The sequence below is a fragment of the Halichoerus grypus genome, chromosome 12, assembly GCF_964656455.1.
Source record: "Halichoerus grypus chromosome 12, mHalGry1.hap1.1, whole genome shotgun sequence".
Lineage (NCBI taxonomy): Eukaryota > Metazoa > Chordata > Mammalia > Carnivora > Phocidae > Halichoerus > Halichoerus grypus.
Genome location: NC_135723.1, coordinates 25,115,659 through 25,259,837, shown reverse-complemented (window position 1 = coordinate 25,259,837; position 144,179 = coordinate 25,115,659). Strand labels below are relative to the sequence as shown.

General features: G+C 38.2%; 1 protein-coding gene across 2 annotated transcripts; it reads right to left on the bottom strand.

Moving 5' to 3' along the window:
- Positions 1 to 25,988: 25,988 nt before the first annotated feature.
- On the bottom strand, positions 25,989 to 119,641 carry GNAI1 (G protein subunit alpha i1). 2 transcript variants are annotated; one of them, XM_036106167.2, is made up of 9 exons: positions 119,514 to 119,641; positions 118,839 to 119,007; positions 55,671 to 55,713; positions 55,426 to 55,567; positions 45,457 to 45,614; positions 41,559 to 41,687; positions 35,244 to 35,373; positions 33,157 to 33,310; positions 25,989 to 28,081 (listed from the first exon to the last, which is right to left on the bottom strand). In XM_036106167.2, exons 2-9 carry the CDS (start codon positions 118,954 to 118,956, stop codon positions 27,891 to 27,893), a joined length of 1,065 nt encoding a protein of 354 aa, XP_035962060.1. In that variant the 5' UTR covers positions 118,957 to 119,007; positions 119,514 to 119,641; the 3' UTR covers positions 25,989 to 27,890. The 2 variants fall into 2 exon arrangements, with proteins under 2 accessions (XP_035962060.1, XP_077916200.1); XM_078060074.1 differs by lacking the exon at positions 119,514 to 119,641 and having other exon boundaries at positions 118,839 to 119,297.
- Positions 119,642 to 144,179: the final 24,538 nt, after the last annotated feature.

Below are 144,179 nucleotides of genomic sequence, written 5' to 3'. Positions count from 1 at the left end.
GTTCTAATTCTGTGAAAAATGCTGTCAGTATTTTGATAGGGATTTCATTAAATATGTAGACTGCTTTGGGTAGTATAGACATTTTAACAATATTTATTCTTCCATTCCATGAGTAGATCATGTCCAAACTCTTAAAAATGGCTTGCTAGGCTGTGTCTAAGTTCTTGCTTCCTCTATCCACTATTCTTCTCCCCAAATTCCTCCTATGCAGCAGCCATACTAAATGTTTAGTCTGTTAGTTTGAACCCAGCATGTTTTCTCTCTCCTCCTATCAGCAGATCACATGCTATTCTCTCTACTTGGAACAATGCTCCCTGACAGGTGGTCACCTCACCATCACCCATTCATCCAAGTCTTTGATATGATGTCTTCCAAGAAAACTTAACTGATCATTGAAGCTTGGGATAACATTCTGAGGTTCCTTAGAATCTGCTTTATGGTACTTTGGTATATAGCTTGCTTACTTACCTCAAATTCCCAGGGGACTGGAAAATTAAAAAAGGTATTCATATATTTATCATTAAATTTTTATTCCTACATCCAACACAGAGCCTACACATAATGTTTTCAAGAAACTTTTATTAAGTAAATGAGAAAATGAATTTAAAACAACCTAAAGACAGGCAGCACAACCAAGTAGCAAATTAAAAATAAACAAGAAATACACCAAAGAAAAAACAAAAAGGTAATATAGAGTCAGAGTGAAAGTTGTGCATTAACTGCGGTGATCGACCTAGGGTCCAGATGGCTGAGCTCCCAGGTAAATGGTCTTGTTCCTATATCAGCCTGACACTTGAACCCTTTTCTCTCCATCTTCCATGAAAATACTGTCTTTTGGCAAAACATTTCAGAGATGCCATTGTCTTTTAAAGGAAGTCCACATCTCTTCATTTGTCAGTATGTCTCATACTTTGTTCCTCAAGCAATAGACTTAAAAGATTTTAACAAATCTATCCTATAAAACTGTTCTCTGGCCAGAAACGTTTGGGAGGTACTAGGTTAAATTAAGCAGTTTTCTTTAGTGCAGGCACATTCAGAATGTTTATTATGCTAACCTACTTTGTAAATCTCAAAAGATTTTTTTTGAGAGATAGCTTGCAGAAATAATTGTCGATAGATTGAAACAATTTGAGAAACATTAGCTTAAAAATATCAGTAAATTTTTCACTACAAGAAATTTGAGAGAAAAAAGAGGGGGTGTTGCAGAGAGATTCCCTCCATCCCTCAGGAAACTAATTGATCAATTATTTTCTGAACTATGTGAGCTCAAAACAAAAATCTATATATAAAAATAGTGACCAATTTATATATTATCAAGGCTACTTAAAAGTATGCATTAAGTGTATACAGCATACAGTATGATAAGTATAAGATCTTGATCTTTCTAGAACTACACACTCTTGTGGAACACACAATTTACTGTGGGGCAAAGATGTTCTGCATTGAGAAGACTATAAATATATAACAGTTCAGAGAAAAAGTATAGCAAAATGTCAGCTAAAATAGATAAGGAAGACATAAAGATTTAGGAGAGTCCTTAATTGGCCCTACGAGAAAATAGTTTGAGACCTTTTTGGAGTCTTGAAACTTGGGGTTCAGTTTACAGCGAACACAGTGGAATGAGGCACCATTCATTTCCAAGGTTAGGCTTTGGGTGTCAGTGGGTACTCTGTGTGCACATTTATACTTAGGAGCCTCTTAGGCGAAACGGTACTGACACTTTGATGACTGTGATTTGAGGGCATGAAACTGTGACTAACTGACCAGAGTGGAGCCAACTGAGTGATTCTTGATTTTCTTGGGCCTGAGTTCCTCAGAAAGAAACTCCTCTCAGGGAGGGAGGCTGGGCCAGGGAGCAACACTTGAGTGTGCCAAGGTCGCAGTTATCAGAAGAAAGTGTCTTTTCAGGCGCACTGTACTCTTTATTCTTTAACTTTTCTAAGCAGCCATTCTGGCACTGAGGGAAAATTTAGAGACAGGCAATTTGACCAGCTCATGTCATAAGAACCACTTCAAGTTTCTGTTATACATGGGGGCATGGGTAAGGATCCCTAACTGGGCTTATTTTAGAGGGGTCTAGTGGAGTGTGTGTGTGTGTGAACACATGCACATATGTTCACACTTCATCACTATTTCTGCCGAGGGAATATTCCTCTTCCTTTCATGGTGATTCTGAGGGGGACTGTCAGTCACACAGTCCCACCTTCTCCTAGCCACAGGGTTTGGCCTAGCTCATCAGGGTAACCTATCTAGTCAATGAGTATGATAGTCTAACGGATAGACATGCACATCTGAGTCCTTCATGAGATGAGCTAGATATCGGGAGAGAGGCTCTCTTTCTTTTAGTTCATAAACTATGGAGATAAGGAGCTGAGGCTGACTGCATTCCTCTTTTCTGTCATGTAGAAAAGCTTCCATAATAATGCAGTTGTCAAAAAAAAAAATAATAATGAAGTTGTCATGTAGAAGGAAGCAGAGCCCAGAAATAGAGAAACTGAGTCAGACAGCTTTGTCCGAGACCCTGGATCCAGATGTTCTCAAAGTCTACCTCATGCTTTCACTTCTCAGGTGCATGAATCAATATTTACTTACTTATTCACTCCCTGAAGCTAGCTTGAGTTTGCTTTTGGTTTCTTTTAGAGAGTGGCTTTTACTAATGGAGAGACCTTTTCACAAGGAGGAGGCAGGAAAGGGATGAGGCCACTGGCAGCAGTTTTCATCAGGATCTTGGGGAGCAAGACACGAGGGATTCAGAAAGAGGTGCCTGATGTTCAGATGAGCCACAGACTTGAAGAATTGCTTGGGCTCCCAGCAAAGTTGGCCATGACAGCTTATGTCCCATTGCACAACTAGGAAGAACTCCCATCTGACCCTGGGCTATGCTCAATTAATGGCAGAAAGGGGTTTGGAAATGGAGTTTGACCTCTAGGAGCTTTACTTGTGGTATTGCTCCCTTGGAGTCTGAAGGGTGAGTCCAATGACAAATATTTCATAATTTACCACAAGTAAATGTTGAAAATTTCTAAAAAAAAAAACAAGTCCTTCCAAATACTGTAATTTCCACAAGCAAGATTGGTGGAAGCTTGTAGCAACTGTGGTTTAAGGTACAGTTTTAAGTATAACCTCAGATGACTTATATAGAGAAAGAACTGAGGAGAGGTCATTCTAAAGAGAAGGAAATACAATGAAATCTTGACATATTCTTACAACTGTGAGAACCTCAGACTGATAAGACAAGGTGACAATTTTGGAGGGGGTTGCAAGAAATAAGCCTGGCTAATTATAAGAAGGATGGTTATGGTGCACCTTGACAGAGAAGTTTAAATCAGACTTAGTATAAAATAGGGGAGAAGAGATTAGCGTTTTGTATCACCAAGTGGTATGAATTTAGCCTCACCTGTTTCACTTGCTTGCAATATAAATACAATCACACTTCTTACTTTCCAGTTAGTTGAGTTTTCAAGTTTCCTTCTATAGCATAAGTTCCTCTCCTTCCCTTTTTGACATGTCCTGCTCCCTACTCCCACCCCAACCCCACACTGAATTGTTGAAGAACCATAGGGCTTACTCCATACAAAGGAAATTAGTTCTGCTTCCATACACCACACAGGGAGAGAGGCCTGTAGGGTCAGACTGGCCCACGGTCACCACTGGTTTGGTCACGGGCATCTCACACTGTGAGATGCTGCTTGCCACCTCCTTCCGAAGTGCCCTTGCAGCTCCAGATTCCTGCCCAGGGTGGAGTGGTGACCAGTTTTCAGCTTCAAGGATATAGATCTGAGGTAAATATTTATTTTCACAGACACTGTTTCCACAACAGGTCACCGTATACCAGAGTGGCTGGGTCTGAACTCACCCCACCTCACAAGGAAGCTGGAGCCACGGGGATGTTCTTTGAGGGTAAACTCAAAATTCCACAAGCTCTGCCTCCCAGCAGCTGATCGTGGAGTACATTTTGCTGCCCTGCTGCAAATTAGCTACAAGTCGAACAATACCAAGTGTTCCTGGGGATGTGAATAAACTGCAAGTTTTATAAAATGCCGGTAGGAGTACAAATTGCTACACCCACCTTGAAAAACAATTTCACATTTAGCAGAGTTCAAGATGTGACTGCTTATTATACTAGATAATTCTGCTTTGAGATGTGACTATGCTTGTACTCTCTACTTCTGCTTCCTAAGTCTCAGCTCAAGATGAGCATGCTCATGGCAGTATTGATGAAAGAAGGGAAAATGATCAAAACGTTTAGCAATGAGGGCCGCCTGGGTGGCTCCGTCGGTTAAGCGTCTGCCTTCGGCTCAGGTCATGATCCCGGGGTCCTGGGATCGAGCCTTGCATCGGGCTCCCTGCTCCGCGGGAGGCCTGCTTCTCCCTCTCCCACTACCCCTGCTCGTGCTCTCTGTCTCTCTCTCTCTCTCTGACAAATAAATAAAATATTTTTTTTAAAAAAGGTTAGCAGTGAAGAATGACTACATAAATTGACATGATCATACAATGGATTAAAATTCAGTGAAAATGAATAAGAGCTACACATGTCAACATGCATAAAGCTCACAAACAAGGTTGAGCACCACCAACAAAGGCAAGTCCTAAAAGAACACATGCAATTTGAGGCCATATATCCTATACCATTTCAAAAATATGAAAAACTGAGCAATATATAAAGACTATGTACATGTGTGCTAAGTTAATAAAGTAACACAAAGATTGCTAAATATCAACTTCAGGATCCTGGTTAGCTCTAGAGATGATGGAGAGAGCTGTGGTCAGGGTTAGACCTATGGGGGCTCCAAAGATACTAACTTTATGTAATACAGACAACACAAGTATCTGTTTTATTCTTCTTTAAACCATACATCTATGCTCTGTTTTGTGCACACCTATCTACATACAAACACAGATAGAATTTCATAATTTAAAAAAAAAAATTCTTGAAGGATCAATTAAGTGGGCTCTGTAGCTCTAGAAGAGCAAGTCCAGTCAGAACATCTTCTCGGCTCCCTCTTGACTCCCTGGCTTGCAAAATTCTACAGAGGTGAAGAATCATTTGCACAAGAACCTCCGGGGCTTTCTGAGCCAGGAAAGCCCAAATACCAACTCCTCCTTAGCTGTGCTCTGCAAACAACCACAGATACTTGTGACCAGATCATGAGACCCTGGAAGAGCCTCCTTACACAAGAGCCTTCCTGTGAACGATGACCACTCACGTCTTCTCCTGGAACTTAACCTCAAGGTCTCTCCCCTCCAGGAGACCATGGCTCAGGCCTGTAGCCTCCCGTGTAGCCATCTGCTCTACGTTTGTTCAACATTTGTTCCTTCCCTGCTTTTCTCCTCTCTTTCTTCACCTCCTTTCCCGTTCCTTTTTTTTTTTTTTTTTTTTTTACCTTCGTTCTCTACTTGCCAGATTCTTAAAGCACATAGCTAATAGAGAAGAAATGGGGTGAGAAAAAGACAAAAAGAAAAAGAAATACTTCCCCAAATACTGTTCTGAATATACTCATTTTGTCCCTGTCGGTGTTTGAGAGGGACAGAGCCGTCCTTACTCGCTAAGTATAACAAACATAAAGAAGTTTTGTTTTGTGTCAGGACTTACCAGTGTCTTTAAAACTCTAAGGGGAGGATCTAGTATGCTATTCATTTCCAAATGTGACCAAAAAAATTCCTTTTTTTCTACCTGTCTTTCTTGAATAATACTATGTTCTGTGGAGAAATTATGGGAAATACCGAGTTTGAATTATGACCAATACTGTTTTCATAGTAAAAGGAAAAGTTAAATATTATACTTTTTCTACATGAAATATTAATAAAATATTTTAATTGAATTCTCCTACTTTCTACAGTGGATTCTTTGTTGACAGGTGGATAGCAAATTCTCTATGGTAAATACTGCAGTTTAGTGAATATTTTCTCAACGTAATCACCTTTAAAACTAACATCATGCTCCCCCCCCCCCAGTACTGACTGAGTGTCTGCTGTATATTAGGTACTGTCTTAGTGCTGGGAACACAATCGTGAAAAATATAGACCTAATTACTGTCCTCATGGAGCTTATATGTTAGAAAAATACATTATTAGAAATCCCTCTCTTCTAAATGCACTTAACAGTAACATAAGGAATACAATTTTAAGGCAAATTTAATGTGATTCTTTTAGCCCCCAGTATATTTTTCAAATTGTTATGGCTCTATTCAGGTAAAGGCCTGGATTAGTTACCTGGGTTTTATTATTTGAAAACTATTAAAAGTAAAAAATATTGTATAGGGAAGAAAAAGCCGTCCTGTCATAAAAAAAATTGACTTAGAACTTTTGATTTAGCTGGTCCCTGCTCAAACATCCCTCTTCTGTTAATAGGAGCACAGTGCATCATAGGACAGCAACACCTTCACCCATCCAGGCTTTTAATTATTGTTTTTGCCTTTCATTACCCGAAGTTCTAGCAAATGTACTCAAATCAACTGTGAAGTCCAATTACCAATGCCATTGAGAATCTGAGAATTAACACAATTGATGAAAATAATGATGGAGGGGCGCCTGGGTGGCTCAGTCGGTTAAGCGACTGCCTTCGGCTCAGGTCATGATCCTGGAGTCCCTGGATCGAGTCCCGCATCGGGCTCCCTGCTCGGCAGAGAGTCTGCTTCTCCCTCCGACCCTCCCCCCTCTCATGTACTCGCTCTCTCTCATTCTCTCTGTCTCAAATAAATAAATAAAATCTTTAAAAAAAAAAAATAATGATGGAAAAATACTATAATCAAATCTGATATAGAAAGGATAGTCTGGCAGAATAAGAAGTGTTAGCAAATAAAGAAAAATAATTATAAGAATGATAACAAAATGAATTATTCAAAGGTGAAGTAAGAGAGATGCTTGAGAAATATGGTAATCCCTCTAATATTCTTCAAAATACCCCTCATTCTGTAAAAGCCAAATATGAAGGTAGTCAGATTCTATCACATTCATTTATTTATTTGGAAAAATACTATATCAGAAGTATATATTGCTTTACTCTTTGTTCAACAAATTAGACCACAATTGAAATGTAATCTAAATTTTGTTAAATATAAGCTATGTATTTTTTTCAGTATCTTACATTTCATCTCTCAGGAACACATCCAGTCAACTTTATCATTATTTATTACTTATTTTTCTTCCTATTTTAAAAGGATTCACGTCAAAAGCATTTTTCATTGTCTATTATTCTCATACGATGAACATTTCCTACCCTGGTATTCTCCTAGTTTAAACATAAATCTAAAACTCACACTGAAGTTTAGAGCCCTATTTTCTCAGTAAATGAGTTCCTAGTTCTACTTTGGGAAATTGTAGTTAGCTGACTTAGCCGTGTGCCTGAGGTTGCTAAAATATTGAACCTTTCATTTTTAATAGGATGGTATTTGGCTCCAAGTACTATGCTCTTGACACCAAAGCAATGAAAACAAGTCCCTGTTGTAGGCAGAATAATGGCTCCCCACAGATGTCTATGATGCAATCCCTGGAATCAGTGGATACATTATACAGTGTAGGGAACTTTGCAGATGTGATTATGTTAAGGATCTTAGCATGGGAGAGAGTAGCCTAGCTTACCCAGGTGGGCCCAATGTAATCACAAGGGTCCTTAGGGAGGCAGGAGGGTCAAAATATTTAGATGGAAGCCAACGTCAGAGAGGAGAGGTTGGGCTGCGGGGAGCAAGGGGCCTGTGAGGCAAGAAACACAGGCAACTTCCAGAAGCTTGAAAGGCAAGCAAATAGATTCTCCCCTAGAGCCTCCAGATGACATGCAGTCCCGTGGACCCATGTTAGACTTCTGACTCCAAAATTGTAGAAGAACAGTTTGTATTGCATAAAGCCACTAATCTGGTGGTAATTTGCTGCAGCAGGAGGAAACCAATACAGTCTTGTTTCGATTTTTTTTTTTTTTTTTCCTGTTTTCTGCTCTGCTGAAAATGCAAGGAAAACTTAGCTTTCCCTTACCTCAGGTCCCTTTTAGGAGAAACCTGGCAAGCAACAGAAAAATGGCTTTCATTTTCTAAGTGTTCTTTATGGATCAGTTCAAATGTCTTTCCTCCACAAGGCCTTAAGTCCATCCCCTGGCCTCTCCTACCAGGATGCTTTTATTTAAAGTGACCATAGGTCAGTTCTGAAGGTGCAATGGGTGAAATTAATAACTATGCTGGGAAAACAGGGATAAACTGGAACTGTCCTGGGACAGGTGGTCACCCTACTTATATTTCCACCACAGTGCTCATCGCAGCTTGCTTTTGAATTACAGTTAAATACTTGTCTGTCCCGCTCCTCCCCGCCACCCCCCCGCCCCATTTCCTTTCTCCTTCTGCCAGAGATAAGGGAGGTTTTCCTCTTTCTCTATTCGGCATGATATATTTGTCATCATCATTACCATTAGCATCCTCATGACCATCGGTATCATGATCATTAGAATAGCTAAAAGTCCCATCGTACTCGCTATGTGTTGGACACATTGTGTGCATCACATGTAGTAACTCAGCCCTTGCAACAACTATGGGGGATGGCACTAATGTTATCCTCAGTTTATAGACCCACTATTGAGGCAGGGAGAGGCTGAGTAATATGCTCAGGGTCATACAGTGGGAGGTGGCAGAACCAGGATGCAGCTTTAGACAAGCCGGCTTCTCTATCACTCTTGCCTCCCCAAGTAGGACTTTTCACCGACACAGTATATGTAGTCATTTGAAAAGTAAAGGACATAGAATTTCGCACAGTTACACCCCTAATTCTAATTGTTAATGGAAAAAAGGTTTAGGAAACAAATAATTGCAATATAATAGTTTGTGTTCTATCTAAACCTCTATGACATGGGGCGCCTGGGTGGCTCAGTTGGTTAAGCGTCTGCCTTCGGCTCAGGTCATGATCCTGGAGTCCCAGGATCAAGCCCCACGTCGGGCTCCCTGCTCAGCGGGGAGTCTGCTTTTCCCTCTGCCCCTCACCTTGCTCATGCTCTCTCTCTCTCTCTCTTACTCACTCTCTCTCTCAAATAAATAAAATCTTAAAAAAATTTTTTTTTTTAAATAAACCTCTATGGCAAATTAAAATAGCTATCCATACAAAATGTTGCCCTTGATATTTTAAGATGTCAACTGAAATTATTAGAATTAACTTGGGGAAATAGAAGTCACTAGAAAGAACATACACATTTTTATTTTATTTTCCAGTTGATTAAGATATAAGTGACATACAGCACTGTAAAAGCATACATCATGATTCAATTTACCTATATTGTGAAATGATTAACACAGTAAGTTAATATCCATCATTTCATATTTTTTTAAATTAAAACTTTTTTTTTCTTTGTGGTGAGAAGTCTTAGGATCTACTCTCTTAACAACTATCAAATATAGCATACAGCAGTGTTGACTATAGTCATTATGTTGCACATTAAATCCCCAGTAATTACTTATCTTATAACTGGAAGTTTCTACCTTTTGACCACCTACATCTAATTCCGCTTTCCTTCCCGCTCATCTCTAGTAACAACGCTGATCTGTTTTTCAAAGAGTTTGGTTGGATGTTTTTCTTTTTTTCTTTTTTAAGATTCTACATCTAAGTGAGATCACATGGTATTTGCCTTTCTCTAACTTTTTTTTCCCTCTGACTTATTTCACTAATCATAACCTCAAGGTTATGTCACAAATGGCAAGACTTCTTTCTTTTTTATGGTTGAATAATACGCCACTGCATTGTGTGTCTGTGTGTGCACGCACGCACGCGAGCTTGCCCACGGTGTTGTCTTTATCCATTCAACCATTGGTGGACGCTCAGGTTGATTCCATGTCTTGGGTATTGTAAATAATACTGCTATGAACATGGGGGTCCAGACATTTCTTTCACATAGTGTTTTCATTTCCTTCAGATATATTTCCAGAAGTAGAATTGCCAGATTATATGGTAGTTCAATATTTAATTGTTGAGAAAACTCTATATTGTTTTTCATAGTGTTTGTAAAAATTTACAGTCCCACCAACAGTGCACAAAGGTTACCTTTTTGCCACATCCTTGCCAGCATTTATGTCTTCTTCTTGAAGATAGCCGTTCCAACTGGTGTAAGATCTCATAGTGGTTTTAATTTGTCTTTCCCTAGTGATTAGTAATGTTGAGCCCCTTTTCATGTACCTGTTGATCATTTATGTATCTTCTTTGAAAAAAAAGTCTATTCAGGTCCTTTGCCCATTAATAGGATTATTTGGGGGGGTTGTTAATGAGTTTTATGAGTTCTTGATATATTTTGGTTATCATCCCTTTATCAGTTTATGGTTTGCAAATATGTTTTCCTATTATGTAGGTTGTATTTTCATTTTGTTGATGGATATTTTTGCTTTGCAGAAACTTTTTAGTTTGTTGTAGTTCCACTTGTTAATTTTTTTTATTTTGTTGCTTGTGCATTAGGTGTCATATTAAAAAAATCATTGCTAACATTGATGTCAAGGAGCTTACTGTCAATGTTTTCTTCTGAAAGTTTTATGGTTTCAGATCTTATATTTAAGTCTTCAATCCATCATGAGTTAATTTTTATGAGTAGTATAGGATAGTCTAGTTTCATTCTTTTACATATGAATAATTTATTGACAAGACTATATTTTTATGGAGTATTCTTGGCTCTCATGTCAGGTATTAGTTGTCTTTATATGCATGTGTTTATTTCTGGGCTCCCTATTCTGTTCCTCAGATCTATGTCTGTTTTTATGCCAGTACATGTCATTTTGATTACTGTAGCTATATAATATAGCTTGAAATCAGGAAGTGTGATGCCTCCTGTTTTGTTCTTTGTCAGGATTGCTTTGGCTCTTTGGGGTCTTTGGGATTCCAGAAAAATTTTGGTTTTTTTTTTTTTCTACTTCTGTAAAAAATACCACTGTAATCTTGAGAGGGATTGCATTAAATCTATAGATGGCTTTGGGCAATATGGTCATTTTAACAGAATTAATACTGTTTGATCTATGAACACAGGATTCCTTTCCATTTATTTGTGTCTTCTTTGATTTCTTTCATCAATGTCTGATAGTTTTCAGTGTAGTGATCTTTTATGTCTGTGGTTAAATTTATTCCTAAGTATTTTATTGCTTCTGATGCTAGTATAAATGGGATTATTTTCTTATTTTTCAAATAATTTGCTAGTATATAAAAATGCTACTACTTTTTGCATGTTAATTTTGTATTCTGCAACTTTATGGAACTTGTCGATTAAATCTAACAGTTTTTTGGTGCAGTCTTTTAGGATTTTCTATATATAAAATCATGTCATCTACAAATAGAGACAGTTTTACTACTTCTTTTCCAATTCTGATGCCTCTTATTTCTTTTTCTTGCCTAGTTGCTCTGGCTAGGATTTCTAGTACTATGTTGGTTGGGAATGGAGAGTGGGTATACTTGTCTTGTTCCTAATCTTAGAGAAAAGCTTTTAGCCTTTCACCATTAAGTATAATGTTAGCTGTGGGCTTGTAACATACAGCTTTTATTATGTTGAGACACATTTATTTTACACCTAATTTGTTAAAAGTTTTTATCATGAATGGATGTTAAATTTTTATCAAATGCCTTTTCTGCATCTGAAATAATCATATGACTCTTTTCTTTTATTCTATTAATGGGATGTATCACATTGATTGATGTGTGTGTGTTGAACAATCCTTGTATCCCAGGGATAAATTCCACTTGATTGTGATGAATAATTCTTTAAATGTGCTACTGAATTAGGTTTGCTAGTATTTTATTGATAATTTTTGCATCTGTATTCATCAGTGATAGTGGACTGTAGTTTGTTTTTTCTTCCTAGTGATGTCATTTTCTGGCTTTAGTATCAGGATCCTTCACTCTAAGTATGTGTGTCTTTCAGGCTAAAGTGCTCTCTTGTAGGCAGCATATAATTGGATCTTGTTTTTTATCCATTCAAACATTCTGTGTCTTTTGATTAGAGAATTTAATCCATTTGTGTTTAAATAGGTTAAGGAATTCCTAGAATTGCCATTTTGTTAATAGTTTTCTGGCTTTTCTGGATCTGTTGTAGATTTGTTGTTTCTTATTTCTTGTCCTGCTGTCTTTTTTTGTGTTTTCAGGTCTCTTGGGTATCAGTATGCTTTAATTACTTTATCAGGTTCTTTTGTGTAATTGCTACAGGTTTTTGCCTGTGGCTATCATGAGGCTTATATAAAATATCTTAAAATTATAACACTCTATTTTAAACTGATAATTTGATTTTGATAGCATTCTTAAACTTTACACTTTTACTTCTCTTCCCCCTTACAATTAAGTTATTATTGACATTACTATATTCATATTTTTATGTTGTGAATCCAGTAACAGGTTATTGTAGCTATGACTATTTTTATCTTTTTCAATTTTTAAACTGGAGTTGTAAGTGAATTATGCACCACCATTACCATAATGCACAATCTAATTATGACTATATACTTATTAATACCAGTGAGTTTATACTGCCTTCTTCTATTTTTATGATGTTAGTCAGTATCCTTTTACTTCTACTCAAAGAACTCCCTTTAGCATTTCTTATAAGGCAGATTTAGTGGTGATGAAATCCCTCAGAGTCTATCTCTTCTTCATTTCTGAAGAACATCTTTACCAGCTATAGAATTCTTGGTTGACAGGTTTTTTTTTTTTTTCCCTTTAAAATTTTAAATATATCATCTCATTCTCTCCTGACCTAACAGTTTCTGTTGAGAAATACATCAATACTCTTATGGGGGTTCCTTTATAGGTAACTTGTCTCTTTCTTGCTGCTTTCAAAATTCTTTCTTTGTCTTTGTCTTTTGACAATTCAGTTATACTGTGTCTTGGTGTAGCCCTATTAAGGTTCAACCTATTGGGGGTCCTTTGGGCCCCATGAATCTGGATGTCCATTTCTCTTCCCAGGTTCAAGTAGGTTTCAGCCATTATTGCTTTAAATATACTTTTTGTCTCTTCCTCATGCTCTTTCCTTCCAGAATTCCCATAATGCAGAGATTGTTTCTTTTGATTGTGTCCTATAAGTCCTGTAGGCTTTCTTTGCTCTGTTTCATTCTGTTTTCTTTTTGACCTTCTAACTGGAAGATTTCAAATGTTCTGTCTTTGAGGTCACCAATTCTTTCTTCCTTCATGATCAAGTCTCCTTTTGATGTTCTCTATTCAGTTCTTCAGTTAAGTCATGGTACTTTTTAGCTCTAGGATTTCTGTTTGGCTTCTTTTCTCTTCTTTGATGGTTTCTATTTTGTTGAATTTCTCCTTTTGTTCATCCATTGTTTTCCTAATTTCATTTAGTTGTCTGTGTGTTCTTATAGTTCACGAAACTTCTTTAAGATTATTTTGAATTCCTTGTCTGATAGTTCACAGATATCTATTTCTTTAGGGTTAGTTATTAAAGCTTTATTAGTTTCTTTGGTATTTTCATGTTTATGTGATTTTTCATGATCCTTGATTCCTTATGTTGGTATCAGTACATTTGAGTAAGCCATCTCTTCGTCCAGACTTTACAGATTCATTATAGCAGAGACAATTCTTCACCAGTTGGCTCAGTTTATCTGGATGTGTCCACTTATAAAATCCTTGGGGAGGTGGAGCTTGCTATCAGTGTCTATTAATAAGTGAGGCCACTGCCCACACTCTGAGGTCAGGGAGGCAGGGCTACTACTGGCTGAGAAGAGTTGAATAAAACCCCTGGCTTTGTTCCCTGCTCAAGCAAGGCTGCAGGACAGTCTCCACAATTTCTTGGGTTCTCCAGTCAGGTTTACTAGATGGTCAGGATTGGGAACTATACTGAATAATAGGTGGGGATACAAATTAGCTTCCCTGCCCTAGTGGGGCAGCAGAACAAGTTCCCGAGGGCCTGCATGGCTCATTGTTTGGGAACCTGAATCAGGCAAGACTATGTACTAAATTCCCTGGTATTATGGCCACTGGTTTTGTTCTGCAGATGGGGGCCCTGGTCTGTGCTTTCTGTTCAAGTACCAGTTAAGCATGGATGTTGGGTGGACTGTGCAGCTTCTGTGTGCAATACTGACATTCAGTGGTTGAGTGGGCTGAAGGCTGTATTGGCTATGAGTGAGGCTACAGATTACTTTTCCTGCCTGGGCAGAGTGGGAAAACTGGTTCCAAGGTCAGAAAGGCTCTTTGTGGTCTACTCAAGTTGACCCATGCCCCAAGTTCTCTGGCTGACCAAGGCCACTGGATTTGCTCTGTGGACAATCAGGTCTACCTGCTGGACTCTGCTCAAGTATTGTTAGGCTATATAACATTCGAGATGTTTTTGGCCAGGCTTTCTGCTAAAACAGTTCCAGGAGCTACACTTAGCTGTGGGCTGGGCTATGACTCAGCTCTAGGGCCAGCAAGGTCTTTATTTGAAGACCAAAATCAGGCAGACCTTTCAGGTTCCCTGGTCAGATTACACCACTGCCTTGGCTCAGCAGATTAGCAAAGCTGCTGGTTGGGACTACAACTCAGGCCCCACATGTATGAACTTAGTCTCTCAAGATCCAAACATTGGTTATTGCAAGTCTCTCCCTCCATTCTCCAGTGGCCAAGCCCCAAAGATTCTGCCACAGTCTCTGTGGGACAGGACTGGAGTGGGAGCTCCCAGGAAGTTACCCCCAAGGTTGGGGGAGCTGGATGTCTACCCTGGACTCTCTTTCCCCACTGGAAGGACCATAGGCACAGGGTAGACCTCTCTGCATGGTTTTTAGCCAGTGTGGGAGAGGGGCAATGTGATCAGTGTGTAGTCATTCCTCTTACCCTTCTATTGTGTTGTCTGTTGGTCTCTGTTATAGAGCAGGGTGCTTCAGTCTCAGCCCTGTGTTCTAGGATTCTCTCAAAGTTGTCTTGTATGTAAATAGATCTTAGGTCTTCTTGTGAGGAGGAACAAGTCAGGAATGACCTATGTCATCATCTTAGTGACATCTCTCCTGAATTTTTAAGTTGCTTAACCATAGTATCTGTGAGTGGAACTGGCAGCTATATTTTCCTTAACAGGTAAATGCTTTCCAATTGCCCTTGACAATAACGAAACAAAAGGCATTTTTTGCCCAAGGTTCAAGAAAAATAACATTTCTTTAGAAAATAAGGAACATTTATATGGCTTATTAGATAAACTCTTTTGTCAAATTTGAGAAAATCATGTTGAGATACAACCCTGGGCTGGGATTGCCAGCCAGATGACTGAAGTCTGCTGCCACTTAGTAAACAGAGTAACTGTGATTTTGATTATCCACACACTTAAGAAAAAAACAAAAACGAACAAACAGTAACAACAACAAAAAATAGGCCTAAAAGATGAAGTCAGACTCTGAGATATTAGGCCTTAGGTTTGATACAGCTGTTTCTCTATGGAAAAGTACTGCTTCCGATCTGAACCATGGTGTATTTAGGTAAAGTAAGTTCACTCTACTGATTCAGTGATATAAAGGATAGAAACACATGGAATTACCAGAATGCAGATAAAACGTGTATTCATGTTTGCATGATGATTTGATTAAAAAAAATTTATTCTTTCAAACATTATATTGTTTGATACAAAAATAGGGATATAAATTTACTTGAATCTTAATGCCTTTATCAGATATATGATTTAATCAAATTACAATTAAGTTGATATAAAAATAGGGTTGTTTTTTTCTCCATAATTGTTAGAGCAACTTAAATAGGCTTTAATCATTTGGGCTCTTCCAAACCGAAAAAAATATACCTAAACATAGTTCTGAAATGCCTAGTGTCTTGATGATTTCAATAATTACAAATGAACTTATTCACCTATTCTGTTATAGCTAACTTTTATTTGGTGCATATTGTGTCACATAGAAAATTGTGATATTTCTCATGGAGTAACTTGTGCATGTATATTCTAAAGAGGAGTATAGCTAAAATATGCACATATGTATAATAACCTTTCTCAGATTGATACTATTGAACTAATGAGCTCAAATCCTGAGGGAAGTTTTGACAAACTAGAAAGCTTCAATTGTATAGATAAACAGATGTGATTTTATTGAAACTTTGAGAACAGATGTGATTTTATTACTGTCTTTTGTCTTTATCAAAAAACAAAATATGCATTGAAGGCATTGGAATATTTGATATGCTATCATGATTTAAGTCCTGCAGAATATGAAATTCCTGTCCTCCTACACAGCTCTAGGGAGCTACTCTTTCCGAAAAAAGTTCAGAAGCTTTTTTAATGCATGACTGTCCTCGGCCCAGTCCTGTGGGAGGTGTGGAGGAAGAAAGGAATTTGGCTAAGGGAATTGAAACATATTAAAAAAACAAAACACAACAACAACATTAAAAAAAAAAACCTAATCTTGTGATTTGGCTAAAGAACACTGAAGAGATGGGTTTGTAAACCAGGGCTTAGTAATTTTCCGGTACCCTGATGGGTCTACTCCTACTCCATGTATTGGAACTAAAAATAACAACACAGCTAATTTAAAAATTCAGTTTTAGAGTATGGATTTTAAAGTGTGTATTGCTCTCTTTTATTACAGCTGACATATTTGAAGTGAGAATGAGCTAGTCCCCCCCTCCGCCCACAGTAAAAGGCCATATTACATCAAACCACAGCATTTCAGAACTGGAATAGTCTTCACATCTAAGCTTTTTATCTATGGTATATGCTCCTCTAAAAACTTGGGAACTTTTCCATGGAATGCAAATCGAGTTGTGGAAGAAAAAAATTGTTTTACTTTTCAAGTAGAAATATAATTCTAGATGCTTGACTATTTTATATATTCCAGTAGCCACATTAACAATGTAAGAAGAGGTCGAATTTTAAAGATACATTTAATTTAACCCATTATATCCAAAATATTAGTTTACCGTGTGCGTTCTTTTTTGTATAAGTCTTTGAACGCCTGTGTGTGTGTTACCCTTGCTGCCCATCTCAATTTGGAACAGCTGCATTTCAAGTGCTCCATAGTCACATATGGGTCATAGCTGCTGGGTTAGCACAGATCCAATGTTTGTAGAACAGCGTGTTAACACACTAGGCTTCTTTCCCGCAGGACTTCTCATAGCCATTGGCATGCTAGAGTGCACCATGCACAGTTATTAACATCTACTTAGGCAACAGCATTTGGGATATGCTGCTCTATACCTTGTGGCAATCAGGAAAAATGTCTTTATGCCCCCGGATTTTGAAAACATGGTAACAAATGACCTGTAGCCCTGAATTTTATCTTGCCTCTGCCACCTTACTAGTAGTCAACATTCTACCAGATACCTAACCTTTCTTAATTTGTCTCCTTATCTGAAAAATGGAACTTTGATCAGTGACTTTACAGGACTATTCTAGGACTAAATGAAAGCATTAGTAACGCACCATAAGTGCCTGGTACTAAGGCGCTGGGTAGATTATCTTATGTCTGCATTTATTTATGATGTTAAAGGAGACAGATTATCTGTAATATATTTAAAACTACAGGTTTATGGTTTTTGTTTGTTTTTAAAGATTTTATTTATTTTGACAGAGAGAGAGAGACAGCGAGAGAGGGAACACAAGCAGGGGGAGTAGGAGAGGGAGAAGCAGGCTTCCCGCGGAGCAGGGAGCCCGATGCGGGGCTCGATCCCAGGGCCCCGGGATCATGACCTGAGCTGAAGGCAGATGCTTAACAACTGAGCCACCCAGGCGCCCCCAGGTTTATGGTCTTGAATGAATCTTATGACACTAGTAAAATTTTTCAAGGGACTCAGTTTGGAACTATGTTTTCTAAATATGCACCTTAGGTGCAGGAGATTAAAGGTGGTGGTCTTAGAAGAAAGGGTACTTTATATTGGTTCCAAGTTTTCCCATCTACCTTTAGTCATTATAAGATTTTAGATGAGCTTCCTTTTGAAGAACAGATCCACAGTTAAACTTAATTGGTACTCTACTATAACAGAGCATTTAAGAGTGGAATAACATGTATGCCCATGCCTGCACAAATATTCTATTCATGAGAGGTTAACTGTCTTGTGAATTAATTGCTTGAGAAATGGTCACTTATATTGACAGGCACTTATCTTTGTTATAAAAAAAAAAAACCACCAAAAACAAACAAACAAAAAACCCTATGTTATTCTCCAGTGGAGTGCTACAAAGTGAGTCCAGCACAAATTAGATGAATGAATTTGCTGCCAGGATGGTTCACATTCCACAGGCTACAGAATACCATTCACATTTTCTTTATCCATTCATCCATGGTGGAAGCTTGGAATGCTTCCATCAACACTTGTTATTTCTTGTCTTTTTGATAATAGCCATTGTGGTTTTGATTTGCATTTCCCTGATGATTAATGATGTTGAGCACCTTTTCACAGACCCATTGCCCATCTGTACGTCATCTTTGGAAAAATGTCTATTCAGATCCTCTGCCCATTGTTGGATTGGATTGTGTGGCATTTTTTGCTATTGAGTTGTAGGAGTTCTTTATATATTTGCAAATATTTTCTTCCATTATATAGATTATCTTTTCATCTCATTGATGGTTTCCTTTGCTGGGCAGAGCTTTTTAGTTTGATGTAGCCCCACCTGTCCACTTCTACTTTTGTTGCCTTTGCTTTTGTTGTCAAATTGAAGAAGTCATTTAAGGCCAAAGTCAAGTTACTTACTGCCTATGTTTTCTTCTAAGAGTTGTATGGTTTCAGTCTTACCTTCAAGTCTTTAATTCATTTTCAGTTACTTTTTGTGTATAGTGTAAGATGGTAGTTCAGTTTTATCCTTTTGTCCAGTTTTCCCAACGTTATCTATTAAAGAGACTGTCTTTTATCCATTGTCTATTCTTGTCTCCTTTATTGTATGTTAATTGACATATTATATGGGTTTATTTCTGGGCTCCCTATTCTGTTCCTCAGATCTATTTGTCTATTTTCGTGTCAATACCACACTGCTTTGATTACTGTAGCTCTGTAATATAGTTGGGAATCAGGGAGCATGATGCCTCCAGCTTTGTTCTTCTTTCTTAAGATTGCTTTGACTATTCGGAGTCTTTTTTGGTTTCATGCAAATTTTAGGATTGTTCTATTTCTGTGAAAAATATTGGTATTTTGATAGGGATTGCATTGAATCTGTACATTACTTTGGATAGTCTTTCTATTTGCTGCTTCTTCAATGTCTCTCATCAGTGTCATGGTGTTCAGTGTGCCTCTTTGGTTAAATTTATTCCTAGGTATTTTATCCTCTTTGATGCAATTTTAAATGAGATTATTTTCTTAGTTTCTTTCTCATAGCTTGTTATTAGTGTATAGAAATGTATAGAAATGCAACAGATTTTTGTGTATTGATTTTGTATCCTGCAACTTTACTAAATTTATTAGTTCGAACAGGCAGCAGCTTTTAAAGTATGAAAATATATACAGTTCTGTGGGGCTTCAAGTCTGAAGTCTCATTGGCCACCACAGCCAGGTGTGCTAGAGGTGTCCTCTGGGTGGCAGTGGCAAAAGTTAGGGTGCCAAATGAGTTGTATAAGCTCCTTTCCAGGAGACACTGATGACCTGGAGTGAGACAGAAGGAGAATGCAAAGATGGTCGGTCCACTGACCTCTCTCCCTAGAGAGCAGTTCAGGAGACACCTAGATGTGTGCCACATTAGGAGCCTGTCTCTTAGGTTGAAGCTCCAGGAAAAGTAAATAGGCCACTTCCAGAAAGACTATGTTTCAGTCTGTTGTTGGTGCTGTGCCCTGAGGGTGGTAACTAGTCAAGAACTGTTTCTCCATGTGTTACAGTCCCATGAAACCCATGAAAGCAAGCTCTGCTGGGCTACCAGAGACAAGTCATCAAGGGGCATCCCCGGGTGACAGTCACAGAAACTAGGACACCAGACACATGTACAGGCTCCCCTCTGGAAGACTCTGTCACTCAGGAGCACAGCAGAGGGAGAGCACAAAGCCCGTGCCAGCCCTCTGAGGTCTCTGGAGAGGATTATAGTCGGCCCTTAGATGTGTGTTCCATTAGCCTCTCAGGCTGCAGGTATGAAGAACCAGTAGGCTTCTTCCACAGAAATCCTGGACGCCTCAGTCTGTGGCCTCATGCTGTGCCCTAGGGGCAGTAGCCAGTTAAGAACTCTGTTCCTGTTTCTCTCATGCGTGAACCATGAGCATAAGTGCCACTGGCCACCAGAGCGAGGTGTTCTGGAGGTGTTCTCTGGGCAGCAGCCGTAGAAGTCAGGGCACCAGAGGAGGGCACAAACTCCTTTGCAGGAGATAACAGCAAGCTGGAGTGAGGCAGAAGGAGAGCGCCAAGATGACACCTGCTGGCCTCCATCTCCAGAGTATTTCAGTAGACCTCTAGATGTGTGTGGAATTAGATGCCTGCCCTTAGGCTGATGCTTTAAGATAAGCCAATAAGCCTCTTTCATAAAAGTCTGGGCACTTTTCAGTCAGCGGCCTCTGCACTGGGCACTGGGGTGGATGAGTCTGTGCACTTGAGCCTTTAAGAAGTATTTTCTCAGTTCACTATAGTCTTGTGGGTTTCATGGATGCAAGCCCCTGTGGCTTTCAGAGCTGGACGTTTTGGGGGTTCATCTCTCAGGTGCAGGTGTTAAAAGTTGTGGTGCTCAATGCCAGGTTCAAACCCTTAGCTGTTCACAAAGAAGCATGGGGTTTTGAGATTTTTCCCAGTAGTGGGTAGCCATGTTAGGAATGGGTTTTACGGTGAGATTGTGACTTCGTCTCTCCTACCCACTTCAGTATGGGGGTTTTTTTCCCCCTCATTCACTCAATGTTTAGGAGTTGCTCAGCTAGTTTTTGGGATTTTAGTTGTTTGTTCTGTTTTTGTGGGTTTTTTTTTTTTTTTTCCAGAGGAAATTGTTCCATATGTAACTATAAATTCAGTGTGTCTGTGAAAGGAGATGAGCTCAAGGTCTTCCTACATCTTGAACCAGAAACCAGTACTATTTAATGTAATAAAAATTAAGGACAGAGTTGTCCGGAAATAGCTTTGACTTCACTCCTTTTTGATTTCAGAAGTAAGGAAAGGATTGAAGCTGTACTGTGAAGTTGCACAGAAAATAATTAAAATTCAAGAGTGCCTAACATAAAATTCTAGGTAATATGTAATCTTCCAAATGGCTTACTTTTAAGACTAGCTTTATACTGAAATTGTACAAGCATCTCTCAATTTAGTAAAAATGAACTCCAAAATTACAGATCTAATTAAAAAAAGAAAATCCTGGTAAGATAGAGAATACATATATAGCATATGCAGGAATAAAATTAATTTTAAGCATCTCCTTCATAGACACTGCAAGTGGAAGAGTAATTTCTTTGGCCTTGAATCTTAGGTTATCAACAGTCCTGTTCTCTATCCTCCTCTGCTTTCTTTTAGATGAGGCACTATGCAATTCAGGAGGAAACAGCACCTTCTCTTATTAAAAGTGGCACTTACCACCTGCTAAAATAGTCGTTCAGTCGGCCTTGATCTTCTATACATGCTTTGCTCAACACTACTGTCTCAATTTTCGTCAGTAAATCAATGCATTCTTAATTCGAACAACTGTCTCTTGGTAATGGCAGTTTGCTGGTACGGAGCTCAGGAAGATAGCCCGTAAGTCAGGGAAGCTGGAAACATCTGTCCTTCTGTACAGTGCTCGAGAAGATTTATCCCATGGCACACGGTCACGGCCTCTTCAGCCCCAGTCTGCATGCTGCCAGCAATTTCCTGCCTGTACTTGACGAAATGTGTTTCACAACTTTTAATGTAACTAAAAAAATCCAAGTAAATAATAGAAATCACAACAGACACCAAAGCAAGTCATATTGATTAAGGGAAAAACGCCTGGGAAACAGGCCAATGGAGTTGTGAAATATAAAACTCGTGATATAGAAGGGCATTTTAACTATTAAGATCGGGTTTTGAAAAGCAGCTAACAAGAAAAAAAACTTGCCAAATCAACTTTAACCTAAATCTCTCACATTTTTGTTTATATGAAAACAAGAGACGAATCCTGAAGTTGAATTAAGTGCATTTTTGGTCCTCCTTCCCTTGTTCCATTCTATCAGTATCAATGTGAGACACTCAGAAGTTTTAACTATAAAGATGAATCCCGGTGGTTATTTTGTTTCTGAGGCGTTTCATCCAAGGCTCATAGCAACAACCACTGGTCAGGCACTGATGATGATTTTAAAGGCACCGTGAAATTAAATAGTCTTTATAATCAAATAACAGGGACATTTATTGTTTGCCAAACGCCAGGCTCACTTCTCAGTGCTTAATAGGCATTATGAACTTACTAAATACTGACAACCATTATGATTAGTGGTCTGATTAGTTAATCCCTATTTTTTTCAGGTGATAAAAAGGAAACAGATAAATAAACAAGTAACAAATAAATAAAAAAATCAATAAACATTAAATAAACAAGGTTACCCCAGTAATAAGAAATAGAGCCAGGATTTGAACCCAGACTGGATGCCAGGGCCTAGGCCCCACCACCACTCTCTACTTGCTCGACAGGACACTGAGCAATGACGATAGTAACATCTGTAACATCGATGATGTTATTAATTAAATTCATTTACACAAGGCACCATGGTTGGTTTGGCAGACAATACATGATGTAAAACATCTAAAACTGTTCATACTCTTAAATAGCTTCAAATCTAATGGATGTTATAAATAGCTTGGGTATAAGACATAATAGGTATCATATTTGTTTTTATTGAGATATATTTGACATATAACATATTAGTTTCAGGTGTACAACATGGTAACTTGATATTTGTATATATTGTGAAATGATCACCAAGTTTAGTTGACATCTGTCACCTCACAGAGTTACAAAATTTTTTCTTGTAAAGATTTACTCTCTCAGACTTTCAAATATGCAATACCGTATTAACTATCATTGTCATGCTGTACATTATATCTCCATGACGTATTTTGTAACTGGAAGTTTGTACCTGTTAACTTCTTTTGCTCATTTTGCCCACCACCCTGTTCTGGCAATCACCAATCTGTTCTCTGTATCAATGAGCTTCTTTCTTTTTTAACTTTTTTTTTTTTAAGATTTATTTATTTGTGAGGCAGAGGGAAAGGGGGAGAGAGCATGAGCAGGGGGGCAGGCATAGGGAGAGAATCTCAAGCAAACTCCCTGCTGAGGGCAGAGCCCGCTTCAGGGCTGGATCCTATGACCCATGAGATTATGACCTGAGCTGAAACCAGGAGGCGGGTGCTTACCGACTGAGCCAGCCAGGGGGCTCCAGCTTCTTTCTTTCCTTTTTTTTTTTTTTTTTAATCCACATATAAGTGAGATCCTATAGTATTCGGTCCTTCACTCTGACTTATTTTGCTTAGCATAGTGCCCTCAAGGTCCATCCATGTTGTTGCAAATGGCAAGATTTCATTCTTTCTATGGCTGAAAAATATTCCATTGTGTGTATGGAATTGATCCATTCATCTGTTGCTAGACACTTAGATTGTTTCCATATCTTGGCTACTGTAAATAATGCTGCAATGAACACACACACACACACACGCACACATATATATATAATCTTTTTAATTACTGTCTTTGTTTTCTTTAGAAGTGAAATTGCTGGATGATACTGTAGCTCTATTTTTTAATTTTTTTGAGGAACTTCCATACTGTTTTCAATAGTGGCTGCATCAATTTACATTCTCACCGCGAATGCACAAGCATTCTCTTTTCTCCACATTCTCACCAACTCTTATTTCTTGTCTTTTTAGTAATGGCCATTCTAACAGGTATGAGGCAATAGCTCATTGTGATTTTATTTGCATTTTTTTCTGATCATTGGTGATGCTGAGCACATTCATGGACTTGTTGGCCGTCTGCACGTCTTCTTTAGGAAAATACCTATTTATATCCTCTGCCCTTCTAAAAATCGGATTGTGTGATTTTCACTATTGAGTTATAGGAGTTCTTTATATCTTTTCAGTATTAACCCCTTATCAGATAGGATTTGTCAATCTATTCTCCCATTCCATAGGTTGCCTTTTCATTTTGTTGATTATCTCCTTTGCGGCGCAGTATCTTTTCAGTTTGCACTCCTACTTGTGTATTTTTGCTTTTGTTGCCTTTAATTTTGGTATCAGATCCAAAAATAGATTGCCGAGACTGATGTTAAGGAGGTAACTATGTTTCTTTAGGAGTTTTAGGGTTTCATGTCTTAGATCCAAGTCTTCAATCCATTCAATTTTTGTGTATGTTTTAAGATAGTGGTCATTTCATTCTTTTGCATATGGCTGTCCAGTTTTCCCAACACCATTTATTGAGGAATGTCCTCTCCTCATTGTATATTATTGGCCCCTTTGTTGTAAACAAATTGACCATAAATGCTTTGGGTTTCTGAGCTCTCTAGTCTGTTCCTCAAATCTGTGTATTTTTATGTCAATACTATACTATTTAGATTACTCTAACTTTGTAATATAGTTTGGGATCAGGCAGCATGATGCCTCCAGGTTTGCTGTATCTTATGTATTTTTAATCTAAAAAAAAGTGTTGTGGCTCAGATAAACTCAGAAGGTTAAGAGTGGGGATAAGCTACTTATACATTTTCTGGAAATTAGGTAGCATTCTTAAGCGTTCTGTAACAGGGGACGCCTGGGTGGCTCAGTTGGTTAAGCATCTGCCTTCAGCTCAGGTCATGATCCTGGGGTCCTGGGATCGAGCTCAGCATCGGGCTCCCTGCTCCACGGGAAGCCTGCTTCTCCCTCTCCCACTCCCTCTGCTTGTGTTCCCTCTTTCGCTGTGTCTCTGTCAAATAAATAAATAAAATCTTAAAAAAAAGAATTCTATAACAGACATGAAGTCAGAAGTCACAGATTGAAAACCTTGTTGATTTCATCTTGCTCAAGTTAATTAACTTCTCTGAGCCTTTTCTGGTCTTACAGTTACTTTGGTATTCAAGTAAGAACATACGCATTTTATTCAGGACTTTTTCAGTAAGTAATTGAATTTGAATGAGTTAGATTAAGCATATAAGGAGCCTTTTAGAAAGGTACTGAAATGAAGGGAATTTTAGAAACCAGAACAGCTTTTAGAAACTTAGGGATGAGAACTGGGACTACAACTGGTTCACTTTGGGTCACATGCCTAGTGACAGGAGACTAGGACTGGTCAGGCTCGAGCCTATGCCAGGGAGGACTAGGACCGGCAGCTCTCCTAGAACCATGGAGTTCTCAAAAGGGCAGACTAAAGAAGATGCCAGTTGAGTCTAAAAAAGATATCACAAACAAAAGTCCTAATAAATAAAAACATTAGCAGATAGGAGTGAACAGTTCCCATGTCCCGGACATCGTTCTAAACATATCTCACACAGTATGTAGAGAGATGCTTGAAGGAAAACCCAGGCTATGCACAAAGTACTATTAAGATGTAGTGTGGGAGAGGAGTGGAAATGAAAGGAACTGGGCTCAGATGATGGAAGAGCCCTGTATAGGAGGCTAAGTTAAATTTAATTTTATTGACAGGTGAGAGCCAATGCAGGTCAATGCACAGATAACACAACCGCAATTCTGTTAGGATCACTGGCCTGGATTAGAGAAGGGAGAAATGGGAGGTGGAGAATTTAATTAATAAACTATTTCCTGTGCAAGTTAAGCAAAAACCTGCTTTCAGTAGGTGGTCATAGGAATGGAAAGAAAAATAAAAAACCAGTGAGGCACTGGAAAAGTAGAATTGTGAGCAAGATGGAGATGAGGGCTAAAAAGAGTTCTAAGTGGCTAAAAAGTTCCCCACTAAAGGGCTGAATCAATGATGGTACTGAGTGGCCACACCAGGAGGTGAGAACTAGTTTAGTGATAGAATGAGGAGGAATACGGCTTGGCGCATGTGGACCCAGAGCCGGCGGCACCTTCTCAGAAGCGGGTTATCAAGCAGGCAGTCCTAAATGTGACACCATAGCTCATGAGCAAAACTTGGGGCCGGAAAATTTACTCAAGCTTCCGCAGTAGAGGAAATTGCAAAAAGATAGCAAAGATACAGGAGAAATGAACATTCTAGACAGATACTTAAATCTTCAGGCAAAACGTGTTTAGTCAACAGGTTTGTAAAATTTTAAAAATTTGAATTTATTAGGATTTATTAGTAACACAATTACACAGAATAAAGTTCAGGAATTCACCAATGATGGTCACCAAGATGTGCTTCTTTGTGGCTTTTTAAACAGTATTTCTCATGATTCAAATTTATTCATAGTATAGGTGAATTTCATACATAGCTTCACAATATGGATGTTACAGGTCTTCCATCGGTAAAATTAATGAAAACATATCTTTCATGAAAGGCACATAAAGAATCTAAACTAACAAATTTAACAAAGTGTGACAATTTTGAATTTACAAAGAAGAAAAACAAATCCCCAAAATAGAACAGGTGAAAATGTAGTCTGTGGTTACCCCCCACACACACACACACATACACATACACTTCAAGAAATACACTTCAACAAAATGACAGCACATAACTCAACTTAGAAACTACTTATCCACGAAGCTTACTGAAGGACTTCTTCAAGATGAGGAAACAAAACTGAAGGAGGGTAGGGAATGCTGTTCATGTTGTTGAAATGAGGTCACAGAGACACGTTGTGAGGAATCAAAAGAAAAGACTATCAAAATTCAATATCGAGCTGACATGTAAGACTTATTTCAGGACACATACAATCACTGACTTTATAAATACTACTACTCATTTTCTAAGTATAATTGCCTGTTTCATTCTCAGAAATAATAGCACAATTTAAAAAGATATTAACTCAAGCAAGTGGAGGAAATTTGAATAGTCTAAGGGAAGAAAGTAATTTTAATATAGTGTGATAATTAAATTTGAAACTAGTTACATATATGAATTTAAAGCTTGCATTATATCAGCAGCAGAAAAATGAAAGGTCTTTCTTGTTATCTTCCAAATAAGGAACTATCATGTATACTAGGTACAAGGGATTTCCCAAAGGAAATACACAAATGAATGTCTCAAAATTCATTATGCAGACATATTTTTTACCCACAAAATGCTCTCGATAATCCACCTAAACTTAGTTATAAATAAAAATGTAGTTATTTAAAATGTATAAAAATTAATCTGGCATCACCTTTAAGGAAATGCATGAATACCATCCAAATATTAAAATTCAAAGTGAAAACAAACCAACTGAATAAAAATTGTTTATAGTAAGTCTAAGAGAGTATATCCTCAGAAATCTGAAATTTTAGTTTTTCAAACCAAATCCAAGGTAGAATCAGATCAGCATGCACTCTTAAAAGAAAAATTAAAATGCATACAATGTTTACATAACTGAACCAAAGGCAGGTATATTCATCCTCTTAACATTTCAATAAAACACACTGAATTTAAAGAACAAACATGTTATTAAAATAGTCTGTGCAATGTTTATACAAATAACTTTTATAGGATTATAAGTATACATATAATCAAGATAAGGACTGCAATGTTTCCTATTTTTAATTACTATACTTAAAAATTTACAGGACATGAACATAAATAAAGCTGTTTAAAACTGGCAAACACAGTAATAGTCTGTCATTCAGTACAAAGTACTTAATATTTCTGAAATGACCAAAGCCATCACGCTAGAATCTTAAGTTGCCACTCTTAAAGCCTAAAAGTAGTGTGGAAAACTAAAGTTATAAATACATGTATACATACATTTGCATATTTACACTTACGCAGAAATCATCAATACACTAGAGCCAAGCGTTAACACTGCCCTTAGTTTCACACTGCAGGACCACCTCTCACATTTAAGAAAGATCCTTCTGTTCCTTTCAGTTAAAAAAAAAAGACACAACAGAACAACTTTGGTCAGGTCCCAGATGCATTGCCGTATACTACATTCTTGTGTTGCTGCAAGACTCTAGTTTAGAGAGATCCACATATAAGCACTCATTTGGTTTGAAAATGCATTTTTTCCCATTAACTGCAAGACTCAGAAGAGACCACAATCTTTTAGATTATTTTTTATGATGACATCTGTTACAGCATCAAAAACAAACTGCACATTCTTAGTATCTGTGGCACATGTGAAGTGGGTGTATATTTCCTTTGTGTCCTTTCTTTTATTGAGGTCTTCAAACTGACACTGAATGTATGCAGCTGCCTCTTCATATGTGTTTGAGCCTGAGATGGGAAAAGGCAAGAAAAACATAAGGCGAAAAGTTAAAATAAGTACATGGCTAAGCAAAATGGACCTGCAAATACTGAAGTCCGTTTCATACATACAAAATATGTGGATTCTGTCACTGTGTTTTTCCTTCTAGGATGAGAGAAATGATTTCTTCTAAATGAAAAGTACCCAATGTTAATTACCTTTTCATGACTGTCAGTCAGCCTTTAAAAAAAAAAAACCCACAATCAAAAGCATGGTATTCCATGCTCCCCAGGGTCTTTGTCCCTGCCAGATTCAAATACCAGATCTCCCTTTTTTCTTCTCCCTTATATGCTCCATCCCAACACCGAGCCAACTCCCTTCCCTGATGGTGGCATGCCATTTCCTTTCTAGTCTAGTGGTTGATCAAGAAATGTTGGCTGAATGCTGATCAGTACTTTTTATTCCCTTTTCTCTATACACATTAATTAGCTTTTCCCATTTTTCTTTATTCAAAAACTGGACATGGGTCTCCAGTGTGGCTTACGGCCATGAGGTTAAAGACTTCTGAGTACAAACACTCCAGAAGTGGTCCGTATCTAAAGACAATCACATGCATATTCTGTGATGCAGCAATATTGTCTCGGTGTGCCCTGGACAGAACCACATACATATGTTCACCAGAAGACCTATAAAGACTAGTCACAGCAGAACCAATTTCTACGTTAGGAAACAACCCCAAAGTTCATTGATTACAGACTGGCAAATCTTGTATATCTGTACAATGAGCTGCCATACAGTAATGAGAAATGAGAATCAAAGTACTATTGCTATACACAACAACATGAATGACTTCCAGAACCATACTGTGGAACAAATGAAGCCAGACACAAAAAGAGTATAAAACTGTACAATTCAACTGATGTTTGTTTGGAAAAAGATGGAAAACAATCAAAATTAATCAATGAAGATGAAAGTCATAATCACTGTGTGTGTGTGGGGAGTTGTGATCACTTAAGACTGAGGGGCATAATGGGGTTTCTGGGAACCTGGTAATATTCAGTTTCTTGATCTGAATGGTGAATAGATCCGTATTTTCACTTTTTAAAATTCAGTGAGCTTCACATTTATGCTAAGTGTGCATGTATGTATCTATTTTATATGTGTACATATAGAATACCTCAAAGATGTTCCATTTGGAAAAAAAAAGGTGAACTCTTTTGCAGTAATTACACAAAATTATTTGCTTGGCTTCCAAGGTCCTCTGTTACCCAGCCTGCTTGGTAAGGCTATTCTGACATCCTCTCCTCCACAGCTGTGGTTCACTCCATGTCAGGCCGGACCCTGTACACAGCTCCCACCTGTGATACTCCAGCATGCTTCCCCTCCACTGGACTTCACCAGTTTCCATATCTTGGCTTTTGTAAATGCTGCTGCAACTGATATGGGGGTGTGCATATCTTTTTAAGTGTTTTCATCCTTTTTGGAAAAATTCCCAGAAGTGGAATTGCTGGATCATATTTCAATTTTTATTTTTTGTGGGACTCTATACCACAGTGGCTGCACCAATTTATATTCTCATCAACAGTGCAAGAGGGTTCCCTTTTCTCTACATCCTCGCCAGCACCTGTTGCCTTTTGATAATACCTATTCTAACAGGTGAGGTGATAACTCACTATGGTTTTGATTTGCATTTCCCTGATGACTAGTGATGGTGAGCACCTCTTCATGGACCTGCTGGCCATCTGTAGGTCTTCTTTGGAAAAATGTCTATTCAGATCCTCTACCCATTTTTTAGTGGATTGTGTTTTTTGCTACTGAGTTAGAGTTCTTTATAGGTTTTCAATATTAATCCCTTATCAGATACATAATTTGCAAATATCTTCTCCCATTTTGTTGATGGTTTCCTTTGCTGTGTAAAAGCTTTACAGTTTGATGTGGTCCTACTTGGGTATTTTTTTGCTTTTGTCGTCTTTAATTTTGATGTCAGATCCAAAAAATCATCACTAAGACCAATGTCAAGGAGCTACTGCTTGTTTTCTTCCAGGAGTTTTATGGTTTGGAGTCTTCATTTTAAGTTTTTGATCCATTTTAAGCTCCTTTTTGTGTATGGTATAATACAGTGTTCCAGTTTTCCCAGCACAATTTATTGAAGAGAATTTTCCTCATTGTATGTTCTTGGCTGTAAATTTTTTGATCATATATGTGTGGGTTTTCTTTTGGGCTCTCTGTTCCTCATATATGTCTATTTTTATGCCAATGCCATACTGTTTTGATTACTATAGCTTTATAATATAGTTGAAAATCAGGGACCATGCAGACTCTAGCTCTGTTCTTTCTTAGGACTGCTTTGGCTATTTGGGTTCTTTTGTGGTTCCACACAAATTTTAGGATTGTTTATACTATTTCTATGGGGAAAAAATGCCATTGGAATTTTGATAGGGATTGCATTGTATCTGCAGATTGCTCTGGGGAGTATGGGCATTTTAACAATATTTTTCCAATCTATGAACATGGAACATCTTTCCATTTATTTAGGTCTTCTTCTTCTTTCACCAAGGTCTTATGGTTTTCAGTGTAGAGATTTTTCTCCCCTCAAATTTATTCTTAGGTATTTTTTTCTTTTTAATGCAATTGTAAATAGTACTGTTTTCTTAATTTCTTTCTGATACTTCATTACTAGTGTAAGGAAATGCAAAATGTTTCTGTGTACATACTGTGTATCCTGCAACTTGACTGAATTCATTGATTAGTTTAATAGTAGTTTGGTAGAGTCTTTAGACTTTAGAGGTTTATTTATATATATATATAAATATCATGTGCACATAGTGACAGTATTCCTTCTTCCTTTCCATTTTGGATGCCTTTTCTTTTATTGTCTAACTGCTCTGGCTAGGACTTCTAATACTATGTTGAATAAAAGTGGCAAGACAGGGATTCCTTGTTTTGTTCCTGATCTTAGTGGAAATGCTTGCAATTCTTCATTGTTAAATTATGATGTTAACTATGGGCTTATAATGTATGGCCTTTATATGCTGAGGTACATATATTCCCTCTGTACCCACTTTGCTGAGTTTTTATCATAAATGAATGCTGAATTTTGTCAAAGGGTTTTTCTGCATTTGAGATAATCAAGGCTTTTATCTTTAATTTTGTTAAGGGGGTATATCATGTTGATCTGAAATGTTAAACTACTCTTGTGTCCCTGGAATAAATCCCACTACATCATGCTGTATGATCCTTTTAATAGACGCTGAATTCTGTTCACTAATATATTGTTGAAGATTTCTGCATTTATAAAGTTCATCAGGGATATTGGCCTAGAAGTTTTTTATGTCATCCTTGTCTGGTTTTGGTATCAGGGTAATGCTGTCCTCATAAAAGGAGTCTGGAAGTATTCCCTCCTCTTCCATTGTTTTTGCAAGAGTTTTAGAAGGACTGGTATTAATTCTTCAGTAAATGTTGGTAGGATTCATCAGTAAAGCCATTTGGTCATGGACTTACTTATGGGAGGTTATGATTAAGAAGTAATTGGTCTGTTCAGATTTTCTATTTCTTCATGACTCAGTCTTGGAAGGTTGTATATTTCTAGGAATTTTTCTACTTTTTCTAGGTTGTCAAAATAAGTTTACGTTTTAATTTAACTCACGTTGCTAGCAGACCACCATATGCTTTACAAATCAAAATTTAGTTTATTAAATCACAATAAGGTTGGTATTCTGAAATCCTAAAGCAATAAACTGTGTCTTAATGAAAGAAGTTAATGCAACCTATCAGTCAATTAAAATGTTTTGGGAAAACAGCTTGCACTGAGTGCATAGCTCAACTTGCTGTATATATTATGGGTAGTTAGTTAGACTGCTAAGTGCCAAGAGCTACAAGATACATGAATAAACTCATGAGCACATTTCTCAATCTGATTTTAATTAAGATTGGCAAGGATGTGGTGGGAGGGTGCTATCTTTTCTTCACGCGCTAGAACCATCATGTATAAAGGCAGGTACAGGTGATATAACCTGGTTTACAAATGGAGACCTGCGAGGGGGGTGGTAATAGAATTGCAAGGGAGATCGAGGAGATTTGAGAAAACAAAACACATGGGTTCAGTTTGAGTTTCAGGTGCTAACACACACATACATGTTCAACAAGGAGCTGGAAACGTAAGCTTGAGGCTCTAGAGAGAAATGAGAATCGACCATGGAATTTAAGTGTTGAGAATAAACAAGACTATGAAAGGAGAGTGCACTGAAAGATCACAGGTTGCAGATGGAATGTGGTGAAATGCCAACACATGGATATTTAAGTAGAAGAGGGGGAATAGTTTCTTATTCAGAAACTCAATATGTAAACCAGATTAAAAACGAAGTCCCTCTGCTTTAATAAGAGAGATGTTGTGTGCATGTCTGGGCGGCAGAGAGAAGCGTCTCCGTTCCTGGCACCCACTTTTCAATAGCAGCCCAGGAGATTACAGGGAACTCAACGAAAACCAAGTTTTAACTCAACTTCTGATTTCACGAATGGGGTACTGAGACCCAGGTAAATTAACGGAAAGGCCACGGCTGCACCTCAGGTTCTCCTTTTCAAAGTGCGAACCATCTCCCTCAGCAGGGAGATTACAGGACCATTAACAGTCTCATTACCAGGGCTGGGATTTCTTGTGAACCTTTGCCTGACTCCCCCAAAAAGTTAACTCACGGATTCCTTCTTCATTTATCCCCTACAATTACCGTTCGTGTTCCTTTGTAGTAACATGTTGCACTGCTTTTTTTATGAGTACATCTGTCTTTGAGGTTGGACTGTGTGCACACACCTATCTCACCATGCGTCACACATACCTGACACGAGATCTGGTCACTGGACGAACCAATCAGTATTTTAAATGAGTCAACATAGAAAATTGTCTAACAGCTTTCCCATATGACTATGCTATTTCAATCATCTTAGCTACGCCTCAAGGAACTACTTGTCCTTGAATGCAGTTTAATAATTTCCCTTGAAGGTAAGAATTATTAAGGCAAAGATTCAAATCTATAATTGAAATTTTGCAGTAGGGTGACTTTCCCTAGAAATACATGACTTGATAAGTTATCCACAGAGAGCAGAATACCTGCATATTCTGGATAGCATATAGTGAGAGGGCTTTTTTTGATTTTTTCTTCGAAGAGATCCTTCTTGTTTAGAAAAAGTATAATAGAGGTATCTGTAAACCATTTGTTGTTACATATGCTGTCGAACAACTTCATGCTTTCATGCATTCGATTCTGTAACAGAAAAGAATACAATCAATTTGTCACAAGGGCAAGGATTTTTTTTTTTTTTTTAAAGATTTTATTTATTTGACAGAGAGAGACACAGCGAGAGAGAGAACACAAGCAGGGGGAGTGAGAGAGGGAGAAGCAGGCTCACCGCGAAGCAGAGAGCCCGATGCGGGGCTCGATCCCAGGACCCTGGGATCATGACCTGAGCCCAAGGCAGACGCTTAATGACTGAGCCACCCAAGCGCCCCAAGGGCAAGGATTTTGAGAAGCATTACTTTTTAAAAAAGCATTATAATAAAATAGAGCTTAGTCAGCTAAAAACCAGCATACCACAAAAACACATTTCTGCCATTCAGGGACAAGTATGCTTGATTACAGGTGAGATGAATGTATACACCACTCATCACTTTTTGCATTCAACCAGTGCTCAGAGTGTCTGCTATGTGTCACTCTGCCCGGGGACATCCTGCTGCAGGACCCTGCAATCTAGAGATGCCAAGTGCAAACATCTGGAGACCTCACCGTTATATAGGGAATCGAAGTTTCCATTAAAAGACAAGGAGGGGTTTTTAAAGATTAATAAATTAAACTGAACAAGCTGAAACACAATTAGCTCAACACTCTAAAGATAATGGTGAATTAGGGAAGGAAACCTCCAATCCTGCCCTTCTAGTGTCTGTGGTTTCTAAGAGGACATGGATACATTTTATAGTGCCAAAATGACAAAAATGGATGTGTGATGGTATAGTATACCTACTGCACTGTAATTGTATGTGCCTGATTTTAAAAATACAGAAGTGCCGGGCGCCTGGGTGGCTCAGATGGTTAAGCGTCTGCCTTCGGCTCGGGTCATGATCCCGGGATCCTGGGATCGAGTCCCGCATCGGGCTCCCTGCTAGGCGGGGAGCCTGCTTCTTCCTCTGCCTCTCTCTCTCTCTGACTCTCATGAATAAATAAATAAAACATTTAAAAAAAAAAAAAAAAATACAGAAGTGCCATTTTGGGGCGCCGGGGTGGTTCAGTCGGTTGGGTGTCTGTCTGCCTTCAGTTCGGGTCATGGTCCTCGAGTCCTGGGATTGAGCCCCGCATTGGACATCTCGCTCAGAAGGGAGCCTGCTTCTCTCTCTGCCCTTCACCCCGCTCTCATGCTCTCTCTCTCTCAAATAAATCTTTGAAATGTCACTTCTGTATTTTTTTAAACTTTTTTTTTCCCTAACCTGTACTAATGTTAATTTAAAATGACAGAATTTTTTGGGGCACCTGGGTGGCTCAGATGGTTAAGCGTCTGCCTTCGGCTCAGGTCATGATCCCAGGGTCCTGGGATCGAGCCCCACGTCGGGCTCCTGGCTCAGCAGGGAGCCTGCTTCTCCCTCTCCCTCTGTCTCCCCCCTTGCTCATGCTCTCTCTCTCTGTATCTCTGTGTCTCAAATGAATAAATAAAAAAAAAAAATCTTTAAAAAAAAAAAAAATAAAATGACAGAATTTTAGATTTCTATTTAAAAATATTTCCTCTAGATTAATGGTACATTGGAACACATCTGAAAATTACATGTCAATAGCAAAATATAACCTGGATCAAAGATTACAGAGCTGAGAGAAGTAACATTTAAGAAAAATAAGCATTAGACTATTATGGGAACTAACTTTACTTTCAGTCACTATGTAGATAACCAGATACCGGAAATGCATAGTTAAGCATATAGGGTTGAAGTGAGATTAACTCTTAGTCTTTTCTTATTTTGGGGGTCCGTCCCTGCTTCTTGAGTGAGTGTAACTTCCCTTTTATTATATAAACAGAAGAGCTAGAGAAAAAGAAAGAGCCTGAACTTTCAAATAATTCACGCATTAGCAAGAATTACTCAAGAATTAAAAATTCTTGGCAACATCTCCAGCCCTTCATATTTCACGCATAATTTTCAACAGTGGTTCTACTTGCCATCTCTTCATCTTCAGCTAGAACCAGGTCATAGTCACTCAGCGCCACACAGAAGATGATGGCGGTCACTCCTTCGAAGCAATGAATCCATTTCTTCCGCTCAGATCTCTGTCCTCCCACATCAAACATTCTGTAAGAGAAATAATGTGTTTGACATCACATTAAATGTTCAAAAGCTCTGAGGGGTTCTATACTATCATCAAAAAAGCTCCAAATTGCAGGGGGATGTGGGATGGGAAGAAAGGAGAACATTATAGGAGGAAAATGATGTCACAAATTGGTTTTTGCAAAGGGTAAATAAGTTTGGTTTTTAAAAATTTTTGATTGAAAACAAAGCCCAAAATACCCTCAAAAAAACAACATTCATTAACATATGAGAACAGTTAGATCAGAACATTAAAGCAGATACAAATGAGTGGACTGCACTCTGAGTAAACACTGAGAAGTCACAGGAAGCAGCCAGGCAATGCGGAGATAATAGAGTATATTCAATTTGCCAAAGTCACAGAACATTAGAGCCAGAGGACATGGTCCCCTCTTCCCACTACAAAATGTTTCCTGTCCCTCAGAGGCAACAAGTAGGACTCTGACATAGAGAAGAAACCTTATTCCAGGTAAGAAAAAACTGAGCAAGAAGTGGTATTTACATGGGGAAAATAGGTTGTGTAAATTAAAAAGTAAAACCATGGTATAGAAACAAAAGAACGAGATGAAATAGGAGATCAAAGGGTTAAGACCACTGAATAGTCTTAAAAGAGTGAAAAAAAACTGTTCTACAATATACCATAGTAGACCATTGTAGCTTAGTGCAGGGTAGTAACAAACAGTATAAAGACAATGACCTTTTCATCTTTTCCTTATAAGAGTTAAGTTAAGCAAAAGTTGAAATGCACATAGATTGTTATGCAACCTAGAAATAACCACTTATATAATGGAAACACGATGCAAACTGGTACAATCTAAAAGGCTCCATTTATCTCGATGGCGCACTAATTAAAATAGTCCCTATTTAATTCTCAGGCAAAAAGAATTTCCCTGCAGAGTAGTACTGGCCTATAAACCAAATCTGAGTTCATCAACTAATATTGTTACTTTTATCATCATTTAAGTGCCCTTCATTCCATTGGGTTAGTTAATGAATTGTTAAGTATACTATATCACAAAAGGATTCTACCACACAATAAATTAAAATGGGTAGGACACAAAAAAGGGAGCTGGTGATAAAGATCAAATAAGAACAAAATAAAAACTTAAAATGATTACCGATCTGTTAAACTGCCAAGAAACACAATTGGAAAATAAGCTTACCAAAAAGACTTTCCTTTAGATAACTTCTCTGATCAAATGGCACATATATCCCAACCACTCAATATAAAGTAACAACCAAACCCATTCCAACCCACAATTTCCTTCTGTGATGGTGAGTTTTTTTTTTTTTTTTTTTTTTATTTATTTATTTGACAGAGAGAGACACAGCGAGAGAGGGAACACAAGCAGGGGGAGTGGGAGAGGGAGAAGCAGGCTTCCCGTCGAGCAGGGAGCCCGATGTGGGGCTCGATCCCAGGACCCTGGGATCATGACCTGAGCTGAAGGCAGACGCTTAACGACTGAGCCACCCAGGCGCCCCTGTGATGGTGAGTTTTATGTGCCAATTTGGCTAAGCAGTTATTTAGTCAAACACTAACGCAGGTGCTGCTGTGAAGGTATTTTACTGCTGTAGTTAGCAGCTCTCATCAGTCGTCTTTCAGTGAAGAAGCTTATCCCTGATGTGGGCAGACTTCACCCATCCAATCAGTTGGAAGGCCTTAAGAACAAAAACAGGTCTCCCAGAGGGAAAAGAAATTCTACCTCAAGAATGCAGCATCGGTTCCTGTCCAAGCCTGCTGTCCTGCCCTACAAGCCTGCACTCACCAGCCCCCATGGTCATAGAAGTCAAGTCCTTGGAACGGATAAGCCTGATAGAAATTTTAGCACCCCCAGTGGGGTGCTACTGTCACAAATACCTAAAAAGGTGAAGCAGCTGTAGAATTGGGTAAGAGGTGGAGGCTGGAAGAATCTTGAGTTACTCAACAGAAATAGCCCAGATTGCTTTGAAAAGATGGTTGATTAGAAATACAGACATAGGGGCGCCTGGGTGGCTCAGGTGTTGAGCGTCTGCCTTTGGCTCGGGTCATAATCTCGGGGTCCTGGGATCGAGCCCCGTGTCAGGCTCCCTGCTCAGCAGGAAGCCTCCTTCTCCCTCTCCCACTCCCCCTGCTTGTGTTCCATCTGTCAAATAAATAAAATCTTAAAAAAAAAATTTTTTTTAAAGAAATACAGATATAAAAGGTAATAATTTTGGAGATACTTAGGAGTGAAAAGGATGGTGGGATCCTCTCCTATCTTAGAGGATATATGTATCATCATGAACACGATGTTGGGAGATACATGAATGTTAAAGATGTTTTTGATGAGTTCTCAGAAGGAATTGAGAAAACATGTTCCTGGACACTGGAGAAAAGGCAATTCCTGTTGTAAAGTCACAAAATCTTTGCTAGACTATGCTCTAAGACTGGGTGTTAAGAGATGAACTTGAATATTAGTTGAGGAAATTTCCAAGCAAAGTGTGCAGGGTATGGTTTTGTTTCTCCTTGTTGCTATAGTAAAATAGAAGAGGAAGGAAGGAGAAACTGAGGAAGGAGCCATTAAGCCAAGAGGAACCAGGGAAGAAGGCCAAGTGACAAAGGCCAAGGAACACCGAGGATTTCCAACCACTACCAGAAGCAGAAAGAAGCAAGAGAGGATTCTTCCCTAAAGCCTTCAGAAGGAGCACAGTCCTGTTGACATGTTGATTTCAAATTTCTAGTCTCCAAATTTCTGTTGTTTTATGCCACCTAGCTTGTGGAAATTTGTTATAGCAGACCTAGGAAATGAATATATCCCCCCTACCTTGCTTTATTTTTCACTGTAGTGATTATTACCTCCTCATAATTATAGTTATTTCATCACTCCTCCCTCTTTCCCAACAATGTAGAGACAAAGACTTTGTACTTCATAAATATTCGTTGAATGAACGAACTACGTCTACAGAGTATTTTAAAACACCTTCAAGGAATAATAGACGAGCTTTCCTAAGTTCAAGATCTAGGTCTTCTAGTTATGCTGTGGGAATGTTGCATATAAGAGAGCTTTAACTTGATAAGTAATTTACAGAAGAAATCTCTAATTTAGAAATGAATGAAGGTCATTCATATGTTTGTCATAAGCAAAGAACCTTTCATCTAAACCAGTACTTCTCAAATGTTAGTATAAATCAGAATCACCAGGTAGATGATAAAGGTGATGCTGCTGATCTGGGGACCATACTTTAGCATCACTGGTCTAATTCATTAGCCAAGGAGAAAAAATGACTAAAATCTGATGTTACAAATGACTGTGAATAAGGCATTATTCCTTTTTCACACATACATTAGAATTATCTTCAAATCCTGAACTATTTTTTTTAAATTAACCAAAAATAGAACAAAATTATAATACGTTCTCTTTCATATGAACAGATGAGACTTTTTTCTAGCATCAAATAGGGGAATGAATTTGAGTTTTCTTAGATTTCTTTTTTTAGGGGGAGAGGGGAAAGTACTGAAGATTCTGAGATGTTCTGACATTCTCAGGCTGTCATCTAACACTTCCGGGACCAAGACTGGTACAAAGCTAGCTGACCATATAGGCCTATCAACCTTATAAATATACTCCAAAACCCATTTCATATTTATAGTACTATAGAAGACACATTTGTCTTATAATTTATAATAGAAGGGATGCTTTAATTCTGTATTTGGCAAAAATATTAGAGTAAAATTGTTGATTCCTTAAAGCAAAATAATCCATGTAGACACTTTCCACAAATGCCTAGTCACAGAAGTGATAATATACATTCTTAAATTATAATGCTTTATTGCCTCATTTTGAATTTAATTCCAATCATACCAAAACTAAGCGAAACTGAAATTTTACATCAGCTGTTAAAATGAAACAATGAATTACAATACAAAACACGCAAAATGATAAACACACTCGAGAGTTCCCAGTAGAATTATTCTAAGTATATTTCTGCCCTCATTCTTCTGAGGCTCATTTAACATATAAAAAGCAAAGTCAGAACCATATGCTAGCAATGATAGTAATTTAACAGAACTCAAATCCAAAATAAGATAAAGTTTATCTCAAGTTCCTGACAAACCTATGTTTAAGGCAGCAAGTGAAAACAGTAACTAAACACATCCTGTGAAATTCTACCTCACCCAAGGAGACTAAAGATAAATGGACTTCCTGGGAACATCATGCTGAGAGCCAGCTTTACTGAATCCCAGCACTTGTGTGATGATGAAATGACCATTCTGAGAAACCGAGGCTAGAAGTGAAGAGTATGCTCTGGAAAGTGAATGTTTAAGGTGAATCTAACCAAGACTGAAAGTGAATTTTGTACAGATTGCTTAAAGTGCCGAATGACTGAATGCACCCCCCGCCCCGGCTGACAGAGCTCTGCCCTCTTCATTTCCCTTAGAGGCAATAACCTCATTTATGTTTACACTTCTGACAATGGGCAAGATTGTAATGCTCTCTGCTAAGAACTTTAACCAAATGGCCCCTTTACCTACTAGGGTAACCTAACTCAAGAATTTGCACTTGTTAACCCTCAACTCCATGCACTTTCTCCTCAGACTACATTTGTTAGAACAAAGCCATTATTTGAACAATTTAAGTTTGCTTTTTAAAAATAAGGCATTTAAAACCGTAAAAAAGCAAAACAAAACAAATCAGAATCTAAGTTAAAAAAAAAAAAACTTGGAACCCTCATTTTGACAGTGAGTTTCCTTAGATAAATAGGACAATAGTTCCCAGATCAGACATACCAGACTATTTAAATATTAATGTTTTACTATTCCCGACTTTGGTCATTTAATACCCTAGAAATACTAAACAGATTAAAAGAAAGTAAATGATTTTGGTTAAGAGCTATTGCCAGAAGCCAAAAAACGTCCACTGACAGATTAAAAACTGGTGAAAACAAAAGAATTAAAAGCAGATGAAAAACACAACCATGTATTAAAGTACAAAGTTACATGGTCAGATAAAGTAATTATGATCTATAATTCTGTTTTAAAAAAGCAGGGCCATGTTTGGGGGCGTTTTTGGAGGGAAGCTGCCATGGAAAATTAAAATTCAATTGCAGTTTTCTGGAAAATTCAATTACATGAACCACTGAATGTGGGACAAAATGATAGTAACAAATGTATTTAAAATACTTATGGAAGGGGGGCGCCTGGGTAGCTCAGTCGGTTAAGCTTCCGACTCTTGATTTCAGCTCAGGTTATGATTTCAGGGTCGTGAGATCAAGCCCTATAATGATTTTCTCTCTCCCTCTCCCACCCCGTCACATGCACCCATGCTCACTTGCGCGTGCTTTCTCTAAAAAAATAAAATACTTATGGAAGGAATCATAAGTACAGTTGCATGTATGTAACTGTACTTCCCACAACTTATAACAGTTAGCTTCTTTATGAATATTTTTAATCTTTGACTAGGAATCTTTGGATGCTTTCAGAAATTCTGCTTTATTATTACTGTTTCAGAGCATTAAACTGAAGCAAAGTCCAACAGTTTTTCTCATACTTTAAGAAAAAAAAAGAGGAACATAGGTCTGTAAATTAATGTTTCACTGAACTTCCCTGAGTCTAGTGCATTACGAAATGAGTGTATTGGACAAAACGAGCTCCAAGATCCCTTGCATTTCTAAAGCCTATATACAATTCAGTGCTTCTCTGCTCAAACCTCAGTAATTTAATATTTAGTACACACTCTAAATTAAATGACATTTTTCATCATGAAAAAGTGCAAACATGTTTGCATGAATAAAAATTTTCAGGAAAATTTTTAAAAAGGTACCCTTCATTTTTAATATTTCCATAAAATAAGCATATAACCAGTAAAATTCTTTTTTTTTACCTAAAAATACATAGCAACACTTTCTCCAAATATACAATATCAGAGCAATATTTTCCATTTAGAAATAAAAGCCAAAAACTATTTTTATTTAAATCACTTTAAAAAATATAGACAAGAGATTTGCATGGCCATTTTTTCTTAATAAATATATAAATATTCCTAAGAATGTTTCTTGTCCTCTTTCAAAATATTCTTTGTCCAATCACCTAAGAAAAGTGTTTTGTGATTTCTAGCTCAGTTTTTAAAAACTTTTATTAATTCTACCTTTCTTTACTAAACAAGGTGTTTTATACCTAAATTTGTTAAGTGATATGCTTTGAAGCTACTCACTTAAAATGAAGATCTTTGAAAGTAAAATGGGTTTCAACAATTCCTGTCGTTTTCACTCTGGTTCTGAGAACATCCTGTTGAGTTGGGATATAATTTGGTTGTGCTATTCTGTCCAAGTCATTCAAATAGCTGAGGAAATAAACAAAACAATATGCTAATAGTTAACATAGCCATTAACGATCATCTACATCAAGGATTAAAACATTCTGATGCATGCAATATTCCAAATTATTGGAAATTTTTACATTTCTCTGTAATGATGTAATACTACAACCAATTTAAGTTTGTATGTTACACAATTTCCACTGAAATGAAAATGTTTATACTTCTCCAGCCACAAAGCTCTTCTAACATTTTCTAGGTATAGTGTACTTTGCTTCCTCAGGACACAAATTAGTAATTCCCCTTGTTGGAAACAGAATAACTTCTTAAAAACCACACACAACCAACTGTACACTAGGAGTTTGTTTCTTGAAATTCTTTATCATACTTTTTTAAGGTAGCACTGTGTTTATTTTCCAGACATTACTCTTGCTGAGGATTTAGAAAGTCTTAAGTTTTTGAGAAAGCAATGAGTAAACCTCTAGCCAAAGGCTGAATTCAATGCTGTTCCTTTTTAATCAGATTTAAGTCACACGTAGGGAAATACTACACATGCTCTTTTACGGCCTCTTCCTAGCTCCCTAAATCAATATTCACGTTTTACTTCTCACTGATTTTAGTTACCCACCCATTCAATACTCCCTGCCAATGATGCCAAATACGTTGTGCTATTAAAATGTAGTGGTGTCATTTTATATAGTAAATGATGTTACAGAAAGTCCAGGTATGAAGAGATGAATGTGAACTTGAGTGGTTAAAGAAGCATTCATGGATGGTGAGGAGTATAAATAGAAACCTGAACGATGGGACAGAAAAAACAGTGCCCTCCACATCAGGGGAAGCAGTCAAATAGTATGGAGGCAGGAAGAGTCACACCTTGTTTCTCAGAAAGCAAGGGCCCCAGGAGTTGGTGCATACATTCAAGTGAGCAGTCTGGAATTGATCCTAAGGTCAGCTGAGCGTGGGGAGCATCCCTACGTAGGGTGTTTTCTGATACTAGAGGGGAGTAGTCAAAGATAATTTAGAAGATATACATCTATGTTTATTACAGAGAGGCACCAACTACTACAACTTTGGTATTATCCTCTGAAACTCTTCCTTAGCCGTTTAGAACAGGTCTTGCAAACAAAAGAAGCTCAATAAATATTTGATTTGTGGAGATGGAGCTGAAAAGCTATCCAAACACTGAATTAGGAATCAAAAGTGTTTTTAGATAGTTAAGTATATGTATGTGATACTGATACTAGAATACTTAAGAGGATAGCTTGAGTTATCCGTATTGTATTTATTGAACTTAAAAATATTATCTTATTATTGCACTGGTGATAATCCCCCAGTACTTTAATCAGTGTTTTAATTCCACATATATAATGTTATACATTATTGTAAGAAAATCTGATTTAATAAATAAACAGGTCATGGCAAGATTTTACTAACTGTTCCTCTGAAGTAGTGTGTTACTCTTATTTAAAATGTGCTTTGAGGGCGCCTGGGTGGCTCAGTCGTTAAGCGTCTGCCTCCGGCTCAGGTCATGATCCCAGAGTCCTGGGATCGAGCCCCGCATCAGGCTCCCTGTTCTGCTGGAAGCCTGCTTCTCCCTCTCCCGCTCCCCCTGCTTGTGTTCCCTCTCTCGCGCTCTGTCAAATAAATAAAATCTTCAAAAAAAAAAATTTAAAATGTGCTTCGATTACTCAGATGCATTTCTTTGCTTAAAACTGCTACAGTTCTGGTAGTCTCTAAAATTAATGCACATTTATATTTCAACAAGACAAATAAGAAAAACAGGCATTGTGAAAAACTCCAATTGTTTTAAATGATCACAAATTTAAAGTAAATAGGTGGTTAGATAGTCCTAATGGGCAACTTGGCAGCATCCCCCCATCTCCAGTCAAAAAACTCAGAAATCAAGATGCACTGTGACGTGACCACTATGGAGAAACAGATTTCTAGGACTTCCTTCATTCTTGAAAAATGGCTCCACTATTGCCATCTTAAGGTCAGAGCTACTAGTAATGAAATATTGGGGAGCCCAAATGACTTACTTTTCTCAGTGCATACCCAAACACGTGAGCACAGGAAACAAGCCTTGGTCATTAGACTGCAGTGGTCCAGGAGGTCCCACCATATGGGAAAACTGACTTCAATCGATTATTCCTGAGCAGCACCCCTTATTTACGGAAAAAGCTCCCCTCGCTGGGCTCAGCTCAGAGCGATCTTCTCAACCTAACAGTGATTCCCATTTAGATCTTCCTGCAGGGGCTGGTGGTGCCAAAGCACATAATACGGTCTAAGAGTTGTGTTCTCGCTGTAAACAATTTTCTTCTAATTTCTCTCCTAGCCTCTGTAAAGTATGGTTTATTCATTCATTCCTTATTAGGTGAGGGCACAGCGAGTGACAACCGTGTGTCAGGCAATGGAGAAAGAACACAGGGTGAAAGCAGACCTGACTGAATTTACAGCGTAGTGTCACAGATAGAAAACAATCATTTCAACGTAAATATAAACCAAATTACCTCAAGATGTACATCTGTGAGCGCTCTGAAATATTTTGTGTTATAAGTATATAAAACAGGGAGGGTAAAGACATAATCTGTGAGTCAAGAAGAAATATCCTAAGAAAGGATGATACCAGTTGGAGAGGGGAGCTATAAACTCAGTAACACGTTACGTACACATATATAAAATACAAACGAAATAATATATATGGTTTATATAGTTGTAAAGCATTAAAAATACAGATTAGGAAATAAACAGAGCAAAATAAAAATTGGTATGGGTTACACAGTAAGGTGTATTACTTCCTCCCGCACATGAAATCACTCACATGACACGTACTGGGTACTCTGCTGTGTAATCCATGACATGCTGCATGATAATCAGGAGAGCCATCCCCCATCTGTCTATTGTTCACTGTGGTGAAGTATGTGTATTTACCTAGATCTTATTAATAATTCTATCTTACCCTCACTTGTGTCCCTGAACGCCAATAGCTCAGTCAAGAAAATGAAAAACGTGGAAAGTAAAATGCATGCAGAGCACATATTTTAAGACCAATTAATGCCACTTCTATCTGACATTTTTGAGTATGTGTGCCAAATTATGGAAACAAATACTTGATTTTTTTTAACTGTAGCTAGATCACTAAGCAGAAAGCTCCCTGACCAGGTTTTATCACAACTTGATTTATGAGCTTTCTGTGGCCACCACCTAGAAAATCAGGGCAGATTTTTCTTACAAAATACTGTACTTAGCTATCTGTAAACAAGGTTTGATGCAACAGGGCACATAAAATTGACAATTTTCAAGCTTAGAGCTATTTTACTCAGTGAGAAAACATCTTGGGATCACCACACACCCCTTCAAAAGGGGTACATCTCATGTAAGGCGCCTGTCACTGGACAAGTAATTCTTCTCAGGCCCTTAATTAGCATAATGAAAAGAATCACATCAGTTACCCTCCCCTTGGGCTAGTCCCAGGCAAACTAGAGATACACCCAAATTCAGAGTGAACTTTGCAAAGTTCCAATTTCTTGGAAATAGCTGCAAACAGTCCATTCTGCATGTTTCAGTTACATAAGCATGAGTCTCTTGAGACACTTCTGGACACAAAGGAAATAGCAGTAATGTTATCTACAAATTCACAAGAAACAGAAAAGTTTTCAAATACTGTCATCCTGAATATCCTGAGTTTTACAAGAATGTGTCAGCCAATTCTGCAATAACACTGCCTTGGAGGTCTATTTGACTTGCATGTAATTATTCATGATGGTTTAGTTCTGAAGTTATGATTACTTACTATGCGGCAGAATCATTAAGCTGGTACTCTCGGGATCTGTTGAAACAGGCTTGTACACCACTATCTTTCCACAATCTCTTTATAACTCCAGCAAGTTCCGCAGTCATAAAACCTTCTTCAGCAGCTCCAGCAAGCACAAACAGTTGGCGGGCATCATCCTGAACATTCAAAGACCGTTTTTTTGTTGTTGTTGTTTTGTTGTAAGTAAAAAGGGAGACATTACAGATGAAAAGTACAAAGGGAGGCATTATAGATTACAAAAAGTGCAGTGGTGAATTTCCTTTGTTTTTCATTGGGGTCATGACTTTTATTTCTCTAAAGCACCACTTAAAAAAAACTGGCTTAATCCAAAGAGCATAATCTTACATCATGAGTCTATGTTCTGTAATATTAGTAATAGCTGTCAAGGCACTAGGAAGCTGGAAGAATGACTTACACCTACAGTTCATGAGGGGACACATTAACCAACTATTCACTATTACTGACAGTTTGTTGTGCACTGAGAATGATCAGTTTTGGGAACAGAAAAATAGTGTGTGCCTTACCCCTCCTACCCAAAATGTTTCTGAGAGGCACACTAACACCATTAGAGATTATTTTAAGATAGAATCTCATTAAATGTTGGCTTTCTGATATTCTCTACAGAAAAAAAGAAATTCAGAAAAGGGAGAAATCAACGTGGAAATAAGAAAAAACAGTTTCACAGAATGATCTGAAATTTTCAGGAGACCTTGAAGTGTGTATACATTAAAATCAACGGGCCAGGAGGTGGGGGCAGGTGTTTGTTAATGCAGGCATAGGAAACAAAACACAGCTGTGAAGGAGAAATACTCACGATGCATATTGAAGACAGCATGAAAAATATTTTAAATGAAGGAATGCTTCATATACAGTTAATTAAATTATCCTTAAGTTTTGAGACTACAAATAGTCATTCTGATCCAGAGGTAATCAACCACATTAGGTTAGGGCTGTCCAAAGGAAATATAACATGAGACACTGATACAATTCTAAATTTTCTAATAACCGTATTTTTTTAAAAAAGGTAAAATTAATATAACAAGATATTTTAACCTATACATAAAATATTTCAACATGTAACCAAGATAAAATTATTGAGATAGTTATTTTTATTCATATTTAGTCTTCAAAATCTGGCGTTTATTTTATACAGATAGCACATCTCAACTCAGGTTAGACACATTTTCAGGACTCAGTAACTGTGTGTGGGGAGCAGCTACAGTGCTGGATCACGCAACTAAATTTTCAGGTAAAAACACAGTTAATCCAAAAATAGGGGAGATGTGAAGTTGCTAACTTCACAGAGATCTTCTGTACCCTGAGACGTGTAGCTTTATGTTAACTGGGTGGACAATCCCTAATTTTTCTCCAGGGGCATTTTCCTGAAGTATTGTAGTAAATGTTCATAAAGTGATGGCACATATAATGATAAGGTACACAGCAGAGAAGCATGTGGTGACAGAGGAGAGCAGAGAGTACTAGCTGACAGTGTAAATTCATTCTGCTGCCAATTTGTGAAACTTTTTTTTTTTTTCCCAGATAGAACCCATACTGAAAAATAATTAAGTAACTCAGCATGGGAACATATTATTCAAGCATATGTTTCCCTTTTTAGTAAATCACAAGATAAATACATGCAAGCAAGTAACACATGTACAACAGCCTCAATAAAAAAAACCAACATAACATAGTTTCAAGTCATTCTTAGCACCACTTACCTAATTACAGTAAAAATTTGCTTTTTCAAATAATTACCTTATATGAGAAATTTCTAAATTTGGTCATTTTTATTAATTAAACATCAAACATAATTTTCTCTGTCCAATTCAGAAAAGTACTTTTCACTTAGTTTTCATGAGCCTTCCTTATGATATATTTATTAAATTTCAATACAATTTCTTGATAGAGAACACTAATGCCCTTTAGTATGGGTCATAAGAGCACACTCTCTTCAATCTTTCTAGGAAGCAGCCTGAAGAAAAGACATGAGAAACTTTGGAAGTATATTTATAAACTATACTCTCTCTGTCGCATTCAAAAATTTATCTTCTAGGGGGTATAGCTCAGTGGTAGAACATTTCGCTGCAAAAATTTTTCTTCTTCACAAAATGTAAAATAGTCTCTTTTCCCTGAAAAGCTAATTAGAATATTCACTTCCATGTCATTAGGAGGACATTCAGATGTCTGCAGATGAGCTTTAAGGTAATAAATTTAAGCAGCAAGGTACCTTAGAAATTATTCTACCTAAATTTGTGTTTTGTATAAAAAGACCCTGGGGCACAGAAAAGTTAGGCAACTCATTTAAAATTTCACAGCAAACTGGTCACCCAATCACACATACCAGCAAGCAATTAGTAAACAGCCATTGCCCAAGACAAATGTTAAAATTGCAGAATGATAGCAATGATCCCACCGAGCCATGGAATGAGGTCTTTTCAAAATATATGTAAAATAATGTTATTTAAGAACATTTAGGGGCACCTGGGTGGCTCAGTTGGTTAAGCGACTGCCTTCGGCTCAGGTCATGATCCCAGGGTCCTGGGATCAAGCCCCACATCGGGTTCCCTGCTCCATGGGAGGCCTGCTTCTCCCCCTCCCGCTCCCCCTGCTGTGTTCCCTCTCTCACTGTCTTTCTCTCTCTGTTCCATTAAATAACTAAAATCTTAAAAAAAAAAAAAAAAAAAAAAAGAACATTTAGAAAGCTGAACATGAGTGTACCAAAACAGCGTGACATAGGGTAGGAAAAAAAAAAAATTGGGATTACTAGAGAAAAGACTGAAGTTTAATCAGAAGGGACACAGGTTAGTAAAGCGGCATGGGTAGATAGGCAGTCTTTTGTGTTGTTGAGAGAAATGTTGTTTGCCAGGCAATTTCTGAGTAGCAAGGAAAAATCCCTGGATGTAGCCACGTTAGTATGTTTACAAGCTACTAAGAATGAAAAGAAAATCAGATGGTGGAGAGAATGTAAGCTCCAGGTCACATAACTGTGTGCTCTGGGAACTCAGAAAGGAGTTATGAAATGCTTGTGTGTCAAGACACACGTCACAGGGCCTCTTTTCCCACTGATGGTCAGGGACCACTTGGCACGCTGTATGTAGCGACAGCACATCTTACTCGAAGCCACTTCATGAGAATTAGGAAGAGTCCTCCTGGGCTGGGGAAGGGAAGATGGAGGGACCCTGACAGCTGTCTTCTGACATATTAAGTAAGGACCATTAAAGGAAAGAGTAGGCTTCATTATTAGGCATAAAGCCTTTATGAATTCTTAAGGCAAAAGACAGCAGATTTCAATTCTGTAAGAACACTTAACAATCAAAGCCATCCAAAGAAAATGGGGGAGGGGGTGAGGGGGAGTGAGAGACTGAAATTTTTAAGCAAAGATTAGATGATTATTTATGGTAATACAGCAGATAGAATTCATGAATGAGATTAGGGGCTTAAACAGAAAACATCAGAAAGTGCTCTGTAACAGAGACTAAATAATATGATACAGGAGTCTTAAAAATAGTGCAACTCTAAATTTTTGGCCACAAGGATGATATACTGAGGTCATGACTGATACATATATAGGAATCTTTTGTTCCAGTGACTTAGCGGAATTTTTTCATTAATAACATTAGTCAACAATAGTGAATACCGCATATGAGAACCACTCATATATTTAATCTACCACATTTCTATAGGATATAATCACCCCCAAAATTTAAGACAACTATACCACTTTTATCAAAGTTAGTATATCTTTAAGGAAATCCTGAGAATAATGGAGTCACCACACCACTCCATGGCTCATGGTGCCAATCCCAGACATTTCAAGAACTGCTTTGGGGGCACCTGGGTGGCTCAATCGGTTAAGGGCCCGACTCTTGGTTTCAGCTCAGGTCATGATCTCAGGGTGGTGAGATCAAGCCCTGCATGGGTCTCCACGCTCAGTGGGGAGTCTACCTGAGAGCTCCCTCTCCCCTTGCCCCTCCCCCTACTCTCACTCATGCTCTCAAAAAATAAAGATCTTAAAAAAAAAAAAAAAAACTGCTTTAAGAAATACACAAATGTAAAACATTTTTCCCTCTCGAAACACAAATGTAATAAACTTAAAATGACTGAGGCAAAGAAACAGGAAGTCATTTTTTTCCCCATACCACTGCTTAACAGGGTGGGGGGGAGCCTAAAAATAAAATAATCTAAGTTAATTTTAACTAAATTGCAGAGAGCAAAATTTCACTAAATTGCAGTGAGCATGAGCTTCTCTATATCAAGAAAGGAGATTACAATAAATGTTGGACAAATATAACTTTTATACATATATTTATGAATCTTATGTCTATTTTTTATTTATAAAATAAAAAATGTTTTAGTGTTTTTTGGATGGACAATACAACTTTGTTGTCAAAAGAGATATAAAAATATGTGCTACCTAATATATGAATTGAGGGAAATAGAAAAATACTGTGGAGAGGCACATATTACATTGCAAATGAAGGTCAATTCCACTTTGCCACATACATAAATCAATATTCCTTAGAATCAAAAATAATATAATCTTGTAACAACCTCTTAGTTCTCAAACATAAGCCAGAATACAAAACCAATTAAAAAATTCATCTGAAAAAATAACAGGTAGAAATAAACCAGGAACATTTTGACAAGGATACTGGGGAAGGAGAGCTAAAATTCTCAGATATTCAAAGCCTAAGTATGTAGGACATTCTGGTATTAAAGCAGATCAACAGGGGAAAAAACCCAAATCTGAAATTATATGATAAAGGTGGCAAGGTAAATTAGTAGGAAAGGATATGATTACTTAAAAAAAAAACTCTAATAGATAATTAGATAGCCATCTGAAGACAAAAAAAGAAATAATGTAGGTCTCAACTCCATGCATAAAACAAAGTTTTGGAGTGATTAAAGAATAATGTTAAAATTCACTCTCCTAAAAAACATTTAAAATGAATATTTAGTAAATCTTTGATTTTCTAAATTTAAACATAATGTAAGAAATAACAGAACAAGATTTAAAAAACCAAAACCGTAAGATTAAAGGCAATAAGCAAAATGTGAGAGAACATTTCTATTGGACATTATGTACAAACAAGCAAATAGATCATCAAAACACTAAGACTCCGAGAGGTAAATGAATAAGGCAGAAAATAGGCCACTGACACCGAGAAAGAAAAGTATAGTTAATAGAGACAGAAAACTGTGCAATTTACTAAAAATTGAAAATGCAAATTAAATTGAGATAAGATTTACTAATAAATTAGGCAATATTTTTTAACGCAAAGACTTCTAAATTTTGGTTACTCAGAGTGCTAAGAAAAGGCGCTCTAACTATGGACTCTGAGGAACAAACTGAGGGTTCTAGAGGGGAGGGGGGTGGGGGGATGGGTTAGCCCAGTGATGGGTATTAAAGAGGGCATGTACTGAATGGAACACTGGGTGTTATACGCAAACAATGAATCATGGAACACTACATCAAAAACTAATGATGTAATGTATGGTGATTAACGTAACAAAATAAAATTTAAAAAAAAGGCACTCTAGTAAACGGGACAGGAAGGTAAACTGATACAACTTTTCTCAAAGGCAATCTGGCAATGCAGGCACAGAGAGACAGAACTAACTAATGAAATAAACTACAAAATTAGAGAAACAGAAAAGCAGCCATTATGTAGGAGCATGGTGAGGCTTGGGGGAGAAAGGGTGCTCATTCCAGTCAATTCAAGGCAAGGTTTTCTGCTCCTTATATCTTAAATCATTCCAAGTAAGTGCTTCTTAAATTATATGTGACAAAGGACTGGTCCTGTGTTTTATTTTATTTCCAAACTATTTCAGAACTATTACTATTAGAAAAATAAAATTTATGCCACATAAAATATAAACCCATTTTCTTAAACTATCAAAGTTAACATATAAATGACTCTGCCAACTGCTACAAATCTAAGTGCTTACCCGTAATTGCAAAATTCATCTTGTGCGCATGCTTGTGGACACAGATCCATGAAGCACACTTTGAGCAGTGCTGTTTTAAATGATGCAGTGACCAAGAAATGCTAACAGGCCCCTCCATAATGCTTCCCTAACTTCACATTATTAGAAACAATAATTTATCATCCACAGACTGAGTACACTCATTCTGAGAGTTGGAAAGGATATTCAGCATGAAATTTGATTGCTCTATGCCATCCTTGAAAACAACTTTGTTTCCTCTGATTTTAAATAATTAACATATAATCTGCTTTGCAAATCTGGAAACTGCCAAATATGAAGTACTCCACAGCAAATTAGTTACCATCTCTAAAAATTTTACATCTTTTTAGTCAATTCTCATCAAATTAACCTACATACTAAGGTGTAATTCCAATCAAGATATCAACAGATTTTTTTTTGTTTGTTTTGTTTCATCAGGGATGTGGGGCATTAAGTTGATTCTCAAGTTCACCTGGAAGAGAAATGCATAATCGCCTTCACACTTTGGTAAAAGAACAAGGGGATAAGTGCTCTTACCCTACCAAATACCAATTAACCCTATGAGGCAATAGGAACTAAAATAAATTGATTCTGACAAGAGTAACAGTAGTATAATAATTATAAATGGCAACAATAGTAGCAACAAACATTTACTGAGCATCTATTATGACCAAGGCATGTGGTAAATGCTTGATGTTTATTATGTCCTTATTCCTCACAACCCTGCCAGGTAAATGTTATTATTTCCATATTATTATTTTTTAAAAGATTTTTTATTTATTTATTAGAGAGGGAGAGAGATCACGAGCAGGGGGGAGGGGTAGAGGGAGAAGCAGACTCCCTGCTAAGCAGGGAGTCCGATGCAGGACTCGATCCCAGGACCCCCGGGATCATGACCTGAGCCGAAGACAGATGCTTAACCAACTGAGCCACCCAGGTGTCCATTTCCATATTATTATAATGAAAGAAACTTATAAAGGTTAAGTTATTAATAAGTGACTGACCTGGAAAAAAAATACATCAATGGGGGAAAAAATGGGAGTTCAGAAACACATCCAATTTGATGCTAAAGGCAGCATTTTCAAGTCACTGAGGAATGGAATATTTAATAAATGGCTGTAAGGCAAGGGATGATCAGATAATATACTTAGGTCCCACCTACCAAGAGACACAAATAACATTTCCAGGTGGGTGAAGTGATAAATCTAAAGAATAAAACTATAAACATTCTAGAAAAGAGTAGTTTTAAAAATAATTGTAAGTCAAAGAAAATCTAAGATACACAGAAGTCAGAATTGACTGCAAAAAAAAATTAAGAGTTCTAAAACAACATAACTATTTCAAAAAAGTAAAAGAAATATATTGAGCAAAAATATTTGCAAAATTTAAAGAAGGGTTAATATGCTTTATATTTGAAGAGCATCAATGTGAAAAGAACAAGTAATTTAACAGAATTGAGTGAAAAACACTAAGAGGAATTCACAGAAGAAATACAGAAAGACAAAGATTTCCCATCTCACTAATAATCAGGAAAATAAAAAACGAAAAAAAGGAAGACAATATTTTTCAGGCATGAGATATTAAAAATTAAAGTGCTGATAATATCTAAGTTGGCGAGACTCTGGTAAACACTGATGCACGGTTGTTAGAAAAGATTATTCATGTCGCTTTCTTTCTGAAAGCACATCTGCGGTTCCTATCAAAATTAAATATCTGGTTATCCTCCGATTCAGGGATAATATTTCCAAGAATTGGTACTTTAGAAACAGAAATATATTCACTGCCTTTGAATATACTGTTTCTTATTTATGGAATGCTTTTTCCTTGTTTTTGTCTAGAAAACTCTTACACATGTTTCAATATCCAGCTCCCATTTCCCTTCCTCATGTCCAGGTCATGTGTAGTTCACCTTTGTTATTTCTTAGCACAATTCCAAAAGCCCTCAAGTATTTTAAGGCTTCAGCAGAGGCAAGGCAACACAAGAAGACATGGGGCAGACCAACTGAAAGCAATGTGAGAGCACGGAGACATCTGTGAGAAGGAGTTAGTAACAATGGCTAAAGCAAACAGAAGGAAGAGTCTGAAGGTAGGAGGCAAACAGTTACTAGGCTACAGCTAGACAGTCTAAGAAGAGTGACTCAAACTAGCACTAAGTGAAACAAGGAGGAGAAAAGAAGTCCCACATGTAGATTTCAAAGCATCAGAAAACCAGTAAAAATAAGTAAAAATTTTTAAGAAGTCTATGGCGACAGAGCAATTATTCCCCGTCAATTCTGTCATTTGGTCCTTGAGAGAAAAACAGGAAATAAAAAGACTCCACAAAATACTGCTTGCACTGACCCTTCAATTGCCTCAGAAAATGGGAGGCTACAAAACCAATCTAATAATCACATATAACATCTAAATGCAGAATGCCATATATGTGATGGGATGAACGATTTAAATCACCGTAACTGGAACCGGCATAAAGTACAATCTTAAGGGTGGTAGTCCACTGTAAGATTAAAAGCTCAAAAAGCATTTGTTCAATGGATCAATGATAAATGGATCAATTAAAGATAAAAAAATTACACGAACAGTAGGTAAGGCAAAAATGTCTGAATATGTTCAAATCTTATTCCAGAGAAGATGATTCAGAAGAATGTAATGAATCATTATGAAAAATAATCTTGAAATCTGCTTGAACATTTCAATTCATTATACTAAGTTTTATTTTTTGTTTAAAAGAAAAAGCTTAGTGAATTAATATGGACCAATAACTGATAAAGAAATGTTAAGAGTAACTTATTAAAAAAAAAGGTTTATTTTAAATTTCCCCAAAATATCTTTTCTCATAATGCTTTCATTCATTTTTTTCCTCTTAAGCACAAATTGAGCCTCAAAGTTAAAAAAAAAAAAAAAAAGAAATTCTATCAGACACTATGAAGACAAAAAGGAAAAGTTACAGTCTCAATACAAAAATCCTCGCAGTATTAGCAGGGAGATAGCGAGTGTGTGCGCACACATGCACACACACATATATATATACCGAATGCATAAAATCCAAGGGACTATAAAAAGCAGTGGTAGTAATAGTAATAACACACCTACTCTGTACAAAAAAATCAAGATTTAAGCTAGAGTTTCAGTTAAAGGTTTGTGGAAGGGTTAAGAAGTTTTATATCAGTTATTAAAAATAAATCACTGAAGAAAAAAATACACACAAATAATAAAACTTAAACAGATTAAGCAAGCAAAACAGGGGTGGGGTGAAAGGAAGGAAAAAAGTGTCCTATGGACTAGACCAAGGAAGCTGTGATCAAATCCAAAATGAGTTATTGGGCCAAATAAGGAAGTGCCAGCCTGGCGCTCCGTTCCCACTAACCATACGGCAATCCTTCTGGCATGTCCTGGGTTCCAGTTTTTTTACTGATCAAATAAAGGGGGGTCGAACTAGCTTTTCTCCTAAGGTCGCCATCCCTTTAGCTCCAAAATCCTGATACAGGTTTTCTAACAGCCAGTATTTTCCTATTCGAAAGACAGGCAAGATTTTATACTGTTTTCATTATATGAGATTAGATTGCTTTTTAGGCTGGGCATAAATACAAATAATTAGATCATTTCAGCATTCCAAATTATGAAAACAAATACTGAAGAGTCAGCATGAAACTCAGGAGTAACTACAAGAAATCGTCATGGAGATACAGGAGTACCCAGTATTACCTGTTACACAGAAAATACTGCAATGGTTACGGAGTTGTCCAAATTATCTGATGGATGAGGAAACAATTCTAGGTATAAAGAGAAGATGACACAATCCTGTGCATTCTTAGGTCATCACTTCTAAAGCTTCTGACTCACTTCACTCACTACCATCCTTTTGACTTCTTTTATAAAATGCTCTTGAGACAGCGGATAAATCTTAGGTTACATAGTATGGTATTATCATGTAAGTCATTCTTGCTACTCATCAGGCCCGTTCTAATGAATTTAAGAACTCACCGCCCGAGCTGAGTCACCGAAGTCGATCTTCAACCTCCCCATGGCCCTGATGATAGCAATGATTGACTGGATGGTGTTACTGTAGACCACTGCTTTGTACTGCTTACATTCTTCCTCTGAATAACCAGCTTCGTGTATAATTCTAATGAGACAAAAGGGAAAAAAAAGCAAAAAACACTTACTTCCTTTGATGGAAGGATACAGTTAAATATAAGAAACAAATTTAATGTTTTCAATCTACTTACTTCATTTGCTTCACAATTGTACTTTTCCCAGATTCACCAGCACCTAAAACAAAAAAAAAAGTAAGATAAAGGATTTCTAACTTCATCACTTATGCATATCCAACCCCCAACACAGGCACACTCATGAGTGCATGCACACACATGCACACACACACACATTTTGTCTTACAGCTAAATTTTGTTTTATATCAAAACAATCTTTTTTTAAAGGATTTTTTTTAAAGATTTTATTTATTTATTTGAGAGAGAGTGAGTGAGAAAGAGAGTGCACACAAGCAGGAGCAGAGGGAGAGGGAGAAGCAGACTCCCCACTGAGCAGGGAGCCCGATGTGGGGCTCGATCCCAGGGCCCTGGGATTACGACCTGAGCCCAAGGCAGATGCTTAACCGACTGAGCCACCCAGGCACCCCCTTTTTTAAAGGATTTATTGAGAGAGAGAGAAAGATAGAGTGTGGGGGGGGGCACAAGGACAGAATCCTCAAGCAGAATCCTCACTGAGTGCAGAGCCTGACAGGGGGCTAGATCCCACAACCCATGAGATCATGACCTGAGCCAAAACCAAGAGCCAGACACCCAACCGACTAAGCCACCCAGGTGGCCCTATATCAAAACAATCTTTAATGGTTTCCAAACATATAGAAAAATTGTCAAAAATAAGTCCCATCTGTTTATTACTTCATGATACTTAAATTCAATAAACTTAACTGAAAAAAATGCTTTTAATTATTGTATTCTCTAAACCGTTAAAAAATTCGATCTTCTGTAACTTAAAGCACTACAAATTAGTTTTATTCAAAATTTTGCTCCATCTTGGGGAAGATGTTCTGTTTGGTCAGTCATCCTAATTTTAACCTTTGCTGCTTCTTAAGAATGAAGTAGAGGGCAGTGGTACCAAGAAGCCATATAACAAATAACTGAATATATGTTACAACAGCTGAGACTCATGCAGTGTATGTTCAACCACCATCATTTCACCTCTGACACACAGCCAACATAATCTGCTAGCACTGGGGATGCAGTGGTAGGCAGGACAGAAGTGTCTCCCCCATGTTCTTCTAGTCTCCCTGTCACCCAAGTCATAAACCCATTTTCAGAACACTCCTTCACTTTCTACATATGCAAGTATGTAGGACCTTCACAAGATCCCTAGCATTATGCCATCATAACATAAAAATATTACTAATCAAATGGCCCTTTATAAAGGTAGAGCCCTCCCATCCTTCACATTTAACAGTAGCTGATATCTTCATATCACATTATATCAATTACTTGTCAGGCTCCTTCCAATTGCTAGACATAGAGAATATCTGAACATAGGACACAAAACAAAGAAAGTATGACAAGTCTATCATTTGCCTTCATGTTGTCTTTGGCCAGGGCTACATATCATAGAGGTATTTATCACGGTTTCAGAGATACAACTAGGATTTTTGTTATCTGGGTCCCATATTCCCATTTTCCCAGGGCCCTTCCTACAGCGCTGTGTGATCCAGCATTACTGAATAACTTACAGTTCCAAGAACACCTACTGTGATCACACTACAAATCTTCAAACATACTGTTTCCCCTGCCAAAATTTAATTTACTCTGCTCCTTCTTGCCACCCTGGTTATCCTCCATCAACCATAAACTTACCCTCTTCATCAACTACCTTTTCCTGATCCACTTCCCCAGGGATCCCTGCCACGCCTCACTTTGCACATGTTTCTATGAATATTTCTTGAATTCTCAGCAGCTAACTTGTGCTAGACACACAGTCAACCAGAAATGTACTTGAATTTATTTAAACTACTTGTGCCTGTTACAATTAAATAGCAAACTCTGGGCTTTGTTCCCTTCACCCCTATTCCCTCTAGCTACACACACACACACACACACACACACACACACACACGCACGCACACACGCACACAAACACTCCAAAATCACAGAGGCATCTGAGAACAGACCATAGTTAAATGGCCTATTTGAAAATCCTGGGGTGGGGGGCGGGGGGGAGCTGCTTAAATTTTACTTGTGATTTGATATTCAAGAAATTTTCCCAAGATACCAGCACATTAAGTAGAAAAGCAGGAGCTGAATAAACAATGAGGGCATTCTTCATTTACAGACAGCCTTTGAATGTTTCAGGGCATCTGCCAATAAAAACAATTCCAAGATAAACAACCCATTATTTATTAATCAACAACAGTGTACTTGGCTCTGTGAAAAGCACCATTGTAGCCATTATGGCCTCACACATTTATTTCTCTCACTGAAGAGAGATCCACCCAACTAACATACCCTAGGTAGTTCCCAGTGGGGCTATCTTTAAGAAGGCCCTCTGGGTTTCTACAGCACTGCAAACTGAGTCAGCGGCAGCCATGCTGTGATGACAAGACCTTCTAGATCCCTGTAACCACACACAGAAGTGGTGATTCCATTGGCATAGTGACCTCTGATGAACAGCCACCCAAGGATCGTTCGTTTAGTGAAAGAACTCAACAACTGGAAGGCCCAGAAAAGCTCACATGATACAAGTCAGTCAGGTCTGAGAGCCAAGTGGCATAAAAATCAGGAATAGTAAAAATAAAATAAAAGAAATAAGATTATCAGTTGAACTATGTATATAACAGATGAGAATTTTATAATCTTAAGAAAAAAACAAATCTTCCTAACATTAAGTTCTAATTCATTTCACATCTCTTAAAATAATCGATAGCATGGGACACTTAGCTTACTTTGCAATGAGCACCTTAAGTCAATGGCTTGTGGTTCAAAATATCCTGAAATCTGTTTAACATTAAAGATTGAGGATGGGAGTATTATTAATTGGATTTTTACCTAATTTGCTAGTCACAAGGTGCTCTTTGAGGCATAGATATCCCAGAGGCAGAAATGCTGAAAAAAGAGTCTTTCAAAGCTTAGGAATTTTATGTAATTAGTTTTCAATGCTCACTTCCATGCAGATGGACTCCTAAGAGGAAAATCAGAAATGCTACATGGTCAGGGTTCCAACATAATACATACTGGTATTCTTTCCACACAGTATACAGAAAACAGTTAAAGGCTGTTCTCTACAAATCTAAGCACAATCATGTTTGAGACGCTGACAAGAAGAAATACTGCAAAAAAAAAAAAAAAAATCTCAGAGCTAGTGGAGAAGCACGGGAAAGAAGAAAAGTAAATTTTACTAGCAGTACTCAACTAGACAGCTATTGTTTTTCCCTTAATCCAGAAGCGGCATTAAAAAGGGTTGGAAGCACCCTTCTTTCATGGAGAAACAAGGAATATGGAACATGTATGAAAAGATCAAAGTGTGTGACCACTCTGGTCACAACACCAGGCTGGTCAAGGTGACTAAGTCATCTACAAAGTAACTGTCAACAAGCTGGTCACTGTCAAATGAGAGAGTACTAGGAAGGGAGATTTTAACTTCCGAAGGGCCAAGAATGTGTGCAATATAGTCATGGTAGACTAGTAAGCCAATGGGCTATAAAGTCAAAGGTGGGATCACCAAAGGGGTCCCTTGGCCTCTTTTTTTTTTTTTTTTAAGATTTATTTATTTCAGAGAAAGAGAGGGAGAGCGAGCGAGCATAAGTAGGAGGGAGAGAGGGACAGAGAATTTCAAGCAGACTCTGTACTGAGCGTGGAGCCCAACACAGGGCTCCATCTCACGACCATGAGATCATGACCTCAGCCAAAACCAAGAGTGGGATGCCCAATTGACTGTACCATCCAGGCACCCCCCCTCAGATCTCTAAGGAGGAAGTGGCTAATAGAAAACTGCACCTCTGAGAGCAAAGAGTAAGCTCAGCAGGAGTATGAAGCGGAGCTCAGCATCTGATGGTAACGCACCACACAGATGGTGGAAGGTCAAAGAGCATCGCCACAGTAACACTGAGAGGAAACTCCTCACAGTCTGGGGTCACATGTGCACAGCCACCTACTAACAAGGGGATTTGGGAAAGGGAAACACATCAAGTAAGGACAAGCAGGGAGAAGGAACCAAAACACAAACAAGATCTAAGTAAAGTAACCCTTGGCTAGATAGATTCTAATTCTTTGACTAGACTTATATAATTCACCATTTAAAAATAATAATCAAAGAGTGTCTGCCCCTGATTTTGTTGAGGAGCAGTATAGGAAATCTATAAGTTTTAACTGCAAGTGGTTTAAAAACAAAGAACCTCTGACCTCAGAAAACAAATACTTTTATCACCCCCAAGAAGATCCTTTGTCCAATTCTCTGCTTAGGGTCACATTTAGAACATTTATTTCCTGGCTTCAGGATTTAAGCTGCTCATGATATCACAGGCCATTCAGCTATTAAGATGGTAATTTTGCTATCTTATTCTGAATTCCTGACACCACCAACTCTACTTTTAAGGAATCCTAATTTTTATGTAGAATTTCAACAATTTCAAATTTTTACAGTGAATAAAGCTACAGAATAATTTAGTACAAATTGGAATAAAACCAAATTACAAGTGCATATAAAGTCACTTTTGTTTATCATAGTGCTGCCATACAATCAACAAGATTAAGGTCCTTACATTTAAGACAGAAGCAATAAAGAAGGTGTAAGGGCAAATATAAATTTAAAATAGGAGGCTTAATTAAACCTAAGGGGAGAGATAACCCTACCCTCTTATCCTTAGAACATTTACTTTAGAAAAATTATAGTTATAAATACTTTTTCTCTCTTTCAAATGTGTGTGTGACTTATTTTAGGAAAACAATTAGGTTGGGTGGTGGTGGTGGTTGTTTTTTTGTCAGCTTTATAACCCAGAACATCTTTCTCAAGAGAATGGGAGCCATTTCTTTGAAATGTGAACAAAGAAAACAGCATCCCTATCTCCCAGTTTCTGTGGAAGGGTAGGGGTCTAACTTGGGTGGGTGCCTTGCTCCAAGACACAAAATTACCTCCTGTCATAAAGATATGAGATATGTTTCTCCTCTGGATAAGGCCAATTAGCTAACATGAATGGTCTACACAATGAACTATGTGCATGAAGTGTCAAGCCTCTTAAGGACTAGTCAGGTCTACTGTGAAAATATTTATGTAGTAAGTTGCATCTGTTTGGCTATATAAGGGGATGAGATTTCTTTCTGTCTTTGCAATCTTTTAGTGGACTGCCTCTAATATCACACTATGGTTCAATGCTTATTTAAAAATAAGTGTTTTTTCCTCTGCTACATTTGTAAGGAGGATTTCTAAGTCGGGAGAAGATTTTGTTTCTAATTTCATTCCTTGACAGGGGTCATAACCTAAAAATCTTTTTTATTTAGCTATAAAAAGCTCTGAACTTATTTAAGCTCTGGTATTTAAGTAAATACATACATATTAATGGGCTATATCTGACATTCTAGGATATAACAATAATTTGATAATGACTGTAAGCACCAAAACCTAGATCCCCCAAATGACCAACTTTCTCTTTGTTAACTCTCCATAAAACTAATCCCTAAGGCATTCGTGCCTGAAATAGGTCCCATACTATGACACTGAGCAAGAATGACTGTACAAGCAACACTGCTCTAAAAAGGTGGGACAAAAGAAGAGAACCGTGGGCAGCACAGGAACCTTGCTCCTGGCAGCCCAGTCCAAGAGACCACATAAGTTCATGTTTCCTCTACCATAACATAACCCAATACTTGTGCAGTCATCAGCTGGTCTCTTCATGTTGCCCTTAAGGAACTGGGGCTTGGTAAATGGCCATAATATTGATTCTCTGGCAACTACAATTGCTGTAATAAAGTCCTTTTTTGTCTCTGAACCAGGAATCTCCTGTCTTCTAGAGACAGAAGTTAGCATAAAACTGCAGTAAGCTGACTTCTTAGCTTGTAAGTAGGGTAAAGCCTCAAATACTGAATAGTTCTTGACAAGCTATTCTGTTTAATTTTCAGTTAACTCCCAAATTCTGGCAACTAAGGGCAGTTCCAGCCATTATTTCTACATCTGTACTACTTACTTTGAAAAATTCTAATCCTTTTTTTTCTTCACACAAATGGCAGCTCAAACAGGTTTGTCCAATAAATCCAACAGAACAGAACAGCGGTTCTCAAACTAAGATCTCAGGACCAAAAGCACTAGCAACACTTATAGTATCAGTAACACTTAAAAATGCACATTCCCTGGGCGCCTGGGTGGCTCAGTCGTTAAGCGTCTGCCTTCAGCTCAGGTCATGATCCCAGGGTCCTGGGATCGAGCCCCGCATCGGGCTCCCTGCTCCGCGGGAAGCCTGCTTCTCCCCCTCACACTCCCCTTGCTTGTGTTCCCTCTCTCACTGCCTCTCTCTCTGTCAAATAAATAAATAAAACCTTTAAAAAAAAAAAAAAATGCACATTCCCAGGCCCCAATCAAAACTTACTGAATCAGAAACTCTGGGAGTAGGCCCAGCAATCTGTGTTTTAACAAACCCTCCAAGGGATTCTGCTGGAAGCTAAAGACTATGAACCAATGAGGTAGAAGAAAGGTCACCTTTTTTTCTTGATTACTGATCAGAATAATTGTAGTCATTTAATTGCTGACTACCTATAAAAATTACATGAACTAATTCTATTTTCCTCCTCCCCTCAAAAGTGAGATAAGTAATACTGTCTTACATTTCTGCAAATAGCTTATTAAAAGGCATCAGGCTTCTCGATTTTCATATCTACTTCTGCATTTAATATGGTGCAATTACTTGTTACTTAGGTTGAAGTATATAAAGAAAATCTGGGGGGGGGCGGAGCAAGATGGCGGAGGAGTAGGAGACCTGGATTTCGTCTGGTCCCAGGAATTCAGCTGGATAGGGATCAAACCATTCTGAACACCTACAAACTCAACAGGAGATTGAAGAAAAGAATAGCAACAACTCTCTGAACAGAAAGGCGACCACTTTCTGGAGGTAGGACGTGCGAAGTGAATCCGAGGCATTATTAGGGAGGATAGACGGCAGGGGAGGGGGCCTCCATCGGCTGCTTTTGGCAAGTAATAGAGCAGCAGAGCACAAAATCGGAACTTTTAGAAGTCGGCTCCGCTGAGGGACGTCACTCCAGTGGCTAAGCAGGGGGTGGAACCCTCGTGGGACAGTGTGGTCTCAGGACCCTCGGGGTCACAGAAAGACCGGGGGTGCCTGAGTGTGGCAGAGCTCCCAGGTATCAGAGCAGGGAAGCCGGCTGCAGAGACGGAGCCGAGGCGCAGGCTCTCAGCTCGGGGTTGCCATAAACCGTGATCTGTGGCACAGTCGGGCCACTGCTCCTCCAGCAAGGACCCAACAAGCGGCAGATCCGGGGAGACTCCCTTTCCTCCCCCGGAATAGTGGCACGGCAGCGCACTGCAGGGATCTGCTGAGTTTGGAGACTCCACACCGGGTCGTGTGGAAGAGATAGAAACGCTTGGTCACAGGCCGGGTGAGCAAGGAGGGTGGCCGGAGACCAGGGAGACGGGAGTGATTGACTGCTTTTCTCTGGGGGCACACTGAGGAGCGGGGCCCCGAGTTCCCAACTCCTCCGGGCGGAGATTGGGAGGCCCCCATTTTCACTCTCGTCCTCCAAAGCTGGATGGAAAGCTTGCAGGGAACAAAAGCTCCCAAGAGCAAACCCGAGCACATTACTCACCCAGACCGGCAAGGGTGGGGCAATTCCGCCTCCAGCAAAGACATTTAGGAACCACAGCAGCAGGCCCCTCCCGCAGAAGATCAGCAAGACCCGCCAGCCAAGACCAAGTTTACCGATCAATGAGAACAGCAGAACTCCAGCGCTAAGGGAATACTGCACATAGAATCCATGGCTTTTTTACCATGATTCTGTAGTCTTTCAAAGTTAATTGTTTTTTAACTGTCTTTTCTCTGTTTTTTTTTTTGAATTTTTCTTTTTCCCTTTTTCAACCAACATCAATCCCTTTTGTAAAAAATATTTTTTATTTTTCATTCTTAGAGTCATATTTTATCCCTTCATAGTAGTTACCCTTATTTTTGGTATATGTATATAAGTTGTTCTCTCTCTAAAATTTTGAGATACAGTTTCTTCTAACAGATCAAAATATACCCTAAATCTCTAGTGTATGGCTTTGTTCTAGTCTCCTGCCTGATCACATTCTCTCCCTTTTTTTTTTTTAATCCTCTTCTTTTTTTCAACCAACTTCTTATCAATTCCTTTTATAAAATCTTTTTTTTTTTTTTTTTAAAGATTTTTTATTTATTTGAGAGAGAGAGAATGAGAGAGAGCAAGCACATGAGAGGGGGGCGGGTCAGAGGGAGAAGCAGACTCCCTGCCGAGCAGGGAGCCCGATGCGGGACTCGATCCAGGGACTCCAGGATCATGACCTGAGCCGAAGGCAGTCGCTTAACCAACTGAGCCACCCAGGCGCCCTTTTTTATAAAATCTTTTATAATTTTCATCTTTATAGTCATATTCCATCCCTTCATCGTATTAACCCTTATTTTTGTACATATATATGTTTTTCTTTCTTTAAAATTTTGGGAGGTACTTTCTTCTAAGAGACCAAAATATGCCCAAAATCTAGTGTACGGCACTGATCTATGCACCAGCCTGATCATATTTGATCATATTCTGTTTTTTTTCTGTTTTGCTTTTGTTTGTTTTTATCTTTTTCTTTTTCTTTTTTCTTTCTTTCCCTTTCTTTTCCCCCGGCTTCAGGTCTTTTTTGATTTGTTTAGTGTATATTTTCTGGGGACGTTGTTACCCTGTTAGCATTTTGTTCTCTCACTCATCTATTCTCCTCCAGACAAAATGAGAAGATGGAAAAAATCACCTCAACAAAAAGAACAAGAGGCAGTACCGACTGCCAGGGACCTAATCAATACGGGTATTAGTACGATGTCGGAACTAGCGTTCAGAATGATGATTTTAAAGATACTAGCTGGGCTTGAAAAAAGCATGGAAGTTATTAGAGAAACTCTTTCTGGAGAAATAAAAGAACTAAAATCTAACCAAGTTGAAATCAAAAAGGCTATTCATGAGGTGCAATCAAAACTGGAGGCTCTAACTGCTAGGATAAATGAGGCAGAAGAGAGAAACAGTGAGATAGAAGACAAAATGATGGAAAATAAAGAAGCTGAGAAAGAGATAAACAACTACTGGATCACGAGGAGAGAATTCGAGAGATAAGCGATACCATAAGACGAAACAACATTAGAATAATTGGGATCCCAGAAGAAGAAGAAAGAGAGAGAGGGGCCGAAGGTATATTGGAGCAAATTATAGCAGAGAACTTCCCTAATTTGGGGAAGGAAACAGGCATCAAAATCCAGGAGGCACAGAGAACCCCTCTCAATATCAATAAAAATAGGTCAACACCCCGACATCTAATAGTAAAACTTATGAGTCTCAGAGACAAAGAGAAAATCCTGAAAGCAGCTCGGGAGAAGAGATATGTAACCGACAATGGCAGAAACAGTAGATTGGCAACAGACCTATCCACAGAGACCTGGAAGGCCAGAAAGGACTAGCATGATATCTTCAGAGCACTAAATGAGAAAATATGTAGCCAAGAATACGATATCCAGCTAGGCTGTCATTGAAAATAGAAGGAGAGATAAAAAGCTTCCAGGACAAACAAAAACTAAAGGAATTTACAAACACGAAACCAGCCCTACAAGAAATCTTGAAAGGGGTCCTCTAAGCAAAGAGAGAGCCTAAAAGCAACAGAGACCAGAAAGGAACACAGACAATATACAGTAACAGTCACCTTACAGGCAACACAATGGCACTAAATTCATATCTTTCAATAGTTACCCTGAATGTAAATGGGCTAAATGCCCCAATCAAAAGACGCAGGCTATCAGACTGGATAAAAAAACAAGACCCATCGATATGCTGTCTGCAAGAGACTCATTTTAGACCCAAAGACACTCCCAGATTGAAGTGAAGGGGTGGAAAACCATTTACCATGCTAATGGACACCAAAAGAAAGCTGGGGTGTCTATCCTTATATCAGACGAATTAGTTTTTAAACCAAAGACTGTAATAAAGAGATGAGGAAGGACACTATATCATACTTAAAGGGTCTATCCAACAAGAAGATCTAACAATTAAGCAAAGAAACACATCGACAACAATACAATAATAGTGGGGGACTTTAACACCTCCTCACTGAAATGGACAGATCATCTAAGCAAAAGATCAACAAGGAAATAAAGACTTTAAATGACACACTGGACCAAATGGACTTCACAGATATATTCAGAACATTCCATCCCAAAGCAACAGAATGCACATTCTTCTCTAGTGCCCATGGAATATTCTCCAGAATAGATCACAACCTAGGTCACAAATCAGGTCTCAACCGGTACCAAAAGATTGGGATCCTTCCCTGCCTATTTTCAGACCACAATGCTTTGAAACTAGAACTCAGTCACAAGAGGAAAGTCGGAAAGAACTCAAATACATGGAGGCTAAAGAGCATCCTACTGAAGAATGAATGGGTCAACAAGGAAATTAAAGAATTTAAAGAATTCATGGAAACAAATGAAAATGAAAACACAACTGTTCAAAATCTTTGGGATGCAGCAAAGGCAGTCCTAAGAGGAAAGTATATAGCAATACAAGCCTTTCTCAAGAAACAAGAAAGTTCTCAAATACACAACCTAACCCTACACCTAAAGGAGCTGGAGGAAGAACAGCAAAGAAAGCCTAAACCCAGCAGGAGAAGAGAAATAATAAAGATCAGAGCAGAAATCAATGAAATAGAAACCAAAAGAACAGTAGATCAATGAAACTAGGAGCTGGTTCTTTGAAAGAATTAACAAGATTGGTAAACCCCTGGCCAGACTTAACAAAAAGAAAAGAGAAATGACCCCAATCAACAAAATCATGAATGAAAGAGGAGAGATCACAACCAACACCAAAGAAATACAAACAATTATAAGAACATATTATAAGCAACTATAGGCCAGCAAATTAGATAATGTGGAAGAAATGGATGCATTCCTAGAGATGTATCAACTACCAAAACTGAACCAGGAAGAAATAGAAAACCTGAACAGACCTAATACCACTAAGGAAATTGAAGGAGTCGTCAAAAATCTCCCAACAAGCAAAAGCCCAGGGCCAGATGGCTTCCCAGGGGATTTCTACCAAACATTTAAAGAATTAATACCTATCCTTCTGAAACTTTTCCAAAAAACTGTAATGGAAGGAAAACTTCCAAACTCATTTTATGAGGCCACCATTACCTTGATCCCAAAACCAGACAAAGACCCCATCAAAAAGGAGAATTACAGACCAACATCCTTGATGAACATGGATGCAAAAATTCTCACCAAAATACTAGCCAATAGGATCCAACAGTACATTAAACGGATTATTCACCATGACCAAGTGGGATTTATCCCTGGGCTGCAAGGTTGGTTCAACATCCGCAAATCAATCAATGTGATACAATACATTAATAAAAGAAAGAACAAGAATCATATGATCCTCTCAATAGATGCAGAAAAAGCATTTGACAAAGTACAGCATCCTTTCTTGATCAAAACGCTTCAGAGTATAGGCATAGAGGGTACATACCTCAATATCATAAAAGCCATCTATGAAAAAGCACAGCGAATATCATTCTCAACGGGGAAAAACTGAGAGCTTTCTCCCTAAGGTCAGGAACGTGGCAGGGATGTCCACTATCACCACTGCTATTCAACATAGTATTAGAAGTCCTAGCCACAGCAATCAGACAACAAAAAGAAATAAAAGGCATCCAAATCGGCAAAGAAGAAGTCAAACTCACTGTTTGTAGATGATATGATAGTTTATGTGGAAAACCCAAAAGACTCCACCCCAAAACTGCTAGAACTCGTAAGGAATTCAGTAAAGTGGCAGGATATAAAATCAATGCACAGAAATCAGTGGCATTCCTATACACCAACAACAAGACAGAAGAAAGAGAAATTAAGGAGTCGATCCCATTTACAATTGCACCCAAAACCATAAGATACCTAGGAATAAATCCAACCAAAGAGGCAAAGAATCTGTACTCTGAAAACTATAAAATACTCATGAAAGAAATTGAGGAAGACACAAAGAAATGGAAAAACGGTCCATGCTCATGGATTGGAAGAACAAATACTGTGAAGATATCAATGCTACTTAGAGCAATCTACACATTCAATGCAATCCCCATCAAAATACCATGCACTTTTTTCAAAGAAATGGAACAAATAATCCTAAAATTTGTATGGAACCAGAAAAGACCCCGCATAGCCAGAGGAATGTTGAAAAAGAAAAGCAAAGCTGGCGGCATCACAATTCCGGACTTCCAGCTCTATTACAAAGCTGTCATCATCAAGACAGTATGGTACTGGCACAAAAATAGACACATAGATCAATGAAACAGAATAGAGAGCCCAGAAATGGACCCTCAACTCTATGGTCAACTAATCTTCAACAAAGCAGGAAAGAATGTCCAATGGAAAAAGACAGTCTCTTCAACAAATGGGTGTTGGGAAAATTGGACAGCCACGTGGAGAAGAATGAAACTGGACCATTTCCTTACACCCCACACAAAAATAGACTCCAAATGGTTGAAAGACCTCAATGTGAGACAGGAGTCCATCAAAATCCTAAAGGAGAACACAGGCAGCAACCTCTTCGACCTCAGCCGCACCAACTTCTTCCTAGAAACATCGCCAAAGGCAAGGGAAGCAAGGGCAAAAATGAACTATTGGGACCTCATCAGGATAAAAAGCTTTTGCACAGCGAAAGAAACAGTCAACAAAACCAAAAGACAACCTACAGAATGGGAGAAGATATTTGCAAATGACATATCAGATAAAGGGCTAGTATCCAAAATTTATAAAGAACTTCTTAAACTCAACACCCAAAGAACAAATGATCCCAAGAAATGGGCAGAAGACATGAACAGACATTTTTCCAAGAAGACATACAAATGGCCAACAGACACATGAAAAAGTGCTCAACATCGCTTGGCATCAGGAAAATACAAATCAAAACCTCAATGAGATATCACCTCACACCAGTGAGAATGGCTAAAATTAACAAGTCAGGAAACGACAGATGTTGGCGGGGATGCGGAGAAAGGGGAACCCAGCTGTTGGTGGGAATGCAAGCTGGTGCAGCCACTCTGGAAAACAGTATGGAGGTTCCTCAAAAAGTTAAAAATAGAGCTACCATACGATCCAGCAATTGCACTACTGGGTATTTACCCCAAAGATACAAATGTAGGGATCCGAACGGGTACGTGCGCCCTGATGTTTATAGCAGCAATGTCCACAATAGCCAAACTGTGGAAAGAGCCAAGATGTTCATCGACAGATGAATGAATAAAGAAGTGGTATATATATACAATGGAATGTTATGCAGCCATCAAAAGGAATGAAATCTTGCCATTTGCAACAACGTGGATAGAATTCGAGAGTGGTATGCTGAGCGAAGTAAGTCGATCAGAGAAAGACATGTATCATATGACCTCACTGATATGAGGAATTCTTAATCTCAGGAAACAAACTGAGGGTTGCTGAAGTGGTGGGAGGTGGGAGCGATGAGGTGGCTGGGTAATAGACATTGGAGAGGGTATGTGCTAAGGTGAGCGCTGTGAATTGTGCAAGACTGTTGAATCACAGATCTGTACCTCTGAAACAAATAATACATTATATGGTTAAAAAAAAAGAAGAAGAAGAAGATAGCAGGAGGGGAAGAATGAAGGGGGGGGAATCGGAGGGGGGAGATGAACCATGAGAGACGATGGACTCTGAGAAACAAACTGAAGGTTCTAGAGGGGCGGGGGGTGGGAGGAATGGTTAGCCTGGGTATTAAAGAGGGCACGTTCTGCATGGAGCGCTGGGTGTTATACGCACATAATGAATTATGGAACACTACATCAAAAACTAATGATGTAATGTATGGTGATTAACATAACATAATAAAAAAAAAAGTCTCATGAAAAAAATATAAAGAAAATCTATTTTCACATAATTATGTAGTTAGAAAAGGGAAGAGCAATTTAATAGCATTTACAGATAACTGTGGATAGTCTTCTTTGATTCTATATCAAAATTTGAAAAGCGTAGCTTAAAGATTGGTTATAATGCATTTCTATGAACTTTTCATACTTTGATACTTTAAAGTTAATTGGTCTATCTTATACTTGGATGGGTATTTTACCCATGTCTGATTTGGAAATTAGTTCACTAAGCTGTGCAGAACTCAATATTGATGTATTTTTAATACAAAATGATACTAACATAATAAGAAGAATATACATTATTCTTATATGTATTTGTATATGTATTTATTTAATCACCTTTTTAATATTACCTATAATTTCATCAGAAAAGACTTTAGGTCTTGGGAAGATATCAGACTCTCAGTGCTAGGGATACATTTTTTTAATTTCAAAAAATTTTTTTTGCTTAAAATCTCTAATTTTATTATTGGCAACTAACACTGTTAGCTGTTTTCTTTGAAGTGACTAACTCTGCCAAATCCCAATGTAGGACTAACCATAATTTCCTTCAAGTATAAGTGGTATTCCAAGAAAAGAGCAACTAGTTCAATTCACAACTCAAACAATCACACAACTGTTTTTCCTCAAGATAACCAACAAGCTTTGGAACATGGCAGAGTCCTTTGGGTATACTTCATATTTGGTTACACAGTATATTAAAGAAGTATGTACCTAACAGTCAGGATTTAATAAAAATAATGATTTTTTACAACTTCAGCATTTTTTATCACAAGTGCATAGTAGTGAAGATTACAATGACTACTGGTACAATTTAGTGCCATTGACCTGACTCAGTAGTTTGAAGAGATTTGTATTTTGGTACTAGTATTTGGTACTCTTAGTACTTGGTACTATCATAACAAACGACAACACAATAACAAAGGCAAACAACATCTTAGTATTATTATGAAAATGGTCTCCTCTGAGAGAGGAGGGTCCATGGTTCACTCCTAGAAATGCTGATTTAAGGTCTTTCACAGGCACTGGACTATAAGCTATGAAGGAAGAGAGCTTTGTTTTGTTTGTTTTTAAGATTTTATTTATTTGAGAGAGCGAGCATGAAAAGCAGACTCTGCACTGAGCAGGGAGCCCCTCCCAACACAGGCTCAATCCCAGGACCCTGAGATCATGACCTGAGCCAAAGTCAGATGCTTAACCAACTGAGCCACCCAGGAGCCCCCAGAGCCTTGGTTTTTTTCACCATGATATCCCCCAAAGCTTTCTCCTATACTGAGCACAGGGCAGGAATGCAATAAACACATTTGCTGGCAGGCAGACAGGAAGGAAATACACCATGAAGAAAGTATGAGAAAATGTAGCAATATTTTCATGAACTGTGGAAAGGGAGAATTCTCTTAGAAGACTGGAAAAAATAAAAGTGTGGTGGGAACTTGTGATTGCCCATTAAAACAGGTTCTCTTCTATTGTAATAGGAGTACTGGCTGGGAACTTGGCAGCTAAAGACTATATTTTCCATCCTCACTGCTACAGTGCTAGGTATAACATCACCACATTTCCCATCAAAGCATATGATGTGTGCAAAAGGAAAATGCAGCCTTGGATTCTCTCTCCTGGTCCTTCGTATGAGCCAGAAGTTAGACGTGTCTGTGGTCTTGTTCTAAGTATGTGGATTAAAACAATGCCCACGGGCATTAAGACAATGCTGGGGCAACAAGAAGGCAGAAACTTGGGTCGTTGAATGCCACGTGAGCAGAGCACCTCAACACTACTTAACTTTAGATTTGTTACATGGAAGAAATAAGCATCCATCTTCATTAGGCCATGGTCAAATTAGGTTTTTTTGGTACAGAGCTTGGACTTCAGGCTGACAAATTTTTTTAAAGTTGTCTAGGTTTAAATATATAAGCAAATATATAAACATAGAGATATATAAACCAAAGAAACTAAAAATCCCCAAACCTACAAACCACCATAAATGAAGCAGAAAGGCAAAGTACAGAATAGGGGAAAATATCAGTAATTAATGAGTATCAAAACATAGATTTAATGCATAATGAATTAACATTAATTGACCAAAAAAAAAGAGAAAAATTTATAGAGGAAAAACAAACCTATATTTTTAACCTATATATAAATATATATTCATGAAAAAAATACATTAAAAGATGTATATCATTAAATGTTTATATCTTAGGCAATTTTATTCCTCAAATATTTCTGTAATTGCCAAATTTTTATGTTGTACATAACGCTGACTCAAAATTATGCAATTTATTTAGAAAAACTTGGTCATATCTCTCTTGTGATCAAATTTGAATAAAATTATCTTTTTAAATTTCATTTGCTTCAGACCCACATTCCCATATCATCACTCACTCATGCATATAAATCTCACATTCTAATCACAGCAAATTACTTTTACTACCAAACTTTCATAATCATCCCTACCTTCCCTTATTTTATTCTAAGTGGAGCCCCTTATCAAAATGGACACTAAAAATGACCACACCATGTTTAGGCAGGGCAGTATCTGGGGCTGAGCCTTCCCAACCAAGGTACTTCCAATTTTCAGGTAGTGTGGAAACTAAGATGACAGACACTGGGTCTACCACATGGCCCAATATGGCAGACGGGATGACCACAGCCCTACAGAGACTTGGGTGACAGATTATGAGGCTGTACTTCAAGGCAGCTCAAGCAGGCAGGCTCTCTGCAAGCCATGATTTATAGCACGAGACACTTCAACTGTGATGCCAGGACCACCTATGTAAGAGCCATCATGTTCAAGACCAGAAGAGGCAGAGCATAGCACATCTAAGACTCTGGCCCTGCTACAATGAGCTGCATAAGTCACTCTGCCCTTTCTTCCCACTCACACACTGACCCCCATGCCAATTAGCCATAACAGCCAGGAGTGGAGGATGGCAAATGATAAAACATTTTCATCTGAAAACTACATAAATGGACGGTTTACTCAGCCATAAAAAAGAATGAAATTTTGCCATTTGCAACATGGATGGACCTAGAGGGTATTATGCTAAGTGAAATAAGTCAGACAGAGAAAGGCTAATACCATTTGATTTCACTGATATGTGAAATCTAAAAAAAACAAAAACAAAAACTGAAGAAACAAAAAAAAACACAAACAGATTCATGAATACAGAGAACAAACTGGTGGTTGCCAGAGGAGAAGTCGGGGGGCAGGCATGGATGAAATACGTGAAGGGGATTCAGAGGTACAAACTTCGAATTATAAAATGAATAAGTCATGGAAATGAAAAGTACAGCATAAGGAATATAGGTAATAACACTGTATGGTGACCACTCTTATTGTGGTGAGGATTCAGTAATGTGCAGAATTGCCAATTCAATGTTGTACATCTGAAACTAATATAATACTGTATGTTAATAATAATTCAATTAAAAAATAAATGGGCTGTTTAAATAATCAGATTGGACTAAGGCTTAAGCAACATTGAACATTTTGTAATTTTCCCTACTAAGCAGCAGGTAGGGGTTCAGCAGGAGGTAGGTTGATTTTAGGCTAAGTTAAAACAAAAATGGTGTGGGCACCTGGGTGGCTCAGATGGTTAAGTGTCTGCCTTTAGCTCAGGTCATGATCCCAGAGTCCTGGGATCAAGGCCCACATCGGGCTCCTGGCTCGGCGGGGAGCCGGCTCCTCCCTCTCCCTCTGCCTCTCCCTCTGCCCATGCTCTCTTTCTCTCACTGTATCTGTGTGTCTCAAATGAATGAATAAAAAAATAAAATCTTTAAAAAAAAATGGTGTGCATTAACTGCTGTAATCCTCACTATTAATATATAATGGTTTCTAAGCATATTTAGAAGGAGATATGGATATTATACTTTTTCCTGTCAAACACAAATTTTACCTACTATCACAGCCTGCTATGATGAATTATCAAAAGGGATTTGGATGACCATGTGTTACACACCTGATGTGAACTAAGGTCATTCTCTTACCACTTTAAACATTTCCCTCAAGTAATCTATGCATATACTACCATTCTATTTTTCTATTTTCACCAACTCAGATTAAATCATTTCTATGTGACACCATGCTTTTGGTGGAATGGGACAGAACAGAAAAACCCAGAAATAAACCCACAATTATATGGTCAATTAACCTCTAACAAAGGACAAATGACTGTACAATGGGAAAAAGACAGTCCCTTCAACAAATGGTGTTGGGAAAACTGGACCGCTACATGCAAAAGAATGAAACTAGACCACTTTCTTTAACCATACACAAAAATAAACTCAAGTGGGCTGAAGACCTAAGTGTGAGATGTGAAAACATAAAAATCCTTGAAGAGAGCACAGGCAGTATTCTCTGACCACAGAATGTAGCAACATTTTTCTAGATAGGTCTCTTAAGGCAAGGGAAATAAAAGCAAAAATAAACTATTGGGACTGCATCAAAATAAAAAGTTTCTGCACAGTGAAGAAAACCATCAACAAAACTAAAAGGCAACCTACTGAATGGGAGAAGATATTTGCAAATGACATATCCGATAAAGGGTTAGTATCCAAAATATACAAAGAACTGATACAAGTCAATATCCAAAAAACGAATAATCCAATTAAAAAAGGGCAGAAGACATGGACAGACATTTCTCCAAAGAAGACATCCAGATGGCCAACAGACACGTAAGAAGATGCTCAACATCGTTCATCGTCAGAGAAATGCAAATCAACGCTACAATGAGATATCTCACACCTGTCAGAATGGCTAAAATCAAAAACACAAGAAACAACAAGTGTTGGTGAGGATGTGGAGAACAAGGAAGCTTCATGCACTGTTGGTGGGAATGCAAATTGGTGCAGCCACTGTGGAAAAGAGTGTGGAGGTCCCCCCCCCCAAATTTTTAAAAATAAGACTACGCTGTGATCCATGGATCACAGTACTAAGTATTCGCCCCCCCCAAAAAACCCTAATTCAAAGGGATACATACATCCTTATGTTTACTGCAGTATTATTTACAATAACCAAACTATGGACACAGCCCAAGTGTCCATTAATAGATGAATGGATAAGAGGTGGTATTTTGGAATGGAATGCAATACTAGTCAATGGAATATTATTCAGCCACAGAAAAGAATAAAATTTTGCTATTTGCAACATCATGGATAGGCCTAGAGAGTATAATGCTAAGCAAAATAAGTCAGTCAGAGAAAGACAAATACCATATGACTTCACTCATATGTGGAATTTAAGAAATGAAAGACACACACAGGGCGCCTGGGTGGCTCAGTCGTTAAGCGTCTGCCTTCCGCTCAGGTCATGGTCCCAGGGTCCTGGGATCGAGCCCCGCATCGGGCTCCCTGCTCCGCGGGAAGCCTGCCTCTCCCTCTCCCACTCCCCCTGCTTGTGTTCCTGCTCGTGCTGTCTCTGTCTCTGTCAAACAAATAAATAAAATCTTTAAAAAAAAGAAAGAAAGAAAGACATACACACACACACATACACGAAGAAATAAACTTTTAACCACAGAGAACAAACTGATGGTTACCACAGGGAGGTGGGTGGGGAGTTGGGGGATATAGGAGATGTGAATTAAAGCATGCATTTATCATGATGAAAAAATAAACAAAAAAATCATTTCTATGTGACACCATGCTTTTGGCATGTAAACGTGGAGCTTAAAGTTTTCCATAAAATTTTTGTTCAGGCAAAGGAAGTGATCTAAACAAGAGAAAGAATGCCACCTCTCTTTCACACAGCGGTCCAAGCGTAAGTAGTTCAGAACTCACGGTCAGCGTGATAAAGTAGGGATCCAAGTGCCTTTTTACCTTATTGCTCTGCCATCTTCACAACATGGCTTCTGGCTCAGTGTAGCTGTCTGTCTGTGATCCCACCTGCACAAGAACCTCGCAGGCAGTGGGAGGGAGACAGCAAGGGAAGTGGAGGAAATGCTCTTTCCTTATGAGTGTGTAACCCAAAAAGTGTAACCATCATTTCCACTCAAATCCCCATGAGCAGAACCTAGCCTCCCAGCCTCACTTGGCTCCTCGCTGTGTGGCTGTGTCTAGAAAATAAATACTGAGGGACAGTGGATATTGGGGGATAATCAGAAGTCTCTGCTATACTCCTTAAGTCTCTTTTCTTCCCTTTGTGATCTGTTTATCTTTTAAGAAACTTTTTAAAATTAAATATTATGTCAATCAACATATACAAAATAAAACAGTTGGGTTTTTGTTGTTGTTGTTGTTTTGGTTTTCCTTCTAAAAACTAAATGAGATGCCTTGGAAAAATCCTATAAAGCAAGCTCATCAAGGCTACTGAATCAAGTAAGTATGAGATACTGTTAAATAGAGAGGAAAACATTTTTTAAATCTAGTAGGATTTTTCATTCAGATTCCTTTGCAGGTATCTTTAAATTCTCACTTGAAAGAAATAGGAACTGGAAATAAGAGGTCTATTTGGATATGCAAAAAAGACAACTGTAATGAGTGAAGCATACTCAAAAAAGGCCATAATCCTTCAGTTTTTCACTACTAAGTATGATGTTATCTGGGTTTTTCATACAATTCTACATCAAAAGATTGCTAAATAAAAGTATACTTACATATTTTTAAAAGAAAACATTCAAGGTATGTTTGCATTTTTTTAGGATTTCCCCTTAAGACGGGTAGTTTTTAGTTTTTTTTTTTTTTTTTTAAGATTTTACTTATTTATTTGAGAGAAAGTGCATGAGAGAGAGAGCGCGCAGGGGTGGGGTAGAGGGAGAGGGAGAAGCAGACTCCCCGCTAAGCAGGGAGCCCAAGGAGGGGGAGGGACTGGATCCCAGGGTCATGACCTGAGCCAAAGGCAAACGCTTAACTGAATGAACCACCCAGGCGCCCCAAGACGGGCAGTTTTTGACAAATTCAAATCCCATCAGTACAGAGGAAACTTCCCCCCGCATATCAACATATTCAAAACTAAATTACCTCAATCTCCCAGTTTTTATACTCCTTCCAAAACTGCTTTTCTCAAATTTTTACATTTGTATCAACTCTTCAGTGCAAATTTCTTGGCACAGCATTCCAAGGATCTTAGGATTTGAACCCAAATGCCTTTTAGTCTCACCTCTTTCACATGCCTGCAACCACTTTCCAGCCATGTAAATGTTCAAAACAATCTCTCTAATCCACACAACCAGAGTTCTAGCATCTTGGTGTCAACAACTATGTTAGGCAATCAAGTCAAAGTGAAGTACGACAAAGGCATTGATTCTAGGAAGGTGTAACCAGAATGCAAGTAGACAGTTAAGGAAATGAACAATCACAATGTTTTTTCTTTTTCTTTTTAATTTTATTTTATTATGTTATGTCACCATACATCATTAGCTTTTGATGTAGTGATCCATGATTCATTGTTTTCATATAACACCCAGTGCTCCATGCAGTACGTGCCCTCTTTAATACCCATCACCGGGCTAACCCATCCCCCTCCCCCCTCCCCTCTAAAACCCTCAGTTTGTTTCTCGGAGTCCATAGTCTCTCATTGTTCATCTCTCCCTCCAATTCCCCCCTTCATTTTTCCCTTCCTTCTCCTAATGTCCTCCATGCTATTCCTTATGTTCCACAAATAAGTGAAACCATATGATAATTGACTTTCTCTGCTTGACTTATTTCACTTAGCATAATCTCTTCCAGTCCCATCCATGTTGATGTACAAGTTGGGTATTCATCCTTTCTCATGGCTGAGTAATATTCCATTGTATCTATGGACCACAGTGTTTCTTCTTTCCTATATGAAGTACCCCCTATATTTGGCAGGCTCAATGCTAGACACTGAGGATAGAGTGAGTGGAAATAAGAGTTGTGGTCCCTGGTCTCATGAGGGGGGAGAAATAGGTGGCAGGTAACACTACAGATTGTGTGGTAAGGGAAGGCTACTCAGAGGAAGTGATTAATACATGCAGACAGTTGACTTAAAAAATATCAACACCTGCTACAAATGTAGCTTAACAAATTAACGTATCTAGTAATTCACTGGAAGAACTAAATTAATAAAAAGAAAATGACAGTAAAAAGTTACAGAAAAGTTAATACAAAATATGCACAAGTACATATAATTCCAAATATAAGAACTATACCCTATTAGACTTTTCCATTGCTCCGCTAACATCTGAAATACTTTTAACCACTCTTCTAGAAAGGACATTGATAAGTGGGATTATGTCCAGAGAGGTGGCATACAGGTCTATGAACTGCTTCATTCAAAGGCTAAAGAAGTTAACAGAAGAAAAACATCAGGGAAAACAGGCTGTTTGATTAATAGCTGAAGAGCCCTCATGTAGAAAGAGAAGTTACACTGTGTGACACTCAAGAAGGCTGAATTAAGATCAATAACAGAAATTACACAGAAGCAAATTTGGCTCAGTAAAATAATAATCTATTAATAATCTGATGCCAGATCTATTAAACAACATCATCTGTCAATGGGATTGTTTATATATATATATATATAATATATATATATATATTATATATATATATAGTTTTGCTAGAGGTCACTTTACATCAGATATAAATTAAAAAGAAATGGGGCAACTCCACATTTCCCATAGTTAACAACACTGTACTGTCCACTTAGTATTTTGTTAAGAGGATCGATCTCATGTTAGGTATTCCTATCACAATAAAAAGACAGTGGGGGAGGGAGGGAGGAAATGGGGCACAAAAGAACTCTGGATTACACTGCTGAAAAACATTAAAATTATTTGTACCATCCTGACTCATGCAGTTGTGTTAACATGTAGATTTCATATCAACAACAACAATAAAAGACTCAGTTGAGTTCACACTTTCTGGCCATACCCAGTTTCTGTACAGGGTCAAAGTTCCACATAGATCAATAAAAGACAAGGCTTCGCTGCTTTTTCTCATCAGCTGTCTCCACCAAATGAGAGTGAATCTAACAATGAATAATGATGGGGCAGCCTTAACCAAATCCCTGTACTCCTTCATGCACATGGACACACAGAGATCTCAAGTTTATAAAAAAGAAAATAGGCAAAAGTCCTTGAATAAATATCCAAAAAAATTAATGTTTTACAAGGAAATAGGGAATTATTTTTTATTCAAAAATGAGAATAATGCACCAAATCACTGCTAGGACATGATAAAATAAGTTCACAAGCACTGGCACACTAATCAGAAGGTTTATAAAAGCAGAAAGTCTTCACATGATGAGTTATTTAGAAATTTAATCCAATGAAGTATAAGAGAAGGAATATTTGAACCTAACTTGAGAATACTTTAAGTTCTAGTTGAACCAGTTGCTCTAGGACTACAGAACCATAATCAGTGAACTTCTTAAATGTCAAGATTTTCTTTTTTCAAGCTATTTTTACTAAAGCCATATTACACTTGGCGTATGAGGCACTCCTATCAGTGACACATATGATAAAGGGCTAGTATATGATAAAGGGCAAAATCTATAAAGAACTTATCAAACTCAACACCCAAAAAATAAATAATCCATTTAAGAAATGGGCAGAAGACATGAACAGACATTTTCCAAAGAAAACATACAGATGGCCAACAGACACATGAAAAGTTGCTCTACATCACTCGGCATCGGGGAAATCCAAATCAAAACCACAATGAGATACCACCTCACACCTGTCAGAATGGCTAAAATTAACTCAGGAAACAACAGATGTTGGCGAGGATGTGGACAAAGGGGAACCCTCTTACACTGTTGGTGGGAATGCAAGCTGGTGCAGCCACTCTGGAAAACAGTATGGAGGTTCCTCAACCAGTTAAAAATAGAGCCATCCTATGACCCAGCAATTGCACTACTAGGTATTTATCCAAAGGATACAGGGGCACATGCAGCCCAATGTTCATAGCAGCATTATCAACAACAGCCGAAGTATGGAAAGAGCCCAAATGTCCATCGGCTGATGAATAGATAAAGAAGATGTGGTATGTATGTGTACACACACACACACACACACACACACGTACAATGGATTATTTACTCAGACATCAAAAAGAATGAAATCATGCCATTTGCAATAATGTAGATGGAACTAGGGTATATTATGCTAAACAAGTCAGTCAAAGAAAGACAAATACCGTATGATTTCACTCCTATGTGGAATTTAAGAAACAAAACAGATGAACACAGGACAAGAGAAGGAAAAATAAAATAAGATAAACACAGAGAGGGAGACAAACCATAAGAGACTCTTGACTATAGACAACAAACTGAGGGTTGCCAGAGGGGAGATGGGCAGGGGGGTGGGTTAAATACGTGACGGGGATTTAGGAAGGCACTTGTGATGAGCACTGGGTGTCATATGTAAGTGATGACTCACTAAATTCTAATCCTGAAGCTAATACTACACTATATGTTAACTAACTTGAATTTAAATAAAATCTTGGAAGAAAAAAAGATGCACTGATAACAGTGACGTTAAAAGTGAAACTGTGTATCTCTGAATTAATGAGATATGAGGTGTCCCCTTGTTTCATCCTCACTGATGGATCTAAATACCAGGTTTGGGCTTCTACTAGGGATTTATTATACTTAAAGTTTGAAGAGTTAATAAACATGAAAAAATACTCAGCATCAATAGTCATCTGGGAAATGCAAATCAAAACCACAATAAGATGCCACTTCTCACCCACTAGAATGGCTAGAATCAAAGAGTGAGATAGTAACAAGTATTGGGGAGGATGTGGAGAAATTGGCACCCTCATACACTAGTGGTGAGAATGTACAGTGGGGCAGCCACTTTGGAAAATACTCTGACAGTTCTTCAAAATGTTAAACAAAGAATTACCATTTGATCCAACATTTCTACTCCTAAATACATACCCAAGAGAAATGAAACATAAGCTCAGGTAAAAATCTGTACTTGAATGTTCATAGCAGCATTATTCTTAACTGCCTAAAGACAGAAACAACCTAAATATCCATTAACTGACGAACATGTAAACAGAATGTGGCATATCCATATACGCAAATAGATATTACTCCGCCATAAAAAGAAATGAAGTACTGATAGATGCTAAAACATGGATGAACTTTATAAACAGTATTCTGAGTGAGAGGGGTCAAACACAGAGACCACATATTATATGATTCCATTTATATGAAATGTTTGGAAATGTCAAATCTGGAGACAAAAGTAGATTAGTGGTTGCTCAGAGTTGGGGTGGGGTTTAAAGGGGAAATGGAAGGTTACTGATACAGGATATGGGGTTTCTTTTGGGTAACAGAAATGTTCTAAAATTGGCAATGGTAATGGCTATACTACATTGTGAATATACTAAAAATCATTGACTCACACAACACTTTAAATGGGCAAACTGTGGTTGATATCTCAATGAAGATGTTTTTAAAAGTTAAAGAAGTTTGGTGAAAATAATAATAGATAATTTAAGAATATTTTAAAAACCTGATTACAGGTATTCCATTTACTTCTTTCCCATGAAATCATCCTAAAACTTTCAATAACACTTTGCTCCGTGCTCAGTAAGACCAAACCTTTTCTAAATGGAACATTCTTTTGTTTTTTTTTTTCATTCCACCCCCCCAACCTTCCATTGTGCAGCATTTCTGACAGCACAGTTTGCTGAAAGACTCGTGATTTTATCTAAAGCAGAAGTCCAAAGATTTTATACCTAAGCATATAGATGGTGTCTGATATGAGAAAATGATATATTTCTACTTTAGTATGATTCTAGTACTAGTAAAATAGTCCCTCAGGAAGAAATTTTAGTCTGTAGGTCTGTAGACTTGCAAAAGTCAAAAGCTTTTAAGACAGTCATTTCAAACTCAGTCATTGTAAAGCTTTATTAAAGAGAGCCAGGAGGGTTCCTACAGAAGCAAGTGGCTGGGAAAAGTCACCCCAAGTGTGCCAAATGTATGACATAGAATCTTCCTAAAATCGTCATCCCTCAATTCACAATTCTTGCTCCCTATTTTCTTCTTGCTATTTTAAATTCGAGAAAAAAAATAATATGCTTTTTAAAATTCTGACAAATAATGAAAATAAAAATAATCAGGGTGGGGCCCCTGGGTGGCTCAGTTGTTAAGCGTCTGCCTTCGGCTCAGGTCATGATCCCAGGGTCCTGGGATCGAGCCCCACATTGGGCTCCCTGCTCAGCGGGAAGCCTGCTTCTCCCTCTCCTACTCCCTCTGCTTGTGTTCCCTCTCTCGCTGTATCTCTCTCTGCCAAATAAAAAAAAAAAAAAAAAATCTTTAAAAATAAAAAATAAAAAATAAAAAATAATAATCAGGGACAGCAGCACAGAAAGAGGGTAATGAAAAAATTGTTATTTAAAATAGATGAGATGAAACCAATAAACACAGAATAAGGAGAGAACAAGTATCAATAAAAAAATAAAAAACAAAGCACATGCACGGACAAGAGGAAATCACAAGCTCTGTAAACATAAAAAAAAAAAAAAAAAAGAGCCGGGCGCCTGGGTGGCTCAGTTGGTTAAGCGACTGCTTTCAGCTCAGGTCATGATCCTGGAGTCCCGGGATCGAGTCCCGCATCGGGCTCCCTGCTTGGCAGGGAGTCTGCTTCTCCCTCTGATCCTCCCCCCTCTCATGCTCTCTGTCTCTCATTCTCTCTCTCTCTCAAATAAATAAATAAAATCTTTAAAAAAAAAAAAAAAAAAAGAGACTATCTCAATGATCAACCAAAGAAAGGGACAAAATATTTTCAGCCAAACCAGGTGGTGTGGGAGTTTGAGTATGCTCACATACTATTACTGAGAATAGAAGTGTTACAACCTTTCAGAAGGCAATAGACAATATATTTTTTAAAACCTTTAAAAATAACCTAAATCCAAATGCTATGATCTTTTCTAGATATTTGTCCTTAAGACATTTATGCATTTTAATAATACAAGAAGAATGTAGTTAACTTAAATGTCCAGGAAGAAGGAGTTTATTAAAGTTATGACAGAACTATATGAATATTTTTATATAAGCATTAAAAATGTGATGATTCTACATGAATCAACGTAGAAAAATGTATAGGATACATCATGTGAAAAAAAAAGCAGGCTACAGGGGCGCCTGGGTGGCTCAGTTGTTAAGCGACTGCCTTCGGCTTGGGCTCAGTCATTAAGCGTCTGCCTTCGGCTCGAGTCATGATCCCAGAGTCCTGGGATCAAGCCCCACATCGGGCTCCCTGCTTGGCAGGAAACCTGCTTCTCCCTCTCCCACTCCCCCTGCTTGCGTTCCTGCTCTTGCTATCTCTCTCTCTCTGTCAAATAAATAAATAAAATCTTTAAAAAAAAAAAAAAAAGGCTACAAAAGTGCGTGAATAGATCATATATATGAATATGTACATATATAATCAATCAGTATCTGAAAGGATATACACTAAATTGTTATCTTTTGAAGCTAAGATTATAAGAGTTTTTCATTTTCTGATTTGCATATCTTTTTGTAAATTATTTTATAATATTCACATATCTTGTAATAAAAATAATGATCTTACAATGGAAAAGAAAACATTATTGAAACAAAGTCTGAGTATCTGGTGGGCAATAACGAAAGGTAAGAGATAAGAAATATAATGGTTAAGGAGAAAGCTGAAAAAGAGACACAGCTAAAATAATTTCTTAAACACACAAAAATGTGCACATCTTTAAGAAAATGACCTCATAACAAATCAGAAAAATAAGAATATTTTTAAAATTAAGTAGAGAAAAGTAACATGTGATAAGGAGATTAACACATTAAAATGGTAACATCACTAAGACTATAACAACAATTCTGAAATTTAAAAGTTAAAAACCTAGTAAGTTAGATATCCACATGCAAAAACATAAAGTTGGACCATTACCTTATACCATATACTAAGATCACCTTAAAATGGATCAAAGGCCTAAATGCAAGGGATAAAACTATACAATTCTTAGAAGAAAACACGGGAAAGCCTTCATGACTTTGTATTTGGCAATGATTTCTTTGATATGACATCAAAATGACAACAAAGGAAAAAAACAGCTAAATAGGATTTCATAAAAATTAAAAACTTGTGCATCAAAAATACTAAAAGGAAAATGAAAAGACAGCCCACAAAATGGAGAAAATGTTTTCAATATACCTAACAAGGGATTAATATGCAGAATACCTATGCGTGTGTGTGTGTGTGTCTGTGTGTGTCTGTTTGTGTGTGTGTGTGTGTGTATCCTACAACTCAAAACAAAAAGACAAATAACCCAACTAAAAAAATGGATAAAGAACCTGATTGGACATTTCTCCAAAGAAGATATACTAATGGCCAATAAGCACATGAAAAGATGCTCAGCATCCTAATTATTAGGAAAGGCAAAACAAAGCCACACTCGGATATACCTCACACCCATAAGGATGGTTACTATCATAAAAATGAAAAATAACAAATGTTGACAAGGATGTGGAGAAAGCAGAACCCTTGTACTCCGTTGGTGGGAATGTGAAATAGTACAGCCACTATGGAAAACAATCCGGCGGTTTAAAATAAGAAAACCAGAGTTTTTTATTTTAAAAAATAAAAATAAAAAAATTACTATGTGATCTAGCAATTCCACTTCTGGGTACATACCCACAAGAACTGAAAACAGTCTTAAAAAGATACCTGTATCTGTACCACCACATTCATAGCAGCATTAATCGCCACAGCCGAAAGGTGGAAAGAATTAAAATGTCTATCAATGGACTAATGGATAAACAAAATATGGTAAATATGCACAACGGAATATTAGTCTTAAAAAGGAAGGAAATTCTGACACATGCAACATGGATGAACTCTGAAGACATTACGCTAAGTGAAATAAGCCAGACACAAAAGGACAATTACTGTATGATTCCACTTACATGAGGGATACAGAACAGTCAAATTCATACAGACAGAAGGTAGAATGAATGGTAGTTGCCAACGGCTGGGAGGAGGAGGAAATGGGGGGAGTTATTGTTTAATAGGTACACAGACTTTCAGTTTGGGATGATGTAAAAGTTCCGAAGATGGACAGTGATGGTGCTTGAACAACAGTCTAACTATTCTTTTTCTCTTTAAGAGAGGGAGAGAGGGGAGGGGAAGGGCAGAGGAAAAGAGAGAATCTTAAGCAGGCTCCACGCCCAGCAACGGAGCCTGACACAGGGCTGTATGGATCTCACAACCCTGAGGATCATGACCTGAGCAGAAATCAAAGTCAGGATGCTTAAGCAACTGAGCCACCCAGGCACCCCAACAGTGTGACTATTCTTAATGCCACTGAACTGTATACTTAAAAATGGTTAGAATGGTGAATTTTATGTTATGTACATTTTTATCATAATAGAAAAAATTTGTCAAGTGTGTCTAGGGCTCAAGGTGTGGCCTTTGGGGGCTTGTTTCTAATAATTTCACAGTAATCTTAAAATCTAGTAAATTAGTGAAAAGGGGCTAAATAGGTAACTAGAGATTTCTAGAGCACCTTTCATATGCATAGATTTATGTTAAGTTTTTGACGTAAGGTAGCTCCTAGGGCTTTAAGTTGCTACATGATGTCCTACTGGAGTCAGCACAGGGCAGTGATTCTGAAACAGGACAGTACTGACCCATGGGCAGTGTAATGGAAATTTATGAGAGCATGTTTGGTTTTAAGAGTGGCTGTGTGCAATACACAGAACAATCCTATCAATGAAACATTGCCCTCTGTGCTGCACAATTTTCAAACGACCCTCTGGACACCCATGTCGGTTAAAAAAGAAAAAAAAAAACAGAACAGGGTCATAATCTGAGTCTAGAACCCCACTATGCATATAAACACAAGGACTTTTTTGCATGCCTTAAATATATACCAAATTTTTCCAGGAATGCAACTACTTCACAAATGGAGAGAAGACTTTATCACAACAGTTGAGCACCATTTCTGACAATGACATTCTCAGAGGCACACCTACTGAGGTTTGCATGCATAGCAAACTACACATGATTCTACATATGGAAAAAGTATGAGTTTTATAATGACTCGTAGTTGCAGCTGAGCATCCACATACTGAAAAACATAAATTCCTTTCTTTTGTTTCTCTAATACATTAGTTACATGTTATACTGTTTTTAGTAAGTATATATAGATTGGTTATAATTACCTATACATCTTATCTCAGGATATTACAGGTGACATTAAATCTATTTGCTACAAAATGGATGTATATTGCAGATATTCCACAGAATGTGAAGCAATGAAAGGAAGAACTTTTTTGTCTTCCATCTATCCAGATGCAGCAGTGCTCTGAATCAGGATGAGATGCAGAATGACAGAGGTCATTCTTACATTCACTATAAGGATGGACAAAGATCAACTCCAAGTTTTGCTCCAACTCTATGTAACTATGAATGGTTCTCAGGTGATTTGGAGTTACACAACACTACCAGAAAACAACAATCCATTAATCCACTCCCACTGGTTATCATTTATAATGATTCCACCCACCTCATCAGTTCTCACACCCAACATGATGCCCCAGGTGATATACACCAATGGTGACAAATAAACTTATCATAAAACCTCTATAGAGCACATCAACTTCTAAACCTGAAGACTAAAAAGAGCATCTGAAGCCTGCTTGGGGAACTGTAGCAAATCACTTAAGAATCACAGGTATACATTTTTATAGAGCATTATGTGTAAAAGAAGATCCATATCATCACCAACCAATGACATCAGGAATAATGGGAGGAATGAAACAATATAAATATGTATTATTTTTATGAATATGTATTATTATCAGAACTCCCATAGTTTGAAAGCACTAAAATTAAATTATAATATGTAGAGCTAAAGACTATTAGAATGAAAACTCAATGAGTAATCATAAAGTCAATCTAGAATACTAAATTAAATCAATATGCAGATATTTACAATAGTATTATCTGTGAGATTCTCCACTTCCAATAGTGCTCTACACAGTCATTTATAGTCAAGCAAATGCAAAATGCATTTCTACTGCTAATCCTATGATTATTAATGTTTACAAGAACAATTTATCAATCTACTCTGCACAAAGAAAAACAATCTAACAGCATCTTTTTTTTTTTTTTAAACAATTTGGAATTTCTGTTGTTCCCAATGAACAGGTTAAGTTGGATATTATCCAACTTCACTTTCTGAAAGACTGCATTTCTGTGATCACTCTTGTTATCACAATTACTAGTTTCTACCTATGTTTCCCATGTAAGTATGAGAGCTCCCCCAGAGGAAGGACTAACTTTCTCATTCTTAAGTGCTTAGTGCCTAGTATAATGTCTACTAAATGGTGGTAAGCAAACCGTATCTGTTTTTGTTAATGCATAACAAAGGAAAAAAACAGCTAAATAGGATTTAGCTGCTACCTTTATAGTTCTGTGTGACAAGCACTAATGCTAAGCATTTTGCTTTCATTTTTATCATCAATCTTAATAAGCACTATGTTCTATCATAAATGGTAAAACTGAGGCTTAATAAAAATTAAATTGCCCAAGATTACCCCACTTGTAAAAAGAGATCAGGAGCCAAAGATTTCATATTAATTTACCTTCTCTGACTTTAATTCTCAAAGAAGTAAAATGTAATGAAGGTCAAATGAGGTGACACTGTCCTAATGGTACAGTAACTGTTATGAGAATATTTTGCATATTTACTTTAATATTTTGATTATATCTATGCCTTATTTCATTCCTAAATCAAAAAAAAAAAAAAAATTTAAGGATGATATTCCCAAATAGCATCTGTTCTTTTGGGATAGATAATATGACAGGGCTGAAAAGTAATGTAGTTTTCAGAAAGTACTATAGGAAGAAATACCTCCAGTTATAGAATAATTTAGCTAAAAGAACAAACTAGTAATAACATATATGAAGGAGAAAATAAAAATAAATGAATGGCATATTCAATTTCACAACAGACACACAAAAAAAATACTCTTGTCAAATCTCTGAAGATAAACTGAAAAAATAAAGTTTGTCACTAAAAACGAGTACCCTGTGCCATTTAAATTAGTGAAATATTACATGAGGTCTTTCTACTTTATATAAACATAGTTTTATTTTTATACTGAGAAAAGCACATTAAACTGCACAGTCACTTTTCCATTAGCAGATACATGATGGAATGTTAACAGCACTTTAAATGACAGAAAGAAAGAATAAAACTGACTCTAATGCAAAAGATCTCTAGATGTGAAGAGAGATTGTGAAAAGACAAAATCACTGAGCCAGAAAGGACTTGTAAAGGTCATCTAGCATCTCTGTTAGTCTCTGGGAGCACAATAAGACTACACCATTCCTTAGAAATGAAAAATCTCTCATTTCTGGAGAATAGGGAGAAAAAAATCCACTTCCTCTAAAAAGTCACTCCAGAGATCAACAATATTTAGAATCATAAAATTCCTAATAACACTCAATATAAATCCCTGAACAGTCCAGCTTCAATCCCTTTCCTTTTGTTTGGTCTTTGTGGAATGTGCAAAATAGCTGACCGTTAACAATACAGCCTCACTGATAAACGTCTTCAGCTTTCTCTTTGGGGGACAGTTATGTCAGCCTTAGCTTTTTCTCATAGGCTTTATTTTTTAACCTCTCATAAATCCTTTTCTCTGATGTCCCTCCATTACTTTTAAAAGGCCGAATGAAGAAGCAGGTGGTACTCTAATGCTCTGAAACGTCAATCTGCTATTATTAAACCATCATTCTTGCTCGTCCAATTGCTGGTACCTTTGTAAAGTCATCAAATGAAAGCTAAGAAATCATGGAGAATGTCAGAGGAGAGATGAGCAAGAAGGGGTGGGAAAACGAGATGAGTCTGGAATCAATTTCTGACAATTGTAAAAACAACTCATTAAAAGGAAATTGTGAGCACTCAGAGAAGTCACTGGCATGAGGAAGTGCCCTAGGTTAACTAAAAAAGCCAGCCCTGTTTTGATAAGATTATTGGACAGAGAAAAGGGCATGAGTATACCTAAGACTGAGAGTAACTTAATTTCAGCAAAGCTTTAACAATATGTCCCATAATATATGTGTGTTCAATACAAGAATACAGGGCTGGACTTCAGTTCATTTAGGCGGGTTTGTATCTAGCATCTATTTAAAGAATATTGATTATATATTAATATCAGTGTGTTAATCATGTGCTACAAAATCCATACCTTAATCATGAGGTGGACAAGGAAAACCTCTATCTGTAAATATCTTAAAATTCAGAAATAAAATTTTCACATATGTTAAAACGGATGTAAGACACAGAAGTTAAATGGCAAATGTCTCATTTCTCAAAATGTGTTACTGGTTTGAGCTAAGTAGTTCTATCATGAATTTCAGAAGAACAGAATTAACCTGCCAATGTGAAGAGTTTACTAAGCACAGCAGAATGATGAAGAATCTACCCTAAACAAACCATACTGTGAAGACATCTGGAGATCACACAAGGTCTAAATACCTGCTCTTTTTCAAATATACCTTGTTTTACAAACAGGATAGGCCCACGCACAGAAGGGCTACTAGGATGCTAAGGTATCTGGAGGGAGGGGTTATGTGATAAAGATAATTACAAAGCTAAAATTACTTACCTTAAATAAAAAATTGAGGGGTTCTAGGGTAGGGACCATTTTGTACTTCAAACATCTAAAAACCCATTCAGATGCTCTATAAAAGAGAACGGACACAACCACCAGAGGGAAATGAATACAAGGACTCCAGAGACAAGTGCACCTAGATGTGTCAGTCTCAAGTCAGCTCAGAGTCTCCCTCGAAGCTGTAGTCAGTACTTGGCCACATTCCCTAAAATAAGTCCAGCTTCACAAATTATTTTTTAAAGTTTAACAAAGATTTTGTGGGGAGAGAAGGAATGTGCATCCCAGAAACCTAACAGTGTTACCCCCCACACATCCATTTTTCCTTCCCCTGCTTCTCTTCACTGAAATTCACCCCAACCTCTTTCCATTCTCTTCTCACCTGCTGTCTCAACAAGCATCCACCATGCCCAGTCACACCAAATCCTAGTATGTGGCTGGCTGAATAATGACCACTTATTATTTCTCTCCATCAACCTTAAAGAGCTATTCAAAGTATTCATTCACCCAAGAAGAGTTTCTTTCTAGGTGGACAGATTTCCCTGAACTACTGAAATGACAGTTCCAAGAGCAAAACCTCTTTGAAAACATGAAACTGAAGAGAATTCTAATGATTTTGCTTGTGCATCAACAAAGCCAACTCTGGAAGACGTAGCATAGTTCTCTTCCTGCGGTTTATATTAACCTTGGCATGCAGGTGTGTACGCTCCATCTGAGAATATCTGTCTCCTGATCTATCTAAGCAGGAGAAAACTGTTCCCTGATCTATAAAATGAGGATACTCATACACACTTCCTCAGCAAGTTGCTGTAGGATTTAATAAAATACCTTAAAGATGCAGGCAAACTACCTGGCACATTAGCAGACACTCAATGACTATTAATGAGATACACTGATATTTTTACAGATTCCTTAGGAGGCTGCCTGGCAAATAGTAAGCACTGTACAAGTACCTGTTTATAAAACAATTGAGCACCTTTCCAGTGACTTCCAATCATACTATACAATTCCATGGTCTACTAGAAATGTTGCAGGAATAACTCAGCTTTCTGGAAAAGAGGATAGACGAAGTGAGGGACAACAAAATCTCTCTGGACTAAACTTCCTATTGTTCTACGATTCAGTGTACTTTGTGTTTTGTTTTTTTAAGATTTTATTTACTTATTTGACAGAGACAGACACAGCGAGAAAGGGAACACAAGCAGGGGGAGTGGGAGAGGGAGAAGCAGGCTTCCCGTGGAGCAGGGAGCCTGATGCAGGGCTCGATCCCAGGACCCCGGGATCATGACCTGAGCTGAAGGCAGACACTTAACGACTGAGCCACCCAGGCGCCCCGTTTCAGTGTACTTTGGATTGTGCAACTCACACTTTATAAACAAACACAGCCCACCTTAATAAGCAGTAACATTACAGATTAACTTATATTTTTAAATTAAATTTATTAAGACTCCAGAGAAGTTATATTGCAGAGCCATATATTTCTAAAAATATTTCTAAAACATATTTCTAAAAACATATGACACTTAAAGAAATTCTTTCTTGTTGACACAAACATAACTAAGGAGTGGGAAATTTCACTAGCACGCCAGTGATAAACAGCTGACATTCTTAAACTCTCATTCTCTAAATCAGTGTCTTCCAATAGATTTCTCTTTAATCACCAAAGCCATACTCAATTAACTTCTCAAATGCTTCTCAAAACAACATGCTGCTGCTGATTTAAGAGCTAATTTCCTTCTCAGCATAAAATAATCTCCAACTATACTGATGCACGCCTTCATAATGTAGCCAGCCAGTTTCTCCAATGCTCCTATACCTGCAAAACAATACCTAACAGGGTTGAGAGAATCAAATGAGGTAATAATGTAACAGTACTTTATAAAGTACAAAGTACTATATATGAATGAGCTTCTCACAAACTGTAACCTTGGAATACTAATAGTATGAAGAATGCCAAGAAGTGTTCTGTGAATACCAGTCTACATAGTATAGTGTGTACTTTCTTTTTGAGAATTCACAATACACATTAGCATATTAAAGATTCATAAGTGTCCTACAGTAAAAAGTCTGTGAACTTTAACTCCATACTTCTTAGATGTGGGAAGCCAATTTACCTGATTTATGGAAATTCCGTGTTTTGGAGAAAAGTGTTTGGAAGATATTATGCCATACGACATCCACTATTATGTTAGCTATCAAAGCATTTTTTTGAAAAATAATATTACTAAATGGAAAGACTATTAAAAATGTACTTCTGGGGGCACCTGGGTGGCTCAGTCATTAAGCGTCTGCCTTCGGCTCAGGTCATGATCCCAGGGTCCTGGGATCGAGCCCCGCATCGGGCTCCCTGCTCCGCGGGAAGCCTGCTTCTCCCTCTCCCACTCCCCCTGCTTGTGTTCCCTCTCTCGCCGTGTCTCTCTCTGTCAAATAAATAAATAAAATATTAAAAAAAAAAAAAAAAAAAGTACTTCTGCCTTTCTTAGGAAATACTCCAAGTATTTTACCAAAATATCCTCTTTAATAGATTTTCACATTGCTCTCAAGAATATAATGTACCATAACAATTCAAGGTAATACTCTTCTTCTTAAAATTATTAACTGGTAAAATCACTCCAGATAACACACTGGCAAATAACTTGAAATGAAGCCTTTGATCTTCAAATGAATGTCACAGCATTCATTTTAAAATAAAAATCTCTGAAGGCCTCAACCAAAAGGGGCTGCAAACTGATCAATTTCCAAACTCTGACTTCTACTGAGTTTCTCCTAGACACTTAATTACTCCATGATGGGAATACCAGAATATATCCTTCTTACATGAGAACCACCTTCCTAGAATATAAAGTTGAGCATAGATCTTATAGAATAACAGGTTTTTTAAAACAAATTAAAGTTCTTAAAAGATCACCTGGTTCATTCCTGCCATTTTTCTTAATAACTAAATTGAGGTTCAGAGAACTACAGAGAAACTGGGCTCCATGAGCTCCTGTGTTTTAATATACACTCTGCTGACTGTCATATGCTCAAATCACGTGCAAACAGTTCTAATGTTATCCCACACATTTTCAAGGAAAACTGTCTGCAGTCAGCTAACCTAAAAGAGAGGCTACCTATACTATGTAAAAGTCACTTGCGGAGTAATGGTGGAATCATTTAAAAGAGAGACTGTCCCCGTTCCCTAGAGGCTTGCCGGGAACCAATATGCAACAGAGCTGTCTCCAAGCAGAGATCTATGAGACAAAGTAAGGGGCGGGGGATTTGTTTACTGATGGTTAATGAGTGATCCAACCAACTCAGGGAGGTCAACATTAACTAGCAGGTAATGACCATCTAGCGTGTGCCCAGCACTTGACACATGTCTAATCCTCATTACAATCCCTACGAGACAGATGTTTTCTGCCAATTTCACAGATGAGGAGATGGAGTTCCCCAGAAATTTAGAAATGTGCCATGGTCACCCCACCAGTTAAAGTGCTGAAGTGGAGATTCAAACTGAATTCCGCCTATTTGAGGACTGGGATATTTTAGTATAGAAAACTGAAATGGAGAGAATCTACCTGGATATAACCACAAATAAAGATTCTTGGCCATCCAAACAGGAAACAAAGATATTTTAAAATACCAACAGTTCGCTGAAAACGAAAACAATAAATAGAAATGTCTCAAGTGTCTGTGATGAACCACCCACTGAGCATTTTACTTGAACTTGAGCTGTGGTCATCTAGGATCTAGGCTTTTCTAGACACTACAAGACACTATTTCAAAAGAAATAGAGGAGAGAGGAGGAATCAAGTCTCACAGTCTGCCTCAAAAACAAAGGAGACCAGACCCGGAGCTATGGTTCTTAGCACAGGGTCACTCGGCCAAGCCTATCTGGATTTGCGCCAGAACAGGGCACATGGGCACTGAAATAAACAAGTAAAACCTAAAAAGAACTGTTTCATAAATGAGTCTGTGGGACTGTGAGAGCACAAGGCACCAGCAGCGGTGGCCCAGGACGGTACTCTCAACTTGACCCACCAAGAGACTTGGTGAGGCCCCAAGACAGACACAGCACACTCAAGCCTGGGCACCAAGAGTCCCAGCACGTGTGGGGTGGGTAGCGAGCAGTGGCAGGAGCTCGGCCACCTCCGACCTCAACAGCTTGAGAAGACCTCCCCACCGTGAGTCATGCCAAGAGCGGAAGAAAAGGACAGAGTCCATGTGGAAGCCAAGAGCAAAGGCGCGGCTCAAAGAGTCTCCCTGACAAACCCCAGGATGGACTGGGAAGAATGTGAAAGGGATGGATTTCTGAGGCTTGGCAAGATTAGCTTGGTGCCTGTTGAGAAAACAGACTTCACCACTGGCAATGCGGCTTTATTTAAAGGTCACTCTTTGAAAAAGAAAAATTTAGTATCTAGAAACACTGTTAAATATTTGACTGATTAACCATACAAACCCCTCATTAAGAGTTTTAGAATTAGAAAGAAATGATTTCAAAAGTTCTCCTTTAGGATAAGTGTTCTTTGTTTTTGTTTTTTTGGTGATTTCAGTAGGTGCATAAAATTTACTCAAAAAGTTTCACTATCGAGGTTCACCCTGCATCTTGGAGAGTTTCTCTTCAGGGGATTCTCTGTTTTCAACTTTCAACTGAAATAAACAGCTTTCAGTTTTGAGTAAGGGGAAAGGGCCACAGCGTGTGGTTATTCAAATGTTTGATACCTCAAAAGAAATTTCAATTTGATTAATTCTCAAGAAGTTTACTTGCTTTGCCATTCACTTACTAACCCTTATAATCCATGATAATTTCATTTAAGAATTTGAGATGGACACACATGGCTGTGGAAATATGAAAACAATGTATATTTGATTTTCTAAAACGGCCATGGATTTAATAGACTTCTACAAAGCCAAATTAGATACTATGCACAGGTTATCCATTCAATTTCCCCCTAAAATAAGATAGTTGAGTTTTCACAAAAGTATTAAGAAGCAATTCTTGGATAAACATATAATCCCTGAGGAGTGATATTAATTAGCAAAAAAGGGGGGGCAGATAATAGCACTGAATGAAGGCTCACTGATCATGTATTATAAGAAGGAACCTTAGAATTTTAATGCTTTTCAGAGCCTCAAAGGTAATTTAGATAAAGAGTTTTCAATCTTTATTTAAATATAAACCTTTTTCTTCTAATGTGGACTTCCACTGAAGTCCAATTTCCTTTTCACCTCCGGTTGGATCCATTCAAACCACAATTTATAATAAAGTGCTCCTCACTATTCCTAAATATACCTGGAATATTTCCACAGTAGGGCCTTTGCACTCGCTGTTTCTAATCCTTGGAAGTTTTATCCCAGTTATTAGTGTAATTTACTCCATCATCTCTTTTAAGGTATTTGCTCAAATGGTTACCTTCTCACTGAAGGATTCCATGAACAACTATTTAAAATTTCAACTCCCAGCCCCAATACTTAATCTGCAATTCCTGCCTCATTTTTCTCCAGAGAATCTAACACCATATAACATAATATATATTTAACTTATATATCTTGTTTATTGTCAGTCTTTTTTTTTACCCTTTCTCAGCTTATTTTTTTTACCCATTCTTTTTTTTTTTTAAATTCAGTTTAAACTTAATTAAAAAAAAAAGTTCACCCATTTCTCTTCCCTCCCCACGCCAACCACCACCAATCTGTTGTCTGTATTTATGAGCTTGGTGGGTTGGTTGGTTGGTTGGTTGATTTTTAGATTCTACATGTAAGAGAACACATGGTATTTGTCTTTTTCTGACTTATCTCACTTAAGCATAATGCCCTCGAAGTCCACCCATGTTGTCCAAATGGCAAGATTTCAATTTTTTTACGGATTAACAATATTCTAGTGTGTCTTTATATCATAGTACTCTTTATCCATTCATCCACTGATGGACATAAGTTGTTTCCATATCTTGGCTACTGTAAATAATGCTGCAATTAACACTGGGGTGTGCATATATGTTTCAGAGTCAATGTTTTCATTTTATTTGGATAAATACCCAAAAGTGGAATCGCTGGATCATCTAGTAGTTCTATTTTTAATTTTTTGAGGAACCTCCATACTATTTTCTTTAGTGGCTGCACCAATTTACATCCCTACCAACAATGCACAAGGGTTCCCTTTTCTCCACACCCTTGCCAACAGCTGTTAATTCTACTCTTTTTTTTACTAGCCATTCTAACTAGTATAAGGTGATATCTTGTGGTTGTGATTTGTATTTTCCTAATGATTAGTAAGCACAGTGTCTTTTCAAGCATGTGTTGACCATCTGTATGTCTTCTTTGGGAAAATGTCTATTCAGATCCTTTGACCATTTTTTAATCAGATTGTTTTCTGTTATTGAATTGTAGGAGTTCCTTACCTATTTTGGATACCAGCACTTTATTAGATATTTGGTTTGCATATATTTTCTCCCATTTGGTAAGCTGCCTTTTCATTCTTTTCAGTGTTTTCCTTTGCTGTCAGAAGCTTTTTAGTTTGATGTAGTCTCATTTGTTTATTTTTGCTTTTGGTGTCAGAGTCAAACAATTATAACCTAAGTTTTCTTTGAGGAGTTTTATGGTTTCCAGTCTAATGTTCAAGTCTTTAATCCTTTTTTTTCCCCCCAGAGAGTGCACATGTGCTCGTGTGCAAGTGGGATGGGGGTACAGAGGGAGAGAGAGAATCTTAAGCATGCGGCCCAACATGGGGCTCAATCTCACGACCCTAAGATCATGATCTGAGCCAAAGCCAAGAGCCAGACACTGAATGGACTAAGCTACCCAGGCACCCCATTTTGAAATAATTTTTATGTATAGTTTAAGACAGTGGTCCAGGTTCATTCTTTTGCATGTAGCTGTCCAATATTCCCAATACGATTTACTGAAGAGATGGCCTTTTTCCACTGTATATTTTCAGCTCTTTTATCATAAATTAATCAATCATGTATGTGTGGGTTTATTTCTGAGTGCTCTATTCTGTTCCATTGATTTATGTGTCTGTTTTTATACCAATACTACACTGTTTTGATATCTACTGTTTTGTAACATAGTTGGAAATCAGAGAGCCTGATATCCCTAGCTTTGTTTTTCTTTTTCAACACTGCTGTGGCTATTTGGTGTCTTCTGTGCTTCCATATATATTTTAGGATTATTTTTTCTAGTTTTGTGAAAAATGCCATTGGAGTTTTGATAGGGATGGCACTGAATCTGTAGATTGCTTTGGGTAGTATGGACATTTTAACAATCTTAATTCTGACAATCCATGAAGAAAGAATATTTCTCTGTGTCTTCTTCAATTTGTTTCATTAATGTCTGCTAGTTTTCAATATACAAGTCTTTCACTTCCTTGGTTAAGGTTATTCCTAGCTATTTTATTCTTTTTGATGCAATTGTAAATGGGACTGTTTTATTAATCTACCTTTCTGATAGTTCATTATTAGTGTATACAAAAGCAACAGATTTTGTAAGTTGATTTTCTGTCCTGTAACTTTACTGAATTTGCTTATTAGTTATAACAGTTACATACTGGAGTCTCTAGAATTTTCTATATATAATAATCATGTCACCTGTAAATAGTGAGTTTTACTTCTTCCTTTCCAATTTGATGCCTTTTATTTCTTTTTCTTGCCTAATTGCTCTGGCTACGACCTCCAAGACTATGTTGAATAAAAGTGGGAAGGGTGGGCATCTTTGTCTTATTTCTGAATTTAGAAAAAAGCTTTTGGCTTTTCACCATAGTGTATGATGTTAGTTCCATATATGGCCTTTATTATGTTGAGGTGGTATAAGTGTACTTACAATGTATACTTGGGGATTTATTTCAGCTTACAAATGATACCTTAAATCCCTCACTCACCACTAGACCCAAGGTACAAGAAACCTTCTCTTTTCTTGTTTTCTTTCACTTCTTACAACAGGATACATGGTACACAATATGTGCTTACAGACTACAACATATGTTTTTAAGACGGGAAAAGTGTTTGGGAGAATTATGCAAATGAACATGGCATTCTCAACAACTAAGTCCTGCTCCAACAGTTCTTTGTTAAAAGATGACTAAGGATAAGCTTCAACAGACTTGCCTGCTCATACATACATTAGCTTTCTAATAGTCTACTCAGTGACAGTGAATTTTTTTTTCTTAAACATCTAACTACATAACTCTGTTGTCATTCTTTCTGGAATGCCATTGCTACTTAAAATTTCAAAACCTCAATTATAATCACTGATCTTTAATAATAAAGACACCAGCCTACTCACTGACTTTGACACCTTAATGCTTCTAAGAGTGCAAAGTCTTAAAAACTAGACTACATAAATTATATTTGAAGAAGGTAAGTACATAGCAGTTTTTGTTTAACCTTGATGAAATCATGTGATTTCAAAATAAAAACAAATACTCCTGACAACCAAATTCTGAAATCACTAAAACCTTTATTGTAGACTTGGCACGTACACACGCCAAAAGTTCATTTTTACACTTTATACAAGTCTGATAGAAATAGAGAATTGGGGGTGCCTGGGTGGCTCAGTCGTTAAGCATCTGCCTTCGGCTCAGGTCATGATCCCAGGGTCCTGGGATCCAGCCCCGCATCAGGCTCCCTGCTCCGCGGGAAGCCTGCTTCTCCCTCTCCCACTCCCCCTGCTTGTGTTCCCTCTCTTGCTGTGTCTCTGTCAAATAAATAAAATCTTTAAAAAAAAGAAAAAGAAATACAGAATTGGAAATTATTTAAATTGGCAATACTATCTAAGAAAATTTTTTTTTCCTTTTCTATGTAAGAAAAAAACAATTCAGTAATGATGAAAATATCCAAAAAGCAAAATAATTTATGTGTTTGATTAACAGCAGCTCTGAATGGTTTGTTCTTATTCATGGAAGGAGACTCAAAGCATTAAATTTTCTTTTTACCAAGGAAAGCTCAATAATTCAAAAGTTTCATAAGCCTACTTATTGAGTCAATAATTTTGAAAAATCTCTGTACTTTGGTTAGAAATACAACATTTATCCATATAAAAATGAATTCTCAAAAGCAGACTAAAAGGGAATAAAAAATAACTGACCTATTTATTTTTTATAATATGTAATAGGTATTTTTGCTGTAGTAATATTTCTCACTAAAGATGAACCTATATCTTATAAAAATAACCTACTTTAAAAAATATTGTATTTGTAGCTTAATAAACTGTAAATCCAAGTCTTTCACAATTAGACCCCACAAATAATTCTGGAACACAGCCCAGAAAGCTATTCTGAGGTCAAAGCTCTAGTTACAATAATTGAAATCTTTCTAAGTTCTTGCAACTGAGAGAAAATACCAATTTCAAAAGATATTTTTATAGTTTTCTCTCAAATGTAAAATATACCCATCATTTGCTTTAGTATAAAGAAAACCACCCTAAACAATTATGTAACAATTGAACTTTGTTACTTGTCAACCATAAACCTAAATAAAGTTACTCTAGTAAATAATATAAATTATGGTAGAAATTTATCTAAAAAGTACCCAAATAAAAAATGAAAGCCCCAGATAATTTCAGTATAGAAGTTAACATACACACTAGAGTTCACAGAATCAGGTTCTATCACCCCATCCCTGCCACTCTTTCCAGGGCAAATGCCCAAGACTTTGGAAAAGATTAAAGCTTTATTTCTAAAAGTCCATGTGCAGTGAGTTCAATCCTACCTTACCATAACTGTACTAAACACAAAATTTGCCATATTTCCACAGGGGCTTAAAAAGACACACTTAACAAAACATTTACAATCTAGAACTCAAACATAAGACATTATAATCATAAAAATAGCAAAATAAAGGTGTGCCTCTCTATTGCTCTTTAAAAAAATCAGTTTAGTGAGTATATAAACCTGATTTCCATAAAGCTTATGTAAGTTGGCTGCATGAAATATTTCTAGGAATTGCAGTATAGGAAACAGAGTAGATGTCACAAAATATTAAGAAAACTAGGACAATTTTCCAAATGCAAGGAAAAAAAAAGTATTATTTTCAGTTCACAATTTTTTTTTCCTCTCCTTCTTGCTCAAGGCACAAGAGACAGATCTGTTTTTTGTATTTTCTGAAGCACCCAGGGCCCTGTTTAAGGATGGTAAGGCCATTAACTAATACGACTCCTCAAAATAAGCTGAGCAGAAGCACTCCTTTGTATATTTATAATATTTTAGTATTTTAGATGGAACAAGCTGTCTATCCCAAGCACCTCTAAGTTGTTTATTAATCATCTCTTTTTCTTCAATTGTATCAGAGCAAAAATACCTCCAACATATCCCTGGTTAACCTGTAGGAAGGGAAATGGTCTTAACTTCAATTTGATAATCAGACTATCAGTGTTCAAATATACTTCCAAATCTATTAGAAAGATACTGTACAAGCATTAACTACAGCTTCCCATTTTTTAAGATACACATATTATAATCAAAACCTTAAACCAGGGATGTAAAACTGTGTATTATGCCTTTATCAAAGAAAAAAAAAAGGATGCCAAATTAAAATGAATACTTGGATTCTTTTTGAAGAGTACATCAGACATGACAAGCTTAATTTAATCGGCCCTCTTAGAGTCTCTGTTATCATCATGCTGTGGCCAGCTTGTGAATGACAGGGATATTTTTACATTGTGGCATAGTCTGAAAAAAATTAACATTTTAGCTACTTTGGTTAATGGGGAAGTCATTGACATAGAAGAAAGTATTTCTGGGCACCTGGGTGGCTCAGTTGGTTAAGCGACTGCCTTCGGCTCAGGTCATGATCCTGGAGTCCCAGGATCGAGTCCCGCATCGGGCTCCCTGCTCAGCGGGGAGTCTGCTTCTCCCTCTGACCCTCCTCCCTCTCATGCTCTCTGTCTCTCATTGTCTCTCTCGCAAATAAATAAAATCTTAAAAAAAAAAAAAAGAGAAGAAGAAAGTATTTCTAAAATATAATAATCCACATTCATTCTTTGCTAAATATAGTTTTTAAGTATAATTAACTCTTTCTTCAAAGATGCAGGATATTTAATTGTACCTGTATTTCTAAAATATATACATATATTTCATTTTTCATTTGAAATATTTCAGCCCTAGATGAAAAGATATGAGATGAGACTGAATCTGTACTAATCTCAGACTATACCCTAAACTTGGTTTCTCACATTTTTAAAAAACAAAACACTGACACTATTTTAATGTACAGGTAGGAGTTATTCTCCCCTTTAAAAAATCCAGTTAAAACACCTGATTAAGTATATCAGTTAATACTGATGTTTTAAGTTATAGTTATTAATTCTTTCAACATAAGATATAACTGTAATTTACTCAACCAACATTTACTGAATGTCCACTCTTTATCAGGCTCTATCCCCCTAATGGAGGGAAAATACCGTTTAATTTCTCAAATGCAAAAGTTCACTTAATGTAAGACGAGCATAGAAGTTTACTTTAGATCTAAGAAAGTACTTGACAAGCAATATACCAAGAGGGTTAAGAACCTGAAATTTGATAAGGAGACAGACAAGACCTAGCCTGGCCACTTACTAGTTGTATAACCTTGGGCAAATTACTATCTATCTAAGCCTCAATTTCGATTTCCTACTTTGCGACATGAGATTAATATTACCTACCCCAGTTCTAAAAAATTGAAGAAACAGGGTCCATGAAAAAGAAATGAGAGGCAAAGAAAGGAGAATGAAGAACATAAATATAAAAGTAGAGAAATCAACTCAATATAGACATATCAACCTAATATTCTTGTTTGTGCACTTTAATAGCTGAAGGGCTGAAGAGTAAACAACTCTGAACTTAAAATTCAAGTGCCTCTCCTTGTAAGTTCAAAGCCCACCCCCAGCATTTATTCCTCCCATAACTAAGGTTTCCTTTTGCTTTATTTTGCCACTAAACTCCTTGAGGGCAGGACCCATGTTTGATGCATGTTTGGATCCACACACTTGACGGAGTCCACATCTGACAGGAGCTAATTAAAGATTTATTGAATGATATCTGCATTAAGGTCCTCATTATCCTCATGTATAAAATCAGGCTACATGGTAGGAACACCACTGAGCCTTATGATTCATGATACTCAAAGATGATTCCTCAATGAGGCATTTATTCCAATGAAGGTGGGAGCATCACAGGAATGAGGGTTTTACAATAGCTCAATTATAGAAAGTGGAGGAGAGAACTGAGACATCTTGTGGCATTTGGTAGTACAGGCATGCCAAATGCAAAAAGCAGTCTCTACTGGATTCATATCACAATCAGCACAGAACAAGTAATGTTCATAAGAAGCTTAATTTGTAAACTTGTAATTTTTTTGGCTTTATGACTGCTTAGAAGTTAGAAACATATGATTTTTACACCTAGTTATATGTTGCATAATTGTATAAAGTGATGTCACAATGTACGTAAACCAATATTAGGAACCTGTAAGAATTGTTTCCTCCTTATTAAAGACATAGATATTATTCAATTTTGACAAACATTGTCCCAAACTCAGCTCATAAACACACACGGGCAGGACTGGAAACTGGTAAGGATGGAAAGGTATTCCTAGAAAGAAGAACAGCATGAGCAAGGGTATCAAAGATAAGAAAGCACGGGAGGTCCTCAGAGATTGCCAAGGGATAGTCATGGGAAATATGGAAAGGCAGGGTGGAAGCCAAACCACAGAAGCTCTTGAATACCATACTAATAAACAGGGTGATATTCTGTAAATAACCGGAGCTATTAAAGACTTCTGAGAAATTACTGATAAGATCAAAGCTGTCATTTATGAGGATTAATTTAGAATGGAGGGCGGAAAGTGTGTAGGTAGGAAGACCAGGTAGGAGGGTATTACAGCAGATTAATTCATGTGAAAATGGAAGGAGGAGGAGGATGGACAAGGCAATGGAAATGAGAGCAAACAAGGCTCGGAAAATAACCAGATGTGGGAGCACAGAAAACAAAGATGCCAAAATTGCTATGAATTAGCCTATAATAACAAAACTTCTGTTTACTTATGAAATATTTCAGTCATACAAAAGTATCCAGAAAATAAGAGAACAAACATCTGGGCACTCAGAAGATGAAAACATTACAGTACCCTGGACACCTCTCCCTCATCTACTTCCCTTTCTCCCTTCCTTAAAATAACCAGCACTCTGATTTTGATGGTTAGCCTCACCAGGCACTTTCTTATACTTCCTTATATAGTCTATCTATAAACATATGATACAGTTTTTAAGATTTTTTAACTTTATGAATGTGTCATAGAGCCTATCATTTTGCAAACTGCATATTTAACATTGCCACTGAGATTTATCACACTGTTTCATTTCTCTGTACAGTATTTCATTTGCATAATTGTATAGACTATTTCATTTTTAAGATATACTCTATTCATTCTTTCGCATTTATTCACACCTGATGATGAATAATTTAGGTATTTCAAATTTTGCTATTACTAGCAATATTGCAGGGAACATTTTTCTCACTACAGCTACTATACTTTCTCTGGAGTCTGTACCTGGGAGTGGGATTACTACCTCCAAGGGATGTGTATCTTTACCCAACATGCTTCTAGCAACTGATGTTCCCACCCAAAAGGATATTAAAGTTGTCCAGCTCAGCATTTGGTGTTGTCTGATTCTGAGAGGCATGAAATGGTATCTCATTTTAATTTGCATTTCCATCATAATAGGTGGTACACAGTATGCTTTTTGCCCCACTTTGTTCATGGTGCACATGTCATCAATGTTAACATGAATGAATTAATCCATTTCGTCTACTACAATTTGCACTTGTTCCTTGTTGTTTAAGAAAGTCTTCTCTACTGCTGATGAGAAAGTTCTCGGGCTGTATATTCTGAAGGCATATATAATTAAATTAATACCAAAAAACCATTTGTCAAAAATCACTCAAGGCACAGTTATTGACCCAACACCTTAAGCAACTCTAAACCTTCTTACTGAACTTGAGGTAAAACAAGCAATGTACGTCCAAAAGCAACAAAATCAAGAAGCACACAACAGGGGAAACCATTTGCAACAAGTATGCAAAGTATTAAAGGGCAGGTTCTGATGAATCTCAAAATGGACGAGACTCACTTCTTTAGAACAGACTGTCCTTCCACCACCCCTTTGCAAATTAAAGTAGGCTGCAGATTAAAGTAACAATGTGAAGCTGTTTTTACTCATCAGTTTAGTACAGATAATTACAAGAACCCTCAATGCTAATGAAGGTGAGGTGAAACAGCAGTCTCACATGCCACCTGCAGGGGTGGGAACCAGAATATGCGGGGAAAGCAATCTAGTTGTACACATCATCAGTCTTAAAACAGTTCAAACCTTGTAACCCAATAATTTAAGGAAATAATCAGGAATACAGGCAATGATAGACGCATAAAATGCAGTCCTCATGGCAGAATATCTGATTATAAAACTGAAAGACCTCAATTTTCAACATTAGTGTGATTCAATAAATTATGTAGATCTAGAAGATGGATTACTATGTAGGCACTAAACTTGAGATATATTTAAAATATTTAATGGTAGGTAGATACATAAACCACAAAAGTACATCGTTATATACATATACAGTATCATGTAAACTACTCAAAATGCAAAGAGGAAAGAAACTTACTCAAAGGCTTATTTTCCCAAACATTCAAAGAACACATGCAATACTCAATAATTAGGCAATCAGCCTTTGAAAATAATTAGATACTAGAACAAAAGAAAGCAATGCCTGTATTTTCTTCCTGTAACACAATAATGCTGTACATAACTAAGGATATTCAAGTTACATTGAGATATTAGTAACATCTCATGTAAAGCTCAAGACTAAACGACACAAAGCATGTAAGACAATGAACATATATGCCGTCGCTGATGGAACAGTCTGATTAAAAAAAAAAAAAGGCCACTTCTTTGTTAAGAGGTAATAAGTAAACTATTTTTTGATACTAGATGCACAAAGGTTTTGGAAGCAGCACCAAACTTTTTTGTTTAACAGAGTCTAACAGCCCCTTCCTTCCTTGGCCGAGGAGCGGGCGCCATGCCATGCCCTGTACCGCTCTCCCACCACAGCTGCCTGGACCTAAGAGGATCGAGTATTTGACCAAAAGGTAGCCCAATCTCCACCTGCCAAAGGCTGAAGACTCCACAGCTGAGGACAAAAGGTGAGACGGGCATATCAGAGTTGTCTGATTTTGGAAAACTAATTAAGAGTTTGAAGCAGTGAGTAGTATAAACTGAGCATAAAACTTATGGAGGAATCAGAAGGCTGGAAGGAAACCACCATGGCAAGGCCACCAGCTCCAAAGCCAAAGGCACAGTCTTGTTCCCCACCCACCAGCTTTGAAGTTTTCAGTGTTGGGTTTCCTCTGAGACGTCTGCCTCATAACACACTCTGCGCCGGAGCTAGCTTGAAAAGTATCTCCTCCTAACACAGAAAAAGCCTTACCTATAAACGGGGGTACTCTTCACACACCATGCCAAATGTTTACCGTGTCTATCAGCACAGATGCCATTTTTATAAGAGAATAATACATAAATATTAAAGATAAAATTAGAAAAACAGATGATAGTTAGAAAAACTTTGTGAATATTTTATGCCCAAGAAAGTTGCAGACTCTATCTTTTATGAAGTCTTTAAACTGAAATTATCACACCACTGTTGCATTAAAGTATGAAACTATCTTGGATCTACACCATACAATCCATTATTAGAAGAAACGTACTCAAATAACAGAATCACTATATCATAACAGAAATGCTCCAGCTGAATGCTTCAATTTAAGGCACACACATATCCAGTTTTAGAATCTTAATAACAGTAAACTAAACCTCGAAAATGCTGCAAAGGTAAATGATAGATACGTTATTAAAAACCTTTCTTAAATCACAGACTACATACATGGGAAATAAATGACAAGTAAGTGACGTCTCCATATTCTTACTCAAAATGTCCTATTAAATGCACTGAATATCTTGGTTGCAAACTTATCCATATAATATTTAATGACTAAAACTATCATAAATCTAAATAACTAATCTTAACTTTCAGAAATCCAGAGAAACCATTATGCCAAGTGATTTCTAGAATACCACACAATTCTGAAACTATTAAAGTTGAGTTCTCAACTTAGTCCCCCATGTACATGGGTTCATTCTACAAGAACTTTACAGCATTTTCTACTTCTATTCAGAAAAAAAAATAAAAATGAGCTGTTTATCTGAAAGACTCGTTCTGATGCTTGAATCTTCTAACATTTTTTGTTCTGTTTTTTTTTAAATAACATTTGCTCACTGATGAACAAAAACACACACATACCCAAATATAATTCAAAATCTACACAAGTCTATGAATTATAAAGTTCTGCTGACTGGCTCTCCAAATATAGCCACTACTAAGAGTCTGTTAAGAGTTTTCTATTCTTCAGAGAACTACTCTTTTTATACTGGTTACATTTTATATCGGAGTTTAAGTCATCTCAAAAGTGACTGCTAAAACTCCCACGGGCTACGCCGTTGGTTGATAACTTTTCAAGAAATTAGTGCTAAAATTCTAAGCATCGCCATGTGCACAGTATAAATTATTCTGGAGTTCCTTACTAACTCCTTGATCTGAAAGCTTTTGAATAGCTTTTGGCAAAAAGCAATAAAATTCAACCTGATGTATAAAATGCAATCATCCAAAACAAAGTTAAAATGATCTACTACATAGGCATAGTAAGACAAAAGAGAGAAGAAACCCAAAACCCGTTTTCTTTATCCTTAAACTTATTAGTAAACAAGCCAAAATAACCATATTGCTTTTATCCTATGCTAAAACACTTAAAGAATATTTTCTGTATTTTAATTAGTATCAGCTTCCCAAAGATTGTTCCATTTCCAGATACCTAGATAATGCAGGCTATAGAGTTGGCATCTATAAATATTTATTGAATGAATTTACACATTTCATAAGAACCAGGTGTCATAACTAACTTAAAGCTAAGTCTAACCAGCAAATGAAAGCAGAAGTGATAGATCATTTATGCTATATTTAATCACAAAATGTTTCATATTTTGTAGTACTTGTCAGTAAATATTAATGTAAAGGATAGTTTTCTAAGATCAGAATTGCCTTTTAAAGGCAATGGAAATTATGTTGTATGTGAGGCCAGAATAGGAGAGATGAGGTTACATAAAAATAGTACAATCAATTATTTCAAGACCCATGACTATAAACTTTCTCATAGTTTGCAACCATCCTTTATTTACTTCTGAGAAAGGAATGTCATCATGAACATTACCAGAGGAAAATGTTCATAAAAACATATTTATAAGGTCACATTCTACCTGACCTGAATAATCATATCATCAAAAGATGAAATCCACTTTAAAAATTCTTGCTAAATACACAGAAGATTCATTATGACTAATTATAGTTTTTGATCACTCTCCAGGAAGTGCATGTTTCCATGCAAGATAGTATCAAATAGTTTTTCTCAAAATGCGCTACTAAAAAACCATTTCAGGTTAACATTAAGAGCTTAACTATATAAGCGTGGCAGGCTTTACATATGCACATGTACATATGTGTATGTATAAATTACAGTGAGCTCTTCCTTTGTGCAAAGCACTGTTTCAAATACCTTATAGATGAGGTTATGGGAGATTTCACAAATGTGGCAAAGATGGGATAAGTCTTGAAAAATGCTTATCCAATGGATAAATGGAAAAGATTCAGGAGGATCACCTACTCTAGGATTCTGCTTCCCAAAGTATGGACTGGCCTGGGGATCAGCGGCAAAGGCAGCTCCTGAGAGCCCATGAGAAATGCAGAATCTCAGGCTCCATCCCAGACTTAGAATGAAAATCTACATTTTAAAAGATGACAACTTATTTCTATGCATATTAAAGTTTAAATTTAAGAAGAGCTGCTTTAGGAAAATAAGGTGAGCAGACCTGGACCAGCAAAAGCATACAAAAAGGACAAGTATGAAAAGACCTAACTTCAGAGCAGGAATATAAAGAACAAAAGCGGATGTAATGCTGGAAATATTTTGAAAATTACTGATGCGTTTTTTTTTTTTCTCCTTCGCATTTACATGCATAATGGGAGAAGAGGCAGATGGGGTGCCTTAGTGCCATCAGATGAAAATGGATGAGCACAAGTGGTTTACTTTCCAGGCATCGCATGGCAGAGACCGTCAGCCTGGCAGCCATAGGGTCATCAGTGGCCTAGTAGCAAAGGCAGAAGGGAGCTAGGGATGAGAGAGGCCGGGAGTCACCTCTATCTTGATATGCCTCTCTGAGCCACGGTTTCAGAGGTGAACAGTATTTCAGAGAAGATGAAGACATTGCTCAAGGCAGAGGGTCTATGTGAGATCCTGGGAGAAGAAAGTCACCGAGGCAGCAACACATCCACACAGCCTGGTGGAGAAGTGTGGCTGTGCAGAAGGAACATCTGAGGTCATCTCGCCATGGCATATCAGCACCACTGCGAAATGCATAGGACAGATAATCTTCCACATGCTTGATGTGACCAGAGAAGAGAGAGCACTCACGGCAGCCAAGAAAGAGCCTGGCCACCAGCACTGGCTCTGCAGCAAAAGGCTGCCCGGGAAAAACAGATCAGGAGGTCCACAGCATCCATGAGATACAAAGGAGGGGCAAGACCGTAAGAGAAACCATCCTGGCTGTGAACAAAATGAGCCACAACAGACCAATAAGCAGTGGATGCTGGCAGGCAAGGAAAAAAAACTGGCTGCCAGGTACAGGGGCACCATGGAAATTAATGAGGAAGTCCAGAACAGTACTGGGAGAGCCAACCCACCACACACGCTCACGCACATACATGCGCATGCGCACACACGTGCGCACGCACACACGCGCACGCGCATACGCACATACCCCTCATCCTAAGCAGAGACCACATGAGCAAAGGGTGGCGAGAGGCAAAAAAAAAAAAAAAAAAAAAAAAAAGAAGGGAAACCGGAAGTTCAGCATTGCTGGATGATAAAACGCGAGAAAGGAAAATAAGCAAAAACTTTAGAAAACAAAGTCGATGGAACTTTTGACTGAGTGTGAAAGCAAATAAGAAATCAAGGATCGGTGGTGCCACCAACCAAAACAGAGGCAACGGGGAGAAGGAGGCAGTGGCTGGGTAAGTGGATGAGAGATGGCGCCTTCCGTTTGGAATATTGTGTTAATAAGGTAAGTAAAGTAAACCTGCCCTCTACCCTCACCCCACGAGACTAAGAGGAAAGCTACAGCCAACCTGGGGTGCACAGGATTCACAAAGACAATGTGCTGGTTAATATGTGCTCAAAATAGGGGTGCCTGGGTGGCTCAGTCGTTGGGCATCTGCCTTCAGCTCAGGTCATGATCCCCGGGTCCTGGGACCGAGCCCCGCCCGCATCTGGCTCGCTGCTCCGCGGGAACCCTGCTTCTCCCTCTCCTCCTCCCCCTGCTTGTGTTCCCTCTCTCATTGTCTCTCTGTCAAATAAATAAAATAAAAAATCTTAAAAAAAAAAAAATGTGCTCACAATAGAAAATTACTAGAGGACACGATCTACCTACAGTGAAATACAGTCAAGACCCTACAAATATGTGAACCCTAAGAATTTTATATAATAAATTTTTCACAAAGAGACTATGAATTAAGTATGGTATGATGAAAGTGACTTTTTTAAAAAGCTAGAAAATACAAGAATAGAATAAACTATTTACAAAAGGTTAGAGTTTCTAGAAATACAAATACTACTAAAAATTAAAAACTCAGTATGTTAAAAGGCAGATTAGTTTATTGCTAAATAGATAAAGTGAACTAAAAAATATATAAGTAACATAAAAAGATAAGGATATTAAAAAAAAAAACCTGGAGAAAAGTTAAGAGACAGGAAGTTAGAATGAGAAGCCTGACCTAATTATAAAGAAAATCCAGAAGACAGACACTAACCGTAAGATAATCTCTCTCTAAAAAAATATATTCGTATGGATTACATGAGTGCCTGTTGTATTTCTCAATATTCCTATGTAATTGAAAAATAACTTTTTAAATAAAAAGCAATTTAAAGAGCGAATGGAAAGTGAAAATGTAAAAATGGGAATGCAGCCTCATATTTTGAAAAGGTTAGATGGAAAATGAAAGATTTAAAATGATTTAAGGAGAGCATGGACAGTTTTGCTTGGATTTTATTATTTTTAATGCTGGGCATGACTTGAGAATGTTTATGGACCAGGACGCAGGAGTCTTTAGAGAAGTGTGAAGATGGCAGAGAGAACCAGGGTGGACAGAAGGTTCTGGGAGGCAAGAGAGGATGAGTAGGTGGGAGTGCACAGCACTGGCCTTGATGAGCACCAGCTCATCAGTTCCAGCAACTTAACTTCTCAGACTGATGACTGGTTACAGTCAGAGCACATCCCTTGCCTATAATTCTTGATCTTGTTGCCAATTACACTGACTGCTCAGTTTGTGAAAACTCAGATCAATTTTAAATTGCACTGAAATAAATTTAACTCTTGAAGTTAGATTAACTTCAGAACTACCAATAAGAAGGCAGTTTTCTTCTAATTCCTATTATATTATATTGATCTTAGGGGCCATTTACTTACAGTTCCCATGCTTCTTAAATATCATGAAAGGCTGTCAAATAAAAGACATGTGCCCAAACAAACAATAAATATTACAATATAGATAAGTAAATTACTAGAAAAAAATTTAGACTGTGCCTTAGAAAGGCAAAGTAAACAGAAGAAATTCCAGGTAATTCAAGGCTAAATCTTTAAGAGACTCTTCTGAAATATTATTAAAAGAGACAAATACTATCACAGATTCAATGTTTCATTGTTTCTACATCAAGGTTACTACCACTTCTCAAGAGATGCTACTTCTCTCTTAAAAGTAAATTCATGGTCATTTTGGAGTTTTATTAGGAATCTGAGTCATCAGTACAGAAAGTTTCATAAAAGGTTTTTAAAATTTGTGGGAAGTAATCATAAATTCCCCAGAGAAATGGCACATTCATCTGAGTCAACTCAAATAATGTTTCATAACTTACACTAACAGCCTTGTTTTATTTTCAAGAAAGATAAAAGGAAAGTTTGCAGGAAATTATTACATTTATTCTAAAAATGGGTCATAAAAGGGAGAGAAAATTACATTTAAATCATTTGTAAAGTTTTCCAATTACTTAAAATCTACTCTCTCTAGAATTCCTAACAGCACAGATATTTACCTGGTCTTTTTCCAATGGGGATACTGTTAACAGAATGCCAAGTCCCACAAGGAAGCCATGGTTGGATCAGAAATTAGTAATTAAGACTGATTTTATACTTCTTGATATCTTTGCTATGTACATACCCTTTGCTAACAAGAGCCAATAAAAGGATTTAATATCTATGACCATAAATGGATCAAACTGGAAAGAGACAGAGAGGGAGGGCTGACTCCAAAGAGTCTCTGAAGTATTTATCATAACAGCTTATATTTATTAAGAACTTCTGTGCCATGTATTATTCTAAGTACTCTGGATGTATTAGCTTACTTTGTCCCCCAGCCCTATGAGGTAGGTATATTTAATATCCAGAATTTATGGAAAAGAAAATTAAAGCTTAAAGAATTAGGATAACTTGTCCAAGATCTCAAGGAAAACATTTTACTGCCAGAGTTGTAGGTCAATCGCCTTTCCCTGTGTAAAGAGTCTCTGGATAAAGCTAAATAAACCTTGGAGGGCTAAAATTCCTTCTATGTGGAGACTGTAAGAAAACAAAGTTATAGATAGCAAAGTCTCTTCTAGATTGCAGGTTTCTATATAATACAGAGCTTACAGCCAGGCAGGATCAAAAAATAAGCTCAGAAATGCATGGAAATGGACAGATTTATAACCACAGTAATTTCTGAGAGGTACATGACCTCCACCCTCAACTGTGATCAATAATGAAGACCCCCAATGTTAAAGCTCACCTCCCCTAGTATCAATTATTATACCATTTCTTCCCTATTTGCTGTTACGAGGAATTACTTTTATGTATATATTTTATTTCCCTAAGTAAATCATAAATTCTCGTAAGGATTTGGTAAACCTAAGGCATAACTCAAAACCAAAAATATACAACGCACTTTGCAAATGCCACCAATGATAATTCTTGCCACATAAGGACAGGCAAGACATAAAGAACAGACTTTGGTCAGTTTCTGAGCACCCTACTGGCTCCAGAAAGCCAAAGTTACAATCTCATTGTCCTGCTGTGAAAGATATAATTGTGAGAATACATTTGATGCCACGTCGTATGACTGCATGCATTTTAAGAAAGCACTCAAATAACATGTGAAATACCAATGCAACAATCCTGTTGAAAAAGTGTCCACAAAAAAAAAGAAAACAAACTGTCCAGAATATGCAAATATAAAAACCACATTTCACTCTACACCTAATTTCCCAAAAGTCATAATATCTTTCTGATCATGCAACAAGAATTAGGTATCCTAAATTAACTCCAGTTTTTAGAAGAGTGAATAATAATGTAGTAGGTTTTAGTTACGTTAACCAGCAAGATATAAAAGAAATAAATGAGAATACACTGGGCCAAAACTCATTAAAATTATCCAAGGAACAAGAAAAATGTATCAACTTTTTCACTTTAAAAGATTATTAGTCAAAATTAATGTTCAATTATTTAACTAGTCAATCATTTAATCAACATTTATGGAAGGACTACTCTGTGCCATTAGATGATAAACAAGTCGGACTGGATTTATGCTCTGAGGAAACCAACCCCAACAAGAGGTACAACAGACAATAAAAAAGTAAATGCACAAGATGATTTCAAAATGGTATAATTAGGAAGAGAGAGGAAGGAAGACAAATTTAGATGGTCAGGAAGACCTTCACTGAAGCAGAGGCAAACAAAAATAAAAGTCTTACTCTTTAACACTATGTCTGGAGTGAAATATCATGGGTTCAATATGAAGCACTAGAAACTGGTGATTTTGCTGTTACCATGATAGTCACATAAATTGCCAAGGACTGAAGAAAATGAAGTTAAAATCATTCTGCATGCTCTAAAGTTATACATGAGATATCAATGATGTTGCCACAAAAAAAAACACTAAAAATGTGGAAATGGGTTTGGAATTAGGCAATGGGCAGAGGCTGAAATTTTGAGGAACAAGGTAGAAAAAGCCTGGATTGCTCCCAACGCGCTATCAGAAATACAGATTTTAACACCTATATGAACATATATTAGAGAAAACATATGAGATATCAGAAAATATTTTCATTGCCATGAACATGCTGCTGACAGACATACAGATTTTAACTGTGCTGCTGGCGAGGACTTGGATGTAAAGGGGGAACATGTTATTATAAACTGGCAGAAAGGGGATCCTTGATACCTACTGGCAGAAAGCTTAAGTGAATTATGTCCTACAGTTATGTGAAAACAGAACGTAGAAGCTATATACTTGGGTATTTAGATGAGAAGATCTCCAAGCAAACTGCTGGAAGGTACACGCTGTTTTCTTGCTTGCTGGTTATAGTAAAACAGGAAAGGAAAAAAGATAAATTAAGAGAGTCCAAAATGAAAGAATGCTGTCAAGTCACCAGAATTCTACAGGCAAGAAACCGGGTGATAAAATTACTCAGCGGCAAACATGTGCTACCTTTCATTAAAAAGGAAGGGCAGAGTCTAGCACCTGGAAGGTGGAGCAGGATCAGAGGATTATTCCCAGGTCTTGAAACGTCATGTAGCTTGGACAGTGCAGGGGACTGGATGACTCCTTTTTTTTGTTCCACTTTCTTTCTGAACAGGAAGACCTATAACTGGATACTCTGTGCTTGTCCCACCATTATATTATACGAGCAGATGACATGTTCTCAAGTTTCACAGGTTCACAGGTAGAGAGGAACTTTGTCACAGGATGGATTATATCCAGAATCTCACCCAAAGTGAGTTAGATCATGAGATCTGGATGAGATTTTGGACACTGTGCTGATGCTTTCATGGGCTGAGACTCTGGGAGATGCTGGAATTTGGTAAATGCATTTTACATAAATCTTTAGCAGCCAGAGGGCAGACTGTGGGAGGCAGAGTAATAGCTCCCAAAGATGCCCATGTCCCAATCCCTGGAACCTGAGAACATGTCACCCTACATGACAAAAGAACTGTGTAGATGTGATTAAGACAAGTCTCCTGAGGTGAGGTAGTTATCCTGCATCATCCAGGTCCAATGTAATCACAGGGTCCTTGTAAGTGAAAGGACCAGCACAAGAGCAATGCTACAAGAGAAAGACTCTACCAGCCACTGCTGGTTCTGAAGATGGAGAAAGATCCCACGCGCCAATGAAAGCAGGTAGCCTCTAGATAGAAGCTGGAAAAGGCAAAGAAATAAGATTCTCCTCTGGGACCTTTAGAAGAAAATTAGCCCTGCTGACATCCTGATTCTAGCCTTGTGAACCCCATTTTGGACTTCCGACCTCCAGGAACGTAAAGTTAATTATATTTTACATTGTTTAAAAGCCACTACGTTTATGGAATGAACATCCACCTTAAAATGATGTTTGCCTTATTTCTGCTAAGATTTTTAATTAGTATGTAACAAGTTATGACAGAAGGCTAAGCAGAACTAAGGTGCTGCTGACCTTAGTTCATACAGCTCAAATGCCATCTGGGATCTGAGCTTCCCCAATGTCACACTGTGGGAAGTCACACATTGGGTAGCCGCAGGCCAGAACAGGTGACCAGGAAATACGTGACCCAGAAGTGCAACAAATACATTCAGGTCCTCCCATGGGAATCTATGGTAGCTTGAACTTTCCGAGGCTGAGGCACACGTAAGAAAAACAGTAAGATTGTGGCTGGATGCTCACTTTTTGTTTAAAAAATCATAGTAATCATTCTCAGGTTTAAATAACATCTCCCACTAAATCCTAGAAGACAAGCATTATATTTCCAAACATCTACTAAATCCTATAACACAGGCATTAGATTTCCTATCACTGATAAATTTAACAGGACTCATGCTCTTTATTTATGGTTAAAAGAGGCCAAAAATAAAGATTACAAAATGAGATGTACAAAAGAAAAAAAATGTAAGGAATGACATAACAACTGCAACATAGCAGACTTTCCTCCAATGAATATCCACTGTCATTTTTCTCTAATTTCTCTAATTTCTCAAATAATATAAGGACTGTGAAAGGTTCTCATAAAAATCAAAAAGAATTCTTAAACCAATTTGCTTTTAGATACCATGTGCTTATTTTGGTCATCACATGCTGTTAATATTCCTTTCTGGTTTACTTTGTTTGGCTGGATAATTATTCCCATCAATACTGAAAATGGCAAAGTATATGGTTTATATTCTAGGTTAAGTCCTAATTCTACACTAGATATTAACATAATTAGGAACTACTTAAGCACATGACAAAGTAAATGGTTGTTAGGGATGAATACAAGTACAACTTAAAATGATTCTGCCCCTAAAGTGTCCACACTAGTCAGAGAAACAGGCAGGGCCCACAGCTAAACAACACTAGAAACAAGAGTGCAATATGCTTCGCCATATGCCAACTGTTCCTATCTGGAGGAGGAGGGTGACCTGAGGAGAAGAGTATAAGGATGGAGGAAGGGAGGTCTAGAAGAAAGTTTTTATTGTGCAGGCAATGGAGAAGTCAACAAAGGTTTCTGAGCAAGGAATTAGCATGATAGGAAGAGTAGGCTAGAGGCAAAAGACCAGAAGCTGGAAAGCCTTCTGGAATTAGGCCGCCAGAGGCATGGGAGAACTTGAAACTACAAATTTTAAGAATGAGAAACAGAAGATACAGAAAAATGAGCCCTTTCAAAACACACTTTAATACCACCTGTAGTGTCTATCAAAGTAATTGTTAACCTCAGGTAAGTGAGTGACGGAGAAGCACAGAACCCATGTTGAAATACCAGGTCCATTTATTCAAGGAAATGGGGCTCCTGACATCTAAGATCCTGAGCCAATGCTAAGGAAATAGCTAAAGCCAGGCAAAATCCAAAGTCCTGCAATGCCAGAATTGCCCAACAAAGGAAGTCACAGGACAAGTTTAAAGGGAACAAAAAGATTGACGATGTAGCTTCTCAAAGAGATGGTTGCTGGTCGCAATGGAAAAATGTTCACCAAGCAGAAGAGAGCTTATCCCTCACCTCATTTTCACTCCACCTATAATATTTAAAACAAACTACAGAAAGAGAAAGGGTGTGGATTTTTGTTTGTCTGTGAGGATGAGTGGAGAGGATAATGAGGTGGAGTAAAGGAGATTCAAAACTCAGCTTCAGAGTGAGATGAATAATGAAGAATGGATGAAAGTTTTACTTTTGTATAATTAACCCTTTACATCTTTGAAAATTATAACAATATTTAAGAAGCGCCCATATGCATAATATAGTCTCACTGAAAAAACAGCCAAAACCTAATGATACAGCCCTTAAAAAATGATAAACCATAATATCCTCAAAGGTATGACAATAAAAAATGTTTTCTCCTCAGGCAATTAGCCATCTATAATGGAAAGGAAACTTTCGTTATAAAAATAAGTTTTTCTATTTAGGATTTTATTCTCATACAAATGCCTGGAAACTAAACCTAAAGACTTGAACCACTCTAACCCTGACCTAATTTCCCTTAGGTCAATGATTAGACTAGGTCCTCTCTTTTTTAAGGCCTAACTCACTGTTCCTAATATGGATAGTCAAATATCTCTGATTTTTAAAAAAATTTAAATTATAATAGACACCCAGTACCAAATTTTTTTCTAATAATGTACATCTCATACCTGAATCTCTCAACCCAGATGTCTAAAAGACAATACATACACGCCTCAAGAAAAAAATGCAATACAATGAACTATTTAATATATTATCTTAACTATACTTTGGATGTTTTCCTTAAATGGAAAAAATTCATTTGATGAAAAAAAATAATTGAAGAGGAAGACGACCTGATATAAATGGAAGTGACAGTGGTTATAGATTACCTAGAAAACCATTTTGTATTTCCAGTTGATTCAGTTGTTTTTTTTTAAGATTTTATTTATTTATTTGACAGTGAGAGAGAGAGAGACAGCGTGCCAGAGAGACAAGTGGGGGAAACAGCAGAGGGAGAGGGAGAAGCAGACTCCCCACTGAGCAAGGAGCCTGATGCGGGGCTGGATCCCAGGACCCTGAGATCATGACCTGAGCCGAAGGCAGATGGCTTAACCGACGGAGCCACCCAGGCGCCCCTCAGTTGTGTTTTATATGGAATGATTTCATTGAGCTAGTTACACATACGACTTTAAACATCCAAAAAAGAACCAAAGGTCAAAACTTCACTGCTAAAGACAAATTAGGAAAAAAAAAATGTTTTGAAACATTCCAAGAATAACATTTATGAAATAAGCCAGCATTTTGTTTATAGGAACTAGAGTGCTGGGACCCTGGGCGAAAGGGTAGCGTAGGAGTAAGATCAGGAGGAAGAGGAGGAAGAGCTGGGCCAACAAGACAGGGCTACAAAGGGACTTCTACAGAGAGAGGAGATGCGGGGAAAAGCAAAACACCAAAGCTAGAAAGGACAACTGAAGCAGTTACCTAAAAAATTTTAAAAAATCATTCTGAAATCTTTCTATCATTAGTGGTATAGAAAAACAAAATCTCAAAATTTCTTCTGAAAATCATGACTCTGCTACACCTTCCTCATAACTCTCACTATAGCTGGTTGTAGACGTGCAACTTTTACTTTTCTACATTATACATTCAACTATACTTACTTGTTAATCTAGGCTCTCACCAGAGATTAATTTTTACCCCCAGGGGATTTTGGGGACTATCTGGAGACATTTTCAAGGATCAAAGGTTAAGGGGGCTGCTCTTGGCATCTAATGGGTAGAGGCCAAAGAACATCCTACAATGCTAAACATCCCACAACGTACAAGACAGCCTGCACAACAAAGAATTACCCTGCCTAAAATGCCAACAGCGCTAAGGTTGAGAAACACTGATTTCTTCTGAATATAAGCAAAAACGAACTCCTCTGACCTTCATCCTAGTCCATCTCTCTCCAACAGACATCTAATTAAAGCATTTTTCAATTGCTTTAAACATGGTGGATGGCTGGCTCAAACTAGAGTCACACTAAAATTCACTGAAAGAATACATCAGAGCAGGAGTGCAGAAACTGCAAGAAAAGAACTTTGTAAGCTTCCTTTTGTTTCATTTTTGTCTCAAGCACATCCACATCAGAAGAGAAACATTTACATGTTTCCATATCAAGGTGTGTCTCTTCTATGCTCAATACACTAAAAATACACTGACCCAGGCAAAATATGTTCTTATTAACATAAAAACTTAGGTAAACAGTATTCCTGAGAAAGATTTATGTTGGGGGCAAGGGTGAAGAAAGCCACCTGGGTCTTTAAAATGCAAAGTTATTTCACAGTTTGCTAGCAAAATGACTCAGATCATTATTACTTTTAGTCATGCCAAGTTTGCTGCTTCTAAGCCTACTAGTAATGGAGAAAAAAACCCCACCATTTTTCCTGCAGTCATTAAACCAATGAAACAGAAGCTTACTGAAAACAGGTTTGTGCAAGATCTTTTATTATAACTGTTCTAAAACAAAAGCAATCGCTGGAAGTGCAACTGAAGATTCTAAGAAATCTTTCACCTACCTAAATAGCTACGGAGTGTGTATGTTGGGGGTGGGGGGCAAACAAAAGAAAACCCTAACTCACAGATCTACAAATCTTATGCTGTAAATATTTTCCTAATGGATCCTTCAGTCAGAATCCTGGCTTACTCTTTTTTTTTTTTTTTTTTGGTCTCTCCTTTCAAAAAGCTGGAAAAGACCTCCACATAGCGTTCCACCAAGAGAACAATACTAAGAACAAATAAAAGCCTGGCGTGTACCTGGCCAATCTCATTCATCAGAAACCGTGGCAGCTGGGAGAGAATTCTGTTTTCCGCGTGACCCTTTCGCACCTTTCACATAGGTTTCTCCCCTCGAGTATCTGCCTTACCTACTACTGGAGCAAACGTTACCCAACTTTGATGGTTTCCACGTCTCCACAGTAATAAAAATCAAGCATCCAGCAGAGCCTACTTCCTTGGGCAAGGTAAATATAATCAGTGCTCCTTTTACACTTACTAAGTCGCCACAGGAAGTTAACAGGAAGGACACATTTCGATCCCACGGAACCTCACAAAAGGTGCACTAATTTCACAAAACGAGGCACTCTTGACGGGGGAAAACCACCACCGCGACACGACACCGCGTACGAAGGGTTTTCAAGGGGGGAGGGGTGGTGTGGTTTTGTTTTTTTGTTTTCCTTGCCGCGAATGCCCCCTTCATCTTTAGAAGGCTGAGCTAACTTCAGAGAAACCGGGCTTACTCGCGACCCGCTCCTCGGCTCCTCGCGGGGTCCACACCAACGCCCGTGAGTGAAGTGAAGCTCCCGCGCCCCCCTCCCCCCCCACCGCGGGCGAGTTCTCACCGGCCAGGGAGGAGGGAGGCAGGGGACCAGGGAGAGGAGCACCCGCCCCGGCTCTGCACCGCACCGGCCCCGCTCTCGCCCGGAAACCATCCCCCGGCGCTACAAGCCGCGCTCGGCGGCTCTGACACGTCCGCTCTGGGTTTCCAAACGCGAGGGGCCCGTCGCGGCCACCGCGGGGCGCCGCGCCCAGCAAGCCGCTGCCCGACCCCAGGGCCCCCCCTCTTCGGGACGCGCCTGGCCGCCCTTACCGAGCAGCAGCAGCTTGACCTCGCGCGCCGCCTTCTCGCCATCCTCACGGAGGTTCCGGTCGATCATCTTACTCCGTTCCACCGCCGCCTTATCCTCGGCGCTCAGCGTACAGCCCATTGTGCCAGGAGCGAGAGCTCGCCGCCGCTCCCTCCACGTCCGACGCGCTGCCTTCAAACACAGGTGAATTCTTTCTTTCCGGGCGCGGGCGTTCGAACACCTCCCGACGCTGGCCACGAAACACCCCCACCCACTTCCTAAACGGAGCGAGGAAAGCGCTGTCTGCAAAGGAGCGAGCTGCACCGCGCCGCTCTTCCCCGCGGCCGGGTTCCGCTCCTGCGTCCCTCAGCGCCCCCGAAGTCCCAGGTTTTCACGCTCTGGATACGCTGGCTGCCGCCCTCCCGCTGGTGGCCGCGCCGCAGCCTCAAGAAGCCCGGTGGAGCTCGGCGTCCGCGCGCCGCCGCGGCCCCGCCCCTGCCCGCCCCGCCCGCCACTCCACGACCCCTCCCCGGGCGCGCTCCCGCGCACGTGCCCTCGGACAGCGCCGCCTCGGCCGGGCGCGCGCGCCCGCGCTGCCACCGACCCCGGCGCCGCGCAGCCCCCGAGGGCCCGGCACCACCGCGCGCGCCCCTTGGAAGCGCCCCCGGAACGCCTAACTGCCCGGCTCGCTCCCCTACCTCGTTTCCTCGGTGGGAGTGGGTTAATTTCTTCCCGCTTACTCACACCGCGGGATCTGTGCGGACTTGCCCCTTCGGGGTGCAGGTGGGAGAGCTGCCAAAGTTGGAAGCTGAAAAAAGCCAGTGCTGGGCGTTTGAGCATGCCCAGCTCCGGCAGCCACGCAAGGGTTTTCGAAATGTAAACCCCTGTCGGCTGGCCTTCAGGGTTGTGGGAAATAGAGGGAGCTGGGAAGGGAATGGAGCCATGGCGAAAGCAGAGATGGGGACAGTGGGGAACAGAAAAGTCTGGGAGGGGGCTAGGAGGTTAACTTCCTTCAGGTTTTTTTTTCTGTCCTTCTTTTCCCTCCTATCCATTCTTTTCACAAGCAGAGAACATTTTGATAGATTTTCTCTTAACTTGAGAAAATGTGAGACAAATATTCACAGTATATTTTATAATGACAAGAGCAATAAAACACACCTACACAGATAAATCTGCTCCGCACCCAAACCTACCTCCTCTGGAGCAGCATGTAAGCTTCTACGCCAAATTTTGGAACCCTATTTATGACCACGGTAGTAAATCATAAGCCACTAGGCATGACATTCCCTTTTACAGGCCTTAGTTAGCCTCCTTGCCCATAAAATGAGTTGGAGTTTATTCATATTATGGTTCCATCCTTCTAGTGCCAACTGGTCTCGGGGAGATAAGCTCGTAGGGCCCTGGGAGGCATTTCACCCAGAATGGAATGAATGAGTGCAGGTTTAAGGTCTGGTCTCTTCTGTCAGTTACACTACACTTTTCCCTTACTGACATTGCAGGATGTTGATTGATTAGAAGACAGGCTGGTAGCAAAGAGAAAAACATCCTCTTTAATGTATTAAAAATTAGGAAATTGCTCTTTGGTTTCCACCTGGAAGTCTTACTTTCTAAAAAGTATTTAAAAAAAAAAAAAAAAAAAACTTGGCTTGAGTTTTCCATGAAGGTAGGGCTGAGCTGATGCTATAGGCAGAAGTGGGTCACTGAAGCCAGGCCTGTGGGCTAGCAGAGATTGCAGTTTCCTTCTTATTGGACATGCCCTTTCGTGTCCTCCTACAATAGTCAAACCTGCTGGGTTTAAGAGATGCAATTTCAAGAACTGCCTCAACTTTTCCTATGACCTTTTGTAACATAACAACAAAAAGGAGCAAGCTTTAAACTATACGTAATCACCTTCTACCCAGTTTGTATTTCTTGGTGCTTTAAATGTTGATGCTCATCAGAAACTCTGGAGTTAAACTTGACAGAGTGAACTTTCAACATAGTGTTTGTGTATTAGCCATTTTGGATTATTGACTATGAGGCCTTTCTCAATATCCATATTGAGTGTAGGGCCAACAACCACAGGAAAAGAGGAAGCAACCATGACTTAATACTGGATCAAGTGACCATAAAATTCATATTTTGGAGAAAAGAAGATACAACAAAACTATCCACATTACCTCCCTCATTTGACAAACTTGTCAAGTAGGTGAGGAGTTAAAATATAGTACATAGGTGAATAAGAACTGAAAATTAGCTTTATATGAAGCTAACCTTCTTAGAGGATACAGAGTAATGGAGTAATCAGTAATGGGGGGGGGGGGAGTCCAAGAGAAGAAAGTTACAAAAAAAAAAAAAAACCCAACTTTGGAAGGAAGCCATAACCAGGATTAGTGAAGGATTTCAAGGGGCATATATTGGTCAGCTGGGGCTGCCATAACAAACTAGGACAGATGGGTGACTTAAACCACGGGAATTTATTTCTCACAGTTGTGGAGGCTGGGAAGTCCAGGAACAAAGCACCAGCAATTCAGGTCTCCCATGAGGAGTCTCTTCCTGACTTATAGGTGGTCTCCTCCTTGCTGTGCCCTGGCATGTAGAGCTCTTGTCTCTTTCTCTTCTTATAAGGACTAATTTCTCATCATAGAGTCCCAGACTTAATAACCTCATCTAAACCTAATTACCTCCCAAAGACCCACCTCCAAATGCCATCATATTGGAGTTAGGGCTTCAACATACGAATTTGGGGGTGAGGGGGAAAGACAGACAGTCTGTAACACAGTATATTTTGTTTGAGAGGAACAACCAGCTAAAGGGGTTAATACGTAAAATACGTGTTGGGGAAAGCAATTGTTTTATAATTGTAATGTAGTTTGGCTGTGAAGAATGATAGGAAGTGTGGGACAAAGTTGGAGAAAGCTTTAAATATTAAGGTGAAGTGTAAGACTTTATGCAATGGGTGCTAAGTGTTCCTTACATTCTCCTGAGTTGGGTAATAAGTGTTTTAAAGAAATAGTCTCTTACCCCACGAAACAAATGAGTTACCAGTAAATGGATTGTGTTAGTAATCCACATATGAGGCAGTGAGAGTCACTCAAACTAATAACTTACATAATTATGATGTTGCAAAGTGTGATTCAACAACCTTGTCAAGGAGGTAGAGCAGATATTATTAACTCATCTATTTTATAGAGTGAAACTGAAATACAGAGGTTAAGGCAATCTACTTCAGAGTATTGTTTTCCCTTCTGGACATCATATTTTTTGAACAACTATATTGAGATATAATTCACACACCATATAATTTATCCATTGAAAGTGCACAATTCAATGGCTTTTAGCATATTCACAGAGTTGTACAAACATTATGGCAATCAATTATAGATTATTTTCACCACCCCAAAAAGAAACCCCATCACCCATAGCCATTATCCCCAATTTTTCAATCCCTGACCCCAAGTCCTAAGCAACCACTAATGTATTTTCTGTCTCTGTAGATTGGCCCATTCTGGACATTTTATATAAAAGAAACCATATAGCATGTGGTCTCTTGGGACTGGCTTCTTTTCACTTCACATATGGTTTTCAAGGTTCATCCATGTTGTAGCATGGATCCGGACTTCATTTCTTTTTACTGCTGAGTACTAATAAGCATCATATGTTGAGAGAGTTAATTGTACACCCAAAACTAATATAACACTGTATGTTAACTATACTAGAATTAAGTTCTAAAAAAAGTTAGAGACATGTTAAGACCAATTGCGACACATTCAGCTGAGGGCAACTAGGTCTTAAAGTATCTCAAAACTGTGTCATAACTCAAAACTGTCGGACTTTAAGGTGATACATTTAGAAGTATTGGAAGAAAGGTACACCAAACAAATTTTACTTTGATGTGAAGAAAAATGGTGTACAATTCCCCCAAAGGGAATAGGCAGCCTTAGAAGCTTGCTCATTCTTGACTAAGATATAAACATCTAGACTGGATGATTGCATTTTGGGAAAGATCTAGAAATAGATAAACCTTAAAGATCCCTTCCACCCTTGAGATTCTATATCATTCAGAAGTCAGATGGGATCAGTATCAGAACTGAGATTAAAATTCAGAAACTCCTTCTGGCTTCCAACCTTGTCCCTACTTATCTTGCCATATGACAAACAAGTAAAAGTGGGAAAAGGGAGTGTATCCAAGATGTGTTGGCTTGGTGTGTTGATGGATTAGTGTAGGGATAAGGAGGAACCAGAGAAGACAGAGTCAATACACACACACAAAGGGAGGGAGAAAGAAATCAGAAGGGCAGGGCGTATCATTGGCTCACACAGGTGAGAACAGACGTGGCATGTGGACACTTTTCCATCGCCTACATTGAGGTTTTTGCTTTCTAAGTGAGAAGGAAAGAGTTTGGTTTGGGGAGAGACTAAAAAAAAACTAGAAAAATAGAAGGGCTAGCATGGCATCTATACCTCTCTTTAGCTAGAGCTAGAAAAGCCCAAATCAAAACCATTTCTATTAGAGAAGTGGGATTCTAGGCAAAGGTTGAAAAAGAAAAGCCTGTTGAATTATTACTGAGAGACTTTATAGGACAAGTCGCACTCTTTGGGTGTGCAAGTTACATTGTGGGGCAGAGATAATGTAGAAGCTATCATCTCTGAATGGAACATACCACCCCTCAGGCACCTGCGCACTCATGGACTAAAATTTCTAGACGCGGGGCTTTGGGTATGGACATTCACCTTCTCCTGATGGGCATTGCACCAGTGGCAATCCTCCGTTTCCCTCCAGAAGCTTCACAGACAGTGGCCATGACAAAAGGAACTAGAAAAGAAGAGAAAAAACATGCAGAATATTTAAAAAAATGACTTCAACCAACAAACTTGTCTGGGAGCACATGAGAAGATGAGGTCCCCTTGGTGGACTCTCAGAATTATTTGGGGAATGCTTTCAGGAGGCTACAGTTCCTGCTAACACAGGTTAAGTCTTGAAGTCACTGTTGATGAGGCCAGGGGAAACTGAAGAATACAATAGGACATAGTGAAGGAGGGAGAGGTTTAGGGAAAAAGGGTAACATATGATTTCCAATACATCAAAAAATATCCCCAGGGACAAGTATAAAGAAAAATAATTGACAGTAGTATATGGTAGAAGAAGCTCTAGGCAGGTAATCAGATAAACTTAGAGCAGTTCAAAGCTCTGCTTTCAACTGTGTTGTCTTTGAAAGTCCCTTCACCTCTGTAAACTACAGTATCCCAATCTGTCAAAGTGATTTTATTGAATTAGATCACCTGCCAGGTCCCAATAATTCTGAGTTCCTACGAATCTATCATTTCAACAAGAAGTGGTTGGCAAAGATACAAAAGTACTTTGATGTACTGTTGCGAATGGAATCCATACTATGTAAAATTCCAGGTTAAGTAAGTGCTCTGAATGCAAAGCTTAATGAGGAAACGTTTAAGAATTTTAATCACAAAGAGTGGTAGACACATGGGATGGTAGATGGAGAAGTAGATTTGAGATTTATTGTTTCATTTTAGCCATGAGTCTTCTCAAGTGTTATGCAGGGGTAGGAAAGGAAGTGCTTATGGTACAAAGGAAAGAACACAGCTGCCCCACTTTTGGACCTCAGCCTCTAATTTTTCCACCTCACTCCTGGTGATACCTTCTAGCCACCAATTCTTCAATGCCATCGAGTCCTTCCTGAGCACAGTCCTTTCCCCTGTCCCTCATGACCTGTCATGTGCTAATTTCTCTCATTATGCAACTTATGTCCCATCTTCCACAAGGATAATCATACTTTTGCCACATACCTTCAAAACACTGCCATCATTGTATTCAACAGGGAAAACCTCCAACTTGGTTAAAGTTTTTGCCTGTACGTGTCTGCACCTGCACAGCTGAGCTCGACTGGAGGAAACGCAGTAGTCAGCAACTCTACCCTTCCATTTGTTCTGGCCAAAAATCGGAAGTCAACATTGATTCCTCCCGCCACCCCCCCCAACCCCTATATATCCAGTCTGTCAGGAAATCCTGCTAACTCTGCCTTCAAATAAATCCAGAACGTGGCCTGATATCAACGCCCACTGATACACCCTGGTTCAAACTGTCTATGAAATGTTGCAATAGCCTGCTCCTATTCGCTCTGCTTTTACCACTGTCTCCTACTATTGTCTAGCTAGCAACTGGAACCATCCTTTAAAAATGTCAGTCAGATATCTTCACTCCTCTACTCAGAACCATCCATTCATTTTCCATCTTACTTAGAGAAAAATCCCATCTAAAGTTCTTATGATGACATACAAGGACTCACCTGACTTATCAAGTTTACCTCTTTCACCCCTAATATTATTTCCTGCCACGTTCCTTCTTGCTCTCTGTGGTTCAGCCTCACTACCTCCAGGATATTCCTTGAACTTGCCAAACACACTCCATCATTGCACCTTTGTGCTTCTGTTCTCCCTGACTGAAACACTCTCCTGCCAGATATCTGCTTGGCTCACTCCCTTATTTCATTCAAATCTGTTCAAATGTCACCTTATCAGGGAAATATACTCCCTAAACTATCCACCTGTCACTCTTCATTCCCTTACTATGCACTTCCACTTCTTTGTAACTCTTAGCACATAACCCACATATTTTTGTGATTGTTTATTGCCTGTCTTCCCTCACTTGAATATGAATTCAGAAAAGCAGAGACTTTGTTTCTTTTGTTTACTGTTTTATCTCCAACAGCTAGAACAGTAAATACCCCCTGGAAATGGATAAACGGAAGAAGCTGGATTTAGAGCATAAATCTAGTCTTCGAAACCATTCATTAATTCATTCAACAAAATTAATTGAAGGCCCGTCATGAGCCAGGCAATGTTCTTAGCACTGGGAATAAACGAGTAAGATGTATTACCTCAGGGTGTGAATGGGGGCAGTGGTTGGAGAGAGATGTTAAATAAATAGGTAAGCTGATCAATTAAACCGGACACATTCAAAAGTAGTTCTAAGTGCTATGAAGATTACAAAACAGAGTGTTTTACAAGACAGCACACCAGTTCAGGTCTTTTGAGAAGGAGATACCAAAACAGAATGAGTGTGCAAGAGGTTTATTAGGGGAACAGAGGGGAACAGGAAGAGCACCTTCAAATGGGATGCAGCTCTGACACCTGCAGAAGGAAAGAAGGAAAGAAGAAAGACTGGGTAGGAATAGCCTCAGACTAGGGTGCAACTCCGAGAAAATCTTTTCTTTTTTATTGCTATGTTAATCACCATACATCATTAGTTTTTAATGTAGTGTTCCATGATTCATTGTTTGTGTATAACACCCAGTGCTCCATGCAATACATGCCCTCTTTAATACCCATCACCAGGCTAACCCATCCTACCACCCCCTTCCCCTCTAGAACCCTCAGTTTGTTTTTAGACTCCATTGTCTCTCATGGTTCATCTCCCCCTCCAATTTCCCCCCCTTCATTCTTCCCCTCCTGCTATCTTCTTCTTTTTTTTTTCTTAACATATATTGCATTATTTGTTTCAGAGGTACAGATCTGTGATTCAACAGTCTTGTACAATTCACATCGCTCACCATAGCACATACCCTCCCCAGTGTCTATCACCCAGCCACTCCATCCCTCCCACTCCACTCCCCACTCCAGCAACCCTCAGTTTGTTTCCTGACATTAAGAATTCCTCATATCAGTGAGGTCATATGATACATGCCTTTCTCTGATTGACTTATTTCGCTCAGCATAACACCCTCCAGTTCCATCCATGTCGTTGCAAATGGCAAGATCTCATTCCTTTTGATGGCTGCATAATATTCCATTGTGTATATATATATATATATATATATATATATATATATATATATCACATCTTCTTTATCCATTCATCTGTCGATGGACATCTTGGCTCTTTCCACAGTTTGGCTATTGTGGACATTGCTGCTATAAACATCGGGGTGCACGTACCCGTTCGGATCCCTACATTTGTATCTTTGGGGTAAATACCCAGTAGTGCAATTGCTGGATCCTATGGTAGCTCTATTTTCAACTTTTTGAGGAACCTCCATACTGTTTTCCAGAGTGGTTGGAGCAGCTTGCATTCCCACCAACAGTGTAGGAGGGTTCCCCTTTCTCCGATCCCCGCCAACATCTGTCATTTCCTGACTTGTTAATTTTAGCCATTCTGACTGGTGTGAGGTGGTATCTCATCGAGGTTTTGATTTGGATTTCCCTGATGCCAAGCGATGCTGAGCACTTTTTCATGTGTCTGTTGGCCATTTGGATATCTTCTTTGGAAAAATGTCTGTTCATGTCTTCTGTCCATTTCTTGATTGGATTCTTTGTTCTTTGGGTGTTGAGTTTGATAAGTTCTTTATAGATTTTGGATACTAGTCCTTTATCTGATATGTCATTTGCAAGTATCTTCTCCCATTCTGTCGGTTGTCTTTTGGTTTTGTTGACTGTTTCTTTTGCTGTGCAAAAGCTTTTTATCTTGATGAAGTACCAATAGTTCATTTTTGCCCTTGCTTCCCTTGCCTTTGGCGATGTTTCTAGGAAGAAGTTGCTGCGGCTGAGGTCGAAGAGGTTGCTGCCTGTGTTCTCCTTTAGGATTTTGATGGACTCCTGTCTCACATTGAGGTCTTTCAACCATTTGGAGTCTATTTTTGTGTGTGGTGTAAGGAAATGGTCCAGTTTCATTCTTCTCCATGTGGCTGTCCAATTTTCCCAACACCATTTGTTGAAGAGACTATCTTTTTTCCATTGGACATTCTTTCCTGCTTTGTCAAAGATGAGTTGACCATAGAGTTGAGGGTGCATTTCTGGGCTCTCTATTCTGTTCCATTGATCTTTGTGTCTATTTTTGTGCCAGTACCATACTGTCTTGATGATGACAGCTTTGTAATAGAGCTGGAAGTCCGGAATTGTGATGCTGCCAGCTTTGCTTTTCTTTTTCAACATTCCTCTGGCTATTCGGGGACTTTTCTGGTTCCATACAAATTTTAGGATGATTTGTTCCATTTCTTTGAAAAAAGTGGATGGTATTTTGATAGGGATTGCATTGAATGTGTAGATTGCTCTAGGTAGCATTGACATCTTCACAATATTTGTTCTTCCAATCCATGAGCATGGAACGTTTTTCCATTTCTTTGTGTCTTCCTCAATTTCTTTCATGAGTATTTTATAGTTTTCTGAGTACAGATTCTTTGCCTCTTCAGTTGGATTTATTCCTAGGTATCTTATGGTTTTGGGTGCAATTGTAAATGGGAATGACTCCTTAATTTCTCTTTCTTCTGTCTTGTTGTTGGTGTATAGGAATGCTACTGATTTCTGTGCATTGATTTTATATCCTGCCACTTGACTGAATTCCTTATGAGTTCTAGCAGTTTTGGGGTGGAGTCTTTTGGGTTTTCCACATAAATTATCATATCATCTACAAACAGTGAGTTTGACTTCTTCTTTGCCGATTTGGCTGGCTTTTATTTCTTTTTGTTGTCTGATTGCTGTGGCTAGGACTTCCAATACTATGTTGAATAGCAGTGGTGATAGTGGACATCCCTGACAGTTCCTGACCTTAGGGAGAAAGCTCTCAGTTCTTCCCCATTGAGAATGATATTCGCTGTAGGTTTTTCATAGATGGCTTTTATGATATTGAGGTATGTACCCTCTATCCCTATACTCTGAAGAGTTTTGATCAAGAAAGGATGCTGTACTTTGTCAAATGCTTTTTCTGCATCTATTGAGAGGATCATATGATTCTTGTTCTTTCTTTTGTTAATGTACTGTATCATGTTGATTGATTTGCAGATGTTGAACCAAACTTGCAGCCCAGGGATAAATCCCACTTGGTCATGGTGAATAATCCTTTTAATGTACTGTTGGATCCTATTGGCTAGTATTTTGGTGAGAATTTTTGCATCCATGTTCATCAAGGATATTGGCCTGTAATTCTCCGTTTTGATGGAGCCTTTGTTTGGTTTTGGGATCAAGGTAATGGTGGCCTCATAAAACGAGTTTGGGAGTTTTCCTTCCATTTCTATTTTTTGGAACAGTTTCAGAAGAATAGGTATTAATTCTTCTTTAAATGTTTGGTAGAATTCCCCTGGGAAGCCATCTGGCCCTGGGCTTTTGTTTTTTGGGAGATTTTTGATGACTGCTTCAATTTCCTTAGTGGTTATAGGTCTGTTCAGGTTTTCTATTTCTTCCTGATTCAGTTTTGGTAGTTGATACATCTCTAGGAATGCATCCATTTCTTCCAGGTTATCTAATTTGCTGGCATAGAGTTGCTCATAATATGTTCTTAGAATTGTTTGTATTTCTTTGGTGTTGGTTGTGATCTCTCCTCTTTCATTCATGATTTTGTTGATTTGGGTCATTTCTCTTTTCTTTTTGATAAGTCTGGCCAGGGGCTTATCAATCTTGTTAATTCTTTCAAAGAACCAGCTCCTAGTTTTGTTGATCTGTTCTACTGTTCTTTTGGTTTCTATTTCATTGATTTCTGCTCTGATCTTTATTATTTCTCTTCTCCTGCTGGGTTTAGGCTTTATTTGCTGTTCTTTCCCCAGCTCCTTTAGGTGTAGGGTTAGGTTGTGTACTTGAGACCTTTCTTGTTTCTGGAGAAAGGCTTGTATTGTTATATACTTGCATCTTAGGACTGATTTTGCTGCATCCCAAAGATTTTGAACAGATGTGTTTTCATTTTCATTGGTTTCCATGAATTTTTTTAATTCTTCTTTAATTTTCTGGTTGACCCACTCATTCTTTAGTAGGATGCTCTTTAGCCTCCATGTATTTGAGTTCTTTCTGACTTTCCTCTTGTGATTGAATTCTAGTTTCAAAGCATTGTGGTCTGAAAATAGGCAGGGAATGATCCCAGTCTTTTGGTACTGGTTGAGACCTGATTTATGACCTAGGATGTGATCTATTCTGGAGAATGTTCCATGGGCACTAGAGAAGAATGTGTATTCCGTTGCTTTGGGATGGAATGTTCTGAATATGTCTGTGAAGTCCATTTGGTCCAATGTGTCATTTAAAGTCTTTATTTCCTTGTTGATCTTTTGCTTAGATGACCTGTTCACTTCAGTGAGGGGAATGTTAAATTCCCCCACTATTATTGTATTGTTGTCAATGTGTTTTTTTGCTTTTGTTATTAATTGCCTTATATAATTGGCTGCTCCCATGTCAGGAGCATAGATATTTACAATTGTTAGATCTTCTTGTTGGATAGACCCTTTAAGTATGATATAGTGTCTTTCCTCATCTCTTATTACAGTCTTTGGTTTAAAATCTAATTTGTCTGATATAAGGATTGCCACCCCAGCTTTCTTCGGTGTCCATTAGCATGGTAAATGGTTTTCCACCCCTCACTTTCAATCTGGGGGTGTCTTTGGGTCTAAAATGAGTCTCTTGCAGACAGCATATCGATGGGTCTTGTTTTTTATCCAATCTGATAGCCTGTGTCTTTTGATTGGGGCATTTAGCCCATTTACATTTAGGGTAACTATTGAAAGATATGAATTTAGTGCCATTGTATTGCCTGTAAGGTGACTGTTACTGTATATTGTCTGTGTTCCTTTCTGGTCTATGTTGCTTTTAGGCTCTCTCTTTGCTTAGAGGACCCCTTTCAATATTTCTTGTAGGGCTGGTTTCGTGTTTGTAAATTCCTTTAGTTTTTGTTTGTCCTGGAAGCTTTTTATCTCTCCTTCTATTTTCAATGACAGCCTAGCTGGATATAGTATTCTTGGCTGCATATTTTTCTCATTTATTGCTCTGAATATATCATGCCAGTCCTTTCTGGCCTGCCAGGTCTCTGTGGATAGGTCTGTTGCCAATCTAATGTTTCTACCATTGTAGGTTACATATCTCTTCTCCCGAGCTGCTTTCAGGATTTTCTCTTTGTCTCTGAGACTCATAAGTTTTACTATTAGATGTCAGGGTGTTGACCTATTTTTATTGATTTTGAGAGGGGTTCTCTGTGCTTCCTGGATTTGATGCCTGTTTCCTTCCGCAAATTAGGGAAGTTCTCTGCTATAATTTGTTCCAATATACCTTCTGCCCCTCTCTCTCTTTCTTCTTCTTCTGGGATCCCAATTATTTTAATGTTGTTTCGTCTTATGGTATCGCTTATCTCTCGAATTCTGCCCTCGTGATCCAGTAGTTGTTTATCTCTCTTTTTCTCAGCTTCTTTATTTCCCATCATTTGGTCTTCTATCTCACTGATTCTTTCTTCTGCCTCATTTATCCTAGCAGTTAGCGCCCCCATTTTTGATTGCACCTCATGAATAGCCTTTTTGATTTTGACTTGGTTAGATTTTAGTTCTTTTATTTCTCCAGAAAGGGTTTCTCTAATAACTTCCATGCTTTTCTCAAGCCCAGCTAGTATCTTTAAAGTCATGAATCTGAACTGTAGATCTGACATCATACTAATGTCCGTATTGAGTAGGTCCCTGGCAGTTGGTACTACCTCTTGTTCCTTTTGTTGAGGTGATTTTTTCCATCTTGTCATTTTGTCCAGAGGAGAATAGATTAATGAGAGAACAAAATGCTAACAGGGTAACAACATCCCTAGAAAATATACTCTAAACAAGTCAGAAAAGACCTGAAGCTGGGGGGAAACAAAGGGAAAGAAAGAAAAAAGAAAAAGAAAAAAAATAAAAGAAAAAGATAAAAACAACAAAAAGAACACAACAAAAAAAAACGGAATATGATCAAATATGATCAGGCTGAGCATAGATCAGTGCCACACACTAGATTTTGGCTGTATTTTGGTCTGTTAGAAGAAAGCACCTCCCAAAATTTTAAAGAAAGAAAAACTTATATATGTACAAAAATAAGGGTTGATATGATGAAGGGATGGAATATGACTGTAAAGATGGAAATTATAAAAAATTTTATAAAAGGAATTGATAAGAAGTTGTTTGAAAAAAAGAAAGAAGAGGATTTAAAAAAAAAACAGGGAGAGAATGTGATCAGGCAAGAGAGTAGAACAAAACCATACACTAGAGATTTAGGGTATATTTTGATCTGTTAGAAGAAACTATCTCAAAATTTTAAAGAGAGAACAACTTATATATATATGCCAAAAATAAGTGTAACTACTATGAAGGTATAGAATATGACTCTAAAAGTGAAAAATACAAGTTTTTTAAAAAAGGGATTGATAAGATGTTGGTTGAAAAAGGGAAAAAGAAAAATTAAAAAAAAAAAGACAGTTAAAAAAATTAACTTTGAAAGACTACAGAATCATGGTAAAAAAGCCATGGATTCTATGTGCAGTATTCCCCTAGCACTGGAGTTCTGTCATTCTCATTGATCGGTAAACTTGGTCTTGGCTGGCTGTTCTTGCTGATCTTCTGGGGGAGGGGCCTGTTGCCATGGTTCCCAAATGTCTTTGCCGGAGGTGGAATTGCCCCGCCCTTGCCTGGTCCGGGCTAAGTCATCTGCTCAACTTTGCTCTCGGGAGCTTTTGTTCCCTGCAAGCTTCCCGTTCGGCTTTGGAGGACGAGAGTGAAAATGGTGGCCTCCCAATCTCTGCCCCGGAGGAGCCGAAAACTCGGGGCCCCACTCCTCAGTGAGCCCCCAGAGAAAAGCAGTCAGTCACTCCCATCTCCCCGGTCTCCGGCCGCACTCCGTGCTCACCTGGCCTGTGACCGAGCGTTTCTATCTCTGGCATCCGACTCAGTGTGGAGTCTCCAAACCCAGCAGATCCCTGCAGCGCACTCCCGCGCCACTCCTCCTGGGGGAGGAAGGGGAGTCTCCCCGGATCTGCCGCTTGTTGGGTCCCTGCTGGAGGAGCAGTGGCCCGACTGTTCCGCAGATCACGGTTTATGGCAACCCCGAGCTGAGAGCCCGCGCCTTGGCTCTGTCTCTGCAGCCGGCTTCCCCACTCTGATACCTGGGAGGTCTGCTGCACTCAGGCACCCCCAGTCTTTCTGTGACCCGAGGGTCCTGCGACCACACTGTCCCATGAGGGTTCCACCCCCTGCTTAGCCACTGGAGCGACGTCCCTCAGCGGAGCCGACTTCTAAAAGTTCCGATTTTGTGCTCCGGGGCTCTATCACTTGCCAGAAGCGGCCAACGGAGGCCCCCTCCCCCTCCGTCTATCCTCCCAAATATCACCTCGGATTCACTTCTCCGCACGTCCTACCTTCCAGAAAGTGGTCGCTTTTCTGTTCAGAGAGTTGTTGCTATTCTTTTCTTTGATCTCCTGTTGAGTTTGTAGGTGTTCAGAATGGTTTGATCCCTATCCAGCTGAATTCCTGAGACCAGACGAAATCCAGGTCTCCTACTCCTCTGCCATCTTGCTCCGCCCCCTCCCTCTGAGAAAATCTTGACCCTCTCACACCCTAGTAAATATTGCTCATTGGAAGAGTCCTTCCTTGGGCAGAAACAGCATGGGGTCTTGTACCCTCACCTTGCTCACCCACTCTGGGCAGCCTCTTAAGGGTAAAGTCTCAGACCTACACTGAACACTGCAATGGATCTAAAGATGGGCAGTTGGAGGCAGTCAGTCAACTACACTCCCCTAAAGGGTTATCTGAATGATACACTTCCATGGCCACAACAGGAAGTTACTCTGAGAGAAGAATTAGGTAATTTTAGCCAACTATTTAGAGAGATCACTCCAAGGAGGTGACACTTTGAGCTAAGAAGTGGAAGATAAGAAGGAACCAGATTTAAGAAGAGGATTCTAATCTCCCTCACTGGCAAAGTGCAAGTGCAAAGTCCCCGGGGTAGAACTAAGGTTGGCCCACTCAAGGAACTCAAAGGGCGGTTTGAAGTATAAAACTGAAGATGAGGGGTAGGAGACAAGACAGATGAGGGCTGCAAGGTAGGCCAGATAGCGTTGAGTAGACCATTCAAAGATGGGCAGAATTTATTTTAACTCTATTCTAAATTAGCATTTTTAAGCCTCAACTTTTTCTTCAAAACTGAACACATAAGCAGAAGTGCTGGGATGATTAAATAACATAACGTATAACCTAATTCCTGGCACACCATGTGCTCAGTGTTACAGTACTTTTCTTTTTGCTTTGTCAGATCCAAGAGTTTAAGTATTTCACTCTATAGCAGACTGGGAAAGAGAAGACATTAAGGTAGAGAAGACAATTGAGGGCTTTGAGAGCCAAGACAAGGGATTTGCATAAAATCCAAAGAGGAGAGATTAGGTTCCAGTCAAATTTGTGATGCAGTATCCACATGTATTTTGATGGCCAATCCTTTTTTTTTTTTTTTTGATGGCCAATCCTAAATTTTTGAATATATTTTTGTGATTCCTATCTGCCTTGTCTTTTCATGGGTCTCAAGCTTCCCACTTTTCTTTTTGAGAATAAGCTTAAGAATGGGGACCTTTTTCTTTCTCCCATATTTGTTTGACTTTGCCAAAATTCCTAAAATGCTGTCCTGATAAAGGATCAACTGAACCTTGGGCCAAGCTTGAAGCAAAGGCCAGCATCTCAAGGAAAGAGCTACCTGGCTTTATTAAAGGCTATGTGTTTATTTACTGCGTTGGATTGGAAAAGATCTCTATTGACACTTCCCCCTCAGTTTATGCTTCCTGCTGGCTCAGCTGTTTTTTCTTTCATTCTGGCTCTCTGTTTCAGCTGTGAAACTGACATGTGTGTCTTGCTCCGCTCAGTAGGCAATGCAACAGAAGGATTGATCAGGACTGGGAGTAGGAGCCAGGCCAAAGGGATTCAGGAAAGCACTGAGTGCCTTTTTGTCCTAATTACAGTTATTGGCAATATTACTCCAAATAATGGTAGTAAGGAGTTTTGCAAGCATTTGTTCAATATCACTACCTTATTAGGTTATGTACGGATTAGGGACTAAATGGGACAAAATAAGCTTTATATTAAGTTATTAAGAAATGAGCTCTTTGTAAGAGTTCAGGGTCACTGAATGGGGGAAGAAATCACATGAGGGACTTTAAGACATGAAACTCTCCAGATTTTCCATGCACCCAATTACAGCAGCAGGCAAAATGGAGAGTTAATTAGTCAAATGCTGAAGATCATGTCCTAAATTTCCTGTGAAAAGACAGGCATAAAATATGAAAATTGGCTCAAGGCCTGCCTGGGGTACACTTTTTTTTTTTCCCCAAGTAAGCCTGAGTGCATGAATTTTTTTTCTTTTTTTTTTTTTTTTTAAAGTAGGCTCTCCACCTAGCACAGAGCCCAGTGTGGGGCTTGAACTCACGGGCTTGTACTCACTACCCTGAGATCAATAGCTGAGCTGAGATCAAGAGTCATATGCTTAACCCACTGAGGCATGCAGCCCCCCCGCCCCCCACGAATTTTTAATGTATGTTGACTGGGAGGTGCTGCTAGCCCTGAAGCTTCAGCCCCTATTCAACCTCATCCTTTTACAAAGCTCTACTTGGGATATCGGGCGCAGAGCTACTGACAGTGTGGGGCTTTGATTCACAAAGCGTTCCTATTCCTTTTCGGAAACAGCTCTTTGGGAACTTCTGGATGAGTAAGAGTGTTTATATTGCCAGGGCACTTTCAAGCATTTCTGGGTCCTAGAAAGTAAAATCTAAAATAATTTCAAAGCTCTACCCTAATTTCTAGCAATTCTCAAAGCAGAGATGGACAACTGACCTATACTGTGTTGAGCCATTAACAACTGCTTTTTCAACAACAAAAAGCTTATTTGGAGATAGAGCCAGAATATTGAGAAAGGTAAAGTAGGGCATTGGCTCCTTTTCAGAAGTTTGGCTTCCATAAAATTATTGAGACTTCTAACAGAAAGTGACTCACTGAAGGGCATTTTGGATAGCACAGGAAAACACTGAAAAGAAAATGTAACAAAAGTACTGTGACTACAGCGTGGTCAGTGTTCATGTTGATAATTTTATTTGTCCTGACTTTGTACACATGTAGAACTATGATGTGATTAGTTTTGAAATTGAGATATAATCCATGTATAGGATTCACATGGATTTAACATATTCACAAGGATTGTGCATCATTACCCCTAATTTCAGGACATTTTCATCACTCCCAAAAAGAAACCCTGTACCCTTTAGCAGTCATTCCCAATTCCCTACTCACCCCAGCCCTTGGCAACCACTAATCTGCATTCTGTCTCTATGGATTTGCCTATTCTAGACATTTCATGTAAATGGAATCATACAATGTGTATTTTGTATCTGGCCTCTTTCACTTAGCATAATGTTTTCAAGTCTCATCCATGCTGTACCATACTTCATTTCCTTTTATTGCTCAATAATATTATCCCATTTTATAGATATGCCACATTTTATTTTACCATTCATCTGTTGGTGGATATTTAGGTTAGTTCCACTTTGAGGAACGATTGCAAAACGTGCATTCATGTGCAGGTATTTGTTTAAATACCTGGTTTTTCTTTCTCTTGGGCATATACCTAGGAGTAGGATTGCTGGGTCATAACTATATAGTTAACTTTTTGAGAAACTGCCAAGCTGTTTTCCAAAGTGTGGCTGTACCATCGTATTCCCAGCAGCAGCATATGAGTGTTGATGTGGTTAGTTTGGGATTTTTAACTATTCTGTTCTGCTGCTGAAACCAGATCAGACTTTGTGTGACACTGCAGTTTCAAAGAATACAAAAAAAAAAAAAAAAAATCAAGAACATTGTGAATTGCATGATCCTCTGTTACTATTTGGTCATTTTATTTCTCAGTTTTAAGATTCACTTTGGTCAAGCTATTTTTACTCAGAATAAAGAATTATCACATATCATGGCACTGGTCGCAGAGTAGGAATTCAACAAACACCTATTAGATGAATGGATGAATGGACAAGAGGTAATCTTAGTGGTTTCATTAAAAGCACTAAAAAGCATGAAAAGCATTTCATTAAAAGAAATGTCTTCTTTTCTTGCCAATAAAGTATGCTACCACCGTTCTGGTGTTGTCATAACATTTGAAGGAAGCAAAGTAAATCCAATGCAGTAACCTGAGCCCAGGAGTGAGGAGACACCTAGGCTTTAGTTCTGTTCTGAAACTAATTTGCTGTAAGCCATTGGGTAAATGATTATCTTCAGTTTTCTCATCTGTCCCATGGTAATCATATCTGTTTTAATCACTTGACAAGTTGTTGGGCAGACCATAGGAAATAATACATTCATAACCCTGAGTCAGCTGCTGTCTCCCTGCCCTTGAGTGCCTCTGATTCTGCTTTTCTACATTTCCTCTTTTTCTTACTGATCTGGTCCAGACATGCTTAATTTACTTACACACACACACAGGCACACGCACATGCACGCACACACACACCCCTCATTCATGTGATGGTCACAGAGCAGACATATAATCCAGATTACTCAGAAACACCTGAAAATCACATATGGGTTATTTCTCTTCTTAAAGGTTTTTTTTGGGGCGGGGAGGGAGTGCTGGGGTTATCCCACAACCAATGAGATTTTTTACAAGTTCTTTATTCCATGGAGCTTTGTTGCCCAGCATCTCTTGGTTCCTTTGTGCCCCCCCCTCCCAACCTCCTCTTTTGTCCTCTTCAATCCCCTTAGGAGAAAAATCGAATACCTTTCATTTTGTGAAGTAGAGGACTCTTCATCACTCTTTTGTTCTTGGGACTCAGCTGGCACCCACACCCTCAGGATCTCACTTCTCTTTCAAATAGCTTGCCAAGGTATTTTCCCCCTTAACAAAAATAGTTCTATCCCACAGAGAAATTCTGTTTCTATCTGTTAAGATAATACATTGTTTTCATTTCATTCACATGAAAAAGTGCTTTGGAAAATTTAGGATAGTAATGGATACTTTAGGGATTTTACGTTTGACAATCCCTTTTCTTGGGAGGGAAGAAGTGTCTCTCTTTCCATTCTATTGGAGAACAAAATAGAGAGCAGTTCTCACCAGCCATTTTAACTTGTCCTCGTTGTTCATCACAATATAGGACTATGGATGGGCACATAAGCCAAACATAATGAGATTCCCTGTGAATTTGTAGTTGGAAATGAGAGGTCAACATCTTTAGGTGGCGGGATCTGTAAAATATATGTTCTGGCTTTGTGGGTAGCCACATTTTCATTCAAGGAGAGGAAGAAACCTATCTTTAGGTATTTTTCAAAAAATGCTTCAGAGAAACAGAACAGAAGAGAGAAGGAGGGGAAACTGGTTCTAGTTCTTGATGACTTTGATGTGCTCCTGGTTTCGGATACCAGGAGATGGTTTTGTATCCCTATAATACTACCCTCTGTCTACCTTTTGCTTCCCCCTTAAGCAAGTTTGACTTGATTTCTATTGTTTGCAATCATAAGATTCCTAATAAATATTTACAAAATGAGAACTTGATATTACTATTAACATTTTTCTAAGCTTCCAGGAATAATATCTCTTTTGGCTTGTAAATGTATTTATATGTTTTACCTCATTTGATTCTCATGACAACCTGTGATGTAGGCAGCAGCAGATTTATTGTCCCATTTTATAAATGAGGAAATTGACTTTTAGAGAGATCAAATGACTTACCCTGGGTGAAATAGTAACTAGCAGAGCCAGAAAGAGAGAACAGAGCTTCTATGTGCTTCTATGACACTCCAGAGATGATGTAAAGAGGAGTGGCTTTTAACTGAATTTCCAGTATATTGATATAAAAGGTTTAACTGTTGGAAACTTAACAATTCTTAAAACCCACTCATTACACATTACACTGCAGGAAATTGTAGTAAAATTCCAGTGTAGGACATAGGAGGCAAACCCCTTATTAATGAGACAAACGAATGAAAAAGACTCTACTGCTCTTTTCCAAGAAAGTCACATGATTTTATTTATAGGATAAGTAGCATAACGGGTTCAAATTTGAAAAGGCTTTTTTCTAGCAATGTTAAATAGAGTATTTATATTTTATTTCTATGTAATACCATAAAATATTTCCTCTTCTGCACCTATAATTTTCTCTGCATTAAACCTGAACTTTTGCTGTCTAAGAACCAAGCAATGGCCTTGGAACACTGGGAGTATGTAATTCACACAATACAGAAACACTAAGCACAGAGTATGCTAAGAATACTTGGAAAATCAAGAAAGTCCTACTCTGTTTATCTCTCTAATGTGGAGTGCATTCTGAATTCTCTGGAGGTAACATTGTTACAGACTCTGGATACCTGAAGTAGATCTAATAGGATGGAACACAGAGACCTGAACTGGGCTGAGAACAATTCCACCCACATCCATCCAGGAACCCCTGGGGCTGGCCTAGATAGGTGGGAAACATCAGAATAGATGTGGCTGAGAAGACACACTTCTCAGGAGGGCAGGACCAGGGGACCAGTCCACGTAGGCTCTGTGTCTTTTGAGACCGTACTCAGGACATCTCAGAGATAATGACAGCGATAGGCAGAGCGTTCAGCCCCTCATATCCATGGCCTTGTATTCTGTTTTTTAAATAGCAGTATTCATCTAAAATTATTTTAAAGTGTTCTCAGAGTGGTGAACTCATCATATAACATATTTTCCCACTTAGAACTGTCTTACATAGATTTTTTTTAAATTTAGTTGTTGATAGAAATCTTTATAATAGACGCTATTTACATTATGTGTTAATAAACGGAAGGTATGAAACAGGTCAGATCTCATTTATTATCCTTAGGAACTTCCTTCTATTACAACAATATATGTAGGAGTTGGGTAAGGTCACTTGGACCAAATGTCTTCAGACAACCCTCCTGTTGATTTCTGCCACTTCTGTCCCCTGTTACTGCTCCCTCTGCCATTGAAAACTCTTCTTGCCACCACTTGTGCTCCTCCTGGAACCCATTGTGACCAGTTCTGCATCCCATTCTTTCCCCTTTATGAGGAAATTGACTTTTAGAGAGATCACTATTAATCCACTATTGCTTTTGCTTTCCATTATTCTCATTGCCTTAATCATCTTCTAAAGATTTCTCCTGGCCTTCTCCAATTCTTTTAAAAAACTTATAAAAGGTACTTGGCTCTTGTAAGCATCCCTCACAAATAAAAATATCCCTTAATGTGTTTCTCCTAGCTTGTATATAAAAGTGAAAATTTAGAAACCATCTACATGGTCAGTAAAAAAGTATGTATCTAGTATTCCACACAGTGAAATACTAAATAATCATTCAAAAAGACTAAATATAATCTGTATTTATTGACTTCAAAAGATGTTTGTACAATATCACTAAGTCAAGGAAATAATTTATAAAAGAGTATGTTTTCTAAAAAACACATGTGAATATATATATGTAAAAGTATTTGTATATGTACAGAAGTCCTATTAAATAGAAATAGAATGCAAGTTACATATATAATTTAAATTTTCTTGTAGCGGGGCACCTGGGTGGCTTAGTCACTAAGCGTCTGCCTTCGGCTCAGGTCATGATCCCAGGGTCCCGGGACTGAGCCCTGCATCAGGCTCCCCGCTCGGCAGGGAGCCTGCTTCTCCCTCTCCCACTGCCTGCTAGCTCCCTCTACTTGTGCTCGCTATCTCTCTGTCAAATAAATAAATAAAACCTTTAAAAATACATAAATTTTTTTGTAACTATTATTAAAAAAAACTAAAAATAAGTAGATTACATTTTAAAATATATTTTATTTAATCTATTATATCCATAATACTATCATTTTAACATGTAATCCACACAAAAGTTATTACTAAGGTCTTTGGCACTATTTTTTATATTGTCTTTAAATCCAGTGCATATGGGCACCTGGGTGGCTCAGTCAGTTAAGTGTCTGCCTTCAGCTCAGGTAGTGATTTCAGGGTCCTGGGATCGAGTCGCACATGGGGCTCTCTGCTCAGCAGGGAGCCTGCTTTTCCCTCTCCTCTACTGCTTCCCCTACTTGTGCTCTCTTTCTGTCAAGTAAATAAATAAATAAAATCTTTTTAAAAAATCCAGTGCACGGATGCCTGGGTGGCTCACTCGTTAAGCGTCTGCCTTCAGCTCAGGTCATGATCCCAGGATCCTGGGATCAAGCCCTGCATCAGGACCTCTGCTCAGTAGGGAGCCTGCTTCTCCCTCTCCCACTCCCCCTGCTTGTGTTCCTGCTCTCTCTGTCTCTCTCTCTGTCAAATAAATAAATAAAATCTTTAAAAAAAAATCCAGTGCATATTTTACATTCAGAGCACATCTCAAGTCAGACATTATATTTTCATTAAAGCAAAATGTACTCATACCAAACAATAAAGTGGTTTTTGGAAAAAACATTTTATACTGCTTTAGTTTCAATTTTTATTTTATTAAAAATAAATAACTGAATTAGTAAACTAAAAATTCAGTTCCTCATTTGCAGTAGCCGAGTTTCAAGTGCTGAATAACCGTATGTACATCTCTATGGGAAAAGTCTGGAAAATGTCTAATAAAATATTAATTGAGGTTTTAATCAGTTGATGGATTATCAGGTTAATCTAATTTTTCTTATGTATACTTTATAAGATTTCTGCAATTACATATACATTTCTTTGGAACTTTTCAAAAAGAGGGGGGAAGGATCCTTCTAAACTTAATACATTTGTTTTATTTTTATTCTTTCAACTGTGCTGTTATTCCAGGTCTTCTTGGATTTTTATTTTCTGGTTTTTCATACAATTGAGGGTATTGGGGCACTTAGTTTGGGTTAGACTGTGATGCTATCCAATTTCACATTCCTTGACCTTTTTCATATAACACATATGCTTTATAAATAATCTATTCATTTAGGCATACATTTAGTCAATAATTACCTCTCAGGTGCTATATAGGGCAGATGCTGGCCTGGCCTAAGAAAATATAACACTGGTCCAGAGAAATAATAATAATGTCCCTGTTCTCTGGGAGCTTCCATTTAAATGGACATTCAAATGGATAGACAGTGAACAGGACACCAAATAGAATGTTTTTGGGTGGTGATCAGCAAAATAAACAGAGAAGATAAAGAGTAGTAGACAGAGGCCACTTTAAATGGTATGGGGGAGGGAAGGATTCTTCAAAAATGAGAACTTCAAGCTGAAATACAATGGATGAGAATGAGCCAGGTGAAGGGTAGAGGTGGAAGCTCATGTCAAGCAGAGATCAGGAACATGGCCACTGGAAGAGCAGGTTGGAGGCTAGAGGACTAAAGCATGGAATAGAGCCCAGAGGTGATTCTGAGGACCTGTTTGCAGAGGTAAATAGGGCTGGATCATGGAAAGACAAACTAGGGAACAATTAGAAGAGAATAAACAGAGAGGTGATGTGATCTTATTTATTTTAAAAGAACACTTTTGCCACAATTTGGAGAATGAAAGAATTGTTAATAAGGGAGAATAATTAGAAAGTTTTTGCATTATTTTAGGAAACGCAGGAAGATAACTTAGAATAGGGCAGGTTCAGTCCAGAATTAGAGCAGACATCTATTAGACAAATTCAAGACATATTTTAGAGTTAGATTAACAGGACCTGGTAAACAACTGCATGCCAGGGATGATGGTGTGGAACAGAGAGGAATCAAGCATCATTTTTAGATGTTATTGTTGTTGTTGCTTCAATAAATGGCAGAGCTCTTGCATAAGATGGGAAAGCGGGGAGAGGAATGGGTCAGTGGGGAGAATGATTCAGTTCCCTTTTGAACATTTCAACCCAATTAGACCTCTAAGGGAAGATGTCAGGCAGGCAGTTGAACACATGAGTCTAGAATGCATGATCTAGAATTCCCCCACAATTCCCCCAGGTCTGACCTGGACAAATACATTTAGGATGTGGAAGCACAGAAGTGCTATCTAGAGCTATGAAAAAGAAAAAATAACCTTGGAAAGATGTGGATAATAAAGAAGAGGAGGCAAACTAAATCTTGGGTCAGAAGTAGAAGAAAGGACATAAATCAGAGGCTGACTTTGAGGTATAGTGAGGTAGGAGGAAAAGCCCAAAGATGTTAGGTCACAGAATTCAGGAGGAAGGGTTTCCAGAACAGCACTGCCAATGTGTTGAATGCTGTCTGGAGGCCAAGTAGGTTAAATGCAGAGAAATTACTATTGGAATTGGCAACTCTGAGGTAGTTGGCGGCCTTGAAAAGAACAGAGTCAGTGGAAGGGGCAAAGAAGTCAAATATGTATAGTTTGATGGATGAATTGGAGAAATAAAGAGTTGGAGAGGATACGGCAACTAAATAGAGAATGTTTGCTAGGAGGACTGGGAAAATAGGACAGTAGCTGAAGGAAATGAGGGGTTAGGGAAGAGATTTAAAAATGGAAATAGTAGAGAACATCTGTGTGCTGATGGAATTATTCCAAAAGAGAGGAAAAGATGGATGATGGAAAGATGAAGAGACTGAGGAGGTAGGAAAGAGGAAGCATGGCTTGGCAGGGAAGTCCTTGAAAAGGCATGAGGGGATGGAATCCAGCACATACAAGAATCTACTTGAAAGGACAGTTCCTCTGGATCAGTAGAAAAGTGCAGAGGAAATGAATAGATTTGCTGCTGGGAATGTGGAGTTTCCCTGTAGTAACTTTTCTCTGTGAACCATGAGGTGAGATGTGCATCAGCTGAGAATGAAAGGCTGTGGGAGAGGGGAGGCAAGTATAATAAAGTAAATGATGACCGTGGGTGGGGGAGGGGATATTCTCACCAGGCATGGGAAAGGAGGTTTCTGTTGTATTTTAATGTCATAATGAGTAAGTTACTTTTCCAGACATGAAACATGAGTGCATCAAGTAATATGACTGATATATTTTTAAAGGTTCAGAAAAATACAACCCCATGTTAATTTTAGAATTAGCTTTCTAGGGGCGCCTGGGTGGCTCAGTTGATAAGCGTCTGCCTTCGGCTCTGGTCATGATCCCAGGGTCCTGGGATTGAGTCCCATATTGAGCTTCCTGCTCAGGGGGGAGTCTGCTTCTCCCTCTACCCCTCCCCACCCTCGTGTGCTCTCTCTCTCAAAAATAAATAAAATCTTAATAAAAAGAATTAGCTTTCTAGTAACTTTTAGAATCTAATTGATTCTGTTTCCACTTAGTTCATTTATTTTCTGATCCATCTTTAGTGCTCTGGGAAGCACTTGGTTATCTATACGTACTTACACCTGGCCAGACTCAATGTCTAAATATCTGCAATACAGAGTAATATTTAAATAGAATTCCTCAGATACAAGGAGAAGTCTTAGAACTAAAATTTACTGTCCTGTAAATTCAGGCATTATATTATTGAAGGGTCTACATCATATTTTCCACAAGGCTTTTCCAAAATACATACATGTGCACACACATGATAATTTCTTTTCAAACTATCCAAATAAATGAATAAAGTAATTTAAGATCTTGAAGGATAGAAATCACAAAAACATGGATTTTAGAAAATCATAATGAGATTACATAAAAAGCCTACTGTGTTTTAAAGCAAATCTACTGTCTTGCTAAATAGATCAGATAAATAAAATTAACCAGATTAAAATTTAAAGTCTTTTAAAAAAACTTTTAAAATGCC

Bases quoted from the DNA above. Each gene is read 5' to 3' on its own strand.
- GNAI1 (XM_036106167.2), bottom strand. From the start codon at position 118,956: ATGGGCTGTACGCTGAGCGCCGAGGATAAGGCGGCGGTGGAACGGAGT. The intron at 41,688-45,456 runs GTAAGTAATCAT...TTATTTCCTCAG, and splicing joins CTTAATGATTCTGCCGCATA to CTATTTGAATGACTTGGACA. The intron at 33,311-35,243 runs GCAAGTAGAACC...TTTCTGTTACAG, and splicing joins TAGCTGAAGATGAAGAGATG to AATCGAATGCATGAAAGCAT.